The sequence below is a fragment of the Canis lupus genome, chromosome X (genome assembly GCF_003254725.2).
Source record: "Canis lupus dingo isolate Sandy chromosome X, ASM325472v2, whole genome shotgun sequence".
Lineage (NCBI taxonomy): Eukaryota > Metazoa > Chordata > Mammalia > Carnivora > Canidae > Canis > Canis lupus.
In genome coordinates this window covers 47,899,527-48,039,870 of record NC_064281.1, presented here as the reverse complement: position 1 = coordinate 48,039,870, position 140,344 = coordinate 47,899,527, and the positions used below count along the sequence as shown (strand labels likewise).

Below are 140,344 nucleotides of genomic sequence, written 5' to 3'. Positions count from 1 at the left end.
TTTTAGTTTTGTTGACTGTATCCTTTGCTGTGCAAAAGCTTCTTATCTTGATGAAGTCCCAATAGTTCATTTTTGCTTTTGTTTCTTTTGCCTTCGTGGATGTATCTTGCAAGAAGTTACTATGGCCGAGTTCAAAAAGGGTGTTGCCTGTGTTCTCCCCTAGGATTTTGATGGAATCTTGTCTCACATTTAGATCTTTCATCCATTTTGAGTTTATCTTTGTGTATGGTGCAAGAGAGTGGTCTAGTTTCATTCTTCTGCATGTGGATGTCCAATTTTCCCAGCACCATTTATTGAAGAGACTTTTTTCCAGTGGATAGTCTTTCCTCCTTTGTCGAATATTAGTTGACCATAAAGTTGAGGGTTCACTTATGGATTCTCTATTCTGTTCCATTGATTTATGTGTCTGTTTTTGTGCCAGTACCACACTGTCTTGATGACCACAGCTTTGTAGTACAACCTGAAATCTGGCATTGTCACGCCCCCAGCTATGCTTTTCTTTTTTAATATTCCGCTGGCATTTGGGATCTTTTCTGATTCCACATGAATCTTCAGATGATTTGTTCCAACTCTCTGAAGAAAGTCCATGGCAATTTGATAGGGATTGAATTAAATGTGTAAATTGCCCTAGGTAACATTGCCATTTTCCTCTATATTAATTCTTCCAGTCTATGAGCATGGAATATTTTTCCATCTCCTTGTGTCTTCCTCAGTTTCTTTCAGAAGTGTTCTATAGTTTTTAGGGTATAGATCCTTTACCTCTTTGGTCAGGTTTATTCCTAGGTATCTTATGCTTTTGGGTGCAATTGTAAATGGGATTGACTCCTTAATTTCTCTTTCTTCAGTCTCATTGTAAGTGTATAGAACTGCCACTGACTTCTGGGCATTGATTTTGTTGTATCCTGCCACACTGCCAAATGGCTGTATGAATTCTAGCAATCTTGGGGTGGAGTCTTTTGGGTTTTCTATGTAGAGTATCATGCCATCTGCAAAGAGGGAGAGTTTGACTCCTTCTTTGCCAATTTGAATGCCTTTTATTTCTTTTTGTTGCCTGATTGCTGAGGCTAGGACTTCTAGTACTATGTTGAATAGCAGTGGTGAGGGTGGCCATCCCTGTCTTGTTCCTGTTCTTAGGGGAAAGGCTCCCAGTGCTTCCCCATGAGAATGATATTTGCTGTGGGCTTTCCGTAGATGGCTTTTAAGATGCTGAGGAATGTTCCCTCTATCCCTATGCTCTGAATAGTTTTGATCAGGAATGGATGCTGTATTTTGTCAAATGCTTTCTCTGCATCTAATGAGAGGATCATATGGTTCTTGGGTTTTCTCTTGTTGATATGATGAATCACATTGATTGTTTTACGAGTGTTGAACCAGCCTTGTGTCCCGGGAATAAATCCTACCTGGTCGTGGTGAATAATCTTCTTAATGTGCTGTTGGATCCTATTGGCTAGTATCTTGTTGAGAATTTTTGCATCCATGTTCATCAGGGATATTGGTCTGTAATTCTCCTTTTTGGTGGGGTCTTTGTCTGGTTTTGGAATTAAGGTGATGCTGGCCTCATAGAACGAATTTGGAAGTACTCCATCTCTTTCCATCTTTTCGAACAGCTTTAGTAGAATAGGTATTATTTCTTCTTTAAAGGTTTGATAGAATTTCCCTAGGTAACCATCTGGCCATGGACTTTTGTGTCTTGGGAGGTTGTTGATGACTGCTTCAATTTTTTCCATGGTTATTGACCTGTTCAGGTTTTCTATTTCTTCCTGTTCCAGTTTTGGTAGTTTGTGGTTTTCCAGAAATGCACCCATTTCCTCTAGGTTACCTAATTTATTGGCGTATAGCTGCTTTTAATATGTTTTTAAAATCATTTGTATTTCCTTGGTATTGGTTGTGCTCTCTCTTCTTTCGTTCAGGATTTTATTAATTTGAGTCTTTTCTCTTTTGTTTATAATAAGGCTGTATAATGGTTTATTTATCTTATTAATTCTTTCAAAAAACTAACTCCTGGTTTTGTTGATCTGTTCTACAATTCTTTTAGTCTCTATTTTATTGAGTTCTGCTCGAATCTTTACTATCTCTTTTCCTCTGCTTGGTGTAGGTTTTATTTGATGTCCTTTCTCCAGTTCCTTTAGGTGTGAGGTTAGCTTGTGTATCTGAGGTTTTTTTTCTCCAATTTTTGGAGGGATTTTTGTATTGCGATGTATTTACTCCTGGGGTTGCTTTTGCTGTATCCAAAGATTTTTAATGGCTGTATCCTCATTTTCATTAGTTTCCAAGAATTCTTAATTTTTAATTCTTCTATAATTTCCTGTTTGACCCATTCACCTATCAGTAGAATGCTCTTTAACCTCCACATGTGTTTCTTCCACATTTCTTCTTGTGATTGAATTTTAGTTTCAAAGCATTGTGGTCTAATAATATGCAGGGGACAATCCCAATTTTTGATATCAGATTAAAACTCTTTTGTGACCCAGTATGTGGTCTATTCTGGAGAAAGTTCCATGTGGACTTGAGAAGAATATGTATTCAGTTATGCCCGGATGGAAAGTTCAGTATATATCTGCGAAATCCATCTGGTCCAGTGTATCATGTAAAGTTCTTGTGTCTTCCGAGATGTAGTGCTTAGAAAATCCGTCATTTGCAAAAGTGCTGTGTACAAGTCTTCTACTATTAGTGTATTATTATGGAAGCATGTCTTTACCTCATTATTGATTGATTGATATAATTTTCAGCTTTAGGGACATAAATATTCATGATTGTTTGGCCTTCTTGTTGGATAGACCCTTTAAGTATGATATAGTGTCCTGCTGCATCTCTTAATATAGTCTTTGGGATAAACTTTAATTTATCTGATATGAGGATTGCTACTCCAGCTTTCTTTGGGGGACCATTTGAAGGGTAAGTGTTTCTCCAAACTTTCATTTTCAGTCTGGAGGTGTCCTTAGGTCTAAAATGAGTCTCTTGTAGACAGCAAGTAGATGGGTCTTGCTCTTTTATCCAGTCTCAAACCCTGTGTCTTTTACTGATATGATCAATCACATTGATTACTCTATGAGTGTTGAACCAACCTTGCATCCCGGGGATAAATCCCACTTGGTCATGGTGAATAATCTTCTTAAGGTATTGTTGGATCCCGTTGGCTAGTATCTTGTTGAGAATTTTTGCATCCATATTCATCAGGGATATTGGTCTACAATTCTCCTTTTTGGTGGGGTCTTTGTCGGGTTTTGGAATTAAGGTGATGCTGGCCTCATAGAACCAATTTGGAAGTACTCCATCTCTTTCTATCTTTCCAAACAGCTTTAGGAGAATAGGTATGGTTTCTTCTTTAAACGTTTGATAGAATTCCCTTGGGAAGCCATCTGGCCCTGGACTTTTGTGCCTTGGGAGGGTTTTGATAACTGCTTCCATTTCCTCCCTGGTCATTGGCCTGTTCAGGTTTTCTATTTCTTCCTGTTCCAGTCTGGTATTTGGTGGTTTTCCAGAAATGCGTCCATTTCTTCTAGATTGCCTAATTTATTGGCGTATGGCTGCTCATAATAAGTTTTTAAAATGGTTTGTATTTCCTTCGTACTGGTGGCGATCTCTCCTTTCGCATTCATGATTTTATTATTTTGAGTCTGTTCTCAGTTCTTTTTAATAAGGCTGGCTAATGGTTTGTCTATCTTATTAATTCTTTCAAAGAACCAACTCCTGGTTTTGTTTATCTGTTCCATAGTGCTTCCGGTCTCTATTTCATTGAGTTCTACTCAAATCTTCATTAATTCTCTTCGTCTGCTGGGTGTCGGATGTATTGGCTATTTTTTCTCCAGCTCCTTTAGGTGCAAGGTTAGCTTTTGTATTTGAGTTCTTTCCAGTTTTTGGATGGATGCTTGTATTGCGATGTATTTCCCCCTCATGACTGCTTTTGCTGTATCCCAAAGATTTTGAATGGTACTATCTTCATTCTCATTAGTTTCTATGAATCTTTTTTTCTTAAAGAGGTCACTTTATTTGTTTAGTTTTTAAAAGATATTATTTTTTTATTCATGATAGAAAGAGTGAGAGAGAAGGAGAGAGAGAGACAGAGACAGAGACAGAGACACAGGCAGAGAAAGAAGCAGGCTCTATGCAGGGAGACTGACATGGGACTCGATCTCAGGACTCCAGGATCACACTCTGGGCTAAAGGCAGGCGCTTAAACCGATGAGCCTCCCCGGGCTGCCCTCCATGAATCTTTTTAATTCTTCTTTAATTTCCTGGTTTATCCTTTCATCTTTTAGCAGGATGGTCCTTAACCTCTACGTGTTTGACATCCTTCCAAACTTCTTCTTGTGATTTACTTCTAGTTTCAAAGCATTATGGTCTGAAAATATGCAGGGGATGATCCCAATATTTTGATATCGGTTAAGACCTAATTTGTGACCCAGTATGTGGTCTATTCTGAAGAAAGTCTATGAAGGTCTATTCCGAAGAAGGTTCCATGTGCACTTGAGAAGAATGTGTATTCAGGTGCATTTGGATATCAAGTTCTGAAAATATCTGTGAAATCTTCTATCCAGTGTATCATTTAAAGCTCTTGTTTCTTCAGAGATGTTGTGCTTAGAAAATCTGTCGATTGTAGAAAGTACTGTGTTCAAGTCATCTAGTATAAGTGTATTATTATCTAAGTATGTCTTAACTTTGGTTATTAATTGATTGATACACTTGGCACCTCCCACTTTCGGGGCATAAATATTGATGATTGTTAGGTCCTCTTGTTGGCTAGATCCTTTAAGTATGATATTCGGTCCCTCTTCATTTCTTAATACAGTCTTTGAGATAAACTTTAATTTATCTGATATAAGGATGGGTACCCTGCTTTCTTTTGAGGACCATTTGAATGGTAAATGGTTCTCCAACCTTTAATTTTCAGGCTGTAGGTGTCCTTAAGTCTAAAATCAGTCTCTTGTAGACAGCAAATAGATGGGTCCTGCTTTTTTATCCAGTCTGAAACCCTTCGCCTTTTGATGGGGTCATTAAGCCCGTTCACATTCAGAGTTACTATTGAGAGATATGAATTTAGTGTCATCATGATATCTATAGAGTCCTTATTTTTGTGGATTGTTCCACTGAACTTCTTCTTAAAGGGGAATTTTAAGAGTCCCCCTTAAAATTTCTTGCGGAGCTGGTTTGCAGGTCACATATTCTTTAGTTCCTGCCTGTCTTGGAAGCTCTTTATCTCTCCTTCCATTTTGAATGAGACCCTTTATGGATAAAGTATTCTTGGTTGCATGTGCTTCTCATTTAGGACCCTGAATATATCCTGCCAGCCCTTTCTGGCCTGCCAGGTCTCTGTGGAGAGGTCTGCTGTTACCCTAATACTCCTCCCCATAAAAGTCAGGGATTTCTTATCTCTTGCTGCTTTAAGGATCTTCTCTTTATCTTTGGAATTTGCAAGCTTCACTATTAGATGTCGAGGTGTTGAACGGTTTTTATTGATTTTAGGGGTGGATTTCTCTATTTCCTGGATCTCAATGCCTGTTTCCCTTCCCAGATTAGGAAAGTTTTCAGCTAGGATTTGTTCAAATACATATTCTGGCCCTCTGGCCCTTTGGCGCCTTTGGGAACACCAATTAAACGTAGGTTTTTCTTCCTCAGGCTGTCGTTTATTTCCCTTAATCTATCTTCATGGTCTTTTAATTGTTTGTCTCTTTTTTCCTCAGTTTCCCTCTTTGCCATCAACTTGTCTTCTATGTCACTCACTCATTCTTCCACCTCGTTAACCCTCGTCGTTAGGACTTCTAGTTTGGATTGCATCTCATTCAATTGATTTTTAATTTCTGCCTGATTAGCTCTAAATTCTGCAGTCATGAAGTCTCTTGAGTCCTTTATGCTTTTTTCTAGAGCTACCAGTAGCTGTATAATAGTGCTTCTGAATTGGCTTTCTCACATTGAATTGTAATCCAGATTTTGTAACTCTGTGGGAGAGAGGACTGTTTCTGATTCTTTCTTTTGAGGTGAGGTTTTCCTTCTAGTCATTTTGCTCAGTGCAGAGTAGCCAAAAACAAGTTTTATTGGGAAAAGGAGAAAAAGAGAGAAAGGAGGAAAGAAAGGAGAAAGAGCAAAAAAAAAGGAAGAAAAAAAGAAAAAAGAAAAAGAAAAAGAAAGAAGGAAAAAAAGGGTGGGGGAAGCAAACAAATCAAAAAGCAAAACAAAACAAAACAAAAACAAAAAAACAAAAAACAAAAAACCCATGGGGGAGTTCTGATTCTGTATACTTTAAGTCCCTTGACTTCCTCTGGAACTTGTCCGTCTAGTTGGTCTTCTGGGGGAGGGGCCTATTGTGCTGATTTTCAGGTGTTAGCACTTGGGGGAGCTGCTCTGCCCCCTGCCTGGTGCAGGGCTCAGTGGGGGTTGTTTATCCCGTGAGGCCCCAGGAGGAACAACTGCAGTGGCGGGGCCAGCTCTGGAAACCTGGATACAGCTCCTACAGTAACTATTAGGAGCTTTCTGTCTGCGGGGCCTGGAAGCTCCGGGGCGGGGCCGCTGATCTGCTCAGCTGGGGGCAGGAGCGTCTTTGCTGTACTGGGCCCTCCCGGCCTCTGCCTCTTGGGGGGAGGCCAGATCCTGGGCTGTGTCCCGACGCCCAGTGCTCCCGGGGCCGCGCTATGGATTCGCGCTCCGGGCCGCGCAGCCCCCTCCGCGGAGCCGCCGCTCGAGCCCCTCTGAGATGCTCCCGGCCACGCAGCTCCCTCTGCGGAGCCACCCCCGAGCCCCTCCGAGCTGATCCGGGTCCGCAGTGCGAGCTGCTGTCTTTTAGGGAGCTCGGCCGCGGGGTATGGCGCACTCTCCTGGGCGCGCAGTTGCTCTGTTACTGTCCCAGGGAGCCTGAGGGCACCCCCTCCCTCCTGGGGTCCTGCTCCAACTCCCTGCGGGCCCCTTTCTGCCCGGGAAGGTTGGTGCAGCTCCTGTTTCTCCGGGACAGGGCTCTCCTGTCCTGGGGACACTCGCTCCGGCCTTAGCCCGGCTCCTCGCAGGGCCGCTCCCCCTTGGATGCCTTTTATGTCTTTATTTCTTTTTTACCGTCAAAATCCTAGAGGAGAACACAGGCAACATCCTTTTTGAACTCGCCATAGTAACTTCTTGCAAGATACATCCACGAAGGCAAAAGAAACAAAAGCAAAAATGAACTATTGGGACTTCATCAAGATAAGAAGCTTTTGCACACCAAAGGATACAGTCAACAAAACTAAAAGACAACCTACAGAATGGGAGAAGATACTTGCAAATGACATATCAGATAAAGGGCTAGTTTCCAAGATCTATAAAGAACTTCTTAAACTCAACACTAAAGAAACAAACAATCCAATCATGAAATGGGCAAAAGACATGAAGAGAAATCTCACAGAGGAAGACATAGACATGGCCAACACACACATGAGAAAATGCTCTGCATCACTTGCCATCAGGGAAATACAAATCAAAACCACAATGAGATACCACCTCACACCAGTGAGAATGGGGACAATTAACAAGGCAGGAAACCACAAATGTTGGAGAGATGCGGAGAAAAGGGAATCCTCTTACACTGTTGGTGGGAATGTGAGCTGTTGCAGCCACTCTGGAAAACTGTGTGGAGGTTCCTCAAAGAGTTAAAAATAGACCTTCCCTACGACCCATCAATTGCACTGTTGGGGATTTACCCCAAAGATACAGATTCAATGAAACGCCGGGACACCTGCACCCTGATGTTTCTAGCAGCAATGTCCGCAACAGCCAAGCTGTGGAAGGAGCCTCGGTGTCCATCGAAAGATGAATGGATAAAGAAGATGTGGTTTATGTATACAATGGAATATTACTCAGCTATTAGAAATGACAAATACCCAGCATTTGCTTCAAAGTGGATGGAACTGGAGGGTATTATGCTGAGTGAAATAAGTCAATCGGAGAAGGACAAACATTATATGTTCTCATTCATTCGGGGAATATACATAATCGTGAAAGGGAATATAATGGAAGGGAGAAGAAATGTGTGGGAAATATCAGAAAGGGAGACAGAACGTAAAGACTCTTAACTCTGGGAAAGGAACTAGGGGTGGTAGAAGGGGAGGAGGGCGGGGGGTGGGAGTGAATGGGTGACGGGCACTGAGGGGGACACTTGACGGGATGAACACTGGGTGTTATTTTGTATGTTGGTAAATTGAACACCAATAAAAAATAAATTAAAAAAAATAAAATCCTAGAGGAGAACACAGGCAACACCGTTTTTGAACTCAGCCACAGTAACTTCTTGCAAGATACATCTATGAAGGCAAAAGAAACAAAAGCAAAAATGAACTATTGGGACTTCATCAAGATAAGAAGCTTTTGCACAGCAAAGGATACAATCAACAAAACTAAAAGACAACCTACAGAATGGGAGAAGATATTTGCAAATGACATATCAGATAAAGGGCTAGTTTCCAAGATCTATAAAGAACTTATTAAACTCAACACCAAAGAAACAAACAATCCAATCATGAAATGGGCAAAAGACATGAAGAAAACTCTCACAGAAGAAGACATAGACATGGCCAACATGCACATGAGAAAATGCTCCGCATCACTGTCCATCAGGGAAATACAAATCAAAACCACAATGAGATACCACCTCACACCAGTGAGAATGGGGAACATTAACAAGGCAGGAAACAACAAATGTTGGAGAGGATGGGGAGAAAAGGGAACCCTCTTACACTGTTGGTGGGAATGTGAGCTGTTGCAGCCACTCTGGAAAACTGTGTGGAGGTTCCTCAAAGAGTTAAAAATAGACCTGCCCTAGACCCAGCAATTGCACTGTTGGGGATTTACCCCAAAGATTCAGATGCAATGAAACGCCGGGACACCTGCACCCCGATGTTTCTAGCAGCAATGGCCACAATAGCCAAACTGTGGAAGGAGCCTCGGTGTCCATCGATAGATGAATGGATAAAGAAGATGTGGTTTATGTATACAATGGAATATTACTCAGCCATTAGAAATGACAAATACCCACCATTTGCTTCAAAGTGGATGGAACTGGAGGGTATTATGCTGAGTGAAGTAAGTCCATCAGAGAAGGACAAACATTATATGTTCTCATTCATTTGGGGAATATAAATAATAGTGAAAGGGAATATAAGGGAAGGGAGAAGAAATGTGTGGGAAATATCAGAAAGGGAGACAGAACATAAAGACTCTTAACTCTGGGAAACGAACTGGGGGTGGTGGAAGGGAAGGAGGGCGGGGGTGGGGGTGAGTGGGTGACGGGCACTGAGGGGGACACTTGACGGGATGAGTACTGGGTGTTATTCTGTATGTTGGTAAATTGAACATCAATAAAAATTATTTTATTAAAAAAATAAAATAAAATGAGTCTCTGGGATCCCTGGGTGGCGCAGCGGTTTGGCGCCTGCCTTTGGCCCAGGGCGCGATCCTGGATACCTGGGATCGAATCCCACGTCGGGCTCCCGGTGCATGGAGCCTGCTTCTCCCTCTGCCTATGTCTCTGCCTCTCTCTCTCTCTCTCTCTGTGTGACTATCATAAATAAATAAAAATTAAAAATACAATAAAATAAAATAAAATAAAATAAAATAAAATAAAATACAATCAGTCTCTTGTAGACAGCAAATAGATGGGTCTTGCCTTTTTTTCCAGTCTGAAACCCTGTACCTTTTGATGGGCTCATTAAGCCCATTCACATTCAGAGTTAGTATTGAAAGATATGAATTTAGTGTCATCATGATACCTATTCAGTTCCTGTTTTTGTGGATTGTTCCCTTGGACTTCTTTCTATTACAGAATCCCCCTTAGTATTTCTTGCAGAGATGGCTTGGTGGTCACATATTCTTGCAGTTTCTGCCTATCTTGGAAGCTCTTTATCTCTCCTTCTATTCTGAATGAGAGCCTTGCTGGATAAAGTATTCTTGGCTGCATGTTCTTCTCATTTAGGACCCTGAATATACCCTGCCAGTCTTATCTGGCCTGCCAGTTCTCTGTGGAGAGGTTTGCTGTTAGTCTAATATTTCTCCCCATAATTTAGAGATTTCTTGTCTCTTGCTGCCTTAAGGATCTTCTCTTCATCTTTGGAATTTGCAATTTAATTTAATTTGCAATTAAATGTCGAGGTGTTGTGAGGTTTTTATTGATTTTAGGGGGAGATCTCTCTATCTCCTGGATCTCAAAGCCCGTTCCCTTCCCAAGTTAGGAAATTTCTCAGCTATGATTTGTTCAAATACATATTCTAGACCTCTGTCCCTTTCGGGGCCCTCGGGAACCACAATTAAACGTAGATTTTTCCTTCTAAGGCTGTCATTTATTTCCCTTAACCTATCCTCATGATCTTTTAATGGTTTTTCTCTTTTTTCCTCAGCTTCCTTCCTTGCCATCAACTTGTCTTCTATGTCGCTCACTCTTTCTTCTACCTCATTAACCTTCGTCATTAGGACTTCTAGTTTGGATTGCATCTCATTTAATTGATTTTTAATTTCTGCCTGATTAGCTCTAAATTCTGCAGTCATGAAGTCTCTTGAGTCCTTTATGCTTTTTTCTAGAGCTACCAGTAGCTTTACAATTATGCTTCTGAATTGGCTTTCTGACATTGAATTGTAATCCAAATTTTGTAACTCTGTGGGAGAGAGGACTGTTTCTGATTCTTTCTTTTGAGGTTAGTTTTTCCTTCTAGTCATTTTGCTCAGTGCAGAGTGGCCAAAACCAAGTTGTACTGGAAAAAGGAGAAAAAGAGAGAGGAGATAAAAGAAAAAAAAAGAAGAAAAAATAATAAAAAAGGGGGAGGTACGAACAGAAAACCAAAAACAAGGGGAGTATCCTCTGATTCTATGTACTGTAAATCCCTCAACTTCCCCTGGAACTTTCCAGTGCTGCTTGGTCAATAACTTGCTTTTCCCCTGTCCTTCTAGCTGGTCTTCTCCCAGAGGGACCTGCTGTGCTGATTCTCAGGTGTGAGCACCTGGGGGAGCTGCTCAGCCCCCTGCCTGGTGCCCCGTTCAGTGGGAGTTGTTTATCCTGTTTATCCTGTGAGGCCACTGTGAGGCTCAGTAGGGGTTGTTTATCCTGTGAGGCCCCAGGAGGAACAACAACAGTGGCGGCAGCCAGCTCTCCAGTCCTGAGTTAGCTCCCCGCTGTAACTACCGCAGCTCTCAGTCTGCAGGGGCCTGGATGCTCCGGGGGCGGGGGCCACCAATCTGCACAGCTCGGGGCGCCCAGCGGCAGGAGTTTCCTTGCTGTTCTGAGCCCTCCCGGCCTCTGCCTGTCACCGGGAGGAGCGCCGGATCTTGGACTGTGTCCCCCAGCGCCCTGGGCTCCGGGGCTTGCGCCACTGGAATGACGCTCCTGGGGCTGCGCAGCCCATTCCATGTGGAGCTGCCGCTTGAGCTGCTGCCCGAGCTGCTCCTGGGCTCCGTCGGGCTTGGGCTCCAGGTCTTTAGGGCGCTCCGCCTGCGGTGTGTGGCGCTCTCTCCCCCAGGTCGCAGGTCCTCTGTTAGTGCCCCTGGGAGTCAGCCCCTCCTGGGATCCTGCTCCAACTCCCTGCGAGCGCCTTCCTGTTGGGGAAGATTGGTGAAGCTCCTGCTTCTCCAGGTCGGGGCTTTCCTGTCCTGGGGACACTCGCCTAGGGGCCTTAGCCTGGCTCCTCGCAGGGCCCCTCCCCCTTGGATGCTTTTTTATGTCTTTATTTTTTTTCCGTCTTCCTACCTTGATAGAAGCGCGAACTCTTCTCACTGTAGCATTCCATCTGTTCTCTCTTTAAATCTCAGACCAAATTCGTAGGTTTTCAGGATGATTTGAAAGTTATCTAGGTAATTTGGTGGGGACAGGTGACTTGGGGACCCTACTCTTCTGCCATCTTGACACCCTCCCCTCCCTGCTTCTTTTGATGGGATCATTTAGCCCCTTCACGATTAGATGAACTATTGGAAGATATGAATTTAGCATCATTGTAATACCTCTTCAGTCCTTGTTTTGTGGATTCTTTGGCTTCCACTTTCTTTTGTAGGGTCCCCCTTAATATTCTTGCAGAGTTGGTTTGATGGCCACATATTCTTTCAGTTTCTGCCTATTTTGGAAGCTCTTTATCTCTCTTATTCTGAGAGCTTTGCTGGGTATTGTATTCTTGGCTGCACGTTCTTCTCATTTAGGACCCTCAATATATCCTGCCAGCCATTTCTGGCTTGTTAGGTCTCTGTGGGGACGTCTGCTGTTCATCTAATATTTCTCCCATTATAAGTTAGGAATCTTTGTCTCTTGCTGCTTTAAGGATTTTCTCTTTATCTTTGGAATTTGCAAATTTCACTATTCGAGCTGTTGAATGGTTTTTATTGAATTAGGGGGGACCTCTCTATCTCCTGGATCTGAATGCCTGTTTCTGCCTCTGTGTCCATCAAAAGATGAATGGATCAAGATGTAGTTATTGTATACAATGGAACATCATTCAGCCATTAGAAACGACAAATACCCACCATTTGCTTCAACGTGGATAGAACTGGAGGGTATTATGCTGAGTGAAGTATGTCAATCGGAGAAAGACAAACATTATATGGTCTCATTCATTTGGGGAATATAAAAAATAGTGAAAGGGATTAAAGGGGAAATAAGAGAAAATGAATGGGCAATATCAGAGAGGGTGACAGAACATGAGAGACACTTAACTCTGGGAAACGAACAAGGGGTGGTGCAAAAGGAAGTGGGCGGGGGACTGGCATGACTGGGTGATGGGCACGGAGGGGGGCACTTGACAGTGTGAGCACTGGCTGCTGTGCTATATGTTGGCAAATCGAACTCCAATAAAAAAATATACAAAACGAAATGAATGCCTGTTTCCCTCCCCATATTGGGGAATTTCTCAGGTATGATTTCTTCAAATATGCTTTCTGGCTGTCTGTCCCTCTCTGGAACCGCAATTATATGTAGATTCTCTCTTGGAAGCTCTTTATATATCCTTCTATTCTGAATGAGAGTCTTGCTGGATATAATATTCTTGGCTGCATGTTTTTCTCATTTAGTACCCTGAATATATCTTGCCAGCCATTTCTGGCCTGCCATGTCTCTGTGGGGAGGTCTGCTGTTCATCTAATATTTCTCCCCATATAAGTTTGGAATCTCTTGCCTCTTGCTGCTTTAAGGATTTTCTCTTTATTTTTGGAATTTGCAAGTTTTACTATTAAATATCAAGGTGTTGAACGGTTTTTATTGATTTGGGAGGGGCACCTCTCTATCTCCTGGATCTGAATGCCTGTTTCCCTCCCCATATTGGGGAAGTTATCAGCTATGATTTGTTCAAATATGCTTTCTGGCTGTCTGTCCCTCTCAGTGCTCTTTGGAACCCCAATTATATGTAGATCCTTCCTTCTGAGGCTGTCATTTATTTCCCTTAACCTTTCCTCATGGTTTTTTCATTGTTTTTCTCTTTTTTCCTCAGCTGTCTTCCTTGCCACCAACTTGTCTTTTATGTTGCTCACTCTTTCTTCCTCCTCATTAACCCTGGTCATTAAGACCTCCAGTTTGGATTGCATCTCATTTAATTGATTTTTAATTTCAGCCTGATTAGATCTAAATTCTGCAGTTATGAAGTCTCTAGAATCATTTATATTTTTTTCCAGAACCACTAGCCACTTTATAATTGTGCTTCTGAATTGGCTTTCTGACATCGAATTGTAATCCATATTCTGTAACTCTGTGGGAGAGAGGACTGTTTCTGATTCTTTCTTCTGTGGTGAGTTCTTTCTTCTAGTCATTTTGCTCAGTGCAGAGTGGTTGTATAAGCAGGCTGCATCAAGAATATCAACCACGACCTAAGTAAATTTCACCCTAGATGATTCTGATGAGGTTAGAGACCAGAAAATGAAAATAACGATCAGAACGAAATAAAACAAAAGGACCACTAAAGTGAAAAACAAATTTTATTTTATTTTAAATATTTTATTTATTTATTCATGAGAGACACAGGCAGAGGGAGAAGCAGGCTCCATGCAAGGAGCCGGACGTGGGACCCTATCCCAGGTCTCCAGGATCACACCCCAGGTTGCAGGTGGCACTAAACCGCTGTGCCCCCAGGGCTGCCCGAAAAACAAATTTTAAAATGATGTAGTAAAAACATTAAAGGCCAAAAATGCCAAAGAAGAAGTAAAAAAAGAAAAGAGAAAAAAAAGAAGAGAAAAAAGCAAAAATAAAGTGAAACAAAAAAAAAAAAAGAGAAAAAATAAATGGAGGGGAACTGGGAGATGGTAGTGGTGACAAAGTTGAAGTGGATGAAGAATGTAGTCTACCTGAGGGGTCCAGAGGGTGATCCTTTGGTTCTGAGTGTATTATGTTCTGTATGTTAGAAGATGCTCAGTCCCAAATTTATATAAACCAGAAATACTTGTATATAGCCCCAACATTGACCACCAAACATAAACGAGATAAAAGAGGGGGCAGAATGGGAATGAAGAGAGAATATAATCTCACAGAACAAACCAGCATGCTATACCACTTGGTTCTGGGTGCATGCTGGTCATGTTTTAGAAGGTATTAACTTCCACCATTGCAGAACAAAATAAACAGAGAAAACATAAAACACAGAAGAAAACAAAACAAAAAATATCTCGTATATCTTCCAAAATTAAGTTGAGTATGTTGAAGGGAATCTAGAAGTGAAAATATATCTAAGACATGTAATTGTAGAAATATGAACATCAAAAAGGAAGAAACTTAAAAATGAAGAGGTGGTAAAATATTGTAGTTAAGGTGGGAAAATAGAAAAAAATATTGGAAATTATTAGTCTGATAGAAAAACGAGTTTTATTGGAAAAGGAGGAAAAAAAGAAGGCGTACCCTCTAGTTCTATATACTATAAATCCCTGGACTTCCCCTGGAGCTTTGCAGTGCTGCTTGGTCAAGAACTTGCTCTTCCCCTGTTCTTCCAGCTGGTCTTCTGGGGTAGGGTCTGCTGTGCTGATTCTCAGGTGTGTGCCTGGAAAGAGATGCCCTGTCCCCTGGTGGGGGCCCGGCTCAGTGGGAGCTGTTTCTCCTATGAGGCCTTTGTTCCCTTGCCACGGGCCTCTCCCAGGCACAAGGTGAAACAAGGAGGAAAAACAGCAATGGCAGCAGCCAGATCCCCAGCTCTGGAGTCAGCTCCCCACTAGTGACTAATGCAGTCTCCCAGTCCGCACTGGCCTAGATGCTCCCAGGCTGGCATGGGTGCACTGATCTGCACCTATAATTGTGATTCTGAAGGAAAATTAAAAAAAAAATAAGGAAAACAAATACAGCCTGGTCTTCTTTCTTTTTTTTATTTTTTTTATATTTTTCTTTTCTTTTTTTTAAATTTAGTTTGTTTTAATTTTTTATTTAAATTCAATTTATCAACATATAGTATAACACCCAGTGCTCATCCCATTAAGTGCCCTCCTTAGTGCTCGTCACCCAGTCACCCTATCCTTCCATCCTCCTTCCCTTTGCAACCTTTTGTTTGTTTCCCATTGTTAGGAGCCTCTTGTGGTTTGTCTTGCTCTCTATGTTTTCCCCACTCAGTTTCCCTCCTTTCCCTTATAGTCCCTTTCACTATTTCTTATATTCCACATGAGTGAAACCATATGATTGATGACTGTCTTTCTCCGACTGACTTATTTCACTTAGCATAACACCCTCCAGTTCCATCCATGTTGAAGCAAATGGTAGGCATTCATCTTTCTGATGGATGAATAATATTCCATTGTGTATATATACCACATCTTTATCCATTCATCTGCTGAAGGACATCATGGATCCTTCCACAGTTTGCTATTGCAGACATTGCTGATATGAACATTGGGGTGCAGGTATCCAGCCTGTTCCTATTTCAACCAGATTTGAAGGTGATGCTTTGAAGGACTGTATGATCAGTAGATGTGGTACATGCAGAGTGCTGCCTGTGCTGCTCTTCTGGGGGAGGGGCCTGCTGAGCTGGCTGAGAGTCAATCCCATCCAAGTAAAAATGTACTTGCCAAGCACAGGAGGGTGGGGTTTGATATAAGTGCATCCCACCTCTACTGGGGCTGCTGTGTTAATCTCTGAAGTCTATGTTTGTGGTGAAGGTAAAATAGCGACACCCCTCTCTCATTCCTGGAGACTGTATCACACACACACACACACACACACACCACTGTTCAGTAAGCCCTTACAGAAAAATGGGTGCCATCAGCATGCCCAGTGCCACAACTTTCCTGCATTTTATCTTTGTCTCACGGGGTTTAGATTCAAAGCTCCAAATCTTAAAGGAGGTGGCACTGCATGGATCTCCTCCCTTCTCTTACTAGTGCCCTTTGTCCCAGAAAAACAGTCCCATGTTTGCCCAATGTGTGGTATCTATGATGTACCACCTGAAAAAATAGTGACCAGGTTATCCACCTTCTATGAGTGCCTCTACCCCCTGTTGATGAAAGGTCGTTTTCTCATACCTGCAGGTCTTTTGTCCTGGAGAGGAAATATGCCCTCTAATATGTACTCTAGGAATGGAAATTATCTCTCCCATCGTGACCCAGGAGATCACTACATTACTTTGTGTGTTCTTCAGCTAGCACCCTCCTCCCCAGGAGCATAGGCCACAGTTTCACTCTGGCAAAAGTTGTGCACTTCCAAAACCTGGGATTGAGCTCCACACACTGTTTGCAAAAAACCTGCCACACTCAGTTCCCCTGGCTCCCCAGTCTGTGGTCTGGAGAGGTTTTCTTCTTGTGAAAACCTGACACTGCATTCTTTTAACTCCTCTCTCTTTCTCTCCATTTTCTAGCCCCATAGAAAAGGTTCCTTCCCCTCCATGACATGGCAGTTTTTCTCTCCCCCAGTTCACTTCCACACACCTCACAGCTGCCACTCTTTCTCCCTCCAACCGTTGAAATCTTCATTTCCATTCTTAGGGCAATTTCTTGTGTGTTCCCAGTGATCTGACCTCAATACAACTGTGTGTAGAGACTGAAGAAAGCCCAGGGTCCCCCTATTTCTCTACCTTCTTAACTCATCCCCCCAATACTGTTGTCTATTAACTTTCATAAGTGATTACAATCCACCATATTATATTACTTTGAATATATACTTCCTGTTACCAGTTTGTTGTGTACTTCCATATGTTTTCATGTTACATGTTGAGGAGAGACTCAAGTGGCTGGTGTCCACAAACATAAATACCTGTGGGGCAAAAAACTGGCATTATTTGCAGGAGATCATTTTTCCAGGAAATACGAAGCTATTCCTCCTTTTTGTGTGGTCATTCTCAAGTTTTGTATCCCACTCTTCTGCTGAATTTTCTTTTTTTAAGATTTAATTTATTTATTAATGAGAGACACACAGAAAGAGGCAGAGACACAGGCAGGGAGCTTGATGCAGCACTTGATCCTGGAACTCCAGGATTATGCCCTGAGCCAAAGGCAGACGCTCAACCACTGAGCCACCCAAGTGTCCCTCTGCTGAATTTTCTTAAGTGGACTCTACTCCTCTCTAGAGCTGGTTTTCTTCATAGATAGCTAATTACTAATCTTTACAAGTGGATAATGGCTAAGGTCTCCTAAATGGCCATCATGGTAACATCCTGTGCATAGTACGATTTTACATGTTTATTCACAAACGTAAATACATTTAGCTTCTCTAACTTATATAAAACATGATGACAAAAGTATGTAAACTTAACTCTAGTTCAGTAATTAGTGTTTCAGTAGTTTATCTGACTTAGAAATGACCCAACACGAATGACTATGTATTCCTTAATTTAGCAAAATTAAGGCTGCAAATGAGCAGAAAGATTTTGGCAACTAATTTTAGACAGACATACTATAACACCAATCAGCTAGCCCATAATCTCGTTATCTCTCTGTTTTCTATTTTAAACCTTATTTTGCTAGGAAACTGAGTTGGAATAAAAATGTATGCTGACATTATACGTAATGCTGATAACTCAGAAGACACAGCGGTTTTTATTAAGGCAACAGTATTAAACTAGTATTATTTACCAATGATTGCCCAACTCATGTTGACCTGAATAGCATTTGTTTCCTCCTATATTTCTTATAGTTTTAAGAATATTTAATTTATTAAGTTCTCATTTATCTCTAGGTCAATTTAAATAAGACTCTTAAGGGATTTTATGAACACATTGGCAATGCCATCTGAAGATAGAAAAATAAAACATATAGATAACATACATTCATACATGTACAGTCATACAGATGCAAACAGAGGTCTTATAGCTTTCATTGTAAAATTTTAACCATGAATCAGGCAACAAAACAATATAAAACTCACTGATTTATATAAAATAGTTGACTGTCATCTTACTCCACATTATATTTTCATCTAGGTAGTGTTTCTATCCAATATGGGACAAGATAGGGTTATCTGTTAAATATTAGGGCTAGTGCTTTTTACTCATATTTGTGGGGATTTTTAAGATTTTATTTTGTCATAACATGTAATCATATGGAGGCTGTAGACTACCTCTGAGGCTGAAGAGGGACATCTAGTGGCAGTCTAGACATGTCCAAAGTTAGCTATCCATGGATAAAATATTGTCTGGTTTTTTTTTTTTTTTTAATTTTTTTTTTAATTTATTTATGATAGTCACAGAGAGAGAGAGAGGCAGAGACACAGGCAGAGGGAGAAGCAGGCTCCATGCACCGGGAGCCCGACGTGGGATTCGATCCCGGGTCTCCAGGATCGCGCCCTGGGCCAAAGGCAGGCGCCAAACCACTGCGCCACCCAGGGATCCCATATTGTCTGTTTCTAATTAGCCCTTGCCTTTTCTCTTTTATTCACAAGTAGTTGCTTTTGATGAACACTTTGTTCCTTGAGGGGCCCCCACACGTAGGCAGCCTAAAATTTAAGTGACTGTAGGGACAAAGGGGGCCGAAGTGGGAAGGGTAAAGTCTGGCAGGGACACCCAGAAAGGGTAGGAATTTGTAGAGGGACATAGTAAAGGATTAAAGGGAGTGATGGGCAAAATTCTAGAGGAGAACACAGGCAACACCCTCTTTGAACTTGGCCACAACAATTTCTTGCAAGATACATCTTTGAAGGCAAGGGAAACGAAAACGAAAATGAACAATTGGGACTTCATCAAGATAAAAAGCTTCTGCACAGCAAAAGAAACAGTCAACAAAACTAAAAGACAACCTACATAATGGGAGAAGATATTTGCAAATGACATATCAGATAAAGGTCTAGTATCCAAGATCTATAAAGAACTTATTAAATTCAACAGCCAAGAAACAAATCCAATTCTGAAATGGGCAAAAGACATGAAGAGAAATTTCACAAAGACATAGACATGGCCAACAAGCACATGAGAAAATGCTCCACATCACTTGCCATCAGCGAAATACAAATCAAAACCACAATAAGATACCACCTCACACCATTGAGAATGGTGAAAATTAACAAGACAGGAAACAACAAATGTTGGAGAGGATGTGGAGAAAGGGGAACCCTCTTGCACTGTGGGTGGGAATGTGAACTGGTATAGCCACTCTGGAAAACCGTGGACGTTCCTCAAAGAGTTAAAAATAGAGCTACCCTACGACCCAGCAATTGCGTTACTGGGGATTTAACCCCAAAGATACAGATGCAGTGAAAAACTGAGACAGCTGCACCCCAATATTTATAGCAGCAATATCCACAATAGCCAAACTGTGGAAGGGGGCTCGGTGTCCATCAAAAGATGAATGGAGGGCAGCTTGGGTGGCTCAGCAGTTTAGCGCCACCTGCGGCCTGGGGCGTGATCCTGGAGACCCGGGATCGAGTCCCACGTCAGGCTCCCTGCATGGAGCCTGCTTCTGCCTCTGCCTGTGTCTCTGCCTCTCTGTGTCTCTCATGAATAAATAAATAAAATATTTTTTTAAAAAAGATGAATGGATAAAGAAGATGTGGTATATGTATACAATGGAATATTAGCCATTAGAAACAACAAATACCCACCATTTGCTTCAACCTGGATAGAACTGGAGGGTATTACACTGAGTGAAATAAGTCCATCGGAGAAGGAAAAACATTATATGGTCTCATTCATTTGAGAAATATAAAAAATAGTGAAAGGGAATAAAGGGGAAAGGAGAGAAAGTGAGTGGGAAATATCAGAGAGTGTGACAGAATATGAGACTCCTAACTCTGGGAAACAAACAAGGCGTAGTGTAAGGGGAGGTGGGCAGGGGGATGGGGTGACGGGCAGAGGGGGGCATTTGACGGGATAAGCACTGGGTGTTATACTATAAGTTGGCAAATCGAACTCCAATAAAAAAAAATACCAAAAAAAAAGGGAGTAATGGGAAAATTAAAGATGGCAAACAGAGGAGTGGAAGCAATGGGAAAGGAGAAATTCTTAGAGGAGTCAGTTTGGGGAGATTGCACGGTTTCCAAAGAGCCCACAAAGTTCAAAACTATCCTCAGCAAAAGTGTACAAACAAGAAGTGGGTAGGCAGAGTTGGCAAAACATATAGTGAGCAGGGGTTCAATCAACTTAAAAGTTCCCAAAGGAAAATCAGGATCAGATTTAAACAAAACAAAACAAAACAAAACTTTCACAACAAAAAACTTCACAGAGAACCAGAAAAAATTCCAGACCAGGAGTGAGGGGGTGAACTTGACTCAAAACAAGAGCTTGGGAAAAAACCTTCTAGCCCAGGAGTAATAAACACCAATCAAAATGAAGAGCCAAAAGAAAAACTTAAGCCGAGAGCCAAGGAATAATCCCCAGTGAAGACAGAGAGCTAGAAAGAAGGACTTCCACCCCAGATTTCTATAAATAATCACAAAGGAACTCAAAAAAGGGTTATAAAATATAATAGCATGCACCTAAAATGAGATGAGAGGAGGAAAAAAAGTGGGTTCAAAATTTAACAACTACTAATTTAATATAGAGTGCTATATGGAAAAGAGGTATATACAAACCTAGTGATAACCATACATCAAAAACTAATAAACATGCAAATAATGAAGAGAAAAAAATCCAAATATACCACTAAAGAAAACAAGCAAACCATAAAAGAGAAAGACAAGAAAGGATCAGGCAAAATCTTCAGAAATGACCATAAAACAAATAAAATGGAAATAAATAAATATCTATTCATAATTACTTTGGAAAAATTACTTTGAATGTAAACGAACTACATGCTCCAATCAAAACACATATGGTGACAGAATGGATAAAAAAGCAAGACCCTATAGAACACTTCTGAAAGAAATTGAGGAAGACACAAAGAGATGGAAAAATATTCCATGCTCATGGATTGGCAGAATTAATATTGTGAAAATGTCAATGTTACCCAGGGCAATATACACGTTTAATGCAATCCCTATCAAAATACCATGGACTTTCTTCAGAGAGTTAGAACAAATTATTTTAAGATTTGTGTGGAATCAGAAAAGACCCCGAATAGCCAGGGGAATTTTAAAAAAGAAAACCATATCTGGGGGCATCACAATGCCAGATTTCAGGTTGTACTACAAAGCTGTGGTCATCAAGACAGTGTGGTACTGGCACAAAAACAGACACATAGATCAGTGGAACAGAATAGAGAATCCAGAAGTGGACCCTGAACTTTATGGGCAACTAATATTCGATAAAGGAGGAAAGACTATCCATTGGAAGAAAGACAGTCTCTTCAATAAATGGTGCTGGGAAAATTGGACATCCACATGCAGAAGAATGAAACTAGACCACTCTCTTTCACCATACACAAAGATAAACTCAAAATGGATGAAAGATCTAAATGTGAGACAAGATTCCATCAAAATCCTAGAGAAGAACACAGGCAACACCCTTTTTGAACTCGGCCATAGTAACTTCTTGCAAGATACATCCACGAAGGCAAAAGAAACAAAAGCAAAAATGAACCATTGGGACTTCATCAAGATAAGAAGCTTTTGCACAGCAAAGGATACAGTCAACAAAACTCAAAGACAACCTACAGAATGGGAGAAGATATTTGCAAATGACATATCAGATAAAGGGCTAGTTTCCAAGATCTATAAAGAACTTATTAAACTCAACAGCAAAGAAACAAACAATCCAATCATGAAATGGGCAAAAGACATGAACAGAAATCTCACAGAGGAAGACATAGACATGGCCAACATGCATATGAGAAAATGCTCTGCATCACTTGCCATCAGGGAAATACAAATCAAAAGTACAATGAGATACCACCTCACACCAGTGAGAATGGGGAACATTAACAAGGCAGGAAACAACAAATGTTGGAGAGGATGCGGAGAAAAGGGAACCCTCTTACACTGTTGGTGGGAATGTGAACTGGTGCAGCCACTCTGGAAAACTGTGTGGAGGTTCCTCAAACAGTTAAAAATATACCTGCCCTACGACCCAGCAATTGCACTGTTGGGGATTTACCCCAAAGATACAAATGCAATGAAACGCCGGGACACCTGCACCCCGATGTTTCTAGCAGCAATGGCCACTATAGCCAAACTGTGGAAGGAGCCTCGGTGTCCAACGAAAGATGAATGGATAAAGAAGATGTGGTTTATGTATACAATGGAATATTACTCAGCTATTAGAAATGACAAATACCCACCATTTGCTTCAACGTGGATGGAACTGGAGGGTATTATGCTGAGTGAAGTAAGTCAGTCGGAGAAGGACAAACATTATATGTTCTCATTCATTTGGGGAATATAAATAATAGTGAAAGGGAAAATAAGGGAAGGGAGAAGAAATGGGTGGGAAATATCAGAAAGGGAGACAGAACGTAAAGACTGCTAACTCTGGGAAACGAACTAGGGGTGGTAGAAGGGGAGGAGGGCGGGGGGTGGGAGTGAATGGGTGACGGGCACTGGGTGTTATTCTGTATGTTAGTAAATTGAACACCAATAAAAAAATAAATTAAAAAAAAAAACAAAAAAAACAAAATGGTTGTATTCAAGATAAATCCTATTAAACTTTTAAAATAAAAAAAAAAAAAAAAAGCAAGACCCATTTATATGCTGTCTACAAGAGACTCAATTTAGACCTAAACTCACCTGCAGATTGATAGTGAGGAGATGGAAAACACAACTTGCAAATGGAATTCAAAGGAAAGCTAGAGAAGAAATACTTATATTGGATAAAATAGACTTTAAAACAAAAACTATAACAAGAAACAAAGGAAGACAGTATATAATCATGAAGAGGACAATCCAACAAGAAGATATAACACTTGCAAATATTTATGCACCCAACATAGGAGCAACCAAATACATAAAACATTTAATAACAAACGTAAAGGAAGTGATTGATAATAATACAATAATAGGAGGGGATTTTAACACCCCACTTAACATCAATGGATACATCACCTAAGCAAAACATCAGCAAGGAAACAACTGCTTTGAATGACTCACTGGACAAGATGGTTTTAACAGATATATTCAGAATATTCCATCCTTAACCAGTAGAACACACATTCCAGTGCACATAGAATATTCTCCAGAGTAGATTACACATTAACCCAAAATACAAACCTCAACTAATTCAAGACTGAGCTCATATCATACATATTTTCTGACCACAACGCTATGAAACTAGATGTCAGCCACATGAAACAATTTGGAAAGACCACAAATACGTGGAGGTCAAACAACATGCTACTAAATAATTAATGGGTCAACTAGGAAATCAAAGAAGAAATTTTAAAAGTACAAGGAACACCTTTCAGAATGGCAAAAATCAACAACAAAAGAAACAACAGGTGTTGGCAAGGATGTGGAGAAAGGAATGCCTGTAGCCTTGTGGTGGCAATGCAAACTGGTGCAGCCACTGTGGAATATACAGTATCGAGGTTCCTCAAAAAGTTAAACATAGAACTACCTTATAATCTAGCAATTGCACTACTGGGTATTTCCCCAAAGAATATAAGAACACTAATTCAAAAGGATACATGCACCCCTGTGTTTATAGTAGCATTATTTACAATAGTCAAGATATGGAAGCAGCCCAAGGTCCATCAATTGATGAATGGATACACACACACACTCACAATTATTCAGAAATTTTTTAAAAATCTTGCTGTTTGCAAGAACATGGATGGGGCTACAGAGTATAATGCTAAGTGAAATGAATCAGTAAGAGAAAGACAAATACCATATGATTTCAATCATACATGGAATTAAAGAAATAAAACAAGCAAACAAAATGAAAATAATAATAGACAAAGCAAGAAACAAACTATGCATTATAGAAAACAAACTGATGGTTACCAGAGGGGAGGTGGGTGGGGAAATGGATCAAATAGGTGATGGGGATTAAAGAATGCACTTGTTTGATGAGCACAAGGTGATGTACAAAGTGTTGAATCACCAATATTGTGCACCTGAAACCAATATAACACTGTATGCTAACTAACTGGAATTAGAAACAACTTCAGAGTAAACAGAACCAAATGAAAATGAAAACACAGTGGTAAAAAATCTCTGAGATACAGCAAAAGATCTAAGAGGGAAGCTTATAGCAATACAGGCCTAAATCAAGAAGCAAGAAAAATTTCAAATAAACAACCTAACCTTAAACCTAAAGGAGCTAAAAAAGGAACAACCAACAAAACATAAAACCTGCAGAAGGAAGGAAATAATAAAGAGTAGAAGTAAACCATATAGACCTAAAAGTTAAACACACACACACACACATTAGAAGAGATCAGAAGAGATCATACATTAGAAGTAAATCATATAGACCTAAAAGTTAAAACACACACACACACACACACACACACACACACACACACACACACACTAGAAGAGATCAGATCAGAAGAGAACCAAGAGCTGGTTCTTTAAACACACCCACACACGCGCGTGCAATAAAATTAATAAACGTTTAGCCACACTTTACCAAGAATAAAATATAAAGGGCTTGAATAAATAAAATCACAAATGAGAGAAGAGTCATAACCAACACCATAGAAATACAAACAACTTAAAGAGAATGTTATGAGGGGATCCCTGGGTGGCTCAGCGGTTTGGTGCCTGCCTTTGGCTCAGGGTGTGATCCTGGAGACCAAGGATCAAGTCCCACATCAGGCTCCCTGCATGGAGCCTGCTTCTCTCTCTGCCTGTGTCTTTGCCTCTCTGTCTCTCTCTCATGAATAAATAAAATCTTTTAAAAAAAAGAATGCTATGAAAAACTGTATGTCAACAAATTGGATAATGTAGAAGAAATGGATAAATTCCTAGAAACATAATCTACCAAAACTGAAACAGGAAGAAATAGAAAATTTAAACAGATTGATAACTAACAAGAAAATTGAGTCAGTAATTAAAAAACTGCCAACAGGGACACCTAGGTGGCTCAGCGGTTGAGCGTCTGCCTTTGGCCCAGAGAGGGATCCCGGAAGTACCTGGATTGGGTCCCACATTGGGCTCCCTGCATGGAGCCTGCCTATGTCTTTGCCTCTCTCTGTGTCTCTCATGAATAAATAAAAATTAAAAAAAAAAAGGTCAACAAACAAAAGTCCAGGACCAGATGTTTTCACAGGTGAACTTACCAAACATTTAAAGGAGAGTTACTACCTATTCTTCTCAAACTATTCCAAAAAATAGAAAAGGAAAGAAATCTTCCAGATTCATTCTACGTAGCCAGCATTACCCTGATGCCCAAATGGAATAAAGACAATACTAAAAGAGAGAACTACAGACCAATATCCCTGATGAATATAGATGCTAAAATTCTTATAAAATAGTAGCAAACCAAACTGAACAATACATTAAAAAATCATTCACCACAATCAAGTGGATTTTATTCCAGGGTTGCCAGTGTGGTTCAATATTCACAAATCAATCAACATCATACATCACATCAATAAGGGTAAGAACCATATGATCATCTCAATAGATGCAGAAAAAAAGCATTTGACAAAGTACAACATCCATTCATGATAAAAAGACTTCCACAAAGTAGGTTTAGAAGGAATATACCTCAAAACAAGAAAGACTGTATCTGAAAAGCCCACAGAGAACATCATCCTCAATAGGGAAACACTGAGAGGTTTTCCTCTAAGGTCAGGAAGAAGACAACGATGTCTACTTTCACCACTTTAATTCAACATAGTACTCAAAGTCCTAGTCACAGCAATCAAATGGAAATAAAAGACATCCAAATCAGTAAGGAAGAAATAAAATTTTCACTATTTGCAGATGACATGACAGTGTATATAGAAAACCCTAAAGACTCCGCCAAAAATTGCTAGATGTTATAAATGAATTAATTCAGTAGAGTTACAGGGTAAAAAAAAAATCAATATACAGAAATATGTTGCATGCTTATATAACACTAATGAAACTGTAGAACGAGAAATTAAGAAAACAACATGTAGAATTTAAGAATCAAAACAAACAAGCAAAGGCAAATAAGAAAGAGATAAACTAAGAAACAGATTCATAACTATAGGGAGCAAATTGATGGTTACCAGAGGGCAGGTGCGGGTGGGGGGGTGGTTAATGGGTGAACAAGGTGAACAAGATTAGAGTATACTTATGATGATCCCTGAATAATGTATTGAATGGTCCAGTCACATATTGTACACCTGAAACTAATAAAACACTATGCTAACTATATTGGAATTAAAATGGAAAACAATAAAATACTCTTCTTTGGAGATCTTTAAAAAAAGGTATTCTACTGGTTTTGGATGGAGCAATGTGACTGAATCTGCTAGATCCATCTGGTCGAATGTGTCATTGAAAGCCACTGTTTCGAACATGAGAGACTCCTAACTCTGGGAAATGAACAAGGGGTAGTGGAAAGGGACGTGGGAGGGGGTACGGGATGACTGGGTGATGGGTACTGAGGGAGGCACTTGACGGAATGAGTACTGGGTGTTATACTATATGGTGGCAAATTGAACTCCAACAAAAAAAGGAAATTAATGATTTCAAGATCAAAAAAAGAAAAGCCTGCTTCTTTGTTATTTTCCTGGAGAATCTATCCATTGATGTAAGTTTGGTGTCAAAGTTCCACACTGTTACTGTATTACATAGATATTTGCATTTGGGTGCTCCCATGTTGGGTACATAAATATTTACAATTGCTATATCTTCTTGTTTGACTATTGTGATTATCATTATATAGCGTCTTTGTTTCTTCTCACAGTATTTGTTTTAAAGTCTATTTTTCCCAATATTGCTATCCTAGCTTTCTTTACACTTCCATGTGCATAAATTTTTTTTTTATCATTTTGATTTCAGTCTCTATGTGACCTTAGGTCTAAAGTGAATCTGTTGAAGTGCAGTATATAGATGGGTCTTCTTTTTCTTTTTTATCAGTTCAATCACTTTATGTATTTTAATTGAAGTATTTTGTCCATATACAAAGTAATTATTGATAGGGATGTACTTATTGCCATTTTGTAACTTGTTTTATGGCAGGTTTTTGTTTGTTTGTTTTAGTCCTCTGTTCTTTTCTTCTCTTGTGGTTATGGTTTTTTTTTGGGGGGGGGGGGCGGTTATAGTGATATGCTTGACTTCCATTCCCTTTATTTTTTGGCAAGCTTTTGATTTGTGGTTACCATTAGGCTTATATATAACATTCTATGCATATAGTAATCTATATTAAATTGATGGCCACTTATGTTTGAACTGGTCTAAATGCACTAAATTTTTAACACAGTGTTCTACATTTTGTGTGTTTTCATTTTAACATTTTTATATTGTGAATATCTTGGCTGATGTTTATTGATACATTTAATTTTACTGATTTTGTGCTTATTTTTTTTATTTCTGCTTATCAATTTTCCTTTCCACTTAGAGCCCTCTTCAACATTTTTGTAAGGCTGGTTTGGTGGTGATAAATTCTTTTAACTTTGTTTGCCTAGGAAATTTTTCTCTCTCCTTCCGTTCTGAATGATAGCCTTGCTGGATAAAGTATACTGTTTGCTGTTTTTTTGTTTTGTTTTGTTTCACTTTCGGCACTTTGACTATATCATGCCACTTTCTTCTGGCCTACAAAGTTTCTGCTGAAAACTCCAGAGAGCCCTGTGGGGTTTCCCTTCTACTTAACTGTTTTCTTTTGCTCCTTTGAAAGTTCTCTCTTTATCATTACTTTTTGCTATTTTAAATATTCTTTATCTTGGAGTGGACATCCTTGGGTAATTTTGTTGGGGGGTGGGGTGGGGGGTGTCTCAGTTCTTCCTGGCTCTGGATGTCAATTTTCTTCAAATAAATTTTATGCCTACTTTTCTATCTCTTCTTCTCAGATTGCTATAATGTGAATGTTACACTTTGTGTCACTGAGTCCCCTTAATCTCTATATTTTTTTTCTTCCTCCTGTTCAGCTTGATTGCCTTCCATTACTCTGTCCTCCAAGCCTGTTCTGCTTCCTCTGGTCTATATATTCCTTCTAGTGTATTTTAATGTTCAGTTATTGAGTTCTTAATTTTTGGTTGTTTTTTTTTAAGATTTTATTTATTCATGAGAGATACAGAGAGAGAGAGAGAGAGAGAGAGAGAGAGAGAGAGAGAGGCAGAGACACAGGCAGAGGGAGAAGCAGGCTCCATGCAGGGAGCCCGATGTGGGACTTGATCCCTGGACTCCAGGATCACACCCTGGGCTGAAGGCAGGCATTAAACCGCTGAGTCATCCAGAGATTCCCCCGGTTGGTTCTTTTTTATGTTTTCTCTCTCTTTGTTGAGGGTCTCACTGAGGTCCTATGTGATTTTCTCAAGTCCAGTGAATATCTTTGTGACCATTACTTTAAATTCTCTGTCAGGCATCTTATTTGTGTTTCTTTTTTCTTTTCTTTTCCTTTTTTTTTTTTTTTTTTTTAGCTCTCCTGCTTTGATTTTGTCTTGTTCTTTCATATGGGACATATTCCTCTATCTCCTCATTTTGTCTCTATCTCTTTCTATATGGCAAGAATTTCAGGTATGTTTCCTGCTTGATAGTAATGACTTCAAGAAGAAGTCTTGTAGTGCTCTGCAGTGCAATGTCCCCTGTTCATGAGAACCTGGCACTTCAGACATTGTCTTCTCTGTGCATTGTGTGTGCCTTACTATTGTGGCTAAACTTCAAATGCCTTCAGTCCAGCCATCTGCAATGCCTTTCTTGGCCTGTTGTAGGCAGGGTTTTTTCCTATGCTGTTAGTGGGCCAGTCTAAGGCACTTTGGGCTTGTTAGGTTAGACTTGGTGTTTGCCAGAGCTGCAGTGGCACCCAACTGCAGCATGCTCTCCCTGTGTTGTCTTTTGAGAAGCTTTCATTGGTGGGTGGAGCTTGAAGTCAGAAAATGCTTGCCCTACCCAAACTGTTGGGGATGCAAACTATTGTATGATGTTTCCTTCCCCTCCCCTTGGTTAGAAGTCACTTTGAAATGGTTCTTGCCCTGTTGGGGCTCTTTGCACACTGCCATGCTTGTGGTGCCACTTCGATGGACATTTGTCAAGAGCATGTTGGATAGACTGGGTCTCAAGAGAACATGGGGGCAGGGCACATAGTGCCATCAAGGTCCATGCAGGTCCACTGTAGGTGGGAACTTGCAGCCACTCTGGAAAATACCTGCTGAGCCTGGGCTAGAGGTGACAGATTTGCAGAAGAGCATGGGGGCATGTTATGCTGTTAGCAAACTAGGTGAAGAGTGTTTCCTCTGCCCTGGTTCTCATAGGTGCCTGTGTATCTAGGCTGGAGGGAGAGGAAGAGAAAAGGTACCCACCAGCTCTTTTATTCTTAGAAAAGTCTCCTGAAGATCCCTGCTCTTCTAGCACACACTCTGAGATTTAGTAAACCAATCTCCCTCTCGTATACCTCAGGTATTGTTCAAACTGCTGCTTCTATGCTGGATCTCAGCAAAACTGCTTGTTGTGCTGTCCCATTAAGGGAGGCAATTCAATTTCCTATCACCTTCTGGCTCTCTTGGAGCCAAAATGGGTGATTTTCAAAGTTCTAGGTGTTTAGCCCCACTAAGAACCTGTGAAGTTATGTCACTCTGGTTTTTAAAAGCCAAACGTTATGGGGATTTGTCTTCCCAGTGCAGGTTCTCCATGCCTTGTATGGAGTCTGCTCCTCTCCCTCTCCATGCTTGAAGCCGCCCTCACTCCCTCCTAGTAGTTGGGCCAGTTTGTTTCCCAACTACTTCTCCACCCTTACTCCCTTTTTCAATGTGGCCTCTTCTTTACTAATTGTAAAGTGGAAAGTCTGGTCTTCTAGTGTTTGGGTCATTTTCTGCATTTTTTACACTGATGTGGATGTTTTCTAGGTGTATCCAAGGGATGGGGTAAGCCTACTCCACCATCTTCCCTGGAAGTTATAACTTTCAAAAATGCTTTCACATGAAATACACTAGTTCTTTACATACAGAGCATTTTAAAAGTAAAGTGGACTATTACAAAAAGCAAGCACATCAACCATTTTGACCAGGAAAACAGTTAATATGTAGAAGAATAAGAGATACCACAGAATGAATAGAAATACTAACAGTAAAGTGAGGATAATGTACTGAAAAGTTCTTTATCAGATTTTACTCTTTAAATCCCCCACTTTTCTTATATTTTCATACTACAAAAAATGAGTAGATGGTGATCTATAGGAAAAAAGTCATATTTTGACATCAAATTTGTAATATTTTGTATTTGGAGTTAGTATAAAACATTTACTAAAAACTCACAACTTACTGGATAGTAGACATACAGAACTAACAGAGCAATGAGAAACAAAATTTATTGGGACCTTAAAGGATTTATAGGAATTCAAAGTTACACAACAAAGACTGGGTGTCACCAAAGATAGCACTCAATGGATGCTGCAGGACCATCTCACAGGGGTTGTTTGCCTTAGTGAATTCACCAGAATCCAGGCCATGGCCTTCAATTTTAGACGTCTACAGCCTGATCTTGGTTATATTCCAGAATTCATCCAAATTCAGGAGATGAAATTATGCTGATTATATCATAGGACTGAAAGATATAAACACAGAAGGAGAATTTATTAATTTATATTGAGAAATGCACCTATAATACAGGTCAGATATGACTTAAGAAGATAACACCCCACTTTCCATTTCCTGGTAGGTTATAAGAAAAACAGAATTATTGGAACATTTTTTCATAAACATAAAATGTTAAGTCATAAGATGCTGATAATGGACATCTGGCTTTATATCTGATGAGTCAATGCACAGTGAATACTGATCTGTCACGTAGACAAGACCTTTCCATCACCCTAGGAATCTTTCCTTAAAAAAAGTGCTGGAATGTTTATCTCTGCATTACTTGTTATTCTAGTCTTCCTTAATGGATCAACTGCCTCCATGTTGATGCTCTTAGCTTCCAACCTATTCTTTCACTACTTAGAAACGTGCTCCTGTTTCCAGGAGACAAGACAAGTATAAATTCGTTCTAGAGTCTTCTCTATGCATTTATTTATATTTTTATTGGAGTTCAATTTGGCAACATATAGCATAACATCCAGCGCTCAACCCTCCAAGTGCCCCCATCAGTACCCATCACCCAGGCACCCAAACCCCCCCCACCTCCCTTTACATTACCCCTTGATCCTTTCCCAGAGTTAGGTGTCTCTCATGTTTTGTCACCCTCGCTGATATTTTCACTAATTTTCTCTCCTTTCCCCTTTATTCCCTTTCACTAATTTTTATATTCCCCAAATGAATGAGACGATATAATGTTGGTCCTTCTCCAATTAACTTACTTCACTCAGCATAATACCCTCCAGTTCCATCCACTTTGAAGCAAATGGTGGGTATTTGTCGTTTCTAATAGCTGAGTAATATTCCATTGTATACATATACCACATCTCCTTTATCCATTCATCTTTTGATGGACACTGAGGCTCCATCCACAGTTTGCCTACTGGGGACATTGCTGCTATAAACATGGGGGTGCAGGTGTCCAGTGATTCAATGCGTCTGCATCTTTGGGGTAAATCCCCAGCAGTGCAATTGCTGAGTTGTAGGGCAGTACTATTTTAATTCTTTGAGCAAAATCCATACAGTTTTCTTACCTATGCACTAAAATGTACAGTGATAATATTTACTATAAAGTTTTAGCTAAGGTTTTCAATAAAAGATAAATCATATGATACGTAGTACAAGGGTAATTGATTTGATCCACGTAAAGTCAAAATAATTTTGTATATGAAAATAGAATTTTCCCAATATTCCAACTGCATCATGGAATTACATTGCAAAAAAAATGAACTTAGTAACTTCTCCCTTAAAAAACATTTAGTATACATAGATCTTTTCTGGACCACAAACAATACAGGGGATTTACCTATGTAGGTGTATTTAATACTTATAAATAAAATGTTTCAAGAGCACAACTTTATAGTTTCAGGATCACGTACTCCAGGCACTGGGTGGCATGGCTTATGAGGGTATGACCTTAAACAATCACACCGAGGTGACCACTGCTTTGCTTTGCATCCCAACCTGCTCTGGCTTCGAAGCCCTCATTCCCTGGTTTTGCAAGACTGACTGCCTGATAACCTGATGACCCAACCTACTCCACCCTCTGCCGCCCCTCCCCTCCAACAGCTGGCACAGGCGCGCGCACAAACACACACACACACACACACAAACAACCAACCCCCGCCCCCCCCCCCCCATCCCAGGGGCCCATCTCATTCCTTTTCCAGGGCCAATACCGGGCCGGCATCAATCCCGGTTTAGGTTGAGGAACAGAGAGAGCTATATACACCGAACCAAGTCCCCAGACATGCCCCCCCGTTCTGCCACAAACCCCTCGAAAACGGAAGGGCCCCCAACCCCAGCTCCATGGACCTCCTAACCCCCACCCCCTGCCCAAGGGCAAAAATTCGCGGGGGCCCTTGGACGAAAACCCAGCAAGTCTTATGGTGGAGCTCCCTGTGCAGAATTGAAACCAGGGATCCTGGCCGCCAAAGGCAACGGGGGTGGGGTGGGGCAGTGGGGCAAGGCGCTCAGAGAGACCCCCGACTGGAACTTGTGAACAGAGGCATTTGGGGAAGGACACACTGCTGCGCTCCATCAGAGATGCCAAGTGGCCTTCCGGGAGACCCACCTCTGTAACCCATCCCATCTCCGAAAAGGCCCACCGCCCACCACCGCCCACCCCTGGGCACAAACCAGTGCCCGGGGTTCCATGGAGGGAGGCAGCTGGTGGCCCTCAGGGCCTCGTGACCCTCCGCAGGACCGCGTTCTGCAAGACCGGTCAACAGGTCCTGGACCCCTGTGGGACCTGGCTGCCCTCTGGCCCATTCTTTGGCCCACTGAACCATGAGGCTTCAGGAGAAGAGAGCTGGCTGCCAAGGGACAGGTGTGGTGCAGACAAGCCAGAGGCCAGGGGGAGCCTGAAGATTCAAAGTCCAAGAAAAATCCGTAAGCCTACTGGTGGGATCTCTTGAGGGTCATCTGTGTTCACCGTGAACCAGCAGGACGAACGGAGTCAGGAAACGCCTAGCTAAAAATCGGTAACACAAGAAACAACAGGTGCCGGCGAGGATGGGGAAGAAAAGGAACGCTGGCGCACTGCTGGTGGGAGCCCAAACTGGGAACAGAGCCACAGTGGAAAGCAGCGCGGAGGTTCCTCGAAAAGGTAAACTAGAACGACCCTGCCACACCCAGCAATCGCAGGACCGGATAATTACCCAAAGGATACAAGAACACTACTTCAAAGGACACACGCGCCCCCATGTTTACCGCAGAGTTATTTACAATAGCCAAGAAGAGGGGAGCACCCCAAGTGTCCATCGGACTGACGAGTGCATAAAGAAGATGTGGTACATACGTGTGCCGGGACGTGGACGTGGACGCGGACGCGGACGCGCACACGCACGCGAGAGGGCGGGCACACACACAGGAAGGAGTATCATTCAGCCATAAAAAGGGGATGAAATCTTCCCATTTCCAAGGACATGGATGGAGCCCGAGAGTAGAAGGCTAAGCAAACTGAGTCAGGCAGACAAACACAAATACCTTAGGATTTCACTCATGAGGGTAATTTAAGAAGAAAACAGAAAGCTGCGGGGGGTGGGGGGGTGGGGGGGGGGAAGAGATCCAGAGGCTCTGGACTCTTAATTAGAGAGAACTGATGGTTACCCAATGGGAGAAGGTGGGGGTGGTGTAACAGGTGAAGGGGGATTAGCCAGTGCACAGAGTCCAGATGAGCAGCAGGTGACCTAGGGAACTGCTGAATCAGTATATTGCACACCCGAAAGGAATGCAACGCGCCGCACGCACGTTAAACTAACTGGAGTCCAAGGAAAAACCTGAAGGAAACGGAAAAAAAAAAAAAAAAAAAAAAAGGCCTAGTTACACTTGCAGGTTTGCCCCAAAGTGGTCAAGTTGGCCTGAGCCCAGCCAGAGTTGAGATGGGTGCTCTGTGGCTTGGATGAGGAGGGGGACGGTGAGCAGGAGAGCAGGAGAGGAGGAGAGGGGGCAGAGGCTAGAGGAGGCTGGAGAAGGGCAGGGGTGGTGGTGGTGGTGGTGGTTCTCCACCCAGTGTCTGGCAGCCAAAGAGGGAAGAGGAAGGCTCAGTGGGGGCAGGGAAAGGGGTGACTTGCCATCTCTGGAGCCACAGTGCCATCCAGCGGAAACTGTCTCTGAAAAGCCCAGGCAGCAGCAACCTGCCTTCCTCCAGGCACCCGGGTGGGTGGGGGCGGTGGGAGGGAACGTCAGCAGGGATGCCCTGGATTGTCTGGGCCCTGCCCAGGCCAGGGTCTCAGGCCCATCAGGCCTCAGAAGCCGCGAAGGAATTGTGCCTGCCAGTGGGACCCAGTGGGGAAGCAGGGTTCTCGGGACCCTGGGGATACAGCAGGCAGCCCCAAGGCCAAACAGCCGGGGTGGGCGGAGCTTCCCTGTCAGCCATTTTGGGGTGGGCCCAGGGGAAGCAACTCGCCACTGACCACAGGTCCAGGGGGGTATTTTCCTCTGGTGTCCTTTGTGGGGAGTGCCCTGCCTGGGGCCACGCGGGGATCAGGAGGCCCCTTTCCCTTTCCTCACCGGGAGCCGAGGCACTTTAGAGGTTCCGGGCCCGGCCAATGGCGCTTGGCAGTCCCAGGCAACCTCTGGGCTCAGCCATCTCAGGCTGCCCCTGGGGCTTCTGAATGACTTCCTCAGCTCCGGAGCCAGGGTCCAATCTGGGATCCAGCACACAGGTGAAGCGAAGGCCAGGAGCCAGGTGTCCAGGTGTCCAAGCACAGGGCCCACCGCTTCCCCTTCCCTCTCTGCCCAGTTCTCCCCCCACCCGCCCCAAGCCAGCTCCTCCTCAACTCCTGGGCTTTCCTCACCACTGGAGCCCAGGCGGCTCCGTTGGACAGAAACAATTTCCGCTTGATGGCAGTATGGCTCCACGTATGCCAACTTCAGTTCCGGACCCTGCCCCCTCCCCCTTCATCCCAACCACCTCAGGTCTTGGTCCTCAGCCACATCTAAGGTTAAAAACAAACAAAACAACAACAGCAGCTACCACAACAACAACACTCTCGCGCTCTCTCCTCTCTCTCTCTTTCTCTTTCTCTCTCTCTCTCTCTCTCACACACACACACCCACACACACACACACACACAACCACGCGCGCGCGTGCACGCACGTGCAGAGGTACTCAGAAAGCAAAAGGACAAAGTAAAAACCAAAACGAGGCCCCCACAGCCAGTGCCCCTCAACACGCAAAACACGAAAAATCACAAGGCACTGGAGTACAGGGGACAAGAAAGCACAGCAACAACACCACCACAACGACACACTTACACACCCCATTACAGGGAAAGGAGAACGAGAGAGGGGAAAAAATATATGTATACGTAAAAATACACACGTAAATATATATATGTATATATATAAGTACATATGTGTGTACGTGTATATAGACATATACACACACACCTGGCAAGGGGACTCCAGCTGAATACCAAATCACTAAGCAGGGCTAAATGACTGGGGACCAGGAGGCCTGACACCCTGCCGGGCCTTTCCCCTTCCCTTTATCCTACCCCATTTTTCTTGCCCCCTGCTCTCCGGTGAGGTAAGTGGCAAGGGACACATAAGCCCACCTCTGTGACTCTGACTCTGCGGGGATGGTTTACATCCATAGGACCTCCCCTGAACAAGCTTTCTCCCCCACTGTCCCCCACCCCACCCCTCCCGCGCTGGCTTGCGGGTCCCTTCGTGGCCTCCCCCCAAGGCCTGTAGCTACAGCCTGAGGTCACCACCGCCTTGCCAGGACCCGACAAAGCAGCCAGAAATGGCCCACCCGACCTGCAGCCACAGGGCCGCATCCAGGGGGCTCCCCAGAATGGGGAACCAAGCACTCACACAAGCACCGACCCTATGGCAGGCAGCCCAGCCCGTGCTCTCACACAGGGGCCTAGGCAAGGCCACCACCAAACCTCTCCGAGTCGCGGGGCCCCACACAGGGCCACCATTCCGCGGAGGACGGCCACCGACTCTCCTCCAATGTGGGAGTCCCCATCTATCTGGGTAAACAGGCCAGGCTCCAGGTTCACAGGCCTTGCTTGAGCAGGCCCGTCCACGGGTGACCAACTCACGCCACCCCCAAGGGCTTGGCTGCGTGTCCCGCTTGGAGAGCCCGCCGGGGAATGTGCGTGTCCGCGTCCCCGTGCCAGTGTGTGCGCGCGCGCGGCCTGTGTGTCAGTATGCTCAGCGTGCGCATGGCGCGTGCGGGATGGGCGTGCCCGTGTGGCCCCGTGTACCCGTGCGTGACGGGGGCCGCGGCGGGGCTGCTGCGAGCCTCGGGTGCTCGCCCACCTGCTTTTGCTAGGCCCGCCCCGGCACGTGGAAATGGACGACACGGCAGCCCCTTAGGCACACCCTGAAATCTCCATCGGCCCGGGTCACACCACTGGACTGAGAACAAGGGGAAGGAAGGAAGGCACAACTTGAAGAGGTTCCAACTCCTTCAAGTACTGACCTTAAGAGCTCCGATAAGGAGAAGAACTGCAAGGAACGAAAACAAAGCCACAAGATACCTTGCCCTGTCCTGAGTTCCCGATGCTGTTTCCTTGCAAAGGAACGTCTGGATCGCCTTTTTCAAGGATGAGCGCGGCCTCCACCACCGGTCCACGAAGGGGAACGGCTGCACCTCACCACGGCCTTCTGCTACACCGGTGCCTCTCCCATAACCCAAGGTCAGGGCTGGGAGGAGGATCCATGGACCAGGGACTTCTCCCCACGCCACCCACCCCCCCCCCCCGCCCCCGCCAACCCACCCACCCTCCAAAACACACCCGAGCCCCGCCCACAGCCCCTGCCCCCCTCCACCCCTCTGGGCCCCTAGCACACCCATCCCCACCCATCACTCCCACCAAGCCCCACACCCTCACCCCCAACCCCACCACCGGGCTTAGTATAGAAAGTGAAAGGAAAAGAGAGAAGCGGAAGGTCACCACCATCCACCGTGCCACCGGCCAATGCTGTCCTAGATGCAGTCCAGGCGCGCCTCACTGTGGGGCTAACAGGCACAAGGAATGACAAGGAGACACAAGCTACAGGCGGCCCCGCCAAGGAAAAGGGCCCACCGCCCACCAGGCAGCCTCTTGCCAAAGGAGCCCTCCTGAGTGCCATCAAGGGTCCTGACCCGGAGGTCGCCCTGGAGGGCACAGAGAGGGCCAAAGGAGAGGCCCAACCACACCCTGAATATGGAGCGGGCACGCGCCATAGGGCCAAAAGAGCCAAAGAGCCCGGGGCATGCACCCAGGGCAAAGAGAGGGTCGGGTCGGAGGACACCCCGGGGAAACACTGGGGTGGGTTTAAAAAGCGGGAGGTCGGGGACCCGAGAGAGGAGAGGGATGAGTTACTTACTCTCTCCCACGGCAATAAAGGGATGGTCAAGGGATGGTCGTAAGGCGATGCCCCTTGCTCCCCCAATCCACGGGGCCCACGTTCGCTTCCATAGCACCAGTAAAGGTTAACGTGGGGACACGCGCAGAGGAAGAATGCCAGTAAAGACGCGAAAGTAAGGAGTCAAAAGCGGAGAGAGAGCAAAGGAGGAACCCTAGTGCAGGAGAAGAACGAAGGTGACCTCAAAAGGCACTGCGCCCCAGCTGGACCTGCGGAACCAGCCAGCCCTGGCTTCCTAGGGGAAGAGCCATCAGCCAAGGCAAAGTCTCAGCCACTTAGGCGAGGGGTTGAGCCCTGTCCAGAGAGAGGCCTGTTTAGCCATGCTCTAGGGCCCAACTCAGGAGTGGGAGGCCAAACAGAAAGGGGCAGGGAGGAAGGAAAGGGGAACAACAAGGAAGGGCGTCTGCCGGGCCCACTGAGCCTCCTTGCGCAGAGACTGGCTGTGTCGGGGCCGTCAGGGAGGGGGCCTGCCCAGACCGGTCTACCTGAATAAAGCTGTGTATGCACGTATGCCCGTCCGCCTGCCCGTGTGCCTGTTTGCACGTGCCTGTGAGTGTAGGGGCGGGGGGCGGGGGGGAGAGCGAGAGTGGGTGTGGGTGTGGGTAGAGGTGTGGAGGTATGTGCCCGAGTTCATGATAGTAAGCACAGGTGACTACAGGGAAAGGTGTGGAGGAGGAGGGCTGCATCCAGACAGATGTGAGGAACCAAAGATGACCCCAGACGCTGCAGAGCGGGGATTCTGTCACTTGTTTGTTGGTCCGGATCCCCGCCCTTCTTTCTCCCTGCTTTTTCTCCCAGGAAGTGCCAGAGGCGCCCTGCCCTTTAGTGTCTGGGAAGGATCCACCTTAGGTCCTGCTTGGCAGGAAGGTGGGGACCTCCGAAGGTGTTTGTTGCTCGTTTTCGCGTGTGTTTCCTTTTTTCTCGCCAATTTCAAAGGTTGGCCTACTTCCTGGAACAGCTTGACTGGAATGGAAGAGTGTCCCAAACAGTGACTGCTCCTTTCTAAGGGTCCTTAAGATACTAACCACCCAGTGTTGGAATTCCCTGCCTTGCGGGTGTGGATTTTCCCTCCTCTGTGGAACTCCCATGGGCTCAGGCATCCAGGAAGGCTTTTCAAAAAGGCCAGGAAGGGAACCACTGGGGAAACCGTAAAAACCTTCAGGATCACGTTCTCCAGGCACTGGGTGGCATGGCTTATGAGGGTATGACCTTAAACAATCACACCGAGGTGACCACTGCTTTGCTTTGCGTCCCAACCTGCTCTGGCTTAGAAGCCCTCATTCCCTGGTTTTGCAAGACTCACTGCCTGATAACCTGATGACCCAACCTACTCCACCCTCTACCGCCCCTCCCCCAACAGCTGGCACAGGCGCGCGCACAAACACACACACACACACACACACACACACACAAAACAACCAACCCCCGCCCCCCCCCCCCCCCCCCCCCCCCCGCCATCCCAGGGGCCCATCTCATTCCTTTTCCAGGGCCAATACCGGGCCGGCATCAATCCCGGTTTAGGTTGAGGAACAGAGAGAGCTATATACACCGAACCAAGCCCCCAGACATGCCCCCCCTTTCTGCCACAAGCCCCTCGAAAACGGAAGGGCCCCCAACCCCAGCTCCATGGACCTCCTAACAACCCCCACCCCCTGCCCAAGGGCAAAAATTCGCGGGGGCCCTTGGACGAAAACCCAGCAAGTCTTATGGTGGAGCTCCCTGTGCAGAATTGAAACCAGGGATCCTGGCCGCCAAAGGCAACGGGGGTGGGGTGGGGGTGGGGGAGTGGGGCGAGGCGCTCAGAGAGACCCCCGACTGGAACTTGTGAACAGAGGCATTTGGGGAAGGACACACTGCTGCGCTCCATCAGAGATGCCAAGTGGCCTTCCGGGAGACCCACCTCTGTAACCCATCCCATCTCCGAAAAGGCCCACCGCCCACCACCGCCCACCCCTGGGCACAAACCAGTGCCCGGGGTTCCATGGAGGGAGGCAGCTGGTGGCCCTCAGGGCCTCGTGACCCTCCGCAGGACCGCGTTCTGCAAGACCGGTCAACAGGTCCTGGACCCCTGTGGGACCTGGCTGCCCTCTGGCCCATTCTTTGGCCCACTGAACCATGAGGCTTCAGGAGAAGAGAGCTGGCTGCCAAGGGACAGGTGTGGTGCAGACAAGCCAGAGGCCAGGGGGAGCCTGAAGATTCAAAGTCCAAGAAAAATCCGTAAGCCTACTGGTGGGATCTCTTGAGGGTCATCTGTGTTCACCGTGAACCAGCAGGACGAACGGAGTCAGGAAACGCCTAGCTAAAAATCGGTAACACAAGAAACAACAGGTGCCGGCGAGGATGGGGAAGAAAAGGAACGCTGGCGCACTGCTGGTGGGAGCCCAAACTGGGAACAGAGCCACAGTGGAAAGCAGCGCGGAGGTTCCTCGAAAAGGTAAACTAGAACGACCCTGCCACACCCAGCAATCGCAGGACCGGATAATTACCCAAAGGATACAAGAACACTACTTCAAAGGACACACGCGCCCCTATGTTTACCGCAGAGTTATTTACAATAGCCAAGAAGAGGGGAGCACCCCAAGTGTCCATCGGACTGACGAGTGCATAAAGAAGATGTGGTACATACGTGTGCCGGGACGTGGACGCGGACGCGCACACGCACGCGAGAGGGCGGGCACACACACAGGAAGGAGTATCATTCAGCCATAAAAAGGGGATGAAATCTTCCCATTTCCAAGGACATGGATGGAGCCCGAGAGTAGAAGGCTAAGCAAACTGAGTCAGGCAGACAAACACAAATACCTTAGGATTTCACTCATGAGGGTAATTTAAGAAGAAAACAGAAAGCTGCGGGGGGGGGGGGGGGGGGGAAGAGATCCAGAGGCTCTGGACTCTTAATTAGAGAGAACTGATGGTTACCCAATGGGAGAAGGTGGGGGTGGTGTAACAGGTGAAGGGGGATTAGCCAGTGCACAGAGTCCAGATGAGCAGCAGGTGACCTAGGGAACTGCTGAATCAGTATATTGCACACCCGAAAGGAATGCAACGCGCCGCACGCACGTTAAACTAACTGGAGTCCAAGGAAAAACCTGAAGGAACGAAAAAAAAAAAAAAAAAAAAAAAAGGCCTAGTTACACTTGCAGGTTTGCCCCAAAGTGGTCAAGTTGGCCTGAGCCCAGCCAGAGTTGAGATGGGTGCTCTGTGGCTTGGATGAGGAGGGGGACGGTGAGCAGGAGAGCAGGAGAGGAGGAGAGGGGGCAGAGGCTAGAGGAGGCTGGAGAAGGGCAGGGGTGGTGGTGGTGGTGGTGGTTCTCCACCCAGTGTCTGGCAGCCAAAGAGGGAAGAGGAAGGCTCAGTGGGGGCAGGGGAAAGGGGTGACTTGCCATCTCTGGAGCCACAGTGCCATCCAGCGGAAACTGTCTCTGAAAAGCCCAGGCAGCAGCAACCTGCCTTCCTCCAGGCACCCGGGTGGGTGGGGGGCGGTGGGAGGGAACGTCAGCAGGGATGCCCTGGATTGTCTGGGCCCTGCCCAGGCCAGGGTCTCAGGCCCATCAGGCCTCAGAAGCCGCGAAGGAAATTGTGCCTGCCAGTGGGACCCAGTGGGGAAGCAGGGTTCTCGGGACCCTGGGGATACAGCAGGCAGCCCCAAGGCCAAACAGCCGGGGTGGGCGGAGCTTCCCTGTCAGCCATTTTGGGGTGGGCCCAGGGGAAGCAACTCGCCACTGACCACAGGTCCAGGGGGGTATTTTCCTCTGGTGTCCTTTGTGGGGAGTGCCCTGCCTGGGGCCACGCGGGGATCAGGAGGCCCCTTTCCCTTTCCTCACCGGGAGCCGAGGCACTTTAGAGGTTCCGGGCCCGGCCAATGGCGCTTGGCAGTCCCAGGCAACCTCTGGGCTCAGCCATCTCAGGCTCTGGGGCTTCTGAATGACTGGGTCAGGTCCGGAGAGGGTCCAATCTGGGATAGTAAGCACAGGTGACTACAGGGAAAGGTGGAGGAGGAGGTGTCCAGGTGTCCAACCAAAGATGGCCCAGACGCTGCCCCTTCCCTTCTGCCTTGTTGTGCCCCGCCCTTCTTTCTCCCTGCTTTTTCTCCCAGGAAGTGCCAGAGGCGCCCTGCCCTTTAGTGTCTGGGAAGGATCCACCTTAGGTCCTGCTTGGCAGGAAGGTGGGGACCTCCGAAGGTGTTTGTTGCTCGTTTTCGCGTGTGTTTCCTTTTTCTCGCCAATTTCAAAGGTTGGCCTACTTCCTGGAACAGCTTGACTGGAATGGAAGAGTGTCCCAAACAGTGACTGCTCCTTTCTAAGGGTCCTTAAGATACTAACCACCCAGTGTTGGAATTCCCTGCCTTGCGGGTGTGGATTTTCCCTCCTCTGTGGAACTCCCATGGGCTCAGGCATCCAGGAAGGCTTTTCAAAAAGGCCAGGAAGGGAACCACTGGGGAAACCGTAAAAACCTTCAGGATCACGTTCTCCAGGCACTGGGTGGCATGGCTTATGAGGGTATGACCTTAAACAATCACACCGAGGTGACCACTGCTTTGCTTTGCGTCCCAACCTGCTCTGGCTTAGAAGCCCTCATTCCCTGGTTTTGCAAGACTCACTGCCTGATAACCTGATGACCCAACCTACTCCACCCTCTACCGCCCCTCCCCCCAACAGCTGGCACAGGCGCGCGCACAAACACACACACACACACACACACACACACAAAACAACCAACCCCCGCCCCCCCCCCCCCCCCCCCCGCCCATCCCAGGGGCCCATCTCATTCCTTTTCCAGGGCCAATACCGGGCCGGCATCAATCCCGGTTTAGGTTGAGGAACAGAGAGAGCTATATACACCGAACCAAGCCCCCAGACATGCCCCCCCTTTCTGCCACAAGCCCCTCGAAAACGGAAGGGCCCCCAACCCCAGCTCCATGGACCTCCTAACAACCCCCACCCCCTGCCCAAGGGCAAAAATTCGCGGGGGCCCTTGGACGAAAACCCAGCAAGTCTTATGGTGGAGCTCCCTGTGCAGAATTGAAACCAGGGATCCTGGCCGCCAAAGGCAACGGGGGTGGGGTGGGGGTGGGGGAGTGGGGCGAGGCGCTCAGAGAGACCCCCGACTGGAACTTGTGAACAGAGGCATTTGGGGAAGGACACACTGCTGCGCTCCATCAGAGATGCCAAGTGGCCTTCCGGGAGACCCACCTCTGTAACCCATCCCATCTCCGAAAAGGCCCACCGCCCACCACCGCCCACCCCTGGGCACAAACCAGTGCCCGGGGTTCCATGGAGGGAGGCAGCTGGTGGCCCTCAGGGCCTCGTGACCCTCCGCAGGACCGCGTTCTGCAAGACCGGTCAACAGGTCCTGGACCCCTGTGGGACCTGGCTGCCCTCTGGCCCATTCTTTGGCCCACTGAACCATGAGGCTTCAGGAGAAGAGAGCTGGCTGCCAAGGGACAGGTGTGGTGCAGACAAGCCAGAGGCCAGGGGGAGCCTGAAGATTCAAAGTCCAAGAAAAATCCGTAAGCCTACTGGTGGGATCTCTTGAGGGTCATCTGTGTTCACCGTGAACCAGCAGGACGAACGGAGTCAGGAAACGCCTAGCTAAAAATCGGTAACACAAGAAACAACAGGTGCCGGCGAGGATGGGGAAGAAAAGGAACGCTGGCGCACTGCTGGTGGGAGCCCAAACTGGGAACAGAGCCACAGTGGAAAGCAGCGCGGAGGTTCCTCGAAAAGGTAAACTAGAACGACCCTGCCACACCCAGCAATCGCAGGACCGGATAATTACCCAAAGGATACAAGAACACTACTTCAAAGGACACACGCGCCCCTATGTTTACCGCAGAGTTATTTACAATAGCCAAGAAGAGGGGAGCACCCCAAGTGTCCATCGGACTGACGAGTGCATAAAGAAGATGTGGTACATACGTGTGCCGGGACGTGGACGTGGACGCGGACGCGGACGCGCACACGCACGCGAGAGGGCGGGCACACACACAGGAAGGAGTATCATTCAGCCATAAAAAGGGGATGAAATCTTCCCATTTCCAAGGACATGGATGGAGCCCGAGAGTAGAAGGCTAAGCAAACTGAGTCAGGCAGACAAACACAAATACCTTAGGATTTCACTCATGAGGGTAATTTAAGAAGAAAACAGAAAGCTGCGGGGGTGGGGGGGGTGGGGGGGGAAGAGATCCAGAGGCTCTGGACTCTTAATTAGAGAGAACTGATGGTTACCCAATGGGAGAAGGTGGGGGTGGTGTAACAGGTGAAGGGGGATTAGCCAGTGCACAGAGTCCAGATGAGCAGCAGGTGACCTAGGGAACTGCTGAATCAGTATATTGCACACCCGAAAGGAATGCAACGCGCCGCACGCACGTTAAACTAACTGGAGTCCAAGGAAAAACCTGAAGGAAACGAAAAAAAAAAAAAAAAAAAAAAAGGCCTAGTTACACTTGCAGGTTTGCCCCAAAGTGGTCAAGTTGGCCTGAGCCCAGCCAGAGTTGAGATGGGTGCTCTGTGGCTTGGATGAGGAGGGGGACGGTGAGCAGGAGAGCAGGAGAGGAGGAGAGGGGGCAGAGGCTAGAGGAGGCTGGAGAAGGGCAGGGGTGGTGGTGGTGGTGGTGGTTCTCCACCCAGTGTCTGGCAGCCAAAGAGGGAAGAGGAAGGCTCAGTGGGGGCAGGGAAAGGGGTGACTTGCCATCTCTGGAGCCACAGTGCCATCCAGCGGAAACTGTCTCTGAAAAGCCCAGGCAGCAGCAACCTGCCTTCCTCCAGGCACCCGGGTGGGTGGGGGCGGTGGGAGGGAACGTCAGCAGGGATGCCCTGGATTGTCTGGGCCCTGCCCAGGCCAGGGTCTCAGGCCCATCAGGCCTCAGAAGCCGCGAAGGAATTGTGCCTGCCAGTGGGACCCAGTGGGGAAGCAGGGTTCTCGGGACCCTGGGGATACAGCAGGCAGCCCCAAGGCCAAACAGCCGGGGTGGGCGGAGCTTCCCTGTCAGCCATTTTGGGGTGGGCCCAGGGGAAGCAACTCGCCACTGACCACAGGTCCAGGGGGGTATTTTCCTCTGGTGTCCTTTGTGGGGAGTGCCCTGCCTGGGGCCACGCGGGGATCAGGAGGCCCCTTTCCCTTTCCTCACCGGGAGCCGAGGCACTTTAGAGGTTCCGGGCCCGGCCAATGGCGCTTGGCAGTCCCAGGCAACCTCTGGGCTCAGCCATCTCAGGCTGCCCCTGGGGCTTCTGAATGACTTCCTCAGCTCCGGAGCCAGGGTCCAATCTGGGATCCAGCACACAGGTGAAGCGAAGGCCAGGAGCCAGGTGTCCAGGTGTCCAAGCACAGGGCCCACCGCTTCCCCTTCCCTCTCTGCCCAGTTCTCCCCCCACCCGCCCCAAGCCAGCTCCTCCTCAACTCCTGGGCTTTCCTCACCACTGGAGCCCAGGCGGCTCCGTTGGACAGAAACAATTTCCGCTTGATGGCAGTATGGCTCCACGTATGCCAACTTCAGTTCCGGACCCTGCCCCCTCCCCCTTCATCCCAACCACCTCAGGTCTTGGTCCTCAGCCACATCTAAGGTTAAAAACAAACAAAACAACAACAGCAGCTACCACAACAACAACACTCTCGCGCTCTCTCCTCTCTCTCTCTTTCTCTTTCTCTCTCTCTCTCTCTCTCACACACACACACCCAGACACACACACACACACACACACACACAACCACGCGCGCGCGCGTGCACGCACGTGCAGAGGTACTCAGAAAGCAAAAGGACAAAGTAAAAACCAAAACGAGGCCCCCACAGCCAGTGCCCCTCAACACGCAAAACACGAAAAATCACAAGGCACTGGAGTACAGGGGACAAGAAAGCACAGCAACAACACCACCACAACGACACACTTACACACCCCATTACAGGGAAAGGAGAACGAGAGAGGGGGAAAAAATATATGTATACGTAAAAATACACACGTAAATATATATATGTATATATATAAGTACATATGTGTGTACGTGTATATAGACATATACACACACACCTGGCAAGGGGACTCCAGCTGAATACCAAATCACTAAGCAGGGCTAAATGACTGGGGACCAGGAGGCCTGACACCCTGCCGGGCCTTTCCCCTTCCCTTTATCCTACCCCATTTTTCTTGCCCCCTGCTCTCCGGTGAGGTAAGTGGCAAGGGACACATAAGCCCACCTCTGTGACTCTGACTCTGCGGGGATGGTTTACATCCATAGGACCTCCCCTGAACAAGCTTTCTCCCCCACTGTCCCCCACCCCACCCCTCCCGCGCTGGCTTGCGGGTCCCTTCGTGGCCTCCCCCCAAGGCCTGTAGCTACAGCCTGAGGTCACCACCGCCTTGCCAGGACCCGACAAAGCAGCCAGAAATGGCCCACCCGACCTGCAGCCACAGGGCCGCATCCAGGGGGCTCCCCAGAATGGGGAACCAAGCACTCACACAAGCACCGACCCTATGGCAGGCAGCCCAGCCCGTGCTCTCACACAGGGGCCTAGGCAAGGCCACCACCAAACCTCTCCGAGTCGCGGGGCCCCACACAGGGCCACCATTCCGCGGAGGACGGCCACCGACTCTCCTCCAATGTGGGAGTCCCCATCTATCTGGGTAAACAGGCCAGGCTCCAGGTTCACAGGCCTTGCTTGAGCAGGCCCGTCCACGGGTGACCAACTCACGCCACCCCCAAGGGCTTGGCTGCGTGTCCCGCTTGGAGAGCCCGCCGGGGAATGTGCGTGTCCGCGTCCCCGTGCCAGTGTGTGCGCGCGCGCGGCCTGTGTGTCAGTATGCTCAGCGTGCGCATGGCGCGTGCGGGATGGGCGTGCCCGTGTGGCCCCGTGTACCCGTGCGTGACGGGGGCCGCGGCGGGGCTGCTGCGAGCCTCGGGTGCTCGCCCACCTGCTTTTGCTAGGCCCGCCCCGGCACGTGGAAATGGACGACACGGCAGCCCCTTAGGCACACCCTGAAATCTCCATCGGCCCGGGTCACACCACTGGACTGAGAACAAGGGGAAGGAAGGAAGGCACAACTTGAAGAGGTTCCAACTCCTTCAAGTACTGACCTTAAGAGCTCCGATAAGGAGAAGAACTGCAAGGAACGAAAACAAAGCCACAAGATACCTTGCCCTGTCCTGAGTTCCCGATGCTGTTTCCTTGCAAAGGAACGTCTGGATCGCCTTTTTCAAGGATGAGCGCGGCCTCCACCACCGGTCCACGAAGGGGAACGGCTGCACCTCACCACGGCCTTCTGCTACACCGGTGCCTCTCCCATAACCCAAGGTCAGGGCTGGGAGGAGGATCCATGGACCAGGGACTTCTCCCCACGCCACCCACCCCCCCCCCCGCCCCCGCCAACCCACCCACCCTCCAAAACACACCCGAGCCCCGCCCACAGCCCCTGCCCCCCTCCACCCCTCTGGGCCCCTAGCACACCCATCCCCACCCATCACTCCCACCAAGCCCCACACCCTCACCCCCAACCCCACCACCGGGCTTAGTATAGAAAGTGAAAGGAAAAGAGAGAAGCGGAAGGTCACCACCATCCACCGTGCCACCGGCCAATGCTGTCCTAGATGCAGTCCAGGCGCGCCTCACTGTGGGGCTAACAGGCACAAGGAATGACAAGGAGACACAAGCTACAGGCGGCCCCGCCAAGGAAAAGGGCCCACCGCCCACCAGGCAGCCTCTTGCCAAAGGAGCCCTCCTGAGTGCCATCAAGGGTCCTGACCCGGAGGTCGCCCTGGAGGGCACAGAGAGGGCCAAAGGAGAGGCCCAACCACACCCTGAATATGGAGCGGGCACGCGCCATAGGGCCAAAAGAGCCAAAGAGCCCGGGGCATGCACCCAGGGCAAAGAGAGGGTCGGGTCGGAGGACACCCCGGGGAAACACTGGGGTGGGTTTAAAAAGCGGGAGGTCGGGGACCCGAGAGAGGAGAGGGATGAGTTACTTACTCTCTCCCACGGCAATAAAGGGATGGTCAAGGGATGGTCGTAAGGCGATGCCCCTTGCTCCCCCAATCCACGGGGCCCACGTTCGCTTCCATAGCACCAGTAAAGGTTAACGTGGGGACACGCGCAGAGGAAGAATGCCAGTAAAGACGCGAAAGTAAGGAGTCAAAAGCGGAGAGAGAGCAAAGGAGGAACCCTAGTGCAGGAGAAGAACGAAGGTGACCTCAAAAGGCACTGCGCCCCAGCTGGACCTGCGGAACCAGCCAGCCCTGGCTTCCTAGGGGAAGAGCCATCAGCCAAGGCAAAGTCTCAGCCACTTAGGCGAGGGGTTGAGCCCTGTCCAGAGAGAGGCCTGTTTAGCCATGCTCTAGGGCCCAACTCAGGAGTGGGAGGCCAAACAGAAAGGGGCAGGGAGGAAGGAAAGGGGAACAACAAGGAAGGGCGTCTGCCGGGCCCACTGAGCCTCCTTGCGCAGAGACTGGCTGTGTCGGGGCCGTCAGGGAGGGGGCCTGCCCAGACCGGTCTACCTGAATAAAGCTGTGTATGCACGTATGCCCGTCCGCCTGCCCGTGTGCCTGTTTGCACGTGCCTGTGAGTGTAGGGGCGGGGGGCGGGGGGGAGAGCGAGAGTGGGTGTGGGTGTGGGTAGAGGTGTGGAGGTATGTGCCCGAGTTCATGATAGTAAGCACAGGTGACTACAGGGAAAGGTGTGGAGGAGGAGGGCTGCATCCAGACAGATGTGAGGAACCAAAGATGACCCCAGACGCTGCAGAGCGGGGATTCTGTCACTTGTTTGTTGGTCCGGATCCCCGCCCTTCTTTCTCCCTGCTTTTTCTCCCAGGAAGTGCCAGAGGCGCCCTGCCCTTTAGTGTCTGGGAAGGATCCACCTTAGGTCCTGCTTGGCAGGAAGGTGGGGACCTCCGAAGGTGTTTGTTGCTCGTTTTCGCGTGTGTTTCCTTTTTCTCGCCAATTTCAAAGGTTGGCCTACTTCCTGGAACAGCTTGACTGGAATGGAAGAGTGTCCCAAACAGTGACTGCTCCTTTCTAAGGGTCCTTAAGATACTAACCACCCAGTGTTGGAATTCCCTGCCTTGCGGGTGTGGATTTTCCCTCCTCTGTGGAACTCCCATGGGCTCAGGCATCCAGGAAGGCTTTTCAAAAAGGCCAGGAAGGGAACCACTGGGGAAACCGTAAAAACCTTCAGGATCACGTTCTCCAGGCACTGGGTGGCATGGCTTATGAGGGTATGACCTTAAACAATCACACCGAGGTGACCACTGCTTTGCTTTGCGTCCCAACCTGCTCTGGCTTAGAAGCCCTCATTCCCTGGTTTTGCAAGACTCACTGCCTGATAACCTGATGACCCAACCTACTCCACCCTCTACCGCCCCTCCCCCCAACAGCTGGCACAGGCGCGCGCACAAACACACACACACACACACACACACACACACAAAACAACCAACCCCCGCCCCCCCCCCCCCCCCCCCCCGCCCATCCCAGGGGCCCATCTCATTCCTTTTCCAGGGCCAATACCGGGCCGGCATCAATCCCGGTTTAGGTTGAGGAACAGAGAGAGCTATATACACCGAACCAAGCCCCCAGACATGCCCCCCCTTTCTGCCACAAGCCCCTCGAAAACGGAAGGGCCCCCAACCCCAGCTCCATGGACCTCCTAACAACCCCCACCCCCTGCCCAAGGGCAAAAATTCGCGGGGGCCCTTGGACGAAAACCCAGCAAGTCTTATGGTGGAGCTCCCTGTGCAGAATTGAAACCAGGGATCCTGGCCGCCAAAGGCAACGGGGGTGGGGTGGGGGTGGGGGAGTGGGGCGAGGCGCTCAGAGAGACCCCCGACTGGAACTTGTGAACAGAGGCATTTGGGGAAGGACACACTGCTGCGCTCCATCAGAGATGCCAAGTGGCCTTCCGGGAGACCCACCTCTGTAACCCATCCCATCTCCGAAAAGGCCCACCGCCCACCACCGCCCACCCCTGGGCACAAACCAGTGCCCGGGGTTCCATGGAGGGAGGCAGCTGGTGGCCCTCAGGGCCTCGTGACCCTCCGCAGGACCGCGTTCTGCAAGACCGGTCAACAGGTCCTGGACCCCTGTGGGACCTGGCTGCCCTCTGGCCCATTCTTTGGCCCACTGAACCATGAGGCTTCAGGAGAAGAGAGCTGGCTGCCAAGGGACAGGTGTGGTGCAGACAAGCCAGAGGCCAGGGGGAGCCTGAAGATTCAAAGTCCAAGAAAAATCCGTAAGCCTACTGGTGGGATCTCTTGAGGGTCATCTGTGTTCACCGTGAACCAGCAGGACGAACGGAGTCAGGAAACGCCTAGCTAAAAATCGGTAACACAAGAAACAACAGGTGCCGGCGAGGATGGGGAAGAAAAGGAACGCTGGCGCACTGCTGGTGGGAGCCCAAACTGGGAACAGAGCCACAGTGGAAAGCAGCGCGGAGGTTCCTCGAAAAGGTAAACTAGAACGACCCTGCCACACCCAGCAATCGCAGGACCGGATAATTACCCAAAGGATACAAGAACACTACTTCAAAGGACACACGCGCCCCTATGTTTACCGCAGAGTTATTTACAATAGCCAAGAAGAGGGGAGCACCCCAAGTGTCCATCGGACTGACGAGTGCATAAAGAAGATGTGGTACATACGTGTGCCGGGACGTGGACGTGGACGCGGACGCGGACGCGCACACGCACGCGAGAGGGCGGGCACACACACAGGAAGGAGTATCATTCAGCCATAAAAAGGGGATGAAATCTTCCCATTTCCAAGGACATGGATGGAGCCCGAGAGTAGAAGGCTAAGCAAACTGAGTCAGGCAGACAAACACAAATACCTTAGGATTTCACTCATGAGGGTAATTTAAGAAGAAAACAGAAAGCTGCGGGGGTGGGGGGGGTGGGGGGGGAAGAGATCCAGAGGCTCTGGACTCTTAATTAGAGAGAACTGATGGTTACCCAATGGGAGAAGGTGGGGGTGGTGTAACAGGTGAAGGGGGATTAGCCAGTGCACAGAGTCCAGATGAGCAGCAGGTGACCTAGGGAACTGCTGAATCAGTATATTGCACACCCGAAAGGAATGCAACGCGCCGCACGCACGTTAAACTAACTGGAGTCCAAGGAAAAACCTGAAGGAAACGAAAAAAAAAAAAAAAAAAAAAAGGCCTAGTTACACTTGCAGGTTTGCCCCAAAGTGGTCAAGTTGGCCTGAGCCCAGCCAGAGTTGAGATGGGTGCTCTGTGGCTTGGATGAGGAGGGGGACGGTGAGCAGGAGAGCAGGAGAGGAGGAGAGGGGGCAGAGGCTAGAGGAGGCTGGAGAAGGGCAGGGGTGGTGGTGGTGGTGGTGGTTCTCCACCCAGTGTCTGGCAGCCAAAGAGGGAAGAGGAAGGCTCAGTGGGGGCAGGGAAAGGGGTGACTTGCCATCTCTGGAGCCACAGTGCCATCCAGCGGAAACTGTCTCTGAAAAGCCCAGGCAGCAGCAACCTGCCTTCCTCCAGGCACCCGGGTGGGTGGGGGCGGTGGGAGGGAACGTCAGCAGGGATGCCCTGGATTGTCTGGGCCCTGCCCAGGCCAGGGTCTCAGGCCCATCAGGCCTCAGAAGCCGCGAAGGAATTGTGCCTGCCAGTGGGACCCAGTGGGGAAGCAGGGTTCTCGGGACCCTGGGGATACAGCAGGCAGCCCCAAGGCCAAACAGCCGGGGTGGGCGGAGCTTCCCTGTCAGCCATTTTGGGGTGGGCCCAGGGGAAGCAACTCGCCACTGACCACAGGTCCAGGGGGGTATTTTCCTCTGGTGTCCTTTGTGGGGAGTGCCCTGCCTGGGGCCACGCGGGGATCAGGAGGCCCCTTTCCCTTTCCTCACCGGGAGCCGAGGCACTTTAGAGGTTCCGGGCCCGGCCAATGGCGCTTGGCAGTCCCAGGCAACCTCTGGGCTCAGCCATCTCAGGCTGCCCCTGGGGCTTCTGAATGACTTCCTCAGCTCCGGAGCCAGGGTCCAATCTGGGATCCAGCACACAGGTGAAGCGAAGGCCAGGAGCCAGGTGTCCAGGTGTCCAAGCACAGGGCCCACCGCTTCCCCTTCCCTCTCTGCCCAGTTCTCCCCCCACCCGCCCCAAGCCAGCTCCTCCTCAACTCCTGGGCTTTCCTCACCACTGGAGCCCAGGCGGCTCCGTTGGACAGAAACAATTTCCGCTTGATGGCAGTATGGCTCCACGTATGCCAACTTCAGTTCCGGACCCTGCCCCCTCCCCCTTCATCCCAACCACCTCAGGTCTTGGTCCTCAGCCACATCTAAGGTTAAAAACAAACAAAACAACAACAGCAGCTACCACAACAACAACACTCTCGCGCTCTCTCCTCTCTCTCTCTTTCTCTTTCTCTCTCTCTCTCTCTCTCTCACACACACACACCCACACACACACACACACACACAACCACGCGCGCGCGCGTGCACGCACGTGCAGAGGTACTCAGAAAGCAAAAGGACAAAGTAAAAACCAAAACGAGGCCCCCACAGCCAGTGCCCCTCAACACGCAAAACACGAAAAATCACAAGGCACTGGAGTACAGGGGACAAGAAAGCACAGCAACAACACCACCACAACGACACACTTACACACCCCATTACAGGGAAAGGAGAACGAGAGAGGGGAAAAAATATATGTATACGTAAAAATACACACGTAAATATATATATGTATATATATAAGTACATATGTGTGTACGTGTATATAGACATATACACACACACCTGGCAAGGGGACTCCAGCTGAATACCAAATCACTAAGCAGGGCTAAATGACTGGGGACCAGGAGGCCTGACACCCTGCCGGGCCTTTCCCCTTCCCTTTATCCTACCCCATTTTTCTTGCCCCCTGCTCTCCGGTGAGGTAAGTGGCAAGGGACACATAAGCCCACCTCTGTGACTCTGACTCTGCGGGGATGGTTTACATCCATAGGACCTCCCCTGAACAAGCTTTCTCCCCCACTGTCCCCCACCCCACCCCTCCCGCGCTGGCTTGCGGGTCCCTTCGTGGCCTCCCCCCAAGGCCTGTAGCTACAGCCTGAGGTCACCACCGCCTTGCCAGGACCCGACAAAGCAGCCAGAAATGGCCCACCCGACCTGCAGCCACAGGGCCGCATCCAGGGGGCTCCCCAGAATGGGGAACCAAGCACTCACACAAGCACCGACCCTATGGCAGGCAGCCCAGCCCGTGCTCTCACACAGGGGCCTAGGCAAGGCCACCACCAAACCTCTCCGAGTCGCGGGGCCCCACACAGGGCCACCATTCCGCGGAGGACGGCCACCGACTCTCCTCCAATGTGGGAGTCCCCATCTATCTGGGTAAACAGGCCAGGCTCCAGGTTCACAGGCCTTGCTTGAGCAGGCCCGTCCACGGGTGACCAACTCACGCCACCCCCAAGGGCTTGGCTGCGTGTCCCGCTTGGAGAGCCCGCCGGGGAATGTGCGTGTCCGCGTCCCCGTGCCAGTGTGTGCGCGCGCGCGGCCTGTGTGTCAGTATGCTCAGCGTGCGCATGGCGCGTGCGGGATGGGCGTGCCCGTGTGGCCCCGTGTACCCGTGCGTGACGGGGGCCGCGGCGGGGCTGCTGCGAGCCTCGGGTGCTCGCCCACCTGCTTTTGCTAGGCCCGCCCCGGCACGTGGAAATGGACGACACGGCAGCCCCTTAGGCACACCCTGAAATCTCCATCGGCCCGGGTCACACCACTGGACTGAGAACAAGGGGAAGGAAGGAAGGCACAACTTGAAGAGGTTCCAACTCCTTCAAGTACTGACCTTAAGAGCTCCGATAAGGAGAAGAACTGCAAGGAACGAAAACAAAGCCACAAGATACCTTGCCCTGTCCTGAGTTCCCGATGCTGTTTCCTTGCAAAGGAACGTCTGGATCGCCTTTTTCAAGGATGAGCGCGGCCTCCACCACCGGTCCACGAAGGGGAACGGCTGCACCTCACCACGGCCTTCTGCTACACCGGTGCCTCTCCCATAACCCAAGGTCAGGGCTGGGAGGAGGATCCATGGACCAGGGACTTCTCCCCACGCCACCCACCCCCCCCCCCGCCCCCGCCAACCCACCCACCCTCCAAAACACACCCGAGCCCCGCCCACAGCCCCTGCCCCCCTCCACCCCTCTGGGCCCCTAGCACACCCATCCCCACCCATCACTCCCACCAAGCCCCACACCCTCACCCCCAACCCCACCACCGGGCTTAGTATAGAAAGTGAAAGGAAAAGAGAGAAGCGGAAGGTCACCACCATCCACCGTGCCACCGGCCAATGCTGTCCTAGATGCAGTCCAGGCGCGCCTCACTGTGGGGCTAACAGGCACAAGGAATGACAAGGAGACACAAGCTACAGGCGGCCCCGCCAAGGAAAAGGGCCCACCGCCCACCAGGCAGCCTCTTGCCAAAGGAGCCCTCCTGAGTGCCATCAAGGGTCCTGACCCGGAGGTCGCCCTGGAGGGCACAGAGAGGGCCAAAGGAGAGGCCCAACCACACCCTGAATATGGAGCGGGCACGCGCCATAGGGCCAAAAGAGCCAAAGAGCCCGGGGCATGCACCCAGGGCAAAGAGAGGGTCGGGTCGGAGGACACCCCGGGGAAACACTGGGGTGGGTTTAAAAAGCGGGAGGTCGGGGACCCGAGAGAGGAGAGGGATGAGTTACTTACTCTCTCCCACGGCAATAAAGGGATGGTCAAGGGATGGTCGTAAGGCGATGCCCCTTGCTCCCCCAATCCACGGGGCCCACGTTCGCTTCCATAGCACCAGTAAAGGTTAACGTGGGGACACGCGCAGAGGAAGAATGCCAGTAAAGACGCGAAAGTAAGGAGTCAAAAGCGGAGAGAGAGCAAAGGAGGAACCCTAGTGCAGGAGAAGAACGAAGGTGACCTCAAAAGGCACTGCGCCCCAGCTGGACCTGCGGAACCAGCCAGCCCTGGCTTCCTAGGGGAAGAGCCATCAGCCAAGGCAAAGTCTCAGCCACTTAGGCGAGGGGTTGAGCCCTGTCCAGAGAGAGGCCTGTTTAGCCATGCTCTAGGGCCCAACTCAGGAGTGGGAGGCCAAACAGAAAGGGGCAGGGAGGAAGGAAAGGGGAACAACAAGGAAGGGCGTCTGCCGGGCCCACTGAGCCTCCTTGCGCAGAGACTGGCTGTGTCGGGGCCGTCAGGGAGGGGGCCTGCCCAGACCGGTCTACCTGAATAAAGCTGTGTATGCACGTATGCCCGTCCGCCTGCCCGTGTGCCTGTTTGCACGTGCCTGTGAGTGTAGGGGCGGGGGGCGGGGGGGAGAGCGAGAGTGGGTGTGGGTGTGGGTAGAGGTGTGGAGGTATGTGCCCGAGTTCATGATAGTAAGCACAGGTGACTACAGGGAAAGGTGTGGAGGAGGAGGGCTGCATCCAGACAGATGTGAGGAACCAAAGATGACCCCAGACGCTGCAGAGCGGGGATTCTGTCACTTGTTTGTTGGTCCGGATCCCCGCCCTTCTTTCTCCCTGCTTTTTCTCCCAGGAAGTGCCAGAGGCGCCCTGCCCTTTAGTGTCTGGGAAGGATCCACCTTAGGTCCTGCTTGGCAGGAAGGTGGGGACCTCCGAAGGTGTTTGTTGCTCGTTTTCGCGTGTGTTTCCTTTTTCTCGCCAATTTCAAAGGTTGGCCTACTTCCTGGAACAGCTTGACTGGAATGGAAGAGTGTCCCAAACAGTGACTGCTCCTTTCTAAGGGTCCTTAAGATACTAACCACCCAGTGTTGGAATTCCCTGCCTTGCGGGTGTGGATTTTCCCTCCTCTGTGGAACTCCCATGGGCTCAGGCATCCAGGAAGGCTTTTCAAAAAGGCCAGGAAGGGAACCACTGGGGAAACCGTAAAAACCTTCAGGATCACGTTCTCCAGGCACTGGGTGGCATGGCTTATGAGGGTATGACCTTAAACAATCACACCGAGGTGACCACTGCTTTGCTTTGCGTCCCAACCTGCTCTGGCTTAGAAGCCCTCATTCCCTGGTTTTGCAAGACTCACTGCCTGATAACCTGATGACCCAACCTACTCCACCCTCTACCGCCCCTCCCCCCAACAGCTGGCACAGGCGCGCGCACAAACACACACACACACACACACACACACACACAAAACAACCAACCCCCGCCCCCCCCCCCCCCCCCCCCGCCCATCCCAGGGGCCCATCTCATTCCTTTTCCAGGGCCAATACCGGGCCGGCATCAATCCCGGTTTAGGTTGAGGAACAGAGAGAGCTATATACACCGAACCAAGCCCCCAGACATGCCCCCCCTTTCTGCCACAAGCCCCTCGAAAACGGAAGGGCCCCCAACCCCAGCTCCATGGACCTCCTAACAACCCCCACCCCCTGCCCAAGGGCAAAAATTCGCGGGGGCCCTTGGACGAAAACCCAGCAAGTCTTATGGTGGAGCTCCCTGTGCAGAATTGAAACCAGGGATCCTGGCCGCCAAAGGCAACGGGGGTGGGGTGGGGGTGGGGGAGTGGGGCGAGGCGCTCAGAGAGACCCCCGACTGGAACTTGTGAACAGAGGCATTTGGGGAAGGACACACTGCTGCGCTCCATCAGAGATGCCAAGTGGCCTTCCGGGAGACCCACCTCTGTAACCCATCCCATCTCCGAAAAGGCCCACCGCCCACCACCGCCCACCCCTGGGCACAAACCAGTGCCCGGGGTTCCATGGAGGGAGGCAGCTGGTGGCCCTCAGGGCCTCGTGACCCTCCGCAGGACCGCGTTCTGCAAGACCGGTCAACAGGTCCTGGACCCCTGTGGGACCTGGCTGCCCTCTGGCCCATTCTTTGGCCCACTGAACCATGAGGCTTCAGGAGAAGAGAGCTGGCTGCCAAGGGACAGGTGTGGTGCAGACAAGCCAGAGGCCAGGGGGAGCCTGAAGATTCAAAGTCCAAGAAAAATCCGTAAGCCTACTGGTGGGATCTCTTGAGGGTCATCTGTGTTCACCGTGAACCAGCAGGACGAACGGAGTCAGGAAACGCCTAGCTAAAAATCGGTAACACAAGAAACAACAGGTGCCGGCGAGGATGGGGAAGAAAAGGAACGCTGGCGCACTGCTGGTGGGAGCCCAAACTGGGAACAGAGCCACAGTGGAAAGCAGCGCGGAGGTTCCTCGAAAAGGTAAACTAGAACGACCCTGCCACACCCAGCAATCGCAGGACCGGATAATTACCCAAAGGATACAAGAACACTACTTCAAAGGACACACGCGCCCCTATGTTTACCGCAGAGTTATTTACAATAGCCAAGAAGAGGGGAGCACCCCAAGTGTCCATCGGACTGACGAGTGCATAAAGAAGATGTGGTACATACGTGTGCCGGGACGTGGACGTGGACGCGGACGCGGACGCGCACACGCACGCGAGAGGGCGGGCACACACACAGGAAGGAGTATCATTCAGCCATAAAAAGGGGATGAAATCTTCCCATTTCCAAGGACATGGATGGAGCCCGAGAGTAGAAGGCTAAGCAAACTGAGTCAGGCAGACAAACACAAATACCTTAGGATTTCACTCATGAGGGTAATTTAAGAAGAAAACAGAAAGCTGCGGGGGGGGGGGGGGGGGGGAAGAGATCCAGAGGCTCTGGACTCTTAATTAGAGAGAACTGATGGTTACCCAATGGGAGAAGGTGGGGGTGGTGTAACAGGTGAAGGGGGATTAGCCAGTGCACAGAGTCCAGATGAGCAGCAGGTGACCTAGGGAACTGCTGAATCAGTATATTGCACACCCGAAAGGAATGCAACGCGCCGCACGCACGTTAAACTAACTGGAGTCCAAGGAAAAACCTGAAGGAAACGAAAAAAAAAAAAAAAAAAAAAAGGCCTAGTTACACTTGCAGGTTTGCCCCAAAGTGGTCAAGTTGGCCTGAGCCCAGCCAGAGTTGAGATGGGTGCTCTGTGGCTTGGATGAGGAGGGGGACGGTGAGCAGGAGAGCAGGAGAGGAGGAGAGGGGGCAGAGGCTAGAGGAGGCTGGAGAAGGGCAGGGGTGGTGGTGGTGGTGGTGGTTCTCCACCCAGTGTCTGGCAGCCAAAGAGGGAAGAGGAAGGCTCAGTGGGGGCAGGGAAAGGGGTGACTTGCCATCTCTGGAGCCACAGTGCCATCCAGCGGAAACTGTCTCTGAAAAGCCCAGGCAGCAGCAACCTGCCTTCCTCCAGGCACCCGGGTGGGTGGGGGCGGTGGGAGGGAACGTCAGCAGGGATGCCCTGGATTGTCTGGGCCCTGCCCAGGCCAGGGTCTCAGGCCCATCAGGCCTCAGAAGCCGCGAAGGAATTGTGCCTGCCAGTGGGACCCAGTGGGGAAGCAGGGTTCTCGGGACCCTGGGGATACAGCAGGCAGCCCCAAGGCCAAACAGCCGGGGTGGGCGGAGCTTCCCTGTCAGCCATTTTGGGGTGGGCCCAGGGGAAGCAACTCGCCACTGACCACAGGTCCAGGGGGGTATTTTCCTCTGGTGTCCTTTGTGGGGAGTGCCCTGCCTGGGGCCACGCGGGGATCAGGAGGCCCCTTTCCCTTTCCTCACCGGGAGCCGAGGCACTTTAGAGGTTCCGGGCCCGGCCAATGGCGCTTGGCAGTCCCAGGCAACCTCTGGGCTCAGCCATCTCAGGCTGCCCCTGGGGCTTCTGAATGACTTCCTCAGCTCCGGAGCCAGGGTCCAATCTGGGATCCAGCACACAGGTGAAGCGAAGGCCAGGAGCCAGGTGTCCAGGTGTCCAAGCACAGGGCCCACCGCTTCCCCTTCCCTCTCTGCCCAGTTCTCCCCCCACCCGCCCCAAGCCAGCTCCTCCTCAACTCCTGGGCTTTCCTCACCACTGGAGCCCAGGCGGCTCCGTTGGACAGAAACAATTTCCGCTTGATGGCAGTATGGCTCCACGTATGCCAACTTCAGTTCCGGACCCTGCCCCCTCCCCCTTCATCCCAACCACCTCAGGTCTTGGTCCTCAGCCACATCTAAGGTTAAAAACAAACAAAACAACAACAGCAGCTACCACAACAACAACACTCTCGCGCTCTCTCCTCTCTCTCTCTTTCTCTTTCTCTCTCTCTCTCTCTCTCTCACACACACACACCCACACACACACACACACACACACACGCGCGCGCGCGCGTGCACGCACGTGCAGAGGTACTCAGAAAGCAAAAGGACAAAGTAAAAACCAAAACGAGGCCCCCACAGCCAGTGCCCCTCAACACGCAAAACACGAAAAATCACAAGGCACTGGAGTACAGGGGACAAGAAAGCACAGCAACAACACCACCACAACGACACACTTACACACCCCATTACAGGGAAAGGAGAACGAGAGAGGGGAAAAAATATATGTATACGTAAAAATACACACGTAAATATATATATGTATATATATAAGTACATATGTGTGTACGTGTATATAGACATATACACACACACCTGGCAAGGGGACTCCAGCTGAATACCAAATCACTAAGCAGGGCTAAATGACTGGGGACCAGGAGGCCTGACACCCTGCCGGGCCTTTCCCCTTCCCTTTATCCTACCCCATTTTTCTTGCCCCCTGCTCTCCGGTGAGGTAAGTGGCAAGGGACACATAAGCCCACCTCTGTGACTCTGACTCTGCGGGGATGGTTTACATCCATAGGACCTCCCCTGAACAAGCTTTCTCCCCCACTGTCCCCCACCCCACCCCTCCCGCGCTGGCTTGCGGGTCCCTTCGTGGCCTCCCCCCAAGGCCTGTAGCTACAGCCTGAGGTCACCACCGCCTTGCCAGGACCCGACAAAGCAGCCAGAAATGGCCCACCGGACCTGCAGCCACAGGGCCGCATCCAGGGGGCTCCCCAGAATGGGGAACCAAGCACTCACACAAGCACCGACCCTATGGCAGGCAGCCCAGCCCGTGCTCTCACACAGGGGCCTAGGCAAGGCCACCACCAAACCTCTCCGAGTCGCGGGGCCCCACACAGGGCCACCATTCCGCGGAGGACGGCCACCGACTCTCCTCCAATGTGGGAGTCCCCATCTATCTGGGTAAACAGGCCAGGCTCCAGGTTCACAGGCCTTGCTTGAGCAGGCCCGTCCACGGGTGACCAACTCACGCCACCCCCAAGGGCTTGGCTGCGTGTCCCGCTTGGAGAGCCCGCCGGGGAATGTGCGTGTCCGCGTCCCCGTGCCAGTGTGTGCACGCGCGCGGCCTGTGTGTCAGTATGCTCAGCGTGCGCATGGCGCGTGCGGGATGGGCGTGCCCGTGTGGCCCCGTGTACCCGTGCGTGACGGGGGCCGCGGCGGGGCTGCTGCGAGCCTCGGGTGCTCGCCCACCTGCTTTTGCTAGGCCCGCCCCGGCACGTGGAAATGGACGACACGGCAGCCCCTTAGGCACACCCTGAAATCTCCATCGGCCCGGGTCACACCACTGGACTGAGAACAAGGGGAAGGAAGGAAGGCACAACTTGAAGAGGTTCCAACTCCTTCAAGTACTGACCTTAAGAGCTCCGATAAGGAGAAGAACTGCAAGGAACGAAAACAAAGCCACAAGATACCTTGCCCTGTCCTGAGTTCCCGATGCTGTTTCCTTGCAAAGGAACGTCTGGATCGCCTTTTTCAAGGATGAGCGCGGCCTCCACCACCGGTCCACGAAGGGGAACGGCTGCACCTCACCACGGCCTTCTGCTACACCGGTGCCTCTCCCATAACCCAAGGTCAGGGCTGGGAGGAGGATCCATGGACCAGGGACTTCTCCCCACGCCACCCACCCCCCCCCCGCCCCCGCCAACCCACCCACCCTCCAAAACACACCCGAGCCCCGCCCACAGCCCCTGCCCCCCTCCACCCCTCTGGGCCCCTAGCACACCCATCCCCACCCATCACTCCCACCAAGCCCCACACCCTCACCCCCAACCCCACCACCGGGCTTAGTATAGAAAGTGAAAGGAAAAGAGAGAAGCGGAAGGTCACCACCATCCACCGTGCCACCGGCCAATGCTGTCCTAGATGCAGTCCAGGCGCGCCTCACTGTGGGGCTAACAGGCACAAGGAATGACAAGGAGACACAAGCTACAGGCGGCCCCGCCAAGGAAAAGGGCCCACCGCCCACCAGGCAGCCTCTTGCCAAAGGAGCCCTCCTGAGTGCCATCAAGGGTCCTGACCCGGAGGTCGCCCTGGAGGGCACAGAGAGGGCCAAAGGAGAGGCCCAACCACACCCTGAATATGGAGCGGGCACGCGCCATAGGGCCAAAAGAGCCAAAGAGCCCGGGGCATGCACCCAGGGCAAAGAGAGGGTCGGGTCGGAGGACACCCCGGGGAAACACTGGGGTGGGTTTAAAAAGCGGGAGGTCGGGGACCCGAGAGAGGAGAGGGATGAGTTACTTACTCTCTCCCACGGCAATAAAGGGATGGTCAAGGGATGGTCGTAAGGCGATGCCCCTTGCTCCCCCAATCCACGGGGCCCACGTTCGCTTCCATAGCACCAGTAAAGGTTAACGTGGGGACACGCGCAGAGGAAGAATGCCAGTAAAGACGCGAAAGTAAGGAGTCAAAAGCGGAGAGAGAGCAAAGGAGGAACCCTAGTGCAGGAGAAGAACGAAGGTGACCTCAAAAGGCACTGCGCCCCAGCTGGACCTGCGGAACCAGCCAGCCCTGGCTTCCTAGGGGAAGAGCCATCAGCCAAGGCAAAGTCTCAGCCACTTAGGCGAGGGGTTGAGCCCTGTCCAGAGAGAGGCCTGTTTAGCCATGCTCTAGGGCCCAACTCAGGAGTGGGAGGCCAAACAGAAAGGGGCAGGGAGGAAGGAAAGGGGAACAACAAGGAAGGGCGTCTGCCGGGCCCACTGAGCCTCCTTGCGCAGAGACTGGCTGTGTCGGGGCCGTCAGGGAGGGGGCCTGCCCAGACCGGTCTACCTGAATAAAGCTGTGTATGCACGTATGCCCGTCCGCCTGCCCGTGTGCCTGTTTGCACGTGCCTGTGAGTGTAGGGGCGGGGGGCGGGGGGGAGAGCGAGAGTGGGTGTGGGTGTGGGTAGAGGTGTGGAGGTATGTGCCCGAGTTCATGATAGTAAGCACAGGTGACTACAGGGAAAGGTGTGGAGGAGGAGGGCTGCATCCAGACAGATGTGAGGAACCAAAGATGACCCCAGACGCTGCAGAGCGGGGATTCTGTCACTTGTTTGTTGGTCCGGATCCCCGCCCTTCTTTCTCCCTGCTTTTTCTCCCAGACTCTAAAATACACTCCTTTTTATAATGTCTTACATATGTCATAGAGAATGATTGTTTCTTCATCAGAGTTTGCTGAGAATATACTTCGTTTGGTTCGTTATTGTATCTCATGGGGAGTATATATCTTTTTTCTTTTTTGCCAGAATTTTTATAGAAATTGTATTTTTCTGGGATATGAATACTTCTGTTTCTACGGACGTTTTCAATGTGCTTTGGATATTTTAAAATTTTATCAAGTTTTCTATTTTGCATAGAGTTCATTCGTTTCAGTGTTCCGAATTTTATGTTTTGTAATGATTAATTTTGTTGTTTTGACAGTTTTTATTTATTAATTCATGATATGCACAGAGAGAGTTGGAGAAACATAGGCAGAGGGATAAGTATGGTCCTCGTCGGGAACCCATGTCAGACTTGATCCGGGACTCAAATCGGGGACTCTGGGACCACACCCTGAGTATAAAGGTAGATGCTCAACTCCTGAGCCATGCAGGTGTCCCCTGGCTGTTGTTTTAAACACATTTGTGTCTTTTCCCTATTGAGTGTTAGGTTTAGAGTAATCTTAGTCTTTGTAACTTTGTTTCTGTTCTTCATCCCATCTTTTCTCTTGCTTTCCATAGAAAGTCTCAAAAACATTTGATAAATTATCATTGCTTTTTGTCATAACATTAAAATAGAACTACCATGTTATAAAGCAATCTGAATACATAGGAAATCTGCATTTTAAAGATATATGTGTATTCCCAATTTTTTGTTGTATTTTCATAGTAGCCAAGTTGTGCAAAAATTTTCACGTGAGTGGACAAATAGAAGAAATAATTATGTTATATTCATATAAGACAATGTTTAAAATATTCTGAAAGATAATATATCACCCTGAATAAAAGGAGTGTAGAGCATAAAATTTCTATTGAAATATATTGCATACTGAAAGAGAAATACTGCAAAATTCATTTATATGTGTAATCTCAGCAAGTCATACTTACAGGATGAGCATAGAATATTGATTTTTAGATGTTTGCAATATGGGAAATGACAAGGTTTTCTTCACTCGCTCCCAATTTTTTAAATATGTTGTATAAATCCTAGAGATCTAATATAGCATACTGTGATTCTAGTTACCAATTCTGCAATAATTAATTATATGTCAATTTACATACTATTTTAGTATCTTACTAAAAGTTCATATAATTGCTCTCACTAAAATAACAAAGAAAATATGTAACTGTGAAGGAACGATTTTGTTAATCTGTATGTTTGTAGTGTTTATTTCAAATGTATCCAAATGTCACACTGTAAATTCTCAATATGTAATTTTTTTTCCAAATAATGAAAAAGTTTGGAAAAATAAAAATGAATGAAATGTGAATTCAATGGATCTCACATGAACACCTAAGGCTAATGTCAAGAATTTTTAGCAAATTACATCCTAAATTTCATTATATTCTTATACTACCCATGTGTGGGAACACCATTCCTATCAAATATTGCTATCATATACATTCAAAATAACAGTCAGTGGGTGACGGGCACTGAGAGGAGCACTTGACGGGATGAGCACTGGGTGTTATATGTTGGCAAATCGAACTCTGATAAAAAAATATACAAAATAAAATAAGTCAATTTAATAAGAGGTACTCAATTTTCTATTAAATCATTTTTACTTCCCTAGCACTTGCTCTTGTCTAAAGGCATTCTAGATACTTTTATTTTTAAAATAGTAAATATTAGAAATAGAAAATCTATATTTTCCCTTTTCTGTTTACCTGTTGTTTTCCTTCGTTCAACCGATTAATGTATTGTTGGTTTCCTTCTCACTATGAGGGTTTTTGTGACATATTTTGACACTTAAAAAAAAAAGACAACAGAAATTTGTTTCTCACAGTTATGGAGGTTAGAAGTGTAAAATTCAGGTGCTGGCATGTCTGAGTTCTTCTGAGGCCTTAATCCTTAGCTTGCAGATGGCTGAATGGGTAATTTCCTATGTCTTCAGGTGGCCTTTTTCTGTGCATACACACTCATTTTCTCTTCTTTTCCAAATTTTCACATTTTAAAAACTTTTGTTTATTTTCCTTTATGAAAATATAGCTTACATACATCATATTAACTTCAGGTGCAAAACATTGTTATTCAATGATTTTATACATTACATAATGCTAACCACAACAAGTGTAGTTACCATCTATCAACAAGAAATGTTATTATATTAGTGACTATAGTTACTATTACTATGCTGTGGTTTTTTTATTCCTGTGACTTATTTATAACTGCAAGTTGGGACCTACATCTTTTGCGTTCATCCACCAATCCCGTTTGGAACCTCCAGTTCTCTGTATTTATGTGTCCATATCTACTTTTGGTTGTTTTTACATTCCACATATAAGCAGAATTATATGTAATTTGTCTGACTTACTGTATTGTCCATAATACTCTTTATGTTCATCCATGTTTTTGCTAATGCCATTCTTTTTATCGCTAAGTTAATATTCCATTGTGTGTGTGTGTGATATATATATATATATATATATATATATATATATCCCCCCTCTATACATTCATCTCTTGGTTATGTAGCACAGGCAGCTAACATAACTTGGCCATCAAACATGACATTGTGATAAACATAGGAATGCATATATTTTTTCAAATTAGTATTATTGTTTTATTTGAACCAACAACCAATACTGAAATTACTGTATCATATGGTATTTCTATTTTTAATTATTATATATATATTATATATATGTATTTTATTGAGGTTTGATTTGCCAACATATAGTATAACACCCATTCTTTAAAGAATCTTCCATACTGTTTTCCATAGTGGTTAGTTTAATTTACATTCAAACAACAATGCAGGAGGATTCCCCTTTCTCCATGTCCTTACAAACACTAATTATTTCTTTTTGATTCTAGTTTTTCTGACAGTTGTGAATTGATCTCTCATCTTGGCTTTGATATGCAATTCCCTGATGATTTGTGATGTTGAGCAACTTTTCATATGACTGTTGGCAATCTGTATGTCTTCTTTAGAGAAATGTCTACTCAAATCCTTTACCATTTTCTAAAAATCTGGTTGTTTTTTAGTGTCAAGTTATAGAAGTTCATTATATATTTTGGATATTAATCTCTTATCAAATATTATCACTTGCAAATATCTTCTGCCATTCAGTAGGTTCTCTGTTTTGTTCATGAAACTTTGTTCAAAGTTTCTTTGCTATGCAAAAGTTTCTTATTTTGATGTAGTACCAATAATTTATATTTGCTTTTGTTTCCCTTGCCAGAGGAGACACATCAATAAATATTTTGCTAAGGCTGATGTCAAACAGATTACTGCCTCTGTTTTCTTTGAAGATATTTATGGTTTCAGCTCTCACATATTGGTCTTTAATCCATTTTGTTTATTTTTGTATATGGCATAATAAAGTGATCTAGTTTAATTACCATGCATACAGCTGTCCAGGTTTCCCAATAGCATTTGTTGTAGAGACTGTTATTTCCCCACTGTATATTTATAACACTATGACATAGATTAAATTACTATATATGAGTGATTTTATTTCTGGATCCCCTATTCTTTTTTTTTAAGGATTTTATTTATTTATTTGAGAGAGAGAGAGCACACACACACACAAACAGGAGGGAGGGGCAGAGGGAGAGGGAGAAGCAGACTCCTCACTGAGCAGGGAGCCCAACACAGGGCTCCATCTCAGGATCCTGAAATCATGACCTGAGCCAAAGGCAGATACTTAACCAACTGAGCCACCTAGGCGCCACTCCCTATGCTTTTCAATTGATCTATGTCTCTTCTTATGCCAGTACCATACTATTTTGATTACAATAGTGTTTTACTGTACCTTGAAATCTGGGGTTGTGATACTACCTGCATTTTTCTTTTTTTAAAGATTTATTTATTTATCTATCTATTTATTTATTTATTTATGATAGACATAGAGAGAGACACACACACACAGAGACACAGGAGGAGAGAGAGAAGCAGGCTCCATGCCAGGAGCCCGACGTGGGACTCGATCCCAAGACTCCAGGATCGTGCCTGGGCCAAAGGCAGGCGCTAAACCACTGAGCCACCCAGGGATCCCCACTACCAGCATAGGGATCCCCACTACCAGCATTTTTCATCTTCAATTTTGTTTTGGCTATTCAAGGTCTTTTGTGGTTCCACGCAAATTTTAGTATTATTTGTTCTTGATCTGTGAAAAATGATAATGTTATATTTTATTGAAATTCTAAACTACTTTTTAAAAAAGATTTATTTATTCATGAGAGAGAGAGAGAGAGAGAGAGAGAGAGAGAGGCAGAGACATAGGCAGAGGGAAAAGCAGGCTCCCCATTGGGAGCCCAATGCGGGACTCAATCCTGGATCCCAGGATCACAACCTGAGCCGAAGGCAGGCTCCCAACCGCTGAGCAACCCAGGTGTCCCATAAACTACTTTAAATAGTATAAACATTTTAACAATTTTAATTCTTCCAACCCATGAACATTGGGTTTGTGTTGTCTTCAAATTTTTTCATCAGTTATCTTACAGTTTTTAAGAGTATAGGTTTTTTATTTCCATGGTTAAATTTATTCTTAGGAGTATTATTCTTTTTGTTACAACTGTAAATGGAGGGCAGCCTGGGTGGCTCAGTGGTTTAGCGCTGCCTTCGGCCCAGGGCATGATCCTGGAGACCCGGGATTGAGTCCCATGTTGCGCTCCCTGCATGATGGCGCCTGCTTCCCCCTCTGCCTGTGTCTCTGCCTCTCTCTCTCTCCATGTCTCTCATGAATAAATAAATAAAATCTTAAAAAAAAACAACTGTAAATGGAATTATTTTCTTAATTTGTCTGTGAGTTCATTATTAGTGTCTAAAACCACAATAGAGGCACCTGGGTGGCTCAGTCAGTTAAACATCTGACTCTTGATTTCAGCTCAGATCATGGTCTCAGAATCATGGGATTGACTGGGCCCCATGTAGGGCTCCACCCTCTGTAGGGAGTCTGATTGAGGACCCTCTCCCTCTCTCCGATCTGCCCCTCTCTCTAATAAATAAATAAATCTTTGAAAATACAATAAATTTCTGTATATTAACTTTATATTTTGCAAATTCACTGAACTTATTTGTAGGTTTTAATACGTTTTTGGTGAAGTCTTTAAGGTTTTCATTATATAGTATCAAATCTGCAAATTAGGAGTTTGATTTCTTACCAAATTTGATGCCTTTTATTTCTTATTTTTTGTCACTTTATTTTTTATTATTTTAATTTCGATGTAGTCCCAAGAGCTTATTTCCTTTTTTCCCATTGCCTCAGGAGACACATACAAAAGGGTGCTGCTGTGACAAATGTCAGAGAAACTACTGCGCCCTCTTGTAGGATTGTTATGGTTTCAGGTCTCCTATTAGGTCCTCAATCCATTTTTGAGTTCATTTTGGGTTATGGCATAAGAGGGTGGCTCAGTTTATTCTGCATGTAGCTATCTAGTATTCCCAACACCATTTGTTAAGGAGACTATCTTCTTTCCATTGCATATTCTTGCCTCCATTATTGAGTTTTTTTTTAAGATTTTATTTATTCATAGAGACAGAGGGAAAGAGGGGCAGAGACACAGGCAGAGGGAGAAGCAGGCTCCATACAGGAAGCCTGATGTGGGACTCGATCCGGGATCTCCAGGATCACACCTGGCTGCAGGCGGTGCTAAACTGCTGCGCCACCAGGGCTGCCCTCCATTATTGAATTTTAATCAACCATGTAATTGTGGGTTTATTTCTCGGCTTTCTATTCTGTTCCATGGATCTGTCTCAATTTTTATGCCACTACCATATCTTACTACTTTGTAATATAACTTGGAATCTGGAATTGTGATACCTCTATAGTTTTTTTCTTTTTCAAGACTGCTTTCACTATTCCAGTTCTTTTCTGGTTCCATGCAAATTTTAGGATTGTCTGTTCTACTTCTGTGAAAAACACTGCTGGTATTTTGATAGGGAGTTCATTAAACGTGTAAATAGCTTTGGGTAGTATAGACATTTTAACAATATTTGTTCTTCCAATCCATAAATACAGAATGTCTTTCCATTTTCTTTGTGTCATGTTCAATTTCTTTCATTAGAATTTTATAGTTTTCAGAGACAGATCTTTCACCTTTTTGGTTAATTATATTCTTAGGTATTTTATTATTTTTGATGCAATTGTAAATGAGATTGTTTTCTTACTTTATCTGCTGTTTTATTATTAGTGTATAGAAACACATTTCTGCACAATGATTTTGCATCCTGCAGATTTTACTGAATTCATTTATCAGTTCTAGTAATTTTGTGGTGGAGTCTTTGGGTTGTTTTATATAGGGTATCATATCATCTTCAAATAATGGAAGTGTTATTTCCTTACTGATTTGAATGCCTTTTGTTTTTTTGTTTTCTGATTGCTGTCGGTAAGTTTAACAGTACTATCTTGAGTAATATTGGTGAGTGTGGACATCCTTGTCATCCTTCCTGACCTTAAAGGAAAAGCTCGCAGTTTCTCCCCATTGAGTGTGATGTTAGCTCTGTGTTTTTTTATGCTGAGGTATGTTCCCTCTAAACCTACTTTGTTGAATGGATGTTGTACTTTCTCAAATTTTTCTACGTCTCTTGAAATGATTGTATCATTTTTATCCTTGCTCTTACTGATAGGATGTATAACATTAATTTGCAAACACTGAACTACTCTCCCAGAAATAAATCCCACTTGATCATCTCAAATGATTTTTTTTTCTGATGAATTGTTGAATTTGGCTTGCTAGTATTTTATTGAGTATTTATTGAAAAAGTTTGCATTTATGTTTTTCAGGGACCTTGGTCAGTAGTTCTTTTTTTGTGGTCATCTGGTTTTGGTATCAGGGTAATGCTGTCCTCATAGAATGAATTTGGAAGTTTTTGTTCCACTTCTGATGTTTGGGAAAGTTTTATAATAGTTATCAACTCTTCCTTAAATGTTTGTTTGAATTCCCTGTGAAGCCATCTAGTCCTGGACTTTTGTTTGCTGGGAGTTTTTTGATTACTGATTTAATTTCTTTACTGGTAATTGTTCCTGATTCAGTTTTGGTTGGTTATATATTTCTAGGAATTTATGCATTTCTTCCAGGCTGTCCAATTTGTTGGCATATAATTTTCATATTCTCTTACAATCTTTTGTATTTTTGTGATGTCAGTTGTTTTTCTCCTCTTTCATTGTGATTTTATTTGAACCCTCTCTCATTTTTTTTTCCCCATGAGTCTGGCTAAAGGTTTATCAATTTTGTTGATCTTTTCAAAAAACCAGCTCCTGATTTCACTGACCTTTATTATTATTATTATTATTATTATTATTATTTTGCTTTCTATATCATTTATTTGCACTCTAATCTTTATTATTTTTATACTTCTCCTAGTTTGGGGTTTTGTTTGTTCTTTTTGTGGCTCCTTTAGGTGTAGAGTTAAGCTGTTTATTTGATATTTTTCCTGCTTCATGAGGTTGGCTTCTATTTGCTGTAAATCTACCCCCTTAGAACTGCTTTTTCTGCCCCCCCCCCGAAAGACATTGAATCATTGTATTTTCATTTTCAATCCTCTCCGTTAAATTTTTATTTATTTAAGATTTTATTTACTTATTTAATCATGAGAGACAAAGAGAGAGGATAGAGACAGGCAGAGGGAGAAGCAGGCTCCCCACAGGGAGCCTGATTCAGGGTTCAATTCCCAGACCTCAGGACCACAGGATCATGACCTGAGCCAAATGTGGATGCTCAGCCACTGAGCCACCCATGTAATTACCCATGTAATTTTTAATTTCATCTTTGATTTCATGGTTTTCCCATTCATTGCTTAGTAGCATGTTATTTAACCTCAATGTATTTGTATTCTTTCCACTGTTTTTCTCATGGTTAATTCCTAGTTTCACAGCATTGTCTGAAAAGATTTATGGTATGACTTCAATCTTTTTGAATTTGTTGAAACTTGCTTTGTGGTCTACTATGTGATCTAGTCAGAAGAATGTTCCATGTGCACCTGAAAAGCATGTGTATTCTGCTGTTTTAGGATAGTTTGTTCTGAATGCATTTGTTAAGTCCATCTGGTTCAGTGTGTCATTCAACACAACTGTTTCCTTGTTAATTTTCTATTGGGATGATCTGTTTACGTAAATGAAGTGTTAAAGTCCCTACTATCACTGTTGTTACTATCAATTAGTTCCTTTATGTTTGTTATTAACCATCTTATGTATTTTGCTTTCTCATGTTTGCTGCATAAATCTTTTCAATTGTTTTATGTTCCTTTTGGATTGCCCCCCTTATTACTATATAGCATCCTTCCTTGTCTGTTCTTAAAATCTTTGTTTTAACATCTATTTTGTCCGCTCTAAGTTCTGCTATCTTGGCTCTCTTCAGGTCCATTTTGCATGATGAATTTTTCCCCATCTCCTCACCTTCAATCTGGAGGTGCATTTAGGACTGAAATGAGTCTATTGTAGGCAGCACATCAATGGTTCTTAGTGGTTTTTGTTTTAATCCATTCTGATACCCTATGTCTTTTGATTGGAGTATTTAGTCCACTTACATTCAGAGTGATTACTGGAAGATATGAATTTAGTGCCATTGTGTTACTGTGAAGTTGGTGTTTCTGGAGATTTTCTATGTTCCTTTGCAATATTTGTTGCTTTTGGTCTTTTTCCCCCAAAGAATCTCCTTTAATAGTCCTTGCAGGGCTGATTTAGTGGTCATGAACGCCTTCAGTTTATCTGGGAAACTCTCTAATTCTCCTTCTATGATGAATGAAAGCCTTGCTGTACAAAGTATTCTTCACTGCGTATTTTTCCCATTCGACATATTGAATATACCCCTGCCACTCTCTTCTGGACTGCCATGTTTCTTGGACAGCTCTGCTATGAACTTGATCTGTCTTCCCTTGTAGGTGAAGGATTTCTTTTTTTTTCTTTCTGCTTTCAGGAATCTTTCACTGTCTATGTGTGTTCTCTCAGTCCTCATATTGATTTCCTGGATGTGAAGAATGATTTGATATTTATCTAGCTGTGTTTGACAGATAAGGTATGCATAAAGTCCTCCTACTACTCCATCATCTTAACCTAGATTCAGCAGTTTATATGTTTCTAGGAATTTATCCATTTCTTCCAGTTTCCCAATTTGTTGGCATATAGTTTTTCATAATATTCTCTTATAATTGTTTGTATTTCTATGGAGTTAGTTGTTATTTCTCCTCTCTCATTTGCAATTTTATTTCTTTGGGTACTTTCTCTTTCCTTTGATAATTCTCGCTAGAGGTTTATCAATTTTATTGAGCTTTAAAAAGAACCATCCTCTGGTTTCTTTGATCTGTTCCATTGTTTTTTTAAGTTTCTACATCACTATGTCTGCTTTCATCTTTATTATTTCCTTTCTTCTTCTAGCTTTAGGCTCCATGTGTTGTTCTTTTACGAGCTCCTACATGTGTAAATTTAGGGTGTTTATTTGAGATTTTTCTTGCTTAAGATAAGGTTTATTGCTACACATACATCCCCCTTAAGACTACTTATGCATCCAAAAGTTTTTGGACCATTGTCCAATGTGGTCATTTGTATTTCTTTCCATGTATTTTTTATTTCTATTTTGATTCTGTGGTTGATTTTTTCATTGTTTGTTAGCATGTTGTTTAACATCCATGTTATTTGTGGTCTTTTCAAATTTTTTCTTCTGATTGACTTTAAGTTTCATAGCATTGTGGTGAGAAAATATGCATGGTATGATCTCCATCTATTTATACTTGTTGAGTCCTGATGTGTGACCTCATATGTGATCTATCCTGGAGAATATCCCAAAAAAGAATATGTGTGTTCTGCTGCTTTAAGATGAAATGTTCTGGGACGCCTGGGTGGCTCAGTGGTTGGGCACCTGCCTTCGGTTCAGGTCTGATCCCAGGATGTGGGATCGAGTCCCACATCGGGCTCCCTGCAAGGAGCCTGCTGCTCCCTCCGCCTGTGTCTCTGCCTCTCTCTCAGTCTGTGTCTCTCATGAATAAATAAATACATCTTTAAAAAAAGATGAAATGTTCTGAATATATCTGTTAAGTCCACCTGGTCCACTGTGTCATCCCAAGCTATTGTGTCCTTGTTGATTTCCTCCTTCAATCATCTGTTTATTGCTGTAAGTGAGGTGTTACAGTCCTCTCTATTTTCTATTATTAATTATTTCCTTTATATGGTGGTTAATTGATTTCTATATTTGGGTGCTCCCAAGTAAGTGGCATAAACATAACTATTGTTAGATCTTCTTGCTGGATAGACCCCTTTATTATGATATAGTGCCCTTCTTCATCTCACATTACAGTCTTTGGTTTAAATCTCGTTTGTTATAGGTATGACTACTCTGGCTTCCTTTTGACTCCATTATCAAGATAAATGGTTGCCCATCCCCTCACTTTAAATCTGCAGGATTCTTTAGGTCTAAAAGGACTCTCTTATAGGCAGCAAATAGATGGGTCTTGGTTTTTTATCCATTTTATCACTATAACTGTTTAAATTGGATTATTTAGTCCATTTATACTCAATGAAATTATTGATAGATAATTATTAATTGCCATTTTGGTACTTTTGTTGTTTTTTGGAGTTCTCTGATCATTTATTTAATTGCTCTTTCATCATTTGTTGGTTTTCTTTAGTGATACACCTGATTATTTCAAACCCATTAGTGTTTTAGAGAATAACACACAGTGCTCATCCTGTCAAGTGCCCCCCTCAGTGCCTGTCACCCATTCAAACCAACGCCCGCCCTCCTCCCCATCCACCACCCTTAGTTCGTTTCCCAGAGTTAGGGGTCTTTATGTTCTGTCTCCCTTTCTGATATTTCCCACACATTTCTTCTCCCTTCCCTTCTATTCCCTTTCACTATTATTTATATTCCCCAAATGAATGAGACCATATAATGTTTGTCCTTCTCTGATTGACTTATTTCACTCAGCATAATACCCTCCAGTTCCATCCACATTGAAGCAAATAGTGGGTATATGTCATTTCTAATGGCTGAGTAATATTCCATTGTATACATAAACCACATCTTCTTTACCCATTCATCTTTCGATGGACACCGAGGCTCCTTCCACAGTTTGAGTGCCAGGTTTTCTATATAGAGAATCATCTCCCCTGAAAATAGTGAAAGTTTTACTTCTTCCTTGCAAATTTGGATTTTTTTTGGGGGGGGGTCTGGTTACGATGGCTAGGACTTCAAATGCTATGTTATCTAAAAGTGGTAAGAGGGATCCCTGGGTGGCGCAGTGGTTTGGAGCCTGCCTTTGGCCCAGGGCACGATCCTGGAGACTCAGGATCGAATCCCACGTCGGGCTCCCTGCGTGGAGCCTGCTTCTCCCTCTGCCTGTGTCTCTTCTCTCTCTCTCTCTCTCTCTGTGTGACTATCATAAATAAATAAAAATTTAAAAAAAAAAAAAATAAAAGTGGTAAGAGTGAACATCAATGTCTTGTATCTGGCCAGAGGAAAAGCTCTCAGTTTTTCGCTCACTGAGAATCATATTAGTTATGAGTATTTTGTATATGGTCTTTATGATGCTGAGGTATGTTCCCTCTATCCCTACTTTGTTGATAGTTTTTATCATGAATGGATGTTGTACTTTGTGAAATAATTTTTCTGCATCTATTGAAATTATCATGATTTTTGCCCTTTCTTTTATTAATATAGTATAGCATAATGATTGATTTTTGAATATTGAAACACTCTTGCAGCCCAGGTATAAATACCACTAAATTTTGATGATGATTCTTTTAATGTACTGTTGGATTCAATTTACTAATAATTTATTGAGAATTTTTGCATCCATATTCATCAACGGTATTGGTTGATGAATTAATTTCCTTTTTTTAGTTGAGAATGCCTGGTTTTGTTACCAGTGTAATACTGGCCTCACAAAATGAAATTGGAAGTTATACTTCAATTTCTATTTTTTGCAATAGTTTGAGAAATATAGGTATTAACTCCTCTGTTAATGTTTTCTTGAATTCACCTGTGAAGCCATCTGGTGGGTACTGGACTTTTGTTTTTTAATTGCTGATTGAATTGCTTTGCTGGTTATCAGTCTTTTCAACTTCTCAATTTCTTCTTGTTTCAGTTTTAGTAGTTTACATGTTTCTAGGAATTTATCCATTTTTTTTAGGCTGTCCAATTTGTTGGCATATAGTTTCTCATTATATTCTCTTCATAATTGTATGTATTTCTGTGGTGTTGCTTGTTATTTCTCCTCTCTCATTTGTGACTTAATTTATTTGAATTCCTTTTCTTTTTGATAACTCTGGCAGGGGAGTTATCAATTTTATTAATTTTTTCAAAGGATCACCTTCTGATTCCATTGATCTCTTCTGTTTTTGTTTTGTCTTTTAAGATTCTATATCATTTCTTTCTTTTCTAATCTTTATTATTTATATTCTTCCGCTTGCATTATGTTTCCTTTGTTGTTCTTTATCCAGCTCCTTTATGTATACGGTTAGATAGTTTGAGAGTTTTCTTGCTTTTCGAAGTCGGCCTTATTATAATTTACATTCCTCTTACGACTGCTTTAGCTGCATTCTAAATGTTTTGGACCACACTGAGGGGGGCACTTGGAGGGATGAGCAGTGGGTGTTATGCTTAATGTTGGCAAATTTAACTCAAATTAATTAATTAATTAATTAAAAATAAATAAATAAATAAATGTTTTGGACCATTGTGTTTTCATTTTAGTTTGTTTCCTTGTATTTATTTCTTATTTGATTTCCTGATTGACCCACTCATTGTTTAGCAGAATGTTGTTTAACTTCCATGTATTTCTCGTATTTCTAAATTTTTTTCTTCTGGTTGACTTCAAGTTTCATAGCGTTATGGTCAGAAAATACACAAGATTTGATCTCGAACTTTTCGTACTTTCTGAGGTGTAATCTGTGACCTAATATGAACTCTACTGTGTAGCATATCCCATGTGCACTTGACAAGAATATATATTCTGAAGCTTTGGAATGGAATGTTCTGAATTTATCTGTTAAGCAGTTCTTGTCCAGTATGTCATTCAAAGCCATTGTTTCCTTATTGATTTTCTGTTTAGATGATCTATCCATTAATGAATATGGGCTGTTACTGCCCCTTAATATTAGTGTATTATCATCAATGAGTTCCATTATGTTTGTTATAAACTGTATTTTATATTTGGGTGCTCCCATGTTGGATGCATTAATATTTACAATGGTTATATCTGTTAGATAGTTGCCTTTATTATGATATACTATGTTTCTTCATGTCTTGTTACAGTCTTTGGTTTAAAATTTGGATTATCCAGGGATGCCTGGGTGGCTCAGTGGTTGAGTGTCTGCCTTTGGCTCAGGGCGTGATGCCACAGTCCCGGAATTGAGTCCCTTGTTGGGCTCTTCGCAGGGAGTCTGCTTCTACCTCTGCTTATGTTTCTGGCCCCCTCTCTCACTCTGTCTCTCATAAATAAAATCTTTAAAAAAATAAAAAATAAAATCTAGTTTATCCAGGCACCTGGTTGGCTTAGTGGTTGAGCATCTGCCTTTGGCTCAGGTCGTGATCCCAGGGGTCCTGGGATTGAGTACCACATCAGGCTCTGGGCAAAGGAACTGCTTCTTCCTCTGCCTATGTCTCTACCTCTCTCTTTGTGTCTCTCATGAATAAATAAATAAATAAAACCTTAAAAATAAAATCTAGTTTATCTGATACAAGCATTGTTACCTTTATGTTCTTTTGAGGTCCATAATACATGTTTCTCTATCTACCCACTTTCAAAGAGCAGGTTAAGTCTGCTATTTCTTTACTGATCTGTTATTTCTTTACTGATCTGTCTACACATTCTATTCATTATTGAAAGTGAAGTATTTATGTCTTCAACTATTACTATTTCTCTCTTCAGTTTTCTCCTCTTATAAAGCATAGTCTTCCATCTCTGCACTTAATCTCACCTCCATCAAACTATTAATTATACCCACTTTTTCCTGTTCCTTCAGCCTCTCCTTATTTGACATTTCCATAAATATTTTTTTCTTTTTTTTAATTTATTTTTTATTGGTGTTCAATTTACTAACATACAGAATAACCCCCAGTGCCCGTCACCCATTCACTCCCACTCCCCACCCTCCTCCCCTTCTACCACCCCTAGTTCGTTTCCCAGAGTTAGCAGTCTTTACGTTCTGTCTCTCTTTCTGATATTTCCCACACATTTCTTCTCCCTTCCCTTCTATTCCCTTTCACTATTATTTATATTCCCCAAATGAATGAGAACATACACTGCTTGTCCTTCTCCGATTTACTTCACTCAGCATAATACCCTCCAGTTCCATCCATGTCGAAGCAAATGGTGGGTATTTGTCATTTCTGATAGCTGAGTAATATTCCACTGTATACATAAACCACATCTTCTTTATCCACTCATCTTTCGATGGACACCGAGGCTCCTTCCACAGTTTGGCTATTGTGGCCATTGCTGCTAGAAACATCGGGGTGCAGGTGTCCTGGCGTTTCATTGCATCTGAATCTTTGGGGTAAATCCCCAACAGTGCAATTGGTGGGTCGTAGGGCAGGTCTATTTTTAACTCTTTGAGGAACCTCCACACAGTTTTCCAGAGTGGCTGCACCATTCACATTCCCACCAACAGTGTAAGAGGGTTCCCTTTTCTCCACATCCTCTCCAACATTTGTGGTTTCCTGCCTTGTTAATTTGCCCCATTCTCACTGGTGTGAGGTGGTATCTCATTGTGGTTTTGATTTGTATTTCCCTGATGGCAAGTGATGCAGAGCATTTTCTCATATGCATATTGGCCATGTCTGTGTCTTCCTCTGTGAGATTTCTCTTCATGTCTTTTGCCCATTTCATGATTGGATTGTTTGTTTCCTTGGTGTTGAATTTAATAAGTTCTTTATAGATCTTGGAAACTAGCCCTTTATCTGATGTCATTTGCAAATATCTTCTCCCATTCTGTAGGTTGTCTTTTAGTTTTGTTGACTGTATCCTTTGCTGTGCAAAAGCTTCTTATCTTGATGAAGTCCCAATAGTTCACATTTCCATAAATATTTAATATTCTCAAGTCTTAAAAAAATATTCTCAAGTCTTTTCCTTCAAAACAAGGTTTCATTTAACCTTATGTTCCTCTCATTATATTTATCCTTATTCCCCTGTATCATAGTTCAACTTCTTGAAAGCGCACTCTACACTCTCTAAACAATTCTCCAATCTCCCTCCATGCACTCCCCAAACAACTACAATCCTTTTCTTCTATGCCAAATCAAGGCCTTCTTTTGATAAATTAAATGACTGTTCTCCCCTTCCTTTCTCAATGCCAACGAATACTTTAAAGTCTTTTACAAAAACATGCTGATATTGTTGATTACCTCCTCATTCTTGATATATACTTTTCCTTTAGGTGATAGGACACTCCTTTTTTTTTTTTTTAGGACACTTCATTTCCTATTCATCTTCCTTCCATCTTTGGCTATGCAGTTTCATTTACAGAATCCTCTTCCTCTCATAGTCTTTTCAATGTTGTTGTGCTTCAGAATTCCACTTCACTCTCTGGTCTCATATTATACACTCCCCATGACTTTAGCTCCCATTTATGTACTCACAATCCCCATCTATATGCTGATAACATCCAAATCTGCATTCCTCATCTGTAATTCTAACATTCTAAAGAATGTTTACATGTGAATGTCCCACAAGAATCTCAAATTAATCATGGCTGAAAATGAAGTATACCTCATCAACTTTCTTCACCTGGGTGCCTCCCATTTATAGTGTATGTTTAATTCAAATCTCCCTTAGAGATGATTCTGTCTCCAGCACTAAAATGTGTAATCTTCAAGGGCAGGTGCACAGTTTAATACTCTGTGTACCTGACACACAAAAATTCTCAGTAAGTGCTGACTGAATTGAACTGAATAAGTTTCAAATTAACATATTTTCTTCCCTAGAAAATTTGAAAATCTCTTCCTCTATAGTTTCTTCAAAATTAATAAGATTTCATTTTTCCTGTCCTTAATATATGTACTAAAACATTTTATTTTGCTGTGAGGGCACTGATGACTTTCTGATCTTTGTGACTGGGGAGGTGCTGAAGCCTTGCCTCATTCTTAGAACATCCTCTCTAATAGGCTGTTTCAGAATCTCTTTTCTCATACACAACACTGGAGTGCACCAAAATTCTAAGGTTTTTATAAAAACGTGTCTGACCAGGATCCCTGGGTGGCTCAGCAGTTTAGTGCCTGCCTTCGGCCCAGGTCACGATCCTGGAGTCCCAGGATTGAGTCCCACATCAGGCTCCCTGCATGGAGCCTGCTTCTCCCTCTGCCTCTCTCTCTCTCTCTCTCTCTCATAAATAAATAAAAATCTTTAAAAAAAATAAAAACGTGTCTCACCAAAGAATACATACTCTGTGATTCCATGTATATAAAGTTCAAGCACAGGCAAACTTGATAGATGGTGATTAAAGTCAGAATAGTGGTTACTTCTTGAGGGTACTAACTTGAAGGGGCACAAATGAACCTTCTGGGTTACTGAAAATGTTCTATATTTTGATCTAGGTTGTGGTTACATAAATGGATAAATATAGGTATAAACTTATCAGAACTACATACTTAAGATTTATGTACTTTACTATAAGTTATATATCAATTAATAAACAAACAAACTTATGAACTTCTGTTGTGTACGTTATCTTCTACATTCCTAATCAACAAGATGGAAAGATGCTATGGTGAGAATTCAATGTGTATCAATGTGCATCTACCAAGCATATGATATGTACAATAATAGATAAATACCAGACAGAAACATGGCAATGAGGAAGTAATCACTTCTAGAAGCAAAAAACAAGAAATAAAAGAAAACTTTCTTAAGGTTAAGACAACTGAGCAGGACTATGAAGAGCAAAGTTCATGAAGTAAAGAGTATAAAGAGATTACAGGAAAACAAATGCACAAAAAAATGGGAATCAAACATAGTAGATTCAAGGAAACCCTGGTAAAACATAAACTACAAGAAAGGGATTATATAAAACTTGGGGTGGTGTAGTGATTAGTGGTAAGAGAGCAGTTCCAGTAAGAGGCATGTCATAGAGAATTTTTAGGCTACACTAAGACTATCACAGGAAACAGAAAGTCATTAAAAGATTTTTAATTAGAGAAACAATATGGTTAGATATATACTCTAGAGACTGTACAAAAAGTCATCAGGCAGTAGTGGAGGCAGCAGCTTCAGTTAGGAAACTATTTTTGTCATCAGGAGAAACGGTAAGGGCCTAAACTAGGGTACCACAGAACACCTGGGTGACTCAGTGGTTGAGCGGCTGCCTTTGGCTCAGGGCATGATCCTGCAGTCCTGGGATTGAGTCCTACATCAGGTTCCCTGCAGGGAGCCTGCTTCTCCCTCTGCCTACGTCTCTGCCTCTCTCATGAATAAATAAATAAAATCTTTGAAAAATAAAAATAAATAAACCAGAGTACTGGAATAGAGTTTTAGAAATGGAAAAGAAGACAAATTCATGAGATATTTTGAAGAATAATCCTTTATGATTTTACATCAGATTAAAAAGTAGAGGTAAAAAAGGAGAAATATGACATGATGCCCAAGTTGTTTATCCTTGAGAATATTAGTACCAACAAAAATGTGGTGCTAGTGGTGGTGTAATAGAGTTCAGTTGGCTTGATGAGTCTGAAGCCTGATATAAAGCATTTGTATATTTAATTAAACTCAAGGCAGTGGGCGAGATTGCCAAGCAGAACTGAGACTTCAAACAGGGAGTTTTAGGAACCACTAAATCTAAAGATTCCAGCAGAGGAGGAGTACTCAAAAAAAAAGAGTGAGAAACAAAGGCCAGATATATAAGAGAAGAACTGAAAGAGAAGGATGTCCTAGGGAGCAAAAGAGGAGAGAATTTTAAATATTAGAGTCACAATAAAAGCTTAAAGCTATTCACTAAATCTGGCCATCAGATCTATAGTAATCTATACCACAAAGCATGCATAGCCATTCTAACAATTTCCTGCATCTCTACATACAGTTTTTCAACATTCTCACCCATTCTTATCTACTCTACTCTAGCTAGTATTTCTCAATCCTATCTGGCCCTGTTTCTTATTTTATTGCTTATTTCACTATACTGAAGTGATATACAAAATATCTGATATACAAAATATCAAAAATATGATATCTACAATATAAAAGAGAAATACAAAGAAAGCAGTTTATGGTGAAACAGAATGTATTTCAAAATGGAAATGCTGGGTCATGACAACACTAAAAGACACATGTAGACAAATATACATAGAATGCCTGTAAATGTACTAGTTACAAATGCTCTTTTACAGGTCTGTTATTACTCTCATTTCAAATATCCAAGAACAGTATTTTTGTAGGTGAAATGATTTTCCAAACTGAACATTCTTGGTAACATTCTGAACAAAACAAAGTAAGATCTATGTTAGTGTACATGGTAGATGCAGTCCTAGAAAAGTCAGTGTATATTAAAACTTTCTTTGTATATAATATGAAGTTTGATTCAAGGCCTGGATCAATACAAAGGGGCGTTTCATCTATATAAACATCCAATGGGATAGTCAAATTTGTCTGGTACATAGAAAAATTATTTTTTTTTGTGCAGCCTGTTCTGACACAAAACCCTGATCATAATAGGACAGGAAGTACTCCAGTCATTATGATTATCTACAAGCGCCTCACAAACTTTCAAATGATCTCCTTTGGTTGATACTACCATCACTGAGAGCCACCACCACTTTATTCCCATCCAAAGACGAAAACAATCCCTTCCTTAGCATTGCACGCCCATTTAATAACAAGGCTGATTTCTTTTCTTTCTCAGTTATTAGGAATTCTCTTCTCTCCTAGAACATCAATCTCTTCCTCCTTACTTGTTGCTGTTGGCCAATAAGCTTTCCCAACTTTCTGCAATTTTTAACAATCTGCCATGGCACTTAAACCTCTTACAATTATCATCCATTTTTATCTTCTCCTCCTTACCTGAACATCTCTGAGTGGTGTATACTGGCTTCAATTTGGCACCTTCTAGTCATTCTTCAACCCACTGCAGCCTTACTTCTATTCTAACAACACTGAAACTATTCATGTTAAATTCATTCATGAACTCAATGAAAGTTTTTCGCATTGAACTAAACTTATTGAATCCTCTACTATCTATAATGCTGCTGTCCACATTTCTCTTAAAATGGGCATCAAGGAGGCGGGGCAAGATGGCAGAAGAGTAGGGTCCCCAAGTCACCTATCCCCACCAAATTACCTAGATAACCTTCAAATCATCCTGAAAACCTACAAATTCGGCTTCAGATTTAAAGAGAAAACAGCTGGAATTCTACAGTGAGAAGAATTCACGCTTCTATCAAGGTAGGAAGACGGGGAAGAAAGAGAAAAAAAGGCATCCAAGGGGGAGAGGCCCCAAGAGGAGCCAGGCTAAGGCCATGAGGCAAGTGCCCCCAGGACAGGAGAGACCCATCCCGGAGAAGCAGGAGCTTCACCAACCTTCCCGGAGGGAAAGAAGCTCACAGGGAGTTGGAGAAGGATCCCAGGAGGGGCGGGGATGCCCTCAGGCTCCCTGGGACACTAACAGAGCACCTGCGCCCCAGGGAGAGCAAGCCACACCCCGCAGCCAAGCTCACTAAAGGGCTGCAGCACAAGCCTGCTGGACCCAGGAGCAGCTCCGAGGCGGCTAGGGGGAGGCTCTGGGGAGAGGGCTGCATGACTGGTTGCAGCTGGGAAGCGGCTCTGGCAGAGGCTCCGAGCAGAGGGGGCTGCGCGGCCAGGAGCGCGACTCCAACAGTGCAGGCCCGGGAGTACAGGGCACCGGGGACACAGCCCAGGATCCAACTTTCCCCCCAGGACAGGCATAAGCCAGGAGGGCCCAGGACAGCAAGGACACTCCTGCCACCAGGCGACCCCGAGCTGAGCAGATCAGTGGCCCCCGCCCCCGGAGCATCCAGGCCCCTGTAGACTGAGAGCTCCTAAGTTAGGACAGGAGCTGACTCCACCTGCTACTGTTGTTGTTCTTCCTGGGGTCTCACAGGATAAACAACCCCCACTGAGCTTCACAGTGGCCTCACCGATAAACAGGTTAAACAACTTTCATTGAGCCTTGCACCAGGCTGCAGGCTGAGCAGCTCCCCCAAGTCCCACCTGAAAATCAGCACAGCAGGCCCCTCTCCCAGAAGACCACTTAGACAGACAGGGGAAAAACAAATTATTGACCAAGGAGCACTGGAAAGTTCCAGGGGAAGTCAAGGGATTTACAGTATAGAGAAGCAGAGGATACGCCCCCTTGTTTTTTTGTTATTTCTGTTTGCTTCCCCCCCTTTTTTCTTTTCTTCTCTTCAGTTTTTTTCCTTTTTTTTCTTTCTTCTTTTTCTTTTCTTCTTTCTCTTCTCTCTTTTTCTCCTTTTCCCAATACAACTTGTTTTTGGCCACTCTGCACTGAGCAAAATGACTAGAAGGAAAACCTCACCTCAAAAGAAAGAATCAGAAACAGTCCTCTCTCACAAAGAGTTACAAAAACTGGATTACAATTCACTGTCAGAAAGCCAATTCAGAAGCACTATTATACAGCTACTGGTGGCTCTAGAAAAAAGCATAAAGGACTCAAGAGACTTCATGACTGCAGAATTTAGATCTAATAAGGCAGAAATTAAAAATCAAATGAATGAGAGGCATCCAAACTAGAGGTCTTAACGACGAGGGTTAACGAGGTGGAAGAACTAGTGAGTGACATAAAAGACAAGTTGATGGCAAAGAGGGAAACTGAGGAAAAAAGAGACAAAGAATTAAAAGATCATGAGGATAGATTAAGAGAAAGAAATGAAGCCTGAGGAAGAAAAATCTACGTTTAATTGGGGTTCCCGAGGGCACAGAAAGCGACAGAGGTCCAGAATATGTATTTGAACAAATCATAGCTGAAAATTTTCGCAATTTGTGAAGGGAAACAGGCATTCAGATCCAGGAAAAAGAGAGATCGCCCCTTAAAATCAATAAAAACCACTAAACACCTCGACATTTAATAGTGAAGTTCGCAAATTTCAAAGATAAAGAGAAGATCCTTAAATCAACAAGACACAATAAATCTCTAACTTTTATGGGGAGAAATATTAGATTAACAGCAGACCTCTCCAGAGACCTGGCAGGCCAGGAAGGGCTGGCAGGATATATTCAGGGTCCTAAATGAGAAGAACCTGCAGCCAAGAATATTTTATTCAGCAAGGCTCTCATTCAGAATAGAAGGAGAAAGAAAGAGCTTCTAAGATAGGCAGGAACTGAAAGAATGTGTGACCACCAAACCAGCTTGCAAGAAATTTTAAGGGGGACTCATAAAATTCCTCTTTAAGAGGAAGTCCAATGGAACAATCCACAAAAACAGGGACTGAATAGGTATCATGATGACACTAAACTATTTCAAGAGTAACTCTGAACGTGATGGGCTTAATGACCCCATCAAAAGGCGCATGGTTTCAGACTGGACAAAAAAGCAGGACCCATCTATTTGCTGTCTAAAAGAGACTCATTTTAGACAGAAGGACACCTACAGCCTGAAAATAAAAGGTTAGAGCACCATTTGCCATTCAAATGGTCCTCAAAAGAAAGCAGGGGTAGCCATCCTTATATCAGATAAACTAAAATTTATCCCGAAGACTGTAGTGAGAGATGAAGAGGGACACTATACCATACTTAAAGGATCTATCCAAGAAGAGGACTTAACAATCATCAATATATATGCCCCAAATGTGGGAGCTGCCAAATATATCAATCAATTAATAACCAAAGTAAAGACATACTTAGAAATAATACACTTATACTTGGTGAGTTCAATGTAGCGCTTTCTACAATTGATCGGTCTTCTAAGCACAACATCCCCAAAGAAACAAGTGCTTTAAATGATACACTAGACCAGATGGATTTCACAGATATATACAGAACTTTACATCCAAACTCAACTGAATACACATTGTTCTCAAGTGCACATGGAACTTTCTCCAGAATAGACCACATACTGGGTCACAAATCAGGTCTGAACCGATACCAAAAGATTGGGATCCTCCCCCGTGTATTCTCAGACCATAATGCTTTGAAATTAGAACTAAATCACAAGACGGAGTTTGGAAGGCTTTCAAACAACTGGAGGTTAAGGACCATCCTGCTAAAAGATGAAAGGGTGAACCAGAAAATTAAGGAAGAATTAAAAAGATTCATGGAAACTAATGAGAATGAAGATACAACCGTTCAAAATCTTTGGGATGCATCAAAAGCAGTCCTGAGGGGGAAATACATCGCAATACAAGTATCCATTCAATAACTGGAAAGAACTCAAATACAAAAGCTAACCTTACACCAAAAAGAGCTAGAGAAAAAACAACAAATAGAACCTACACCCAGCAGAAGAGACTTAATAAGATTCCAGGAGAACTCAATGAAATCGAGACCAGAAGAACTGTGGAACAGATCAACAAAACCAGGAGTTGGTTCTTTGGAAGAATTAATAAGATAGATAAACCATTAGCCAGCCTTATTAAAAAGAAGAGAGAGAAGACTCAAATTAGTAAAATCACGAATGAGAAAGGAGAGATCACTACCAACACCAAGGAAATACAAACGATTTTAAAAACATATTATGGACAGCTATACGCCAATAAATTAGGCAATCTAGAAGAAATGGATGCATTTCTGGAAAACCACAAACTACCAAAACTGGAACAGGAAGAAATAAAAAACCTGAACAGGCCAATAACTAGGGAGGACATTGAAGCAGTCATCAAAAACCTGCCAAGACACAAAAGTCCAGGGTCAGATGGCTTCCCTGGGGAATTCTATCAAACTTTTAAGGAAGAAACCATACCTATGGTACTAAAGCTTTTCAAAAAGATAGAAAGAGATTGAATACTTCCAAACTTGTTCTATGAGGCCAGCATCACCTTAATTAGAAAACCAAAGACCCTACCAAAAAGGAGAATTATAGACCAATATCCCTGATGAACATGGATGCAAAAATGCTAAATAAGATACAATAGAATATAACAATACCTTAAGAAGATTATTCAACATGACCAAGTAGGATTTATCCCCGTCATGCAAGGCTGGCTCAACACGCGGAAAACAATCAATGTGATTCATCATATCAGCAAGAGGAAAAACAAGAACGATATGATCCTCTCAATAGATACCAGAGAAAGTATTTGACGAAATACAGCATCCATTCCTGATCAAAACTCTTCAGAGTGTAGGGATAGAGGGAACATTCCAACATTCCTCAACATCTTAAAAGCCATCTATGAAAAGCCCACAGCAAATATCATTCTCGATGGGGAAGCACTGGGAGCCTTTCCCCTAAGATCCGGAACAAGACAGAGATGTCCACTCTCACCACTGCTATTCAACACAGTACTAGAAGTCCTAGCCTCAGCAATCAGGAAACCAAAGAAATAAAAGGCATTCCAATTGGCAAAGGATAAGTCAAAGTCTCCCTCTTCACAAATGACATGATACTCTACATAGAAAACCAAAAAATCCACCCCAAAATGGCTAGAATTCATACAGCAATTAAGCAGTGTGGCAGGATACAAAATTAATGACCAAAAATCAGTAGCATTTCTATACACTAACTATGAGACTGAAGAAAGAGAAATTAAGGAATTAATCCCATTTACAATTACACCCAAAAGCATAAGATGCCTGGGAATAAACCTAACCAAAGAGGTAAAGCATCTATACCCTAAAAACTACCGAACACTTCTGAAAGAAATTGAGGAAAATACAAAGAGATGGAAAAATATTCCATGCTCATAGATTGGAAGAATTAATATTGTGAAAATGTCAATGCTACCCAAGGCAATTTACATATTTAATGCAATCCTATCAAAACAATGGACTTTCTTCAGAGTTGAACCAAACCATCTTAAGATTTGTGTGGAATCAGAAAAGACCCTGAATAGCCAGGGGAATATTAAAAAACAAAACCAACCCAAAAAAAAAAAAAAAAAAAACCAGAGCCAGGGGCATCACAATACCGGATTTCAAGTTCTACTCCAAAGCTGTGATCATCAAAACAGCGGGGTACTGGCACAAAAACAGACACATAAATCAATGGAACAGAATAGAGAACCCAGAAATGCGCTCTCAACTCTATGGTCAACTAATATTCGACCATGCAGGAAAGACTATCCACTGGAAAAAGGACAGTCTCTTCAGTAAATGGTGCTGGGAAAATTGGCCATCCACATGCAGAAGAATGAAACTAGATCATTGTCTTACACCAGACACAAAGAGAAATTCAAAATGGATGAAAGATCTAAATGTGAGACAAGAATCCATCAAAATCCTAGAGGAGAATACAGGCAACACCCTCTTTGAACTTGGCCACAACAACTTCTTGCAAGATACATCTCAGAAGGCACGGGAAATAGAAGCAAAAAGGAACTATTGGGATTTCATTAAGATAAAAAGCTTCTGCACAGCCAAAGAAACAGTCAACCAAACTAAAAGACAACCTACAGAATGGGAGAAGTTATTTGCATATGACATATCAGATAAAGGGCTAGTATCCAAGGTTTATAAAGAACTTATTAAACTCAACAGCATAGAAACAAACAATCTAATCATGAAGCGGGCAAAATCCATGAACAGAAATTTCAGAGGAAGACATAGACATGGCCAACATGCACATGAGAAAATGCCCCACATCACTTGCCTTCAGGGAAATACAAATCGAAACCACAATGATATACCACCACACACCAGTGAGAATGGTGAAAATTAACAAGGCAGGAAACCACAAATGTTGGAGAGGATGTGGAGAAAGGGGTACGCTCCTGCACTGTTAGTGGGAATGTGAACTGGTCCCGCCAGTCTGGAAAACTGTGTGTAGGTTCCTCAAAGAGTTAAAAATTGAACTGCCCTATGACCCAGCAATTGCACTTCTGGGGATTTACCCCAAAATACAGATGCAGTGAAAGAGCAGGACACCTGCACCCCAATGTTTATAGCAACAATGTCCAAAATAGCCAAACTATGGAAGGAGCCTCGGTGTCCATCGAAAGATGAATGAAGAAGATGTGGTATATGTATACAATGGAATATTACTCAGCCATTACGAATGATGAAGACCCACCATTTGCTTCAATGTGGATAGAACTGGAGGGTATTATGTTGAATGAAGTAAGTCAATTGGAGAAGGACAAACATTATATGGTCTCATTCATTTGAGGAATATAAAAAATAGTGAAAGGGAATAAAGGCGAAAGAGAAAATGAGTGGGAAATATCAGTGAGGGTGACAGAACATGAGAGACACCTAACTCTGGGAATCGAACAAGGGGTGGTGGAAGGGAGGTGGGCGGTGGATGGGTTGACTGTGTGACAGGCACTGAGGGAGGAACTTGAGGGGTGAGCACTGGGTGTTATGCTATATGTTGTCAAATGGAACTTCAATAAAAAATATAGGAAATAAAAAGAAATCTTGTCATTTCCAGCACAGTGGATAAAACTTGAGGACAGTATACTAAGTGAACTAAGTCAGAAAAAAAACACTGTATGATCTCACTTATACATGGAATCTTCCTAAAAAAAAAAAATAAACTCATAGATACAAAGAGTATGTTGGTAATTTCCAGAAGTTGTAGGATAGGAGAAATTGGTGAAAGTGGCCAAAAGGTATAAAATTTCAACTGTAACATCCATAAGTTCCTTGTATCTAATACATTAATAACACAATGTACATTATACTTGAGCTAATAATATAATTATATAAATATATAAATATATAAAAATATTTATACAATTATAGTTACAGTGTATTTCCAACATAGTTCACACTATAGCATAATGACTATAATTAACAATATAATATTGTATAGTTAATAGTTGCTGAGAATAGATAGATAGTTCTCACCACACAGGGGTCACCTGGTTGCCTCAGTCAGTTATGTGTCCAACTCTTGAGTTCGGCTCAGGTCATGATCTCAGGGTCGTGAGACTGAGCCCCTGCACTGGGCTCTGTGCTGAGCATGGAGCCCGCTTAAAATTTTCTCCCTCTCTCTCTGCCCCTCCCGCTCGCGTGATCTCTCTAAAAAAATAATTTAAAAAAAGTTCTCACCACAGAGAAAAAATTGGTAACTGTGTAAGATGACTGTGTGAAAACTTACTGTGGTAATTATTTTTTAACATATAGGTATAGCAAATCATCTTATTGTATACTGTAAACTTGCAACATTACATGCCAAATATATTTCAATAAACCTAGACAAAAAAGAACTATAATATAGCTTGCATTGTCCACTTGGATTATATGTTCTTCCAAAAACATCCCTTTTTCACTAATTATAAGTGGATACTCTTAACAATAAACATTTATGAAACAAAAATTGGAACAATGTCAAGTATCTATTTTGACACATATAGGAGATTATATAAAAGAAACACATCTTTCTGAGGAAATACACACTGAAGTATTTACAGGTACTTAAGTATTTCCCAGTAAATGGACATGGTATCTGCTAGGAACTCTTAAATAGCTCAGAGAGAGGAAGAGGGAGAAGGGCAGAGGAAGAAGGGAAGGTAGAGGTAAGAATGGATGGGGGAGGAGTAAGGACAAAAGAGAAGAGAGAGGAAGAAGGGGTTTGAGAGAGAGAAAAAGAAATAGAGAATGAAAAAAGCAAACATGGAAAAATATTAATTGGTGAATCTGGGTAAAGAGTATATGGGAGTTCTTTGTAATGTTCTACCAATGTTTCTGAATTGTAAAATTAGACCAAAATAAAAGATTTATTGGAGGATGAGTTAAGATGGCAGAGTAGTTGGGGAACCCTATACTTGCCTTGTACCTTAAACATAGCTAGATTAATAAGAAATCATTCTAAACATGTAAGAAATCAATCTGAGGACTAAGAGAACAAACTGCACATCTAGAAGGAGAAAAACAGCCACATCATGGAAGGCAGGAGCTGCAGACAGTTAAGTTGGGGGAGAAAAGAACTAGAGGTTCTTCGGAGTGGAGGGAAGCCTTATCATGGAGAGAGGATCAAGGAACAGAGAAAGAAAGAGAGAGAAACCAACATGAAGGGGATTACATAAGGAAAGCACTTCCCCAAAACCACTGACTAGGGAAAGGAGAGGGGCTGCTTATTGTAAAGTTTTTACAAGCAGTGGAGCTCAAAGTCTAAAGTTCTAGAAGTATGCACCATCACTGGGGTCATACCATGTGGGCATAACTGTGCTCATCTGGGGAAGGAGGGCAGAGTCCTGAGAGTGGACAGCATGGTCTGAGGAGACCCTTGGTTGCACCTGGAGAGACAGTTCCCCTTTTTGGAGTGCATTTGGGAGAGGTGGCATATCCTGAGAGGGCATGAAACAGATGATGGGCACCATTGGGCTGCACTGTTAATTAACATATCAGCAGAGGAAAGTGCTGAAGACAGCTATCCTGGATGACAGCTTTTGGCTGAGCTTTACCATAAATTCCGAGCCCCTGTACATTCATGCAGCTGCTTTTCTGGGACAAACTGACACCAACCACAGTGCAGCAAGACCCTCCCCCAGAGAATCAATGTAGGTTTGCATTATACCCAGTTCCTAAAATTGGAGTTTTGAAACCCAGCTTCACCCCTGAGATAAAACACAGAAACACTGTGCTGCCAGGCAGGTAGATGGCACAGACACAGACAGGGTTCTGATGGAATCCTGAGACACAGAGGGAGATAGTTGGCTCTTCTGTGAGGGCTTCCTGAACAGCAGACGGCACCAACTTCCCTCTACGGGGACAAGAGAGTGGGGTGAGGCCATTTCTCCCTCACCCATCAGCATAGACATATTTCAGTGAATAAAACAGCATCCCCAGTGGAAGGTGAAGCTGCTTACAACAATCCCTGCCCCACTGCACCCTATAGGTGCATCTGCACTAAGCCAAATCCACCCTGAGAACCAGTGCAGCATGCCCCTCCCCCAGAAGACCAGCACAAACCCCTTGCACAAAGTGTACTGATCATAGAGTACTGCAAATCTTTAGCTCTAAGGGAAATAGGATCCAGCCTTTTCCAAAAAGCACACCAAAACACACCTAGTTAAAACCCTCCATACAATGTCCAATGTCCAAACACACACCATCCCCCCACATAGACAAAATGCAGACAAGGAAAAACTCTGCAGATGATTGACCTAAGAGAAGGAGCAGTGGAAACACACAGCAGAGTGCACACAACATACACCAAAAAACTTACTGAAGCACCAAGCCCTGGATGGTATGTGACCTCTTCTTAATTTAGCCATTGCTCTCAGGAGCAGGAAACATAACAGGATTTCTGAACACACAGAAGACAGGGTTATAAACAAAACATCAAGACAGAGGAATCCATCCCACAAGAAAGACCAAGAGGTAATGGCCAGTAATCCAATTAAAACAGTTACATGTAATATATAATATTAGTAATATGCCTGAACAAGAATTTAAAACAACAATCTTAAGGATACTAACTGGACTTGAGAAAAGCATAGAAAATACCAGGGAGTACATTACTGCACAGATCAAATATCTACTAACTAGTCAGGCAGAAAAAAAAAGCTAGAACCAAGAAGAACAACCAACTGGAGGTAATGACCACAAGGATGGAAGAAGCTAAGGATGAATCAGTCATATGAGATAAAATTATGGAAAATAATGAAGTTGAAAGGAAGCAGGAAAGAAAAACACTGGATTACAAATGTAGACGCAGGGAATTCAGTGACCTCATAAAGTGTAATAACATTTGTATCATAGGAGTCTCAGAAGAAGAAGAGAGGGAAAAAGGGGCAGAAGGTTTATTTGAGAGAATTATAGCTGAAAACTTCCTTAATCTGGATAACAACAAACACTGAAATCCAGAAGACATAAAGAACTCCCATCAAAATCAACAAAAACAAGCCAACACCAAGATATAACATATGGTGAAATTTACAATATACACAGATAAGGAGGGATGCCTGGGTGGCTCAGCAGTTGGGCATCTGCCTTTGGCTCAGGGCATGATCCTGGTGAGCCAGGATCAGGTCCCACATTGGGCTCCCTGCATGGAGCCTGCTTTTTTCCCTCTGCCTGTGTCTCTGCCTTTCTCTCTGTGTGCCTCTCATGAATAAATACAATCTTTTAAAAAATTCATAGATAAGGAAAAAATCCCAAAAGCGGCAAGGGAAAAAAATTCCTTAACCTACAAGAAGAGAAGACAAATCAGGTTTGCATCAGATCGCTCCACAGAAACTTCCACAGGCCAGAAGACAGTGTCATGATATGTTCAATGTGCTGAATGGGAAAAGTATGCAGCCAAGAATTCTTTATCCAGCAAGGCTGCCATTCAGCACAGAACTAGAGGTAAAGAGTTTCCCAGACCTACAAAAACTAAAGGAGTTCAAGACCACTGAACCAGCCATGCAAGAAATTTTAACATTCATGATATGTTCAATGTGCTGAATGGGAAAAGTATGCAGCCAAGAATTCTTTATCCAGCAAGGCTGCCATTCAGCACAGAACTAGAGGTAAAGAGTTTCCCAGACCTACAAAAACTAAAGGAGTTCATGACCACTGAACCAGCCATGCAAGAAATTTTAAGGGGGATTGTTTTAGTAGAGAAAAAAAGACCAAAAGCAACAAAGACTAGAAAGGAACAGAGAAAATCTCCAGAAATACCAACTTTATGGGTAATACAATGGCACTAAATTCATATCTATCAATAATCAGTCTGAATGTAAATGGACTAAATGCTCCAATCAAAAGATATAGGGTATCAGAAAGGATAAAAAAACAAGACCCATCTATATGCTGCTTACAAGAGATTCATTTTAGACCTAAAGATACCTGCAGGTTGAAAGTGAGAAGGTGGAGAACATTTATCATAATGGACGTCAAAAGAAAGCCAGAGTGGCAATACATATATCAGGAAACTAGATTTTAACCAGACTCTAAGAAGAGATGAAGAAGTGCATAATATCATAATTAAAGGATCTATCCAACAACAATTTCTAACAATTGTAAATATTTATGTCCCCAAAATGGGACCCAAATATATAAATCAATTAATGACAAACATAAACAAACACATTGATAATAATACAATAATACTAGGCGACTTTAATATCCCACTTAGAAGAATGGACAGATTATCTAGGCAGAAAATCAAAAAGGAAACAATGGCTTTGAAATACACACTGGACCAGATGGACTACACAGATATATTCAGAACACTTCATCCAAAAACAGCAGAATACACATTCTTTTCAAGTGCACAGAGAACATTCTCCAAAATAGATAACATACTGGGTCACAAATTAGGCCTCAACAAGTACAAAAATACTGAGATCACACCACGCATAACAGACCACAATTCTACAAAAGTTGAAGTCAACGACAAGAAAAAATTTGGAAAGACCCCAAATTCATGGAGGTAAAAGAACATCTTACTAAAAAATGAATGGGTTAACCAGGAAATTAAAGAGGAAATCTTGGGATGTCCTGAGCGTCTGCCTTTGGCTCAGGACATGATCCCCAAGTCCTGGGATCGGGTCCCACATCAGGCTCCCTGCAATGAAGCCTGCTCTCCCTCTGCCTATGTCTCTGCCTCTCTCTTTCTCTCTGTGTCTCTCATGAATGAATGGATAAAATATTTTTAAAAAATAAAGAGGAAATCTTAAAAACTACATGGAAACAAATGAAAAAAAAAAACACAACAGTTCAAAACCTTTGAGATACAATGAAGGCAGTCCTAAGAGGGAAGTATATTGCAATACAGGCGTACCTCAAGATGCAAGAAAAGTCTCAAATACACAACCTAACCTTACACCTAAAGGAGCTAGAAAAGAAATAGCAAATAAAGCCCAAGGCCAGCAGAATTAGAGAAATAATAAAGATAAGAGAAGAAATAAATGATATAGAAACAGAAAAAAAAAAACCCACAGTAGAACAGATCAATGAAACTAAGAGCTGGTTCTTCAAAAGAATTAAGACAATTGATAAACCCCTAACAAGACTTATCAAAAAGAAGAGAAATGACCAAATAAAGTCACAAATCAAAGAGGAGAGATCACAATGAACACCACAAAATTACAAATAATTACTAGGAGAATATTATGACAAGTTATATGCCAACAAATGGGCAATCTGATAGAAATGGAAAAATTCCTAGAAACATACAAACTATCAAAACTGAAACAGGAAGAATATGAAAATTTAAACAGACCCATAACCAGCAAGGAAACTGAATCAGTAATAAAAAATGTACCAACATCAAGGCATCGGTCCCATTTGCAATTACATCAAAAACCGTAAGATCCCTAGAAATAAACATAACCAGAGGTAAGTGTTCTGTATGCTGAAAATGATATAATACTTATGAAAGAAATTGAAGGGAACACAAAGGAATGGAAAAACATTCCATGCTCAGAGTGGAAGAATAAATATTGTTAAAATGTCTATACTACCCAAAGCAACCTACATTTTTAATGCAATCCCTATCAAAATACTACCAGAATTTTTCACAGAGCCAAGAACAAGCAATTCTGCAATATATATAGAACCACAAAAGACCCCAAATAACCAAAACAACCCTGAACAAAAAGAAAAGCAAAGCTAGAGACATCATGATTCCAGACGTCAAAGTTTATTACGAAGCTGTAGTCATCAAGAGAGTATTGGTACTGGCACAGAAACAGACACACAGATCAATGGAACAGAATAGAAAACTAGAAATGGAAACACAACTATATGATCAACTAATCTTTGACAAAGCAGGAAAGAAGATACAGTGGGAAAAAGAGAGTCTCTCCAATAAATGGTGTTCAGAAAACTGAACAGCAACATGCAGAAGAATGAAACTGGACCACTTTCTTACACCATACACAAAAATAAGTTCAAAATGGATTAAATACCTAAATGTGAGACAGGAATCTATCAAAATCCTAGAGGAGAACACAGGCAGCAACTTCCATGACTTTGGCTGCAGCAACTTCTTACTAGACACGTCTCCAGAAGCGAAGGAAACAAAAGAAAAAATGAACTATTGGGACCTCATCAAGGTAAGAAGCTTCTGCACAGCGAAGGAAACAGTTGACAAAACTAAAAAGCAGCCTATGGAATGGGAGAAGATATTTGCAATGACTTATCAGATAAAGTACTATTATCCAAAATCCATAAAGAACTTATCAAACTCAACACTCAAAAAATAAATGATTCAGTTAAGAAATGGGAAAAAGATATGCACAGGTATTTCTCCAAAGAAGACATACAAATAACTAACAGATACATGAAAAGATATTCAATATCACTCATCATCAGGGAAATACAAATCACAACCACAATGACATACCATCTCATAACTGTCAGAATGGCTAAAATGAACAACACAGAAAACAGGTGTTGGTGAGGATGAAGAGCAAGGGGAACCCTCCTACACTGTTGGTGGGAATGCAAACTGTAACATTCACCCTGGAAAACAGCATGGACCTTCCTCAAAAAGTTAAAAATAGAACTACCCTACAATCCTGTAATTACACTAGATATCTAACCAAAGGATACAAAAATACAGATTCAGATTCGAAGAGGTACATGCACCCGAATGTTTATAGTAGCATTATCAACAATAGACAAACTACAGAAAGAGCCCAAATGTCCATGAATGGATATGCATGAATGGATAAAGAAGATGTGATGTGTATACATATAATGGAATATTACTCAGCTATCAAAAATCTTGCCTTTTATAACAATATAGATGGAGCTAGAGTCTATTATGCAAAGTGATATAAGTGATATAAGTCAGTCAGAGAAAGACAAATTCCACTTGATTTCACTCGTATGTGGAATTTAAGAAACAAAAAAGAATTTCCCAGATCTCTTTCCAAGTCCTTCTCCAAGATTCAGTTATACTCAAGTTTTTCATGGTAGCCTGCTTTGGAGCTTTTGTCCTGTAAACACCAGGCCTGAAAACCAATTTCTACCCTTCCACAAGACAGATGTCACTCACCCTTTAAGGCCCACCCAAATCACAATCTGATTTGTAAATTAAGCCCATGAATCAAAAAAGAAATCTTAAGATTACAATTACAGAAAAAAATTACAATCTAATGACAATAAAATACTACACATAAAAATCTGTGAAATTCTTTTAAAGTCATATGTAATCAAAATTTATAGTCATAAATTCTTATTTTAGAAAAGGCACTTGATAATTACTAGGCTAAAGGTCCAAAATATAAATTAGAAAAAGACAAAACATAAAGCAAGTAAAGAAAATAATAAAGATTAAAGCAAAAATTTTAAAAACAAAATATTCAGCCGTGAGGATGCTGAAAACAAAATCAGGAAATGTATTAGAAAATTGATTATTGTAATTTATTGCATTATTACAGTCTCAGAATAATGGAGAAAAACTCCATATTTATTCACAATTAAAAAGTCTCAGCATTCTAAAAATAGCAATGAACTTCCTTATTCTGAAGAGAGAAATCTAAAAGTGGTGAAACATTTGTAGAATTCCCTTGTAAATTCAAAAGCAAGAGAAGAAAATGCTCTATCACTGCTACTGTTTTCATTGTACTGAAGATCCTAGCTGGCAGGTAAGAGAAGCTAAAATATAAATATAGTACAAGAAACTGACATTATTCACAAAATAATTAATAGATAATCCAAGGAAATCTATATGTTATCAGAACAAACAATTCAGAAAGACTAGCACATAAAATCAATATGTAAAAATAACAATCATGTTCCCTTTTATGAGCAAAAATCAGAAAGTGTGGTTTAAATGATGCATTTCACAGTAACAACAAAAACTATAAGGTAATTAGGAGTGAACCTAACAAAGCAGCCTATAAATTACATTATTATTATATGATATATATGGTTTCATATAATGTAGAAAATAGTTTCAATTTTACCATTTGGTGCTAGCTTTACTTTTTGTTTGGCTGTTTTACAACTCTTATTCCTCTTCCTCCCTTAATAAGTTTCAGTAAATATATTACTTTAAAAAACACAATTACCGGGATCCCTGGGTGGCGCAGCGGTTTGGCGCCTGCCTTTGGGCCAGGGCGCGATACTGGAGACCCGGGATCGAATCCCACATCGGGCTCCCGGTGCATGGAGCCTGCTTCTCCCTCGGCCTATGTCTCTGCCTCTCTCTCTCTCTCTCTGTGACTATCATAAATAAATAAAAATTGAAAAAAAAAAACAAAAAACACAATTACCTGGTGCAGGACATCAGAAAAAGCAGGGCAGCAGTGTCCATAATCTTCATTGTCCTCACTGGGTGAACCATTTTATGAATATACCAAGGAAATGGAGTCATTCTCCAATCCCTCTGAGACTGAAAAATAGTAAAAATAAGATAAAATGATTTCCTCTGTTATTGTCCATCTCTTTCCCCTAGCTTCCTCAAGTCCTTATGCTCCACTATGCTCCCATTTCTCATATATTCCTGTAAAACACTATGGATAATATTAAAAGAGGTCTACTGCAAATTAAAATCATAGACTCATCCATTTCCTACAGCTCCCAGCACAATGCCTAGTCCTTTGCAAGGGCTCCATAGAGGTTTATTGCATGAATGAAGAAAGGATGCCCTGTTTCCTTGGATTTTAAGGATCTATGAGGCTTGGGTCAGATTTGGTCTTCTTTTTTTGCATTCTAGAAGGTCATCTAAATAGAAGGCTGTTTCTCTGATAGTAAAAACTGGACTCCTAAAATACATCACTTGATTGAAAATATTCAATAGTTACCATTGATTTCAGATTAAACTACATATCCTAAGCATAACATTTAAGTTCCATGCACCTCCAAGTCCTTCTCCAAGATTCAGTTATACTCAAGTTTTTCATGGTAGCCTGCTTTGGAGCTTTTGTCCCGTAAACACCAGGCCTGAAAACCAATCTCTACCCTTCCACAAGACAGATGTCACTCACCCTTTAAGGCCCACCCAAAGTTCCCCTTTCCTTTTTGATGGGTCATGATTACTATCAGGCAGAATGATTTTATCCATCCTGAGTGATCCCTGCATACCCTGGACAAGCAAACATTATGGCACTTGGGTTTGACTTGCCACATTGTAACTTTTTTATTTTTTTATTTACTAATTTTCCTGCCACTCACAGAGAAACACACACTCCTGAGACTCACTTTAGAATACCCTCTGAAAGCACAGGAATTAGGCTTGCTAGCATAGGAATGAGGCCTTTCCTACATCGTTGATCTTGAATCAAGGATTTTTTTAATGGAAAACTTTCAAATATACACAAAAGTAGTGAGAACAGTATAATGAATCTCCACGTATATATCACTCAGTTATGATCAACTCATGAACATTTTATTTGAAATCCCCATTTCGTCCCCACTGAATTACTTTTAAGCATATCAAAAGATTTAAACCTATTTCTTAAAACTGTAACCACATTTATCACATTTAATATATTAACTAATATATTAAAAATATATTACTTAACGTCAATATCCATAATTTCATCCAACCATATTTTGTGAAAGAGCTATTTAATGCCTCCATTTTTGTTTTTCAATTTTGAAATCGTGATAAGAATAGAAAAAAGAGGAAAGAGATCTGGGAAATTGCATAATTAAGTTGCAGGGAGCCTGGATGTCCAAGATGAGAAAGAAAAAAATCTGACCTGGTTTGCGATGTGAGAAGTATATTCTACTACTTCTCCGGAGGAGGAGGGTGCGACTTCAGTCCGGGTGATGCAGGAGAAGGTGCGGAGGGGAGAGGGTTACTACCTCCGTTGGGAGTTCCTTCCGGATAATCCCACCGTGGTGCTAGGAGGCAGCGCTTTTTTGGAGGCCTGGTTTCCCGCGTGTTTCCAGGAGGGAGCGTGGATCTCCCGGAGGCACAAGGTTGGTCCCCCATAAGGATTATAGGACTGGGCGTCAGCTCTCTCCAGTGGGCCCGGCGAGGCCGAGACCTGAGATGGCGGCGGGTCCCTTCCAGGCACAGAGCTTCCTCTGGGTTTCGCGCTTACCGTATTTCCTGTATCCTGAAACGCACATCCCCTCTCCGCCTCCTCCCTCCCTTCCCTACTCCACCCAATTTTAATGTTTCTTCAGGGGCGGGTCTTAAGAAGACCCAGCGTATAGTTAATATATAATGTTTTTCCACAGCACATCCCCCAAAATGTAACTAAATCTATGTTCTGTCTTCAATCAATGCAATTTTAAGATTAGAAGAAATTTAGGTTTACTCCTAGATGGTGATCTCTGCATAGATAGATTGTGGAAAAGCGCAGGGGAGGGGACGGGGAAGGGAGGTGCGCAAATGGGGGTAGGGAGGAGAACAAAGAAATGAGTTAAGAGCTAAGGGCTTTACTATCGAGTTACTAATGCGCAACCCAGAGCCCTGAAACTTCCTAGGACCATTTAAAAAGCAATATGCAAACGTGTTAGTTGACTGAAGTGTAGAATAGCACACTAGCATTGACCACGGAAAATAAATTCACCGTATGTCATAGAATGTAATATCACTTTTTTAAATATTTTGACAAATTAGAAATCTCTGAAAGCTTATTTTTTTAAATGTCTAATTTTTTTAATGTTTTAACATCTATAAAATTTCAGTTGATGAATCTCAACTGATGAAATGTCATACTTTAATTAGCAATGTTTGTGTTCTCTTTCCCAGACTTAAGGAAAATAATAATTCATCTTACTATCTGGTGTATTATATTCTATGATATATGGTAAGCAACCAGAGGAGGGTGCAAAGTGGCTTAGAAAAAAAGGCTAGTGGAACTTCTTAGACCTTCAGCATTCAGGTCCATCCCCTTTAGCTATGTGCAAACTAGACCATACTTTTACAGCACTGTCCTAAGTGTTTTTCAATGAAAAGAATTCAATCCTTAATGTCGAAATACAACTTTTAAAATACTCTGTTATTTACAAGCTCTGTGATATTTAAGTACTTGATTAAACAGAGCTATAGTTTCCAGGAGATTATAATTTCTTCCTTTTAAAACTATTCCCAAAAAAATAAGTAATAATAATAATAATAAAACTATTGCCATAGTTAGGGATCATGTATTTAAAGTACTTATTACATGATTGCCTCTCATATTCACAATCACTGCCTTCCTCTAAGTACCAAAACAGTCCTTTACACAAACTAGAAACTAAATAAATGTTTAGGAAATAAATGACCCTATGGTTTTCTACCAGATGTTACTAATAAAAAAAAATATTGCAGCAATGGGTTAATGAAAACATGTGAGGGGAAATCAAGAGAAACAATGCTTTAGATTGAGAAAAGCAGTTGGAACTAGACATAACATGGTATCACCAACATAGATCTGGTAGTAGAAGTCATGGAAATGCATGTTATCCTCAAGAGAAAATATAGAGAAAAAGGAAATGGCCTGAAGACAGAGTATTGATTGATTATAGACTGAAGTGTAGTTTACTGTAGAGGCTGAGAAAGAGTAGCCAAAGTCAGAAGAGAGGATTCTGACCTAGTGTTTTTCACTCTTGGCACCATTGATATTTGAGGCCAGATTCCTCTTTGTGGTGGGGGCCTGCCCCGTGCCTTGTAGGATGTTTAGCAGTATCCCAAATAGGACAGTGGCACCTCCTTATCACTCCCAGCTGTGAAAACCAAAAATGTCTCCAGACACTGCCAAAGTCCCCTGGGAAGCAAAATCATCCCCACTGAGAACCATTGGTCTATCCTTAATCCTCCAAACTCACTTGTTCATAGTCTTCTTTACTTCAGTGAATGTCATCCTTTCTACCCAGTTGTACAAGTCAAACTTTACTATTTTTTATACTGCAGAATATTCCATTATTTTCCGAAGTAAATGAGGTAACATTTTTGCAGTCTTTTCAGATGAATCTCTAAATCTGTGAGACTAAAGACTTTAAGAGTAAAAGTTAAAATTAAGTTGTTTTATAGTTATCATTTTAATAAATTAAGATAATATTGCCTATTTTAGTAAAATAACAGGAATTAAAAGTTATATCAAATCCAGATGTGTTATATTTATGGTAAACATTTGACTTGTGGAAATAATCCCAACTTAAAGCTGCTGCCATCAACCTGGACTATTTATACCTCAACTGGATTTACTTATTTTTATTTTTAATTGTGGTAAAATATACATAAAATTTTCCATCTTAATCATTTTTAAGTGTACAGTTTAGTAGTATTGAGTATATTCACAATGTTGTACAACAAATCTCCAGAATTTTTTCGTACTCATTAAATAATGCTTTCCCGGGATCCTTGGGTGGCACAGCGGTTTGGCGCCTGTCTTTGGCCCAGGGCGCGATCCTGGAGACCCGGGATCGAATCTCACGTCGGGCTCCCGGTGCATGGAGCCTGCTTCTCCCTCTGCCTATGTCTCTGCCTCTCTCTCTCTCTGTGACTATCATAAATAAATAAAAATTTTAAAAAATGCTTTCCCTTTTTTCCCTTTCCCAATATTTGGTAACCATCATGATACTCCTAACTGCATTTTGTTTGTTTATTTTTGTTATACTAAAATGGAAAACTAAAGCTTTTTTAAAGCTAGGTCTCAAAATGTTCTCCCCATCACCTTTTCCAAGTTAAACTTTTTTTTTAACATTGATGAAATAGGTGATTGTGAATCATGAAACCAGAAGAGGGCTAGCAAACCAGATTTGAGAAGTGTTATAGATCTGAATTTCTTTCATGAAGTTCTCAAAAGGTGACAACAGAGGGGAAATGACAATCTCCTCTATAAATGGAGCTGGGAAAACTGGATAGCCAAATGAAAAGGAATGAAACTGGATCACTGTTTTACACCATACACAAAAATTGACTGACAGATTAAAGACTTGACCATAAACCATAAAACTCCTAGAAGAAAACAGGCAGTAAGCTCTTTGACATCAGTCTTGGCGATATGCTCCAAAGGCAATGGCAACAAAAGCAAAAATAAACAAATGGGACTACATCAAATTAAGAAGCTTTTCCACGGTAGAGGAAACCACCAACAAAATAAAAAGGCAATGTATTCAAAAGGAAAAAGGTTTTGCAAATTGTACATCTGATATGGGTCCAATATCCAAAATGTATAAAGAAGTCATCCAGGACAGCCCGGGTGGCTCAGCGGTTCAGCATTGCCTTCAGCCCAGGGCATGATCCTGGAGACCCGGGATTGAGTCCCACGACAGGCTTCCCACATGGAGCCTGTTTCTCCTTCTGCCTGTGTCTCTGCCTCTCTCTCTCTGTCTCTCATGAATAAATAAATAAAATCTTTTAAAAAAAGAAGTCATCCAACCCCGATAGCAAAAAAAAAAAAAAAAAATCTGATTAAAAAATGGACAGAGGATCCAAATAGACATTTTCTCCAAAGAAGACATGCAGTTGGCCAATAACCTCATGAAAAGATTATCAACATCACGTATTATCAAGGAAATGCAAATCAAAACCACAATGAAATATCCCCTCACACCTATTAGAATGGCAATTATCAAAAAGATAAGAAATAAGTGTTGGTAAGAACATGGAGAAAAAAGAATACTTATGCACTGTTGGTGGGAATGTAAATTGATGCAACAACTATGGAAAACAGTATGAAAGTTCCTGAAAAAATTTAAAAACATAACTACCATATGATCCAGCAATTCCACTTATGGGTACTTATCCAAAGGAAACAAAAAATAATAAAAAGATATATGCAGGGATCCCTGGGTGGCGCAGCGGTTTGGCGCCTGCCTTTGGCCCAGGGCGCGATCCTGGAGATCCGGGATCGAATCCCACATCGGGCTCCCGGTGCATGGAGCCTGCTTCTCCCTCTGCCTGTGTCTCTGCCTCTCTCTCTCTCTCTCTCTATCATAAATAAATAAAAATTAAAAAAAAAAGGGGATATCATTAAAAAAAAAAAAAGATATATGCACATCCTGTGTTCATTGAAGCATTATTCACACAATAGCCAAGATAGAAACAAACTAAATGTCCAGTGATGGATGTGTGGATAAAGAAGATATGGTATACACACACACATACACACACACACAAAAGCACAATGCAATATGACTCAATCATGAAAAAGCATGAAATATTGTTATTTGTGACAATATAGATGGGCCTATAGGGTATTATTCTAAGTGAAGTAAGAGAAAAACAAACACCGTATGATTTCACTTACATGTGGAATAAAAAAAAAAAAAAGCAAATGAAAAAGCAAAGCAAAACAAAACTCACAAATTGGTGGTTGCCAAAAGGGAGGAGGTTCGGGAGGTAGGTAAAATGGGTGAAGGAGATCAAGGGGTACAAATGTTCAGTTATAAAATAAATGTCATGGGGTTGTAATATGCAACATAATGGACTATAGTCAATAATATTATATTGCAAATTTGAAAGATGCTAAGAAAGTAAATCTTAACGTTTCCTATTACATGAATTTTTTTTTGTAATTTTATGTGGTGACAGATGGTAACTAGACTTACTGTGGTGATAATTTCCCAATGCAAACAAATGTTGAACTATTGTGTTGTACAGCTGAAACTAATATAATGTTGTGTGTCAATTATACTTTAATCAAAAACTTAGAACAAAACTGAACCCACCTCTGCATGATTGTAATCTGTTTTAATGTTGAGTTTTAATTTTATTTACTTTTACTTATTTTATTTAAATTCAACTAGTTAACATATAGTGTACTATTGGTTTCAGATCTAGAATTCAGTAATTTATCAGTTATTCAGTTATATGCAAATATATGCAATATTCCATTGTATTCATTGTTAATTTTTTAATGGCTGCCTACAATCCATTATATGGACTTAGACTAATTTTTTATTTAACTGATTTTCTGTGGATCGATGTTTGTGGACACATTAGTTGTTCCCACTTTTTTATTAAAAGTTAATCCAAAAAAAAAAAAGTTAATCCATATGCCATAAAATTCACCTTTTTATAGTATGGAATTTGGTCTGCTTAAGATTATTCACAAAATTGTGCATCTATCACCATTATTTAATTCCAGAACATTTTCATCACTCCAAAAAGAAACCACATACACATTAGTAAGCACTTTCAATCCTCTCCTACCTCAGCCCCTGGAAACTACTAATTTCTTTTCTATATATATGAATTTGTCTATACTGGACATTTCATACAAATGGAATCATATAACATATGACCTTATGCATCTGGATTCTTTAAGCATACTTTTCAGGTTCATGATGTTGTACGATGTATCACTTCTTTATTTTTAATATTTTAAAAATATTTTCATTGTAGTAACATACACATAACATAAAGTTTATTATGTTTTTTTTTTATTTTAAAAGACCTGAATCATTTTAAAGTGTTCAGCTCAGAAGTGTTAGGTGTTATGCAACAATTTCCAGAAGTCTTCATCTTGCAAAATTGAAATGCTATAACCATTAAGTAACAACCCCTCATTCACCACACCGCCAGCCCCGAGCAACCTCCATTCTACTTTTTATCTTTATGATTTTGACTACTCTAGTACCTCATTACAATAGCATCATATATTAGTCTTTTTGTGAATGAATTATTTTCCTTACTATAATGCCTTCAAGATTCATTCATATTGTAGCATATTTCAGAATTTTCCTTTAAAAGGTGAATATGTGTCAGAATTTCCTTCCTTACTTTCTCCAGAATAGACCACATACTGGGTCACAAAGCAGGTCTGAACCGATACCAAAAGATTGGGATCTTCCCCTGCATATTCTCAGACCATAATGCTTTGAAATTAGAACTAGGGCACCCCCCGGTGGCGCAGCGGTTTAGCGCCGCCTGCAGCCCGGGGTCTGATCCTGGAGACCCAGGATCCAGTCCCGCGTCGGGCTCCCGGCATGGAGCCCGCTTCTCCCTCTGCCTGTGTCTCTGCCTCTCAGTCTCTCTCTCTCTCTCTCTCTCTCTCTCTCTCTCTCTCTGAATAAATAAATTTTAAAAAATGCTTAAAAAAAGAAATTAGAACTAAATCACAAGAAGAAGTTTGGAAGGATTTCAAACACGGGGAGGTTAAGGACCATTCTGCTAAAAGATGAAAGGGTCAACCAGGAAATTAAGGAAGAATTAAAAAGATACATGGAAACTAATGAGAATGAAGATACAATCATTCAAAATCTTTGGGATACAGCAAAAGCAGTCCTAAGGGGGGAATACATCGCAATACAAGCAGCCATCCAAAAACTGGAAAGAACTCAAATACAAAAGCTAACCTTGGGGATCCCTGGGTGGCGCAGCGGTTTGGCGCCTGCCTTTGGCCCAGGGCGCGATCCTGGAGACCCGGGATTGAATCCCCGTCAGGCTCCCGGTGCATGGAGCCTGCTTCTCCCTCTGCCTGTGTCTCTGCCTCTCTCTCTCTCTCTCTGTGACTATCATAAATAAATAAAGAAAAAAATATTTTACACCTGAAGGAGCTAGAGAAAAAACAGCAAATAGATCCTACACCCAGCAGAAGAAGAGAGTTAATAAAGATTCGAGCAGAACTCAACGAAATCGAGACCAGAAGAACTGTGGAACAGATCAACAAAACCAGGAGTTGGTTCTTTGAAAGAATTAATAAGATAGATAAACCATTAGCCAGCCTTATTAAAAAGAAGAGAGAGAAGACTCAAATTAATAAAATCATGAATGAGAAAGGAGAGATCACTACCAACACCAAGGAAATACAAACGATTTTAAAAACATATTATGAACAGCTATACACCAATAAATTAGGCAATGTAGAAGAATAGGACGCATTTCTGGAAAGCCACAAACTACCAAAACTGGATCAGGAAGAAATAGAAAACCTGAACTAGCCAATAACCAGGGAGGAAATTGAAGCAGTCATCAAAAACCTCCCAAGACACAAAAGTCCAGGGCCAGATGGCTTCCCAGGGGAATTCTATGAAACGTTTAAAGAAGAAACCATACCTATTCTGCTAAAGCTGTTTAGAAAGATAGAAAGAGATGAGCACTGGGTGTTATTCTGTATGTAGGCAAATTGAACACCAATAAAAAATAAATTTATTATTTAAAAAAAAAGAAAGGGAGACAGAGCATAAAGAGTGCTAACTCTGGGAAACGAACTAGGGGTGGTGGAAGGGGAAGAGTGCGGGGGGTCGGGGTGAATGGGTGACGAGCACTGAGGTGGGCACATGACGGGATGAGCACTGGGTTTTATTCTGTATGTTGGCAAATTGAACACCAATAAAAAATAAATTTATTATTAAAAAAAAAGAATTTCCTTCCTTTGAAAAGCTGAATAGTATTCCATTGTATGTGTATATTACAATTTATTCATCCATTCACCTGTTATTGCACATTAGGGTTACTTCCACCTTTGGACTATTGTGAATAATGCCTCCATGAGAATGGGTATACAAATAAATCTCAAAGATCCTGCTTTAAATTTTTATGGGTATGACCCAGAAAAAGAATTAATCGATCACATAGTAATTCTATGCATGATTTTTTTAGGAAACACCAAAATGTTTTCCATAGTGGCTACACCATTTGACATTTTCACCAACAGTGCACAAGGGTTTCAATATCACCACTTCTTTGCCAACACTTGTTATAATTATTTTTGGACATGCATCAAATTATTTTTGATGTTTCTTCACAGTAGTTTTTAAAACTGAGGTATAATTGGGGCGCCTGGGTGCTTAGTCGGTTAGCATCTGCTTTGGGTTCAGGTCATGATCCCTGGGTTATGGAATTTAGCCCAGCATCAGGCTCTCTGCTCAGCAGGGAGTCTGCTTCTTCCTCTCCCTCTGCCCCTTCCCCCAATCCTCTCTATCTCAAACAAATTATAACATCTTTTAAAAATTGAAGTATGATAGAAATAAAGCAATATATTAGTTTCAGGTGTACAAAATAATGATTTGATACTTATACATACCGCAAAGTGATCACCACAATAATGCCACTTAATATTTATCACCATACATACTTACAGAATTAATTTTCTTGTCAAGAGAACTTTTGAGATCTACTCTATTAGCAACCATCAAATTGGTACTACATTATTTTTAAGTATATTCGACAAGTCATACATTATGTACTCATGATCTGATTTTGTTTCAAGTTTTATTAATTTAGGTTCTTTTTTAAATTTAAAATCAATTAATTAACATATAGTGTATTATTAACTTGAGAGGCAAAGTTATGTGATTCACCAGTTGAATGTAACACTCAGTGCTCATTGCATCAAGTGCCCTCTGTAATGCTCAGCACCCAGTAACCTCGACTCCCCACCCACCACCCCTCCAGAAACCTTTAGTTTGTTTTCTATAGTTAAGAATCTCTCATGGTTTGTCTCCTCTGATTTCATCTCATTTTATTTTTCCCTCATGTGTGTTCTGATTTTTTTAAATTACTTATTTATTTATTCATGAGAGACAAAGAGACAGAGGCAAAGACAGAGGCAGAGACATAGACGAGGACCCTGATGCAGGACTCGATCCCAGGACCCCAGGATTAGGACCTGAGCCAAAGGTAGACGCTCAACTGAGACACCCAGGTGCCCCTGTTCATCTGGTTTGTTTCTAAAATTCCACTTACAAGTGAAATCCCATGGTATTTGTCTTTTTCTGACTGACTGGTTCCACTTAGCATAATACACTCTAGTTCCATCCAGGTTGTTGCAAATGTTAAGATTTCAATTTTTGATGGTGGAGTAACATTTCATTGTGTATATATGCCACCTCTTCTTACCATTCACCTGTCAATGGACACCTGGACTTTTTCCATAGGTTGGCTATTGTAGACATTGCTGCTATAAACATTGGGGTGCATATGCCACTTCAAATCACTATGTTTGTATCCTGTGGAAAAATATCAAGGACTTCATTGCTGGATCAAAGAGAATTAGACATTTTAACATTTTGAGGAATCTCTATACTGTTTTCCAGAGTGGCTGCACCAGTTTGCATTCCCAATGGTTCCCCTTTCTCCACATCATCACCAACATCCGTCATTTCCTGACTTGTTAATTTTAGCCATTCTGCTTTGTGTTAGGTGATATCTCATTGTGGTTTTCATCTCTATTTCCCTGATGCAAAGTGGTGTTGAGCATTTTTTACATGTGTCTGTTGGCGATTTGTATGTCTTCATTGGAGGAATGTATGTTCATTTCTTCTACCCATTTCTTGAATGGAATATTTGGATTTTTGGGTGTTGAGTTTGATAAGTTCTATTTTTATGTATATATTTATTGGAGTTCCATTTGCCAAAATATACTATAACACCCAGTGCTCATCCCGTCAAGTACCCCCCTCAGTGCCCCTCACCCAGTGACCCCATTCCCCCACCAACCTACCCTTCAATTACCCCTGGTTCATTTCCCAGAGTAAGGAGTTTCTCATGTTTTGACACCCCCTCTAATTTTTCCCACTCATTTTCTCTCCTTTCCCTACAATCCCCATCACTATGTTTTATATTCCCAGTCTGAGGGAAACCATATAACCATTGTCCTTCTCCAACCGACTTACTTCTCTCAGAAAAACACCCTACAGTTCCATCCACGTCGAAAAACTCGTGGGTATTCATCGTTTCTAAGGGCTGAGTAATAGTCCATTGTATATATAGACCACACCTTCTTTATCCATTCATCTTTCTACGAATACCACGGCTCCTTCCACAGTTTGGCTATTGTGGACATTGCTGCTAAAAACATCGGGGTGCAGGTGTCTCAGTTTTTCACTGCATCTGTATCTTTGGGGTAAATCCCCAACAGTGCAATTGTTGGGTCGTAGGGTAGCTCTATTTTTAACTCTGAAGAAACTCCAAACACTTTACCAGAGTGGTTGTACGGTTCATATTCCCACCAACAGTGCAAGAAGATTTTACTTTCTCCACATTCTCTCCAACATTTATTTCCTGTCTTACTAATTTTCTTTTTTTTAATAAATTTATTTTTTATTGGTGTTCAATTTGCCAACATGTAGAATAACACCCAGTGCTCATCCCATCAAGTGCCCCCCTCAGTGCCCGTCACCCATTCACCCCCACCCCCTGCCCTCCTCCCCTTCCACCACCCCTAGTTCGTTTCCCAGAGTTAGGTGACTCTCATGTTCTGTCTCCCTTTCTGATATTTCCCACACATTTCTTCTCCCTTCCCTTATATTCCCTTTACTACTGTTTATATTCCCCCAAGAATGAGACCATATAATGTTTGTCCTTCTCTGACGGACTTACTTCACTCAGCATAATACCCTCCAGTTCCATCCACGTCAAAGAAAATGGTGGGTATTTGTCATTTTTAATGGCTGAGGAATATTCCATTGTATACATATACCACATCTTCTTTATCCATTCATCTTTCGATGGACACCGAGGCTCCTTCCACAATTTGGCTATTGTGGACATTGCTGCTATAAACATCGGGGTGCAGGTGTCCCATTGTTTCACTGCATCTGTATCTTTGGGGTAAATCTCCAGCAGTGCAATGGCTGGGTCGTAGGGCAGATCTATTTTTAACTCTTTGAGGAACCTCCACACAGTTTTCCAGAGTGGCTGCACCAGTTCACATTCCCACCAACAGGGTAAGAGGGTTCCCTTTTCTCTACATCCTCTCCAACATTTGTTGTTTCCTGCCTTGTTAATTGTCCCCATTCTCAATGGTGTGAGGTGGTATCTCATTATGGTTTTGATTTGTATTTCCCTGATGGCCAGTGATGCGGAGGATTTTCTCATGTGCTTGTTGGCCATGTCTAAGTCTTCCTCTGTGAGATTTCTCTTCATGTCTTTTGCCCATTTCATGATTGGATTATTTGTTTCTTTGGTGTTGAGTTTAATAAGTTCTTTATAGATCTTGATTACTAGCCCTTTACCTGATAGGTCATTTGCAAATATCTTCTTCCATTCTGTAGGTTATCTTTTAGTTTTGTTGGCTGTTTCTTTGGCTGTGCAGAAGCTTTTTATCTTGATGAAGTCCCAGTAATTCATTTTCGCTTTTGTTTCTCTTGCCTTTATGGATGTATCTTGCAAGAAGTTGCTGTGGCCACGTTCAAAAAGGGTGTTGCCTGTGTTCTCCTCTAGGATTTTGATGGAATCTTGTCTCACATTCAGATCTTTCATCCATTTTGAGTTTATCTTTGTGTGGAGTGTCAGATAATGGTCTAGTTTCATTCTTGTGCATGTGGTTGTCCAATTTTCCCAGAACCATTTATTGAAGAGACTCTTTTTTTTTCCAGTGGATAGTCTTTCCTGCTTTGTCGAATATAAGTTGACTATAAAGTTGAGGGTCCACTTCTGGATTCTCTATTCTGTTCCATTGATCTATGTGTCTGTTTTTGTGCCAGTACCACACTGTCTTGATGACCACAGCTTTGTAGTACAACCTGAAATCTGCATGTCCTCTACTCTTCAGTGAGCCCTCAGACAAAAGTAACCTATCACTCCTATCTCCCTGGTTTCTGTCAGAGCCCTAGGTTCACCCTGCCTGTACCAAGCATTTTTATCTCAGGCACATGACTGAGTTTCAATCCTCCAAATTTTAGGGACTTCTGGGGGTGAACCTGCACTGTTCCTCCCAGGGGAGGGACATCTTGACACCCTTCTGCCTTTTGCTGAACCCATCCTAGGAAAGCAGTCACACGACCATGCAACAGTTCCCAGTTTATGGCAACACAGAGCAGAAAGTTGCTCCTAGACTCACTCTTCTCAGCCGGCTTCCCTGCTCCTATGTCTGGGAACTCCGCCCCATTCAGGCACCATTCATTCTTCTTGTGACCCACGGGGATCCTGAGACCACTCTGTCACCCTGGGATTCTACCCTGCTTCACCACCTGAGCACCTCTTAGCCAGGCACATCCCTCACTGTAGGAGACTTCTTTTTTGGGGAGGGGTGTTTCTTTTTTTTTTAATAATAAATTTATTTTTTATTGGTGTTCAATTTACCAACATACAGAATAACACCCAGTGCTCATCCCGTCAAGTGCCCCCTCAGTGCCCGCCACCCAGTCACCCCCACCCCCCACCCTCTTCCCCTTCCACCACCCCTAGTTCGTTTCCCAGAGTTAGGAGTCTTTATGTTGTTTCCCTTTCTGATATTTCCTACCCATTTCTTCTCCCTTCCCTTCTATTCCCTTTCACTATTATTTATATTCCCCAAATGAATGAGAACATATAATGTTTGTCCTTCTCCGATTGACTTATTTCACTCAGCATAAATACCCTCCAGTTCCATCCATGTCGAAGCAAATGGTGGGTACTGTCGTTTCTAATAGCTGAGTAATATTCCATTGTATACATAAACCACATCTTCTTTATCCATTCATTTTTCGATGGACACCGAGGCTCCTTCCACAGTTTGGCTATTGTGGACATTGCTGCTATAAACATCGGGGTGCAGGTGTCCCGGCGTTTCATTGCATCTGAATCTTTGGGGTAAATCCCCAACAGTGCAATTGCTGGGTTGTAGGGAAGGTCTATTTTTAACTCTTTGAGGAACCTCCACACAGTTTTCCAGTGTGGCTGCACCAGTTCACATTCCCACCAACAGTGTAAGAGGGTTCCCTTTTCTCTACATCCTCTCCAACATTTGTGGTTTCCTGCCTTGTTAATTTTCCCCATTCTCACTCGTGTGAGGTGGTATCTCATTGTGGTTTTGATTTGTATTTCCCTGATGGCAAGTGATACAGATTATTTTCTCATGTGCATGTTGGCCATGTCTATGTCTTCCTCTGTGAGATTTCTCTTCATGTCTTTTGCCCATTTCATGATTGGATTGTTTGTTTCTTTGCTGTTGAGTTTAATAAGTTCTTTATAGATCTTGGAAACTAGCCCTTTATCTGATACGTCATTTGCAAATATCTTCTCCCATTCTGTAGGTTGTCTTTTAGTTCTGTTGACTGTATCCTTTGCTGTGCAAAAGCTTCTTATCTTGATGAAGTCCCAATAGTTCATTTTTGCTTTTGTTTCTTTTGCCCTCATGGATGTATCTTGCTAGAAGTTACTGTGGCCGAGTTCAAAAAGGGTGTTGCCTGTGTTCTCCTCTAGGACTTTGATGGAATCTTGTCTCACATTTAGATCTTTCATCCATTTTGAGTTTATCTTTGTGTATGGTGCAAGAGAGTGGTTTAGTTTCATTCTTCCGCATGTGGATGTTCAATTTTCCCAGCACCATTTATTGAAGAGACTGTCTTTCTTCCAGTGGATAGTCTTTCCTATGTAGGAGACTTCTAAAAGCTCTGGTTTTCCACTCTGCTGGTTATGATTCCTTGAAGTTGCCACCTTAAACAGGCTGCCTCCCCTTTGCCATATCCTCAGCTATATCATCTCAGATTCAAGTCTGTGCACCTCCTACCTTCCAAATGGTGGTTGTTTTTCTACTGGTCTACTGGCAGCATTTGTTTTCTTAGATCTCTGATTGATTTCTCTGGCATTCGCAATGATCTGGTAACTATCTAGTTATATTCAAGGGACAAGAGAAACTTTAGGTCTTCCCATGCCTCTGCTATCCTAACTCCTCCCATGGGAGAAATTTGAATACTGATTTAATTTCTTTGGTGCTTATTAGTCATACAACTTTTCTATTTCTTCCTGTTTCAGTTTTGGTAGTTTATATGTTTCAGTTTCTAGGAATTTATTTCTTTGGATTGCCCAGTTTGCCAGCATGTAATTTTTCATGGTATTCTTTTATAATTATATTTCTGTGGTGTTGATTGTGATCTCTCATCTCTCATTCATGATTTTATTTCTTTGGGTCTTTTCTATTTTGTTTTTATAAGTCCGGTTAAGGATTTATCAATTTTGTTAATTCTTGCAAAGAACTAACTTCTGGTTTCACTTGATTTGTTCTACTCGATTTTGTTTGTTTCTGTATCACTTTTTCTGCTCTAATCTTTATTTTTTTTCTTCTGCTGCTGGCTTTAGTCTTCGTTTCTTGTTCTTTTTCTAGCCTCTTTGTTGTAAGTTAGATTGTGTATTTGAGAGTTTTCTTGCTTCTTGAGGTAGGCCTGTATCGCTATATAGTTCCTTCTTATGACCATTTTTGCTGTAGCCCAAAGGTTTTGAACCATCATGTTTTCATCTTTGTTTCCACGTACTTTTTCATTTCTTTAATTTCCTGGTTAAGTCATTCGTTCATCAGTAGGATGTTCTTTAGCCTAGATGAATTTGTGGTCTTTCTAATTTTTTTCTTGTGGTTGACTTCACATTTCATAGCACTGTGGTCTGAAAATATGTATGGTATGAGCTCAATCTTTTTGTACTTGTTGAGGGCTGATTTGTGACCCACTGTGTGATCTGTTCTGGAGAATATTGCATGTGCACTGGAAAAGACTGTGTATCTGATGCTTTAGGATGATATGCTCTGAATATATCTGTTAAGTTCTTCTGGTACATTGTGTCATTCAAAGCCATTCTTTCCTCATTGATTTTCTGTGTAGGTGATCTGTGCATTGCTATAGGTGGGGTGTTAAATCCCCTACTATTGTATTATTATCAATTGCCTCCTTTATGTTTGTTATTAATTATTTTATATATTTGGATGCTCCCATATTGAGGACATAAATATTTACAATTATTAATCTTCTTTTAGGCTAGACCCCTTTATTATGATATAGTGCCCTTTCTTACCTCTTGTTACAGTCTTGGTTTAACATCTAGCTTGTCTGATAGAAGTATTGCTACTCTGGCTTTCTTTTGACATCCATTAGCATGATCAATGTTTCTCCCTCCCCTCACTTTTCAATCTGCAGGTGTCTTTAAGTCAACAATAAGTCTTTTATATGCAGCATATATTTGTATTTTGTTTTGTTTTCCATTCTGACACCCTATGTCTTTTATTTTATTATTATTATTATTATTTTTATTGGTGTTCAATTTACCAACATACAGAATAACCCCCAGTGCCCGTCACCCAATCACTCCCACCCCCCGCCCTCCTCCTCTTCTACCACCCCTAGTTCATTTCCTAGAGTTAGCAGTCTTTTTTTTTTAATTTATTTTTTATTGGTGTTCAATTAACTAACATACAGAATAACACCCAGTGCCCGTCACCCACTCACTCCCACCCCCCGCCCTCCTCCCCTTCTACCACCCCTAGTTCGTTTCCCAGAGTTAGCAGTCTTTACGTTATGTCTCCCTTTCTGATATTTCCCACACATTTCTTCTCCCTTCCCTTATATTCCCTTTCACTATTATTTATATTCCCCACATGAATGAGAACATATAATGTTTGTCCTTCTCCGACTGACTTACTTCACTCAGCATAATACCCTCCAGTTCCATCCACATTGAAGCAAATGGTGGGTATTTGTCATTTCTAATAGCTGAGTAATATTCCATTGTATACATAAACCACATCTTCTTTATCCACTCATCTTTCGATGGACACCGAGGCTCCTTCCACAGTTTGGCTATTGTGGCCATTGCTGCTAGAAACATCAGGGTGCAGGTGTCCCGGCGTTTCATTGCATTTGTATCTTTGGGGTAAATCCCCAACAGTGCAATTGCTGGGTCGTAGGGCAGGTCTATTTTTAACTCTTTGAGGAACCTCCACACAGTTTTCCAGAGTGGCTGCACCAGTTCACATTCCCACCAACAGTGTAAGAGGGTTCCCTTTTCTCCGCATCCTCTCCAACATTTGTTGTTTCCTGCCTTGTTAATTTGCCCCATTCTCACTGGTGTGAGGTGGTATCTCATTGTGGTTTTGATTTGTATTTCCCTGATGGCCAGTGATGCATAGCATTTTCTCATATGCATGTTGGCCATGTCTATGTCTTCCTCTGTGAGATTTCTCTTCATGTCTTTTGCCCATTTCATGATTGGATTGTTTGTTTCTTTGGTGTTGAGTTTAATAAGTTCTTTATAGATCTTGGAAACTAGCCCTTTATCTGATATGTCATTTGCAAATATCTTCTCCCATTCTGTAGGTTGTCTTTTAGTTCTGTTGACTGTATCCTTTGCTGTGCAAAAGCTTCTTATCTTGATGAAGTCCCAATAGTTCATTTTTGCTTTTGTTCCTATGTCTTTTAATTGGAGCCTTTATTCCATTTCTATTTCGAGTGATTATTGATAGATTTCAACTTAGTTCCATTTTATCATTTCTTTTGTCATTGTTTCTGGAGATTTCCTCTATTCCTTTCTAGTCTTTGTTGCTTTTGGTCTTTCCTTCCTACTCAAAGAATCCCCTTTCAAATTGCTTGCAAGGCTGGTTAGTGGTCATGAACTCCTTTAGGTTTTGTTCATCTGGAAACTATCTCTTCCTCTATTCTGAATGATAGCCTTGCTGGATAGAGTATCCATGGCTCTGTATTTTTCCCATTCCGCATTTTGAATGTATTATGCCATTCCCCTCTGGCTTGCCATGTTTCTGTGGAGAGATCTGTTGCTAGCTTATTTGTCTCCCCCTGTATATTAGGGACTTCTTTTCTCTTGCTGCTTTTTCTTCATCTTTATATTTAGCAAATTTAATTATAATGTGTCTTGACATTGGCTTTTTTGTTGTTGATTTTGGTTGGCATTCTCTGTGCCTCCTGGATATAGATGTGTGTTTCCTTCCTCAGATAAGGGATATTTTCATTTATAATTTCCTGAAATAAATCTTCTGCTCCCTTTACCCTCTCTTCTTCTACTTGGACAGCAATGATGCCAATGTTATTGTGCTTTGGAGTCACTGATTTCCCTAAGTCTATATTTGTGCTTTAATATTTTTCTTTCCTCTTTTGATCAAGTTTCTTATTTTCCATTCTTTTTTCTTCTATATCACTTATTGGTTCCTTAGCTTCTTCCATCCTTGTGGTCGTTACATACATTTGGTTTTGAATCTTTGTCATTGCATTTTTTTATTTCAGCTTGACTAGTTTTAAGGTCTTTTATCACTGTAGTAAAGGACTACCTGGTGTCTTCTATGCTTTTGTCAAGCCCAGCTAGTTTTTAAAACAGAAAATTTCCAACATTTAAATAATATTTCTCTGGGATGCCTGGATGGCTCAGTGGTTGAGCCTCTGCTTTTGGCTCAGGGCGTAATCCTGGGGTCCCAGGATAGAATTCCGCATTGGGCTCCCTGCACAGAGCCTGCTTCTCCCTCTGCCTGTGCCTCTGCCTCTCTCTCTCTCTCTCTCTGCTTCTCATGAATAAATAAAATCATAAAAAATAGTGTTTCTCCTTGTGTGCACTGGGGAGGAGTGTTTGGACTTTGCCAGAGTATGGAGTTTTAACTAGGTGTGCTCTAGTTTGCTTGTGAAGAGATCTGATGCAATTTCCACTACAGTTGAAGCTTTGTGTAACACTGTCCTGAGAAGACTTGGTGCATGTGAGGATTTGTGCCGGTCTTCTGGAGGATGGGCCCACTGATCTGGTTTTTGGTCACACTTGACTAAGAAAAGCAGTACCCTACAGAGCTCAGGGGGCAGGTCTTGTGTAAGTGGTTTAGGCTGATAATGTTGGTGCTGTGCTGCTTAGTTAAGTTATTTTATGCCAAGGGGCTAGGGAGGGAAATGTTGCTAGCCCCCACCTTGTCCCTGGAGAGGGTGTTCACACTGGCTTTTCCCTGAGAAGCCCTCCCAGAAGAGCAAACAATCTCCAATCATGTGTCTAAAATATCCCTCTGATCCCTGCCTTGGCCCTGTCTCTGTCTGGGCTGTCTGCCAACCTGGAAGCACAGTGCACCTGTGTTTTATTCCAGGCAGGCCAGCTCATTTTAGGGAGCTGGCATGGCCCAAACCCATGCTGTTACTCTGGGGGAGATTGTCACTCTGCTGGGTTTCATGCAGGTTTGTCCCAGGAGGGCAGTTACACCAATGCGCAGAGGCATGGGATTTGGAGTAAATCACTACAAAGAGCCATTGTGCAGGTTAGCTGCTCTCAGCAGATGTCTCTGTACCTCTAATGAAGGGCCAGGGAGGGAATGTCACCTGCAGGCTCTTTTGTCCCTCAGAGAGGCAATGCCACCTCTCTCAATTTTGCTCCAAGAAGGAGGAAACTTCTCTACCAGTGTATCTCAGGCAATTCTCAGATCGTGCTCTCTGCCCCTGGGTGATCTGCTGTCTTCTCTACAGAAGTTCTGCAGTACTCTCAGGACTATATACCAGCTACACCACAGACTGCTAAAACTTCTGGTCCCTCTGGTTGTAAAAATTCACAAAAATCAACCCCTCTCATTTTCTCCATCAATGTCTCCAGGGAAGTGTTTTCCTCGTGCAATTCCCTGTGTGCTCCTCTCCCTCTCTCACCTCTCTCTGTGGCCAGGGCTCCTTCCCCTCTGCAGCACTCTTGTTCCCTTTCTTCCCCCAAATCATGCCTCTGGACCTCCTACCTACCTCGATGTGGCCTCTTCACTCCCTGTAGTTGTGCAGTTTAGTCTGTCAGTCCTCAGATCAATTTTTGGGGTACTCAGAATGATTTGATATTTATCTAACTGTGTTCTAAGGACAATGCAAGGCCAAAGTCCTAGTATTTTACCATCTTAGCTTCTTCTACTCCATTACTTATTAGTTTATAACTGGAAGCTATATATGTATAGCATATGTATATATGTATATACATATATATATCACTTATTTATCCATTCATCCATCAATGCATCAATCCATATGTTTGGTTGTTAACATATCTTGGTTATTATAAATAATGCTGCAGTGAACATGGGTTGCATATATCTTTTCAAGTTAGCTTTTTTGTTTTCTTTGGAAAAATACCCACAAGTGAAATTGTTGGGTCATATGGTAGCTCTATTTTTAATTTTTGGAGGAACTTCCATAGTAGTCATCTTAATGTGTGTTAGGTGTCATCTCATTGTGGTTTACATTTGCATCTCCCTAATGACTAGCGATATTAGGAATGTTTTCATGTGCTTATTGGATGCTTGTGTATCTTCTTTGGAGAAATGTTTTTTTTTTTTCAAATCTGTGACCATTTTAAAATTGAGTTATTTCTCTTTTTTATGATTTAGCTGTAAGTTTTCTTTGCATATTTGGGATAACAGACTTATCAATTATAATTTGCAATATTTTCTCCTATTTTGTGGGTTATTTTTTCATTTTCATGGCAGTGTTCTTTCATCCACAAATTTTAAAAATTTAGATCAGGTCTAATATTTTTGTTATTGTTTGTGCTTTGAGTGTTATAAATCTCTGGATCCATTACCAAATTCGATGTGATAAAGATTCGTGTGCCCCTATTTTTTCCTAAGTGTGTTGTAGATTTAGATCTTACATTTAGGTTTATGATCTATTTTGAGTTAATTTTAACATACGGTGGAAGGTAGAGATCTAACTTCGTTTTGTTCAATTGTTTCCAGCATTAGTTTTTGGAGATACTACCTCCCCACCGCCACCCCACTGAATAGTTTTGGCAGCCTTTTAAAAAATCAGTTGACCACAAATACAAGAATTTATGTCTGTATTCTTGATTTTGGTATGTTTAATAATGTCCCACATGTCTCTGAACCTCTGTTCATTTTTCACTTTTTTTCCTTTTATGTGTCTCAGAATGAGTTATCCCAATACACCAACTTTAAGTTTATCAATTCTTCCTTCTACTTGTTCAAATATTCTATTGAGCCCCTCTAGTGATTTTTTTAAAAGAAATTTCAGTTACTGCACTTTTCAATCATTTAATTTCTATTTGGTTCTTTTTAAAAATTTCTACCTCTTTATTGATACTTCCTACTTTATGAGAGACCAATCTCATACTTTTCTCTTTTTTTCTTTTCCAAATTTTTACTTACATTCCAGTTAACATAGTTTAATATTAGTTTCAAGTGAAGAATTTAGTGATTCATTGCTTAAATACAACACCCAGTGCTCATCATGAGTGACCTCTTTAATTCCCATCACTGTTTTTTTAAGGTTTTATTTATTTATTCATGAGAGACACACAGAGGCAGAGACATAGGCAGAGGGAGAAGCAGGCTCCCCAGAGGGAGCCTGATGCGGGACTTGATCCCAGGATCCCGGGATCATGACCTGAGCCAAAGGCAGATGCTCAACCATTGAGCCACCCAGGTGCCCCAATTCCCATCATTTATTTAAGCCGTCCGCCTTCCCACCTCCCCTCTGGTAACCCTCAGTTTATTCTATGTAATTAAGAGTCTGTTTCCTGGTCTGCCTCTTTCCCCCCTGTCTTCATCTGCTTTGTTTCTGAATTTCCACATATGAGTTAAATCATATGGTATTTGCCTTTCTCTAACTAACTTATTTCACTTAGCATAATGGTTTATCTTTCCATCCTTGTTATCGCAAATGGCAAGATTTCGTTCTTTTAAATGGCTGAGTAAACCTCATAATATGTATATATATTCTTTATCCATTCATCAGTCGATGGACATTTTCTTTAGTTCTTTAGAAATGGTTGTCTTCTTTCTGTGTGTATAGTTTATTATTTTCTGTGTAAGGAGCATAATTTCCTTATTTATTTGCATGCCTTATAGTTTTTGTTGGAAACAGTGCATTTTACATTTAAATTTTAAATAATACTACCTGAAAAATTCTGCAGATTAAATTTTCTGTTCCTAAGACTCGTTGCTTTTCTTACTTGTGATAACACTGTAGCTTGTTCAGTGACTTTTTGAATCTAATTTTGTATAGTCTGTATTTTTGTCATGTTGTGTGGTCACTGAAGTCTGCTCCATTAGTTCAGTGGTCAGGTAATAATTACAAAAATATTTCCATATACGTTTGTAACCAATAGGTCTCCCAGGAGTTCTGTGTACATGTTTGTGTATGCCTTCAACATTCTAACAGGAGTTGACAACTCTGCTTTCATCTTCACTTCTTGCTTACATAGAGCCTCAAAGTCAGCCAGAGGTAAGGATTTGGCTTCTTTGGTTCGTATCCACACATTCCTGGGCATATGCACATGCCTATGCATATGTGCGATCTTCTAGATTACCAGGAATACATTAATCCTTTTCTTTTTTCAAAGATTTATTTATTAATTTGAGAGAATGAGAAAGAGAGGGAGGCAGAGCAGGGGGAAAAGGAAACAGAAACTTAAGCAGACTCTGCACTAAGTAGGGAGCCAGACTTGAAGCTATATCTCATGACCATGAGATCACAACCTGAGCTGAAACCAGAAGTCAAACACTTCAACTACTGCTCCACCCAGGAGCAGAACTTTTCAAATCCTCGATGGAAATGTCATTTCTGAGCTGTTCCTTCTGACATTTTTTATTATCCTATTGTTTCCAACATTGTTTTTTTAAATAAATATTTTTATTTATTTATTTGAGAGATGGAGAGAGGCAGCATGAGCGGGAGGGGTGGGCAGAGAGAGAAGCAGAGGCACTCAGGCACCTCTGAGCACGGAGCCTGATGCAGGCCTCCATCTCAGGACCCTGGGATCATGACTTGAGCCAAAGGAAGATGCTTCACTGACTGAACAACCCAGGCGACCCCCAACATTGTTTAATTGGTGACATTGAATGCCTTTCAATGTGCTTATTGGTCATTTATAAATCTTCTTTTGAGAATAGCGTATCCAAGCCCTTTGCACATTTTTCAGTTAGGTTGCTTATACTTTATTGACTTGTAGGAGTTTTTGATTTTGGATATTAAACCCTTATCAATAATGCATATATTTTCTCCCATTGTGTAGGATGCCTTATACTTTATTGTTTGTGTCCTTTGATGTACAGAATTTTAAAATTTCAATGTAGTACAATTTATCTCTTTTTACTTTTGTTACCTATGGTATTTGGGTCATATCAATGAAATTGCTCCTCTATTTCCAACTTCCTCATGTCCCTGATTTATTCTATGAATTTTATAATTTTACCTTTTTGGTTTAGGTCTTTGATTCATTGATATTCACATTTTGTATGTGGTATAAGGTAAGGGACCAACTCAAATTTTTGCCTTTGTATATTCAGTTTTCCAATGCAATTTGTAGAAAAGACTGTCCTTTTTCCATTAAATAGTGTTAGCACTCTTATTGAAAGTATGTGAAGGGCAACTGGGTGGCTCAAGACTGAGAGTCTGCCTTTGGCTCGGGTTATTAACCAAGATCCTGGGATCAAGTCCTCCATCAGGCTCCCTGTGTGGAATCTGCTCCTCCCTTGTATCTGAAACTCTCTGGGTGTCTCTCATGAGTAACTAAAATCTCTAAAAAAAATTTAAAAAATTATTTCAGCATATGCAATAGTTTATTTCTTAGATTTCTATTTTATTGAATTTTTCTATGTAAATATCTTTTTTGATATGTTTTATTGGAGTTTGATTTGCCAATATATACTATAATGCCCAATGCTCATCCCATCAGGTGTCCTCCTCAGTGCCCATCACCCAGGCACCCCTTTACCCTGCCCAACACCCCTTCCACTACCCCGTGTTCATTTCCCAGAGTTAGGAGTCTCTCATGTTGTCACCTTCTCTGATATTTCGCACTGATTTTCTCTCCGTTCCCCTTTAATCCCTTTCACTATTTTTTATATCCTCCAAATGAATGAAACTATATAATGTTTGTCCTTCTCCGATTGACTTACTTGACTCAGCATAATACCCTCCAGTTCTATCCATGTTAAAGCAAATGGTGGGTATTCCTTGTTTCTAAGGGCTGAGTAATATTCCATTGTATATATAGACCACATCTTCTTTATCCATTCTTCTTTCGATGGGCACCAAGGCTCCTTCCAAAGTTTGGCTATTGTGGACATTGCTGCTATAAATATTGGGGTGCAGGTGTCTCGGCTTTTCCTGCATCTGTATCTTTGGGGTAAATCCCGAGTAGTGCAAATGCTGGGTTGTAGGGTAGCTCTATTTTTAATTCTTTGAGGAACCTCCACACAGTTTTCCAGAGTGGCTGTACCAGTTCACATTCCCACCAACAGTGCAAGAGGGTTCCCTGTTCTCCACATCCTCTCCAACATTTGTTGTTTCCTGTCTTGTTAATTTTCACCACTCTCACTGGTGTGAGGTTATATCTCATTGTGCTTTTGGTTTTATTTCTCTGATGGCAAGTGATGTGGAGCACTTTCTCATGTGCTTGTTGGCCATGTCTATGTCTTCTTCTGGGAGATTTCTATTCATCTCTTTGCCCATTTCATGATTGGATTGTTTGTTTCTTTGCTGTTGAGTTTAATAAGTTCTTAATACATCTTGGATACTAGCCCTTTATCTGATAGGTCTTTTGCAAATATCTTCTCCCACTCTTCTACTAAAAGTAGGTTGTCTTTTAGTTTTGTCGACTCTTTCTTTGGCTGTGCAGAAGCTTTTTATTTTGATGAACTCCCAATAGTTCATTTTTGCTTTGATTCCCCTTGCCTTCATAGAGGTATCTTGCAAGAAGTTGTTGTGGCCAAGTTCAAAGAGGGTTTGACTGTGTTCTCCTCTAGGATTTTGATGGAATCTTGTCTCACATTTAGATCTTTCATCCTTCTTGAGTTTCTCTTTGTGTCCTGTGTAAGAGAATAGTCTAGTTTCATTCTTTTGCACGTGGATGGCCAATTTTCCCAGCACCATTTATTGAAGAGACTGTCTTTTTTCCAGTGGATAATCTTTCCTGCTTTGTTGAATATTAGGTGACGATAGAGCTGAGGGTCTACTTCTGGATTCTCTATTCTGTTCCATTGATATATGTGTCTGTTTTTGTGCCAGTAACACAGTGTCTTGATGATCACAGCTTTGTAGTACAACTTGAAATCCAGCATTGTGATGCCCCTTGCTCTGGTTTTCTTTTTCATTTTCCTGTGGCTATTTGAGGTCTTTTCTGATTCCACACAAATCTTAAGATGGTTTTTTCCAACTCTCTGAAGAAAGTCCATGGTATTCTGATAGGGATTGCATTCAATGTGTAAATTGACATTTTCACAATATTAATTCTTTCAATCCATGAGCATGGAATATTTTTCCATCTCTTTGTGTCTTCCTCAATTTCTTTCAGAAGTGTTCTGTAGTTTTTAGGGAATAGATCCTTTACCTTTTTGGTTAGCTTTATTCCTAGGTATCTTATGCTTTGGGGTGCAATTGTAAATGGATTGACTCCTTAAATTCTCTTTCTTCAGTCTCATTGTGAGTGTATAGAAATGCCACTGATTTCGGGGCATTGATTTAGTATCTTGCCCCACAGCTGAACTCCTGTATGAGTTCTAGCAATCGTGGGGTGGATTATTTGGGTTTTCTATGTATAGTATCATGTCATCTGCGAAGAGGGAGAGTTTGACTTTTTCTTTTGCCAGTTGGAATGCCTTTTATTTCCTTTTGGTGTCGGATTGCTGAGGCTAGGACTTCCTGTACTATGTTGAATAGCAGTGGTGAGAGTGGACATCCCTGTCTTGTTCCTGATCTTAGGGGAAAAGCTCACAGTGTTTCCCCATTGAGAATGATATTTGCTGTGGGCTTTTCATAGATGGCTTTTAAGATGTTGAGGAATGTTCCCTCTATCCTTACACTCTCAAGAGTTTTGATAAGGAATGGATGCTGTCTTTTGTCCAATGCTTCCTCTGCAACTATTGAGAGGATCATATGGTTCTTGTTTTTTCTCTTATTGATATGATCTATCATATTGATTGCTTTACGAGTGTTGAACCAGCCTTGCATCCCGGGGATAAATCCCACTTGGTCATGGTGAATAATCTTAATGTACTTTTGTATCCTACTGACTAGTATCTTGTTAAGATTTTTTGCATCCATGTTCATCAGGGATATTGGTCTATAATTCTCCTTTTTGGTAGGGTCTTTGTCTGGTTTTGGAATTAAGGTGATGCCTGCCTCATAGAACGAATTTGGAAGCACTCCATCTCTTTCTATCTTTCTGAACAGCTTCAGTAAAAAGGTATGGTTTCTTTTTAAACGTTTGAGAGAATTGCCCTGGGAAGCCATCTGGCCCTGTACTTTTGGGACTTGGGAGGTTTTGCTGCTTCAATTTACTCCCTAGTTATTGGCTCTTCGGGTTTTCTATTTCCTCCAGTTCCAATTTTGGTAGTTTGTGGTTTTCCAGAAATATGTCCATTTCTTCTAGATTGCCTAATTTATTGACGTAAAGCTGCTCTTAATAAGTTTTTAGGATCATTTGTATTTCCTTCGTATTGGTGGTGATCTCTCCTTTCTCATTCATGATTTATTTAATTTGAGTCTTTTCTCTCTTCTTTTTAATAAGGCTGGCTAATGGTTTATCTATCTTATTAATTCCTTCAAAGAACCAACTCCTGGTTTTGTTGATCTGTTCCACAGTTCTTCTGGTCTCGATTTTGTTGAGTTCTGCCAGAATCTTTATTAACTCTATTCTTCTGCTGGGTGTAGGATCCTTTTGCTGTTTTTTCTACAGCTCATTTAGGTACAAGGTAAGCTAATATTTCTCCCCATAAAGGTTAGAGATTTCTTGTCTCTTGCTGATTTAAGGGTTTTCTCTTCATCTTTCGAATGTGCAAGTTTCACTATTAAATGTCCAGGTGTTGAGTGGTTTTTATTGATTTTAGGGGTGGGTCTCTTTATCTCTTGGATCTGAATGCCTGTTTCTCTTCCCAAGTAAGGAAAACTCTCAGCTTTGATTTGTTCAAATACAGATTCTGGACCTCTGTCCCTTTTGGCGTCCTTGGGAACCCCAATTAAACGTAGATTTCTCCTTCTGCGGCTGCCATTAATTTCCCTTAATCTATCCTTATGATCTTTTAATTGTTTTTCTTTTTCCTCAATTTACCTCCTTGCCATCAACTTGTCTTCTATGTCACTCACTCGTTCTTCTACCTCGTTAACTCTCCTCGTTAGGACCTCCAGTTTGGATTGCATGTAATTTAATTGATTTTTAATTTCTGCCTGATTAGATCTAAATTCTGCAGTCATGAAGTCTCTTGAGTCCTTTATACTTTTTTCTAGAGCCACCAGTAGCTGTATAATAGTGCTACTGAATTGGCTTTCTGACATTGAATTGTAATCCAGATTTTTTAACTCTGTGGGAGAGAGGACTGTTTCTTTTATTGGTGAGTGTGGACATCCTTGTCATCCTTCCTGACCTTAAAGGAAAAGCTCGCAGTTTCTCCCCATTGAGTGTGATGTTAGCTCTGTGTTTTTTTATGCTGAGGTATGTTCCCTCTAAACCTACTTTGTTGAATGGATGTTGTACTTTCTCAAATTTTTCTACGTCTCTTGAAATGATTGTATCATTTTTATCCTTGCTCTTACTGATAGGATGTATAACATTAATTTGCAAACACTGAACTACTCTCCCAGAAATAAATCCCACTTGATCATCTCAAATGATTTTTTTTTCTGATGAATTGTTGAATTTGGCTTGCTAGTATTTTATTGAGTATTTATTGAAAAAGTTTGCATTTATGTTTTTCAGGGACCTTGGTCAGTAGTTCTTTTTTTGTGGTCATCTGGTTTTGGTATCAGGGTAATGCTGTCCTCATAGAATGAATTTGGAAGTTTTTGTTCCACTTCTGATGTTTGGGAAAGTTTTATAATAGTTATCAACTCTTCCTTAAATGTTTGTTTGAATTCCCTGTGAAGCCATCTAGTCCTGGACTTTTGTTTGCTGGGAGTTTTTTGATTACTGATTTAATTTCTTTACTGGTAATTGTTCCTGATTCAGTTTTGGTTGGTTATATATTTCTAGGAATTTATGCATTTCTTCCAGGCTGTCCAATTTGTTGGCATATAATTTTCATATTCTCTTACAATCTTTTGTATTTTTGTGATGTCAGTTGTTTTTCTCCTCTTTCATTGTGATTTTATTTGAACCCTCTCTCATTTTTTTTTCCCCATGAGTCTGGCTAAAGGTTTATCAATTTTGTTGATCTTTTCAAAAAACCAGCTCCTGATTTCACTGACCTTTATTATTATTATTATTATTATTATTATTATTTTGCTTTCTATATCATTTATTTGCACTCTAATCTTTATTATTTTTATACTTCTCCTAGTTTGGGGTTTTGTTTGTTCTTTTTGTGGCTCCTTTAGGTGTAGAGTTAAGCTGTTTATTTGATATTTTTCCTGCTTCATGAGGTTGGCTTCTATTTGCTGTAAATCTACCCCCTTAGAACTGCTTTTTCTGCCCCCCCCCCGAAAGACATTGAATCATTGTATTTTCATTTTCAATCCTCTCCGTTAAATTTTTATTTATTTAAGATTTTATTTACTTATTTAATCATGAGAGACAAAGAGAGAGGATAGAGACAGGCAGAGGGAGAAGCAGGCTCCCCACAGGGAGCCTGATTCAGGGTTCAATTCCCAGACCTCAGGACCACAGGATCATGACCTGAGCCAAATGTGGATGCTCAGCCACTGAGCCACCCATGTAATTACCCATGTAATTTTTAATTTCATCTTTGATTTCATGGTTTTCCCATTCATTGCTTAGTAGCATGTTATTTAACCTCAATGTATTTGTATTCTTTCCACTGTTTTTCTCATGGTTAATTCCTAGTTTCACAGCATTGTCTGAAAAGATTTATGGTATGACTTCAATCTTTTTGAATTTGTTGAAACTTGCTTTGTGGTCTACTATGTGATCTAGTCAGAAGAATGTTCCATGTGCACCTGAAAAGCATGTGTATTCTGCTGTTTTAGGATAGTTTGTTCTGAATGCATTTGTTAAGTCCATCTGGTTCAGTGTGTCATTCAACACAACTGTTTCCTTGTTAATTTTCTATTGGGATGATCTGTTTACGTAAATGAAGTGTTAAAGTCCCTACTATCACTGTTGTTACTATCAATTAGTTCCTTTATGTTTGTTATTAACCATCTTATGTATTTTGCTTTCTCATGTTTGCTGCATAAATCTTTTCAATTGTTTTATGTTCCTTTTGGATTGCCCCCCTTATTACTATATAGCATCCTTCCTTGTCTGTTCTTAAAATCTTTGTTTTAACATCTATTTTGTCCGCTCTAAGTTCTGCTATCTTGGCTCTCTTCAGGTCCATTTTGCATGATGAATTTTTCCCCATCTCCTCACCTTCAATCTGGAGGTGCATTTAGGACTGAAATGAGTCTATTGTAGGCAGCACATCAATGGTTCTTAGTGGTTTTTGTTTTAATCCATTCTGATACCCTATGTCTTTTGATTGGAGTATTTAGTCCACTTACATTCAGAGTGATTACTGGAAGATATGAATTTAGTGCCATTGTGTTACTGTGAAGTTGGTGTTTCTGGAGATTTTCTATGTTCCTTTGCAATATTTGTTGCTTTTGGTCTTCTTCCCCCAAAGAATCTCCTTTAATAGTCCTTGCAGGGCTGATTTAGTGGTCATGAACGCCTTCAGTTTATCTGGGAAACTCTCTAATTCTCCTTCTATGATGAATGAAAGCCTTGCTGTACAAAGTATTCTTCACTGCGTATTTTTCCCATTCGACATATTGAATATACCCCTGCCACTCTCTTCTGGACTGCCATGTTTCTTGGACAGCTCTGCTATGAACTTGATCTGTCTTCCCTTGTAGGTGAAGGATTTCTTTTTTTTTCTTTCTGCTTTCAGGAATCTTTCACTGTCTATGTGTGTTCTCTCAGTCCTCATATTGATTTCCTGGATGTGAAGAATGATTTGATATTTATCTAGCTGTGTTTGACAGATAAGGTATGCATAAAGTCCTCCTACTACTCCATCATCTTAACCTAGATTCAGCAGTTTATATGTTTCTAGGAATTTATCCATTTCTTCCAGTTTCCCAATTTGTTGGCATATAGTTTTTCTTTTTTTTTTTTTTTTTTTTTTTTTAATTTATTTATGATCGACAGAGAGGGAGGGAGAGAGAGAGAGAGAGAGGCAGAGACACAGGCAGAGGGAGAAGCAGGCTCCATGCACTGGGAGCCCGACGTGGGATTCGATCCCGGGTCTCCAGGATCGCGCCCTGGGCCAAAGGCAGGCGCTAAACCGCTGCGCCACCCAGGGATCCCCATATAGTTTTTCATAATATTCTCTTATAATTGTTTGTATTTCTATGGAGTTAGTTGTTATTTCTCCTCTCTCATTTGCAATTTTATTTCTTTGGGTACTTTCTCTTTCCTTTGATAATTCTCGCTAGAGGTTTATCAATTTTATTGAGCTTTAAAAAGAACCATCCTCTGGTTTCTTTGATCTGTTCCATTGTTTTTTTAAGTTTCTACATCACTATGTCTGCTTTCATCTTTATTATTTCCTTTCTTCTTCTAGCTTTAGGCTCCATGTGTTGTTCTTTTACGAGCTCCTACATGTGTAAATTTAGGGTGTTTATTTGAGATTTTTCTTGCTTAAGATAAGGTTTATTGCTACACATACATCCCCCTTAAGACTACTTATGCATCCAAAAGTTTTTGGACCATTGTCCAATGTGGTCATTTGTATTTCTTTCCATGTATTTTTTATTTCTATTTTGATTCTGTGGTTGATTTTTTCATTGTTTGTTAGCATGTTGTTTAACATCCATGTTATTTGTGGTCTTTTCAAATTTTTTCTTCTGATTGACTTTAAGTTTCATAGCATTGTGGTGAGAAAATATGCATGGTATGATCTCCATCTATTTATACTTGTTGAGTCCTGATGTGTGACCTCATATGTGATCTATCCTGGAGAATATCCCAAAAAAGAATATGTGTGTTCTGCTGCTTTAAGATGAAATGTTCTGGGACGCCTGGGTGGCTCAGTGGTTGGGCACCTGCCTTCGGTTCAGGTCTGATCCCAGGATGTGGGATCGAGTCCCACATCGGGCTCCCTGTAAGGAGCCTGCTGCTCCCTCCGCCTGTGTCTCTGCCTCTCTCTCAGTCTGTGTCTCTCATGAATAAATAAATACATCTTTAAAAAAAGATGAAATGTTCTGAATATATCTGTTAAGTCCACCTGGTCCACTGTGTCATCCCAAGCTATTGTGTCCTTGTTGATTTCCTCCTTCAATCATCTGTTTATTGCTGTAAGTGAGGTGTTACAGTCCTCTACTATTTTCTATTATTAATTATTTCCTTTATATGGTGGTTAATTGATTTCTATATTTGGGTGCTCCCAAGTAAGTGGCATAAACATAACTATTGTTAGATCCTCTTGCTGGATAGACCCCTTTATTATGATATAGTGCCCTTCTTCATCTCACATTACAGTCTTTGGTTTAAATCTCGTTTGTTGTAGGTATGACTACTCTGGCTTCCTTTTGACTCCATTATCAAGATAAATGGTTGCCCATCCCCTCACTTTAAATCTGCAGGATTCTTTAGGTCTATAAGCACTCTCTTGTAGGCAGCAAATAGATGGGTCTTGGTTTTTTATCCATTTTATCACTATAACTGTTTAAATTGGATTATTTAGTCCATTTATACTCAATGAAATTATTGATAGATAATTATTAATTGCCATTTTGGTACTTTTGTTGTTTATTGGAGTTCTCTGATCATCTATTTAATTGCTCTTTCATCATTTGTTGGTATTCTTTAGTGATACACCTGATTATTTCAAACCCATTAGTGTTTTAGAGAATAACACACAGTGCTCATCCCGTCAAGTGCCCCCCTCAGTGCCTGTCACCCATTCAAACCAACGCCCGCGCTCCTCCCCAGCCACCACCCTTAGTTCGTTTCCCAGAGTTAGGGGTCTTTATGTTCTGTCTCCCTTTCTGATATTTCCCACACATTTCTTCTCCCTTCCCTTATATTCCCTTTCACTATTATTTATATTCCCCAAATGAATGAGAACATATAATGTTTGTCCTTCACTGACTGACTTACTTCACTCAGCATAATACCCTCCAGTTCCATCCACATTGAAGCAAATGGTGGGTATTTGTCATTTCTAATAGCTGAGTAATATTCCATTGTATACATAAACCACATCTTCTTTATCCATTCATCTTTCGATGGACACCGAGGCTCCTTCCACAGTTTGGCTATTGTGGACATTGCTGCCATAAACATCGGGGTGCAACTGTCCTGGAGTATCATTGCATCTGTATCTTCGGGGTAAATCCCAAAAATTGCAATTGCTGGGTCATAGGGCAGGTTTATTTTTAACTTTTTGAGGAAGATCCACACAGTTTTCCAGAATAGCTGCACCATTCACATTCCCACCAACAGTGTAAGAGGTCTCCCTTTTCTCCACATGCGCTCCAACATTTGTGGTTTCCTGCCTTGTTAATTTTCCCCATTCTCACTGGTGTGAGTTCGTATCTCATTGTAGTTTTGATTTGTATTTCCCTAATGGCAAGTGATGCGGAGCATTTTCTCATGTGCATGTTGGCCGTGTCTATGTCTTCCTCTGTGAGTTTTCTCTTCATGTCTTTCACCCATTCCATGATTGGATTGTCTGTTTCTTTGGTGTTGAGTTTAATAAGTTCCTTATAGATCTTGGAAACTAGCCGTTTATCTGATACGTCATTTGCAAATATCTTCTCCCATTCTGTAGGTTGTCTTTGAGTTTTGTTGACTGCTTCTTTTGCTGTGCAAAAGCTTCTTATCTTGACGAAGTCCCAATAGTTCATTTTTGCTTCTGTTTCCTTTGCCTTCGTGGATGTATCTTGCAAGAAGTTACTGTAGCCGATTTCAAAAAGGGTGTTGCCTGTGTTCTCCTCTAGGATTTTGATGGAATCTTGTCTCACATTTAGATCTTTCATCCATTTTGAGTTTATCTTTGTGTATGGTGCAAGAGAGTGGGCTAGTATCCTTCTTCTGCATGTGGATGTCCAATTTTCCCAGCACCATTTATTGAAGAGACTTTCTTCCAATGGATAGTCTTTCCTCCTTTATCAAATATTAGTTGACCATAAAGTTGAGGGTCCACTTCTGGGTTCTCTATTGTATTCCATTGATCTATCTATATGTCTGTTTTTGTGCCAGTACCATACTGTCTTGATGACCACAGCTTTGTAGTACAACCTGAAATCTGACATTGTGATGCCCCCAGCTATGGCTTTCTTTTTTTAAATTCCCCTGGCTATTAGGGGTCTTCTCTGATTCCACACAAATCTTAAGATAATTTTTTCCAACTCTGTAAAGATAGTCCATTGTATTTTGACAGGGGTTGCATTAATTATGTAAAATGTCCTGGGTAGCATTGAAATTTTCACAATATTAATTCTTCCAATCTATGGGCATGGAATATTTTCCCATCTCTTCGTGGCATCCTCAATATCATTCAGAAGTCTTCTGTAGTTTTTAGGGTATAGATGCTTTACCTCTTTGGTTAGCTTTATTCCTAGGTATCTTATGCTTCTGGGTGCAATTGTAAATGGAATTGACTCCTTAATTTCTCTTTCTTCAGTCTCATTGTGAGTGTAGAGAAATGCCACTGACTTCTGGGCATTGATTTTGAATCCTGCCACACTGCCAAATTGCTGTATGAGTTCTAGCATTTTTGGGGTGGAATCTTTTTGGTTTTCTATGTAGAGTATCATGTCATTGGCGAACAGGGAGAATTTGAATTCTTCTATGCGAATTTGAATGCCTCTGATTTCTTTTTCTTTTCTGATTGCTGAGGCTAGGACTTCCAGTACTATGTTGAACAGCAGTGGTGAGTATGGACATCCCTGTCTTGTTCCTGATCTTAGGGGAAAGGATCCCAGTGCTTCCCCATTGAGAATGATATTTGCTGTGGGCTATTGTAGATGGATTTTAAGATGTTGAGGAATGTTCCCTCTATCCCTACACTGTGAAGAGTTTTGATCAGGAATGGATGCTGTCTTTTGTCAAATGCTTTCTCTGCATCTAATGAGAGGATCATATAGTTCCTGTTTTTATTTCTTGCTGATATGATGAATCACATTGATTGTTTTACGAGTGTTGAACCAGCCTTGTGTCCCGGTAATAAATCCTACTTGGTCATGGTGAATAATTTTCTTAATGTACTGTTGGATCCTACTGGCTAGTATCTTGTTGCGAATTTTTGCATTCATGTTCATCAGGGATATTGGTCTACAATTCTCCTTTTTGGTGGGGTCTTTGTCTGGTTTTGGAATTAAGGTGATGCTGGCCTCATAGAACGAGTTTGGAAGTACTCCATCTCTTTCTATCTTTCCAAACAGCTTTAGGAGAATAGGTATGGTTTCTTCTTTAAACGTTTGATAGAATTCCCCTGGGAAGCCATCTGGCCCTGAACTTTTGTGTCTTGGGAGGTTTTTGAGGACTGCTTCAATTTCCTCCCTGGTTATTGGCCAGTTCAGGTTTTCTATTTCTTCTTGTTCCGGTTTTGGTAGTTTGTGGCTTTCTAGGAATGCGTCCATTTCTTCTAGATTGCCTAATTTATTGGCATATAGCTGTTCATAATATGTTTTCAAAAACGTTTGTATTTCCTTTGTGTTGGTAGTGATCTCTCCTTTCTCATTCATGATTTTATTAATTTGAGTCTTCTCTGTCTTCTTTTTAATAAGGCTGGCTATTGGTTTATCTATCTTATTAATTCTTTCAAAGAAGCAACTCCTTGTTTTGGTGATCTGTTCCACAGTTCTTCTAGTCTTGATTTCGTTGAGTTCTGTCGAATCTTTATTAACTCCGTTCTTCTCCTGGGTGTAGGATCTATTTGCTGTTTTTTCTCTAGCTGCGTTAGGTGTAAGGTTAGATTTTGTATTTGAGTTCTTTCCAGTTTTTGGAAGGATGCTTGTATTGCAATGTTTTTCCCCCTCAGGACTGCTTTTGCTGTATCCCAAATATTCTGAATGGTTGTCTCTTCATTCTCATTAGTTTCCATGAATCTTTTTAATTCTTCCTTAATTTTCTGGGAAGCAGAAATCTTTAAGCAGAATGGTCCTTAACCTTCACGTGTTTCATCTTTAAGCAGAATGGTCCTTAACCTCCACGTGTTTGAAATCCTTCTAAACTTCTTGTTGTGATTTAGTTCTAATTTCAAGGCATTATGGTCTGAGAATATGCAGGGGACGATCCCAATTTTTGGTATCGGTTCAGATCTGATTTGTGACCCAATATGTGGTCTATTCTGGAGAAAGTTCCATATGTACTTGAGAAGAATATGTATTCAGTTGAGTTTGGATGTACAGTTCTGTAGATATCTGTGAAATCCATCTGGTCCAGTGTATCATTTAAAGCTCTCGTTTCTCTGGAGATGTTGTGTTTAGAAGACCTATCGAGTGTCGAAAGCGCTAGATTGATGTCACCAAGTATAAGTGTATTATTATCTAACTATGTCTTAACTTTGGTTATTAATTGATTGATATATTTGGAAGCTCCCACATTCGGGACATATATATTGAGGATTGTTAAGTCCTCTTCTTGGACAGATCCTTTAAGTATGAGATAGTGTCCCTCTTCATCTCTCACTACCGTCTTCGGTGTAAATTTTAGTTTATCTGATATAAGGATGGCTACCCCTGCTTTCTTTTGAGGACCATTTGAATGGTAAATGGTTCTCCAACCTTTTATTTTCAGACTGTAGGTGTCCTTCTGTCTAAAATGAGTCTCTTGTAGACAGTAAATAGTTGGGTCCTGTGTTTTATCCAGTCTGACACCCTGTGTCTTTTGATGGGGTCATTAAGCCCATTCACGTTCAGGGTTACTATTGAAAGTTATGAGTTTAGTGTCATCATGATACCTATTCAGTCCCTGTTTTTGTGGATTGTTCCATTGGACTTGTTCTTTAAGAGGAATTTTAATATACTTTAAGTCCGTTGACTTCCCCTCGGTCTTGTCCTTCTAGCTGGTTCTCTGGGGGAGGCGTCTGTCGTGCTGATTTTCAGGTGTTAGCACTTGGGGGAGCTGCTCTGCCCCCTGCCTGGTGCAGGGCGCAGTGGGGGTTGTTTACCCCATGAGGCCCCAGGAGGAACAACCACAGTGGCGGTGCCAGCTCTGGAGCCCTGGATTCAGCTCCCGCAGGAAGTACGGAGCTCTCCGTCTGCAAGGACTGGATGCTCCGGGGCGGGTCCGCTGATCTGCTCAGCTCGGGGCAGGAGCGTCCTTGTGGTCCTGGGCCCTCCCGGCCTCTGACTTGTCCCGGGGGGGGGGGGGAGGCCGGATCCTGGTGTGTGTCCAGGCGCCCAGTGCTCCCTGGCCTGTACTTTTGGATTCGCACTCCCGGCCGCGCAGTCGCCTATCCGCGCAGCCACCATCCGAGCCCCTCCAACCTGCTCCCGGAGCACGCAGTCCCCTCCACCCGGATCCGCTTCCTCTGACGGAACCGGCTCCGAGCTGCTCCCGGGTCACACAGCCCCCTTTGCGGAGCAGCCGACCGAGCCCCTCCGAGCTCCTCCGGGTCCAGCCGTGTGCGCTGCAGCCCTTAGGGAGGTTGGCGCACTCTCCTGGGCGCACAGGTATCTGTTAGTGTCCCAGGGAGCCTGACACTGAATTTTAATACAAATTTTGCAACTCTGTGGGAGAGAGTACTGTTTCTGATTCTTTCTTTTGTGGTGAGTTTTCCTTCTAGTCATTTTGCTCAGTGCAGAGAGGCCAAAACCAAGTTTTACTGGAAAAAGGAGAAAAAGAGAGAAAGAAAAAGGAAAAAAAAGAAAAGAAAAAAGGGGGGGGGGAACAAAGCAGAAAAAAAAATGGAGGACTATCCTGATTCTATATACTGTAAATCCCTCGACTTCCCTTGGAACTTTACAGTGCTGCTTGGTCAATACTTGCTTTTCCCCTGTCCTTCTAGCTGGTCTTCTGGCGGTGGGGACTGCTGTGCTGATTCTCAGGTGTGTGCTGCTGGGGGAGCTGCTCAGCCCCTTTCCAGGTGCATGGCTCAGTGGGAGCTGTTTATCCTGCGTGGCTCCTGCTCAGTCCCATGTACAAGGTGACAGCAAGAGGAACAACAACAGTGGGGGCGCCCAGCTCTCCAGCTCTCGAGTCAGCTCCCGCAGTAACTACTGCAGCTCTCAGTTCCCAGGGGTCTGGATGCTCTGGCGGCGGGCGGCTCTGATCTGCACAGCTTGGGGTCACCCTGCAGCAGGAGCGTCTTCTCTGTCCTGGGTCCTCCTGGCCTCTGCCTGTGCCGGGCGGAGTGCCGGATCTTTGGTCTGCCCCTCAGTCTCCTGGGCTCCGGAGCCTGCACCGCTCCACACACGCTCTCGGGATGCCGCAGCCCTCTCTGAGCAGAGCCGCCACTGGAGCTGAAGCCGGAACTTCTCCTGAGGCCCACCGGGTGCGCACTCCAGACCTTTAGGGAGCTCGGCCCACAGCGTGTCGCACAATCTCCCCCAGGGCGCAGTCCCTCTGTTAGTGCCCCTGGGAGCCTTAGGGCATCCCTGCCCCTTCTGGGATCCTGCCCGAGCTCCCTGCAGCACCTTTCCATCCAGGGATGATATGTAAAGCTCCTGCTCCTCCAGGCCTGGGCTTTCCTGTCCTAGGGGCACTCGCAGTGCGGCCTTAGACCCGCTCCTCGTGGGGGCCCCTCCACCTTGGATGCTTTTTCATTTCCTTATTTTTTAATCGTCTTCCTACCTTGATAGAAGTGGAAACTCTTCTCTCGGTAGCATTCCAACGCTTCTCTCTTTAAATCTGAGACCGAATTTGTAGGTTTTCAGGATGATTTGAAAGTTATCTAAGTTGGAGGGGACAGGTGACATGGGGACCCTGCTTTTCCACCATCTTGACCCGCCTCCCCAAAATGGATGTCAAAATGGCTAAATTAATGAGGTGGAATAAAGAGTGAGTGACATAGAAGAGAAGTTGATGGTAAGGAAAGAAGCGAGGAAAAAAATAGAAAATTAAGAGACCATGGGGTAAGACTAAGGGAAATAAATCATAGGCCTAGAAGGAAGAATATTTTTATAATTGGGGTTCCAGAAGACACCCAGAGGGATACAGGGCCAGAAAGTGTACTTGAACAAATCATAGCTGAGAACTTTGTTAATTTGGGGAGTGAAATAGGAATTCCGATCCGGGAGATAGAGAGGTTCCTCACAAAATCAATAAAAACAGTTCAACACCTCCACATTTAGTAATGAAACTTGCAAATTACAAACCTGAGGAGAAAATTCTTAAAGCAGTGAGACACAAAAGACTCTTTATTTATATGGGGAGAAATATCAGATTAACAGCACACCTCTCCATAGAGATAAGGAAGGCCAGAAAGGGCTGGCAAGATATGTTCCGGGTACTAAAGGAGAAAAAACATGCAGCCCATAATATTTTATCCAGCAAGGCTCTCATTCAGAATAGGGGAGATAAAGAGCTTCCATGAATGGCAGAAACTGAAAGAATATGTGACCATCAAACCAGCTGGACAACAAATATTAAGAGAGAACCTATAAAAGAAAGAGAAGGGGAGGGATCCCTGGGTGGCACAGCGGTTTGGCGCCTGCCTGTGGCCCAGGGCACGATCCTGGAGACCCAGGATCGAATCCCACCTCGGGCTCCCAGTGCATGGAGCCTGCTTCTCCCTCTATGTCTCTGCCTCTCTCTCTCTCTGTGTGACTATCATAAATAAATTTAAAAAATTAAAAAAAAAAGAAAGAGAAGGGGAAAGAAATAATCCAAACAAACAAACAAACAAACAGGGACTGAAGAGGTATTAGGATGACACTAAATTTATACCTTTCAATAGTTACTCTCAACGTAAATCGGTTAAATGATCCCATCAAAATGCAGGGTTTGGGACTGGATAAAAAAGCAAGACCCATCCTTTTGCTATCTAGAAGAGACTCCTTTTAGACCTAAGGACATCTCCAGCCTGAAAATGAAAGGGTGGAGAACGATTTACATTTCAAGAGGTCCTCAAAAGAGGGCTCCAGCAGAAGCTCCGCGTGGAGGGGGCTGCCCGGCTCCGGGAGCAGCTCGGGGGGCTCGGGCAGCGGCTCTGTGGTGAGGGGGCTGCACCGGCGGGAGCAGCTCTGAGGGGCTCAGGCGGCGGCTCCGTGTGGAGGGGGCTGCCCGGTCTTGAGCACACATTCAACGGCGCAGGCCCAGCAGCACAGGGCACCGGGGACACAGCCCAGGATCCGACTCCCCCCGGGACAGGCAGAGGCCAGGAGGGCACAGGTCAGCAAAGACACTTCTGCCCCGAGCTGAGCATTATCAGCGGCCCCGCCCCCGGAACATCCAGGCCCCGGCAGACCGAGAGCTCCGTAGTTACTGTGGGAGCTGAATCCAGGGCTCCAGAGGTGGCGGCCGCCACTGTGGTTGTTCCTCCCAGGGCATCACGGGGGAAATAACCCCCACTAACCCCTGCATCAGGCATGGGGCAGAGCAGCTCCCCAAAGATCTAACACCTGAAAATCAGCACAACAGGCCCCTCCCCCAGAAGACCAGCTAGAGGGACAAGATCCAGGGCAAGTCCAGGGACTTAAAGTATACAGAATCAGAAGATACCCCCACCCCGTTTTTTTTTTCTTTTTGATTTCTGTTTGCTTTCCACACCCTTTTTTTCCTTTCTTTCTTTCTCTTTTTCTTCTTTTTTTCTTCCTTTTTTCTTTTTTCTATTTCTCTTTTCTTTCCTTCTATCTATCCTCTCTTTTTCTCCCTTTCTCAATAAAACTTGTTTTTGGCCACTGCACTGAGCAAAATGACTAGAAAGAAAACCTCACCTCAAAAGAAAGAATCAGAAACAGTCCTCTCTCCCAGAGAGTTACAAAATCTGGATTACAATTCAATGTCAGAAAGGCAATTCAGAAGCACTATAATAAAGCTACTGGTGGCTCTAGAAAAAAAAAGCATAAAGGACTCAAGAGACTTCATGACTGCAGAATTTAGAACTAATCAGGCAGAAATTAAAAATCAATTGAATGAGATGCAATCCAAACTAGAAGTCCTAACAAAGAGGGTTAACGAGGTGGAAGAACGAGTGAGTGATATAGAAGACAAGTTGATGGCAAAGAGGGAAACTGAGGAAAAAAGAGACAAACAATTAAAAGACCATGAAGATAGATTAAGGGAAATAAACGACAGCCTGAGGAAGAAAAACCTACTTTTAATTGGTGTTCCCAAAGGCGCCAAAGGGCCAGAGGGCCAGAATATGTATTTGAACAAATCCTAGCTGAAAACTTTCCTAATCTGGGAAGGGAAACAGGCATTGAGATCCGGGAAATAGAGAAATCCACCCCTAAAATCAATAAAAACCGTTCAACACCTCGATATCTAATAGTGAAGCTTGCAAATTCCAAAGATAAAGAGAAGATCCTTAAAGCAGCAAGAGACAAGAAATCCCTGACTTTTATGGGGAGGAGTATTAGGGTAACAGCAGACCTCTCCACAGAGACCTGGCAGGCCAGAAAGGGCTGGCAGGATATATTCAGGGTCCTAAAGGAGAAAAACCTGCAGCCAAAAATACTTTATCCCGCAATGCTTTCATTCAGAATTGAAGGAGAGATAAAGTGCTTCCAAGATAGGCAGGAACTGAAATAATAGGTGCCCTCCAAACCAGCTCTGCAATAATTTTAAGGGGGACTCTTAAAATTCCTCTTAAAAAACAAGTCCAATGGAACAATCCACAAAAACAGGGACTGAATAGGTATCATGATGACACTAAACTCGTATCTTTCAATAGTAACCCTGAACATGAATGGGCTTAATGACCCCATCAAAAGACACAGGGTGTCAGACTGGATAAAACAGCAGGACCCAACTATTTATTGTCTACAAGAGAGTCATTTTAGACAGAAGGACACCTACAGTCTGAAAATAAAAGGTTGGAGAACCATTTACCATTCAAATGGTCCTCAAAAGAAAGCAGGGGTAGCCATCCTTATATCAGATAAACTAAAATTTACACCGAAGACGGTAGTGAGAGATGAAGAGGGACACTATCTCATACTTAAAGGATCTGTCCAAGAAGAGGACTTAACAATCCTCAATATATATGTCCCGAATGTGGGAGCTTCCAAATATATCAATCAATTAATAACCAAAGTTAAGACATAGTTAGATAATAATACACTTATACTTGGTGACATCAATCTAGCGCTTTCGACACTCGATAGGTCTTCTAAACACAACATCTCCAGAGAAACGAGAGCTTTAAATGATACACTGGACCAGATGGATTTCACAGATATCTACAGAACTTTACATCCAAACTCAACTGAATACACATTGTTCTCAAGTGCACATGGAACTTTCTCCAGAATAGACCACATATTGGGTCACAAATCGGGTCTGAACCGATACCAAAAGATTGGGATCGTCCCCTGCATATTCTCAGACCATAATGCCTTGAAATTAGAACCAAATCACAACAAGAAGTTTGGAAGGATTTCAAACATGTGGAGGTTAAGGACCATTCTGCTTAAAGATGAAACGGTCAACCAGAAAATTAAGGAAGAATTAAAAAGATTCATGGAAACTAATGAGAATGAAGAGACAACCATTCAGAATATTTGGGATGCAGCAAAAGCAGTCCTGAGGGGAAAATACATTGCAATACAAGCATCCATCCAAAAACTGGAAAGAACTCAAATACAAAAGCTAACCTTGCGCATAAAGGAGCTGGAGAAGGAATAGCAAATAAAACCTTCACCCAGAAGAAGAACACAGTTAATAAAGATTCAAGCAGAACTCAATGGAATAGAGACCAGAGGAATTGTGGAACAGATGAACCAAACCAGGACTTTGTTCTTTGAAAGAATTAATAAGATAGATAAACCATTAGCCACCCTTATTAAAAACAAAAGAGAAAACACTCAATAAAATCATAATTGAGAAAGGAGAGATCACCACCAATAGCAAGAAATGCAAATGATTTTAAAAACTTATTATGAAGAGCTATATGCAAATAAATTAGGCAATCTAGAAGAAATGTATGCATTTCTGGAAAACCACAAACTACCAAAACTGGAACAGGAAGAAATTAAGAAAACCCGAACAGGCCAAAAACCAGGGAGGAAATTGAAGCAGTAATTAAAAACCTCCCAAGACACAAAAGTCCAGGGCTAGATCGATTCCCAAGGGAACTCTATGAAACATTTAAAGAAGAAACCATACCTATTCGACTAAAGCTGTTGGAAAGGTAGAAAGAGATGGGGTACTTCCAAAGTCGCTCTATGAGGCCAGCATCACCTTAATGCCAAAACCAAAGACCCCACCAAAAAGGAGAATCATAGACCAATATCCCTGATGAACACAGATGGAAAAATTCTCAACACGATACTAGGGAATAGGATCCAACAATACATTAAGAAAATTATTCACCATGACTCACTGGGATTTATCCTCGGGGATGCAAGGCCAGTTCAACACTTGTAAAGCAATCAACGTGATAGATCATATCAACAAGAGAAAAAACAGGAACCATATCATCCTCTCAATAGATGCAGAGAAAGCATTTGACAAAATACAGCATCCATTCCTGATCAAAACTCTTGAGAGTGTAGGGATAGAGGGAACGTTCCTCAGCATCTTAAAAGCCATCTACGAAACCCCACAGCAAAAATCATTCTCAATGGGGAAACACTGGGAGCCTTTCCCCTAAGATCAGGAACAAGACAGGGATTTCCACTCTCACCACTGCTATTCAACATAGTACTGGAAGTCTTAACCTCAGCAATCAGGCATAAAAAAAAAAAAAAGGCATTCAAATTGGCAAAGAAGAAGTGAATCTCTCCCTCTTCACAGACGACATGATACCCTCCAGAGAAAACCCAAAAAACTCCACCCCAAGATTGCTAGAACTCATACAGCAATTCGGCAGGGTGGCAGGATACAACAAAATCAATGCCCAGAAATCAGTGGCATTTCTCTACACTAACAATGAGACTGAAGAAAGAGAAATTAAGGAATCAATTCCATTTATAATTGTACCCAAAACCATAAGGTACCTAGGAATAAACCTGACCAAAGAGGTAAAGGATCTATACTCTAAAAACTACAGAACACTTCTGAAAGAAATTTAGGAAGACACAAAGAGATGGAAAAATATCCCATGCTCATGGATTGCAAGAATTAATATTGTGAAAATGTCAATGCTACCCAGGGCAATTTACACGTTTAATGCAATCCCTATCAAAATACCATGGACTTTCTTCAGAGAGTTAGAACAAATTATTTTAAGATTTGTGTGGAATCAGAAAAGACCCCGAATAGCCAGGGGAATTTTAAAAAAGAACCATAGCTGGGGGCATCACAATGCCAGATTTCAGGTTGTACTACAACACTGTGTTCATCAAGACAGTGTGGTCCTGGCACAAAAAGAGACACTTAGATCAATGGAACAGAATATAGAACCCAGAAGTGGACCCTCAACGTTATGGTCAAGTAATACTCAACAAAGCAGGAAAGACTCTCCATTGTAAAAAAAGACAGTCTCTTCAATAAGTGGTGCTGGGAAAATTGGACATCCACATGCAGAAGAATTAAACTGCAGCATTCTCTTACACCATACAAAAGGATAAACTCAAAATGGATGAAAGATCCAAATGTGAAACAAGAATCCATCAAAATCCTATAACAGAACCCAGGCAACACCCTTTTTGAAATTGGCCACAGCAACTTCTTGCAAGATACATTCAACAAGACAAGGGAAACAAAAGCAAAACTTAATTATGGGACTTCATCAAGATAAAAAGATTCGGTACAGCAAAGGTAACAGCGAAAAATACTAAAAGACAACCTACAGAATGGGAGAAGGTATTTTCAAATGACATATCAGATAAAGGGCTAGCATTAAAGATCTATAAAGAACTTATTAAACTCAACACCAAAG

The 140,344-nt window shown here is 43.2% G+C and overlaps 1 protein-coding gene across 3 annotated transcripts; it reads right to left on the bottom strand.

The window, feature by feature from the left end:
* Positions 1-30,611: 30,611 nt before the first annotated feature.
* On the bottom strand, positions 30,612-97,993 carry NBDY (negative regulator of P-body association). 3 transcript variants are annotated; one of them, XM_025468501.3, is made up of 3 exons: positions 97,628-97,993; positions 96,197-96,315; positions 30,612-30,865 (listed from the first exon to the last, which is right to left on the bottom strand). In XM_025468501.3, exon 1 carries the CDS (start codon positions 97,861-97,863, stop codon positions 97,657-97,659), a length of 207 nt encoding a protein of 68 aa, XP_025324286.1. In that variant the 5' UTR covers positions 97,864-97,993; the 3' UTR covers positions 30,612-30,865; positions 96,197-96,315; positions 97,628-97,656. The 3 variants fall into 3 exon arrangements, with proteins under 3 accessions (XP_025324286.1, XP_048963365.1, XP_048963366.1); XM_049107408.1 differs by lacking the exon at positions 30,612-30,865 and adding an exon at positions 90,208-90,288; XM_049107409.1 differs by lacking the exon at positions 30,612-30,865 and adding an exon at positions 93,886-93,974.
* Positions 97,994-140,344: the final 42,351 nt, after the last annotated feature.

Bases quoted from the DNA above. Each gene is read 5' to 3' on its own strand.
- NBDY (XM_025468501.3), bottom strand. From the start codon at position 97,863: ATGGGGGACCAACCTTGTGCCTCCGGGAGATCCACGCTCCCTCCTGGA.